A 142,612-nucleotide genomic window follows, 5' to 3' on the forward strand; every position below is an offset into this window, starting at 1 on the left:
ACTGTACACAAAAAAATCACATTGTAATGTAGAGATTTCTACTGATTCTTTGTTTCAACTACCTTAAAAATCTCCAAATGCATGCAATAGTAGATTAAAAGAAAAACCCTAATGAGAAGACTGATACCACTGTCATATCTGTCTAATCAATATGAAGCTACATCCAGCAGCTGGTTAGCTTAGCTTAGCATAAAGCTGGTGAAACAGCTAGTTTAGCTTTGTCCAAAGGTAACAAAATCCACCTACCAGCACCTCTAAAGCTCACTAATGAGCATGCTGTATCTCATTTGTTTAATCTTTACAGAGACCATATAACATAACATACATATATAATGGACTGTTTCGTGGCACTGAGCAGTTACCAGGCAACCAGCAGAGACTCCAGGAAGTTACTGGGCCTAGCCAAGAAATAGTCTGGCACATAACCCCTGTAAAACAGCAACACTGTGATTATGGACCAGACGAACAAGTGTTAATTAGTGAACTTTAGAGGTGTTGGTAGACGTATTTTGTTACCTTTGGACAGAGCCATAGCTGTTTTCCTGTCTCCAGTCTTTATGCTAGGCTAAGCTAACTAGCTGCTGGCTTTTGCTTTATAATTACTATAAGGACAGGAGAGTGGAATCAATACTGTTATCTGACCATATGCCAGAAAGCAAATAAGTTCAATCAGGAAGACTTCCTTTATGATATCCATTCACAATTCTCTCTCTATCTCCCTCCCACCACGTCCACCACCACTATGGGTGTTCCCTGTCCGGTTAGCCAATCAAACTTTGCCACTATCGTCTTTAGCCATTTATGTTGCTGCTGCCAAACTTTTAATCTGCTCTCCTCTTTGCTCCTGTCAGCTGTCGTTTAAGGTGGATTTGTCACATCCTCTTCCACCCCATTCACCTACAGTCACCTGATCCAGAGCCCAGGATAAGCTCATCAAAAGCACACTCCTCTTCACGTTCAGATCCTCAGCACCCTCTTCATCTCATCTCATCACCACCACCAGCGTCTAGACTCCATAGAGGGGGATCCCTAATCTATTATGTCTTTACCACCCTCCTGGAATATATGACATCACATGGGGTCTAATCGCCAAAGACCTTTCACATTTCTCATACTTATGTGCACATGTCAAAAAAAATATTCCTTTCTCTCAGAACAAGTCTCTCCTGATTGTAATAGGCCTACCAGGTAATATTACCTTTTCAGGTTTCTAAAAATATTCAAATAAAACTTTCTGAGATGGTAAAAATCACTTGAAATGCTTACAGCTCATAGAATTACATTTTAACTTTGGGCTGCAAAGGTGTTGTTTCTGTTTTTTAAGGGTGACAAGCCAAAGGTTGGGAAACACTGTGCTACACTATTGTGGGATTTTGTGGGCAATTTTGAATTTAGTGGATTTGTCGTGGACATACACATTAGCTATCTTCATTTTCTTGTATTTAATTTACTAGATTTAGCAAAAACTCAGTTGAATCACGAGAAATTCTATTCATTTAATTTTATTTATTTTGACGTAAGACAGTTGACGTTGATGTTGTATTTTACGTTTAGAAATGACCTGGTTTTCAAATGCAGATAATTTTCAACGCGTTTTCAGTACATCAAAATTTGTATCCCTTGATTAATAATCAGACTAAAATTTGGTGTAAATTGAGTGTAACCCCTGACAGCAGTCAAAGAAATGTAGATTTCATATTTAACAAATTATTGATCCTGAATACAAGCTGATTAGAAGCTGAAGTGTATATGAACACAATCCCGACACTGTCCTTGTGTTCTTGTCTAGTGGGCAGAATAACAGTGGATCCCTCCCAAGAACTGCTGCAGCTCCCTGGATCCTCCTCTGGGACCAGATACATTAGACAACACTTTCTGTGAGGCCTTTCGGCAAGATTATAATTGAAACCGACAATAACAAAAACATTCACATAACGTGACAGACCAAGCCCTGCTGCGTCGCATAGTGAGGCCTCCGCCACCTCCAGGAAGAAGTCACACATTATAGATGAAAGTAGACTTTGATAGAGCCCCGCTTAAAAGGAAAGCAACTGGATGATTACTGGTTGGATGGGTCTCCTTTCATGCGTCAGATGTCCAGGCAGATGAGTTGATGTTAATGGCGTCCTTCTAATCTAACCTAGGAAGAGATTATGAGACTATTCATTAGCGATTCCCAACAATGTTCAGTTGCCCCTAACAGGTTATTCTCTAATTATTCGATGAACATAATTCACTATGATCTGCTCAGGTTCTGTGAAAAAAACCTTGAATATTACACGGAGCATTTTTTTTCCCCCCGCTTTTTCTCTTCTTTGCTGAGGCAAAGCTTTGTGTGTGTTTCACACGGTCAAGGACAGAACACTCAGAAGTACTGAAGTTACTGAGCAATTCGAGATGGACGTACACATGGAGGGTGTTTGCTTTCTGGCTATTTATGTTTAAAAACTGAGCCACAAAATCTGTTGTGCAATGACCCTTAATTGTTCTGTATGGTGTGCATGTGATTAGTGCTGTTGTGAGCTGTTTGTCTGCATGTCCTCAGGAGGTAATGAAGAAGCCATCTCCCTGTTTACCATGCAGCATTCTGTAGGCGCAAAGGAAGACAGCCACACAAAGGCCTTTAATAACGTCCTTAATATGGACCGCAGCAGGAGATTCAGCCTCTAATGCAAACCACGACCTTCTACTGAAGGAGAGATTTTCAAAGCACATGCTGCTGATGTGCAGATGGGATGATATCTCCTTTTCAAACGTACTATTTCTGTCCATGCATGGCTGTATCACATTATCCTGCATGGTGCTTCAGTGATGGGTTTAATATGTAGTTTCTCTTAAAAAAGAGCTGCATGCCCATGCCTATGAAAGCTGTTCAGAGTGTACAGGTGATAAGGGAGGTTCAGCCACACACGTCAAATCCTCACTGACCCTTCCGTGGCCTGTTGCTGAAGTCCGCCGTGCTTTTTTTTTTCATCATGATAACAGGCAGAGCAGGCTGAGACTCAGGGCTGTCCCTCTGCAGCAGACAGTCAGCTCACTCCCATCCCACTACAATGGAACTAGTATGTGGCCAAGGGCGTCTACGCCTTGATAAATATGCATCGATGCCTCAGAGAAGATGTAGTTATTTCCACCGTTTTGTGTGGGAGTGTAAATTTATGTGCGTAATCCCTGTGTAACTATATCAATGCTCCTGGTCAAAATGAGAATGAATATTCACACATGTGTGCACTGGCGCACACACGGCTGATCCTTTTAAAGTCAATAAACACAGATATAGTGGTATTACCATCTCTGCACGTATGCAGCATGCTGCTGCTGATGCAACCTCTGAGCAGAGTCTGGATGAGCCAGACCACACATTTGTAATATGTATGCTTGCTGCAGATAAAAAAACAAAGAAAACTTATGAATCTCTTATGAATTTAAATGTGTTTTACACTCATAGTGAAAGAGGTCTTCTTGCTTTTTGGAGCAATAAAAACTGCTGAATCTTTTCAACTTCTGATCATGCAAGGTTAAATGCGTACTCTTTCTGAAGGTAACCATACAGTCACTTTTCAGAAATTGTGACTCAAGTGCTTTCGGAGATGTTATGAACTCTGTCCCTTGATAATTTATTTTTTATAAAACATTTGGTATTTTGTGTATTACTCTACTGGCAGGATTTGAAGAGATGGATACTGAAACCTGTTGGACTCTAAGTTAGAAAAAAGAGGAAATCCACCCTAGAAAAATCCTGGAGTTCAATCATCCACTGACATTGGACAGCAAAATCATAATCTCCTTGACTGTTGTGGAAATCAGGACAAGACCTCATCTGGTGGTAGATGTCACAGGTGAACTGACAGTGTGCTAGTGACTGAATCTGTGGACATTTTTAAATGTGACTCTGCTAGCTGTGAGTCAGAAACTGTCCCCATGTCCCAGTAAAAATGACTGTGGCTGCTGTCAAAGAGTCCCACAGGAGTTGTTCCATTATTCACTGTCTACGGAGCAGCTCTGGGGACTGTGCCTGGGTGACATCATCATCATTACTGTCTGTCTAAAGAATCAATCAAATTTATATTGAGTATTACGGAAATAAGTTTTGCTTTAGGAGAGATTTTTCTATTCATGGGTTTCATTTAAAATCTCTAAAAGAAAGGTCATGTGTAGAACTGTTTTTGACTTGAAAATGTATGTCCTCGAACATACTTTTAAAAGGTAAGGTGTGTTCGAGGACATACATTTTCAAGTCAAAAATCCAAGACCTGTTCTTCTGAATTTGTTGAGGAGGAAACAGTAAATCTGTATCAAATGCCTGAGGGGCCCCGGTGAGGAGGATACACAACCTACACGTTTGTTCTGGTCGTGCCCTGTCATTTAAGACTTTTAGACGGATTCACATGAATCACTGTGAACCTGCGTGTACATTTCAAGACCGCCTTTTGGATCAAGCTCACCACATCTGACAAACAGAGCTGACAAATCAGACCAAACGGTCCCTTCTTACACTGTTTGGTCAGGCACGGTGATGCTAATACAAAGACGGATGCACGCAGGTTACAACTGTCATAATCTTATTGGAGATTTCACACCGACTGTCAGACCTGGTGAGCGTCAAAGCCTGAGCATTTACATTCCACTCTCAGCTCCTTGCAGCCTTTAATTTTACATGAGCTTGAATGCCAGACTCACCTCCTGTAGATTCATTTAAACTTTCAACTGTGTTACAGAGAATCTGCCCATTTTTCACATTCAATTCAGATTACCTTTTCAGCTGCTCGGCCTGGAAAACCTCACTTTATTTTACAGTGTTAAACATTTCTGTCAGAGTATGCTCCTGCCATTCTATCTATCTATCTATCTATCTATCTATCTATCTATCTATCTATCTATCTATCTATTATCGCATTCTCGTGATATCTCACAATATCTCAAGAACGCCTTGAGGGAATTTCTTCAAATTTGGCACAAACGTCCACATGGACTGAAGGATGAACTGGATTTTGGTGGTCAAAGGTTGCTATCACTGTGACCTCACAAACATGTTTTTGGCTATAAACAAGATTTCATAGACTAATTATGACCAAATTTCACACAAATGTCTCATAGGATAAAATAATGAAGTGATGACGTTTTATATCCGAAAGATCAACTTCACTGTGACATCAGTATGTTCTCAAAAACATTTTTCTGGCCATGATGAAATGCCATAACTCAGGAACAGAAGGGGAAACGACATGACTGACACTAATCTTGGTTGTCCACCTTAAAACTGTGCTGATCGTACAGATCTTCTGTGCAGCCAAGTTGAAGATCTGTGTGAAGCATCCACATTTTACATCCACAGACATGGTTTGCAGCACTAACTACTACTACTACTGCTACTACTACTACTACTGCTACTACTACTACTTCATTTGCAAATTCAAACATAAAATTTCAGAAAACTTGCAACACAAAAGATAATTATCATACATTAAGAAATCAACTGAGGAAGTTTTATGGTGATATCTATCAGTTAAAATGTTAACCCTAATCACCAATAGTATCTTTTTTTTGGTCTAAAAATGTATGAAATCAGAGATTACATATCTTTAAGGGCCATTTTTTCAAAATCAGTTATTTCTCATACTCTGAGCCAAAAATCTCCTCTCACTTGCATACACCAAATTTTCCAAGTTTTATTTCCATCTACATTCTGAAGAGTTTTACAGAGGGGTTTAACATCTATAGTCTGATTTATATAACATTTTATTCCTATAAACATGGTGAAAACTTTTAACTCAAATATGTTGACAAAATGAAAGAAGAATTTTGAACGGATGTTCAGATTTCTGCTCTAGATATACGTACATTTGTTCATGCTTCTTTGCATATTTGAATATAAAAGTTCAAAAAACTTGTTGTAGAAAAAATAACTGTCTTACAGTAATGTATGAAATCAACTGGGGAGGTTTCACTGTGATATCTAACAGTTGAAAGTTTTACCTTATTCACCTGTAGTGTCTCCCCATTAACAAAATATGTACATGCTGTATATTTCCTTTATTATAAAACAAGTACAGCCAATATTTGTTTTCTCTGTCTGTAATATAACATGTGAGCTCTTGTTTTACAATCTAACAACAAAGAACGAACAATATGTAAATGAAACAGAGTAGGAGCGACACCTAAATCCTCATTATTAAAACACAGAAATGTGGACAGTAAGCTGAATTCACTCCACATCTGTGTAAAAAGGATTTGGACCTGCAAAGCACCTGTGACGAACAGCTGTTTGAGCATTGCATTAAGAGAACTTGTTAGTGATGCTGTTTCTCTGAAATACACACATGCAGCCGTGTGTCACTCCAAATTTATTTTTCTAATTAACATCACTGTATGTTGTTTTTATTCTATAAATATCAAACTGCTGTCAGCTGTGAAGTTGTACGTTACGTTTATCAAAGTTGATAAATGGTAGACAGGTTCTGAGAAGTTGTAGATTGATATAGCATAAACACTTTCTATGTTATTTAAATAAAGTTCTTGTTGTTTAAATCAGTTAAGATGTGTTGCACCTTTTTTTTGCTTTAACTTGAAAAAAGACTTAAATGTGTTGGCCCTTTAAAAGTTTAAACGCTATTATTATTTTTTGCAGTGTTTGTTACATTCAAATATATTTAATTTAGTTTTATTTTAAGAAATTGTTTGCTTTATGGGTATATAAGGATAATGATAATTACTTTTTAAGACTGTGTTATGCCACGTTTATGATGACGGAAAGCAAATAAATGAGATGCTAATTTCCTTATGTTTACATTTGACATATTAAGTTTGCTTGATATGAAACTTGCTGCACAAAATGTTATGGCAGACTTGTATAATGATGTTTTATTCTTATTTTGTTCTTATTTTATGTTGATTGTGCTTTTTATACATATATGGTGATGATAACATGTGCATCTATTTCCAGCCTCATTAAAGTACACCGCTTGGACAGTGTCCATGCGTCACTACATTAACTTCAGGTGCACCATTTAGCATCTGTGTGAGACACACTGGGCGTTTCACCAACTCCGATGTAAACCCATCTGCATCATTATTAGACGCTCACAGCAATGATTGAAGTCTAGAGAGCATCATACTCTACTCAAGGTAGGCGGGAGGGAAGGTGCATTGTACAATAAACCCTGGACTTTGATCCAGGAGCGCAGCATTCAGACCCATCAAACAACAACACGGCAACATTGTGGCATATGTGCCATTTAAAGCTGTCTTTTTCAAACTACAACCAAGTTTTGCTGCCTAAATCTTTCTGCTGACCCCTCACGTGAGTCACATTACTCAACAGACGTCAGCCTCGATCTTTTCCATACCACAACCAAGTGGTTTTGTTGCCTAAACATAACTGCCAACCCCTTCTGCATCAAGATGCAATACAAAAAGTTGCCCCTGGCGCCATTTAGATGGCGAGTAGGTATGAGATCATGTTGCTATTTCTGTGTTTGGAGCAATGAAAAAAATAGAACCAAAGTCAAATTCCTTGTACGTGTACACACAATTGGCTAAAAAGGTAGTTTGGATTGTGACAGCCTAATTACATTGTCTTTTGGGATCAGAGTTTTACATTATGCAGATGATAGATGGATATTCACCCAGGCGAACTACTGAAACCCTCAATTCAAACCTTTCAGCACACACACACATACACACACACACACACACACACACACACACACACACACACACACACACACACACATATATATATGCAACATGTAAGTTTCAGAGTTAATTTGTACACTTGAGCCTATTATTTCCTATTACAATCATCACACTGCAGTAGTGATTACCTGTTTTTATAGTAAAGAAACTCTAATTATACCAGCATGAAAATGTTCTGCCCTTGTCAGCTTTGAGTTTTGTTATCAACCTACTGCTCAAGAGAAGCTGCAAGCCAATTTGTCTTCTCCATAAAAACATCTGTAATGGCGACAGTTGAAAAGGTATTTTAAGAAACGTGGATATAATTTCCGTTACTATGGAGTCACTACTTAGTTCATTAGCATAAGTCTTGTACTTTACATGTAGAGTGAAAACATGGCTCATAAAATTAATGCTACTCATCTATTTCCAAGGTGATTTGCTGTGTGTGTGTGTGTGTGTGTGTGTGTGTGTGTGTGTGTGTGTGTGTGTGTGCTGGTGTATGTGTGCACACATTTCCAAGAGTTATATATGGATACTGCAGATCAAGGCCATAAATGCATGCCAGTGCCTGAACACACAGAACAAGTTCAATAACAGGAATACCAATCTGTCTTTACATGCGGTCTCAGTAATAATGTGTGTGTGTGACCGTCGAGCTGCAGTGGAAGGACAGATTTTGTCTGTCTTTATTGGAGGCCATTACAGCTCAATCGTGTATTCGCACAACAGGAAATCAACTATTTAGTCTGAATAAATTGTTTAGTTTAGCCGTTCTGTTTCATTGGGCATTACTGCACATTTAGATTACACAGACTTTCACATTAGTGAAACGTGAAACTGAGGAGCCTCAACATGTCTGAATATTTATATGTAGATGAAATAAAAAAGATGATAAAGGAAAGGATAGACTTTTGGGGCTGGACCTGCTATAGAGCTGAAACAATGCCCTGATTAATTCATAAGCTGATTAACGAGGAAATAATCAGTAACAATTTCTATAACTAATCAACCACTTTTTATGTAAAAATTCAAAAAATTCACTGCTACTAGTTTCTCAAATGTGAATATGTTTTGGCTTCTGTGATGAGAAAGACATGACTGGGCGCTCTGTATATACAAACGTAGATCAAAACCTTGTGTCTGGTGCTTGTAGAGAACTACATGTTTCGACAACTGCAGGTCTTTGTCAGGGCTCTCAATAAATCTGGGTTATAGACTGAAAGTAAAAAAACAGTATGAAGATCCAATGTGTAGGATTTAGTGGCATCGAGCTGTGAGGTTGCACAACTGGAACTTCTCACATGTGCAAAGCATGTAGGGGAACTGAGCCGGCCGAAGTGAAAAAGCGAATGGCGCTATCTAGAGCCAGTGTTTGGTTTGTCTGTCCTGGGCTACTGTAGAAACAACCATAAGGTGGACTCCCTGCCAGAGGACCAGCTCTGTATGTGGATATGAGTGGCTTATTCTAAGGTTTAAAAAAACAAACAAACACACAATTCCTATACCATTTATGTCAATATATGTCCCAAAATCCTACAAACTGGACCTTCAAATATTTAAACTTCCACTTTTAGAAAATAGGATGCGACTGTTTTATTGTTTTCTGACGTTTAAAAAAAAATCAATAACAAAGCAAATAATCATCAGATTATTTAATAATGAATGTAATAGTTAGCGGCAGCCTTGACTAATACGTTATAGTCAGTAAACATGACTTTGAGTAAACTCAAACCCTAAGTTGCACAGAGCGCCACAGGAAGTCACTCCTGCCTGTGGTCATACACCTGTACAACTCCTTCCTCAGAGCATCAGTAGACTGGCACCTGGATTTTATTCACCTTCTGCATTTGATAAATATGATATTGGGTGCAATAATCCAACTACCGCTGTATTCTGAGCAGTTATTCAAGTGTGCAATATTTTTCACATATTTCCTCTGTTTGCTTTATTCTATTCTTGTTTCTTCTACACACTTACAGCCTCAGGAATAATATAATATAATATATATATATATATATATATATATATTATATATTATTTTATATATTTTATTATCTTAAGTACTAGTGTTGAACACTGTTGCACAATGCACATTCCATTTTCTTTATTTTAATTTATATTTTTATTTCATTTTATTTCATTGCTTTATATTTACATTCTTCTATTTTTCATATTCTTATTCTTCTTATAATTCTCTATTCTTTACATTGGAGCAGCTGTGACAAATCACTATTTCCCCTCAGGGATCAATTAAGTATTTCTGATATTGATTCTGAAGAAAACACCTTCAGATGTCTTGTTTTGTCAAACCACCTTCCAAAACCAGCTGAATGAAGGCTGACTGCAAGGACAGTAGTTATACAGGGTTTATTTTCTTGTTTAATGCCTTAAAATTAAAACGTGTATAGCTGTCCCCTGGCTGTGCAACCACATAATTAAACCTGCATGCCCCGATTGGTGCGACATCACGTAGGTGGGCGGGGCAAACATCAAACAGGAAGTTGACCCTACAACACATGAGGTGAGGGAAATGACATTTGCTTCAAGAAGTTTTCATGATAAAGCCTTCAAAAGTGTCAAAATGTACTCATGCAACAAAATCAGTAAACCTGTAAATATCATGTTTCTGTTTTAGGTTGTTTATATGTTGTGATTTGTGATGATTCTTTGTGACTGTGGCAGTGATAAAAGGCTTTAATAATGATAATAGCACAGCTTGCATTAGAGAACCGTTGTGTATCCTCTGTATGTTCTAGATTAGTGGTTACCAACCTTTGCATGTCTGCAGACCTCTAATCAACCACAAACATGTTCATGGACCAGCTGGATTTTAGGTGTCTTTTGCTAGTTAAGTTTACACTAATATCCAAACCAAGCCAAACCTAACACTTAATTTAGCCTTGACCTCTTGACCTCTTCATTTTGGACTTCAAGCATTTAAAAAAAATCTTTATTAAATGTGCAAGAAAGTTTTAAGGGGGAAAAATTAAGGGAGGGTCTAAGGGGCAAAGCCAGATGTTTTTAACAACCATATGCACTATTTTCAAGCCATTTTAGATAATAGGATAACTACAAATGTGCACATTATTTGGGCAGATAGTTGCTAAGAAAAAAAATCCTCCTGTAAAGCCTACATCCTGTTTCGTATGTAATTGCTCTTAAACCGTCCTCATTTTTCTGAAACCAAAACACAACAAATGTTGAGGATGACTAATTTTCACTCCTGCCATCTGAAAAGAGGAAAAATTGTCTGAGTTTACTATTTTTAAGTAGAGGAAGAGTTATTATACACACAACATGAAGGTGCGAGGCTGTCAGAAACCAGCGTACATGAAAGTAATGCCTGTGCACTTACTCCATGCCACAAACGTTTAATAATGACAACATTCAAAAATGTGTGAACAGTTGAAACCATACCTTTATTTACACAAGATGCACTCCAACAGGCTGACAAGCTCAATGTTGAAGTGGAAAAACAATTCAATAGACAATTAAATATAGATAAACATACATTGGGAAAAGAACCGTGAATACAAAGGCCATACTACAAAATATTAAACATATATCTTAATTGATAAAACATTATAATCATTATATAATATTCATCATCCTATATATCAGTCCACATCGCCTACGTGCAAAAATATATTGTATTGAGTTTAATACACTCTCATCCCAACTCATCAAATACCACCGCCCTGTCAGTGGGCGTACACAACTCACACATCTGAACACGTCTAAATATGACATGCTAGGTAGCCTCCTGCGTTACTTATGGACGTTCAGGTACAGCGTGTCAATTTACAATGTTACATGCATTCTGTCTTTTAAAAATACACCTCGTCGGGGCGTCGGTGGCTTAGTGGTGGAGCAGGCGCACCATGTACAAGGCTGTTGCTGCAGTGGCCCGGGTTCGACTCCAGCCTGTGGCCCTTTGCTGCACGTTACTCCCCCTCTCTCTCCCCCCTTTCACACTTGACTGTCCTATCAAATAAAGGCTAAAAATGCCCTTAAAAATAGCTTTAAAAAAAAAAAACACTTCGTTTCGAAATATACAGTTTCAGGTAGTTACAAGCCTACAATCTTTTTCAAGACAAACTTACGATGTAGGTCATGTTTAGGGTATTTTCTTTCAGGCAACAAAAGTCCCTGGTTAGGTCTAGAAAGAAAACATTATGGATTAGCTTATAATTCACACAGGAAATGAACAGTGGGTTCCCTGGTGAAAGTCCGGAGTTTGTTTGACCCATCCACCTCCCCTCCTGCCTGCCCTATACGTACTGTTTTGCTCTTCATATTACGTTAGTTGCTGGTGGCGTTACAAACTGTCACTCTGTGTGAATCATATTGCAAGGGAGGGTGCCTCTGTGTGTCCATGTCTGATGCTGACTCACTGACAACATGGCAGTATTTGATGATTGAGGTTGTTGCCCGCTGCCTCTACAACTGATACAGCTGGTGCAACACATTCTCACACGTTGCCCTTTGACATTTTGGTCATGGACTTTCCACATCCACATATGACGTGCAAGGTACCCTGGGTTCATTGGTTGGTGACGTTCTGGGACGCTGTGTCAAGTTCTGCCTGTTACATGCATTGTCTTCTTTCAAAATAGGAAATTTTACTTTTACATACAGTCTCTTTCAAAACAGACGCACTACGTCGGTACAACGCCGTGAATTAACATTCTTCTTCCTTCAACAATAAGTGTGTGGTTAGGTTTAGGAAAAAAGAATAGGGTTTGGCTTTGGAATCTTACCGAACGTGACCACTCTCTCAGGTGAAAGTCAGTATTTGTTGTTGGACCCATCCACCACCCCTCCCGCCCGCCCCACTCTGACTTTCGCCGCCTTAATTTTCATCTTTGTCCCGTCGGGTTTCCCCCTGATGCCGCTGGGCACAGTTAAACTATAACGGCAACCAGCCGCGTATCGTACCAACGTTAAAGGACACTTTCTTTCGACGGTTTCTGGCGCCGCAAGTCCGTGCCCAAGTGCCAGATTTCGACGACTTCGGAGTGAGACCGGGCTCGCCAGTGTGCATCACACTGCCATGAAAGGTACCCCTGTGAGTCGGTGTCTGACGCCGCCATCGCTGACAAAGCACAGGTATTTGAAGAGTTGGGAGTGAGATGGGGCCAGTTATGCTAGAGGCATAACAGATGTCTTTAATACATGTACAGAAAGTCAGTCTAAAACACTCTCTAAAATTTAGTTAGGTCAAATTCAAATGAGGAAAAAAATATCCCAATAAGGGAAAAACACACCAGCAAAATTTCTTTACTATTATTATTAATTACTATTACATAGTTGTAAGTTGCACAACACAGGTAGGGTAGGAATTTGATGTAAACAGCATTACTAATCTTGAAACCTTTCTATATGATTGAGGAGAGCAGAATGAATGATTAGCTCAAAAATCTCCTACATTTCAATCCATACCATAATGATCGTATCTGCTGTTATTGTAAATCAAGGATCCCCAGCAAAATCAACATGGTCTTCAATAGTCTGAACTGAATATTAGGCCAACAGAAGAACATTTACTCACATATCTTAGATTTCTGTAGGGAATAGATTTAAGATAAAAGCAGTCAGGGCATGAGCCCCAGAAGCCACCCCCTTGCTCCGCCCCTGAAAGCAGTAGGAGGGACTTTCTCCCTTCTACTGCCTTATACTGAATGAATTGTGGACGGATTTTTAAACCTGTATTAATAAAGTTTAACTAAAATGAAGATGGAGTCTTCCTTTAAATGTTGAAGAGGAAAGTGAAAATGAAATTATATCAAAGTATGAATAAAAGTGTGCACTAAATCAGTGAGAACGTGCTGTCCCGTTCACCAAAGTGCTACACAAAAGGGAATACCATGCTTTCTTAACCTTCTTTCCTTCTCTAATGGAAAGGTAACATCTTCAGTGTTACAGAAAAACATCATCAGACATGCGTTTTTAATTTATGGTGAGAAAGCTTACACATAGCAGAAATTTTAAAACTGTCCTGGTCACATTTAACTCACCCTATTCAATATATATACCTATAAAAAAGAGGATCTAGAGGGTGGAGCCAGCAAAAATTTGGCATATTTTTTCATAAACAATTCATCAATTAGCAAAAATAGTTATGATCAAGTTTTCCCAGTGATTAATCAATGAATAACTAATTATTTATTTAAATCTTTAGCTTTCATTAATTTATCTTTAAGGGCACTAGAGGAAAACGTCCTGAGTGAAAGGTGCACCTTGCACAGCTTTCCAAATACATGTTAAGGAATGAAAGTGATGATGTTTACATGTTTACATCCTGCAGCTGCACTGTGAGCTTTCAGATGACATAACTGTGCTGTGTGACTGACTGCAGGAAATGTGACAAGATCAGCTGATATATGGCTAGAGATGTCCCATTATATTTTTTATTAAAATGATTTGAATCTATTTAATACATTATTCATTAATTTCTTTCTGTCTTTTTTTTTTTTTTTTTTTTTTTTTTACAGTTTGCAGATCCGATTCATGGTGAGAGAGAGAGGGAGAGAGACAGAGAGAGAGAGACTCAAGTCTATCCAAATATTGCTTCCAGTCCGGTAAGTGTTATGAGTGGGCCTATCATCCAGCATAGGCATACATGAGTAGCCTATTCATTATTCATGTCATTGCAGTTGCCCTGTTATGATACAGTCCTATTTGGAGTGGGCTACCTGATTTGCTCAGCGCGTCCGTCAAAGCAGTGCGTGGCCCTGCGTCGGCTGGCTGTGCGCGCTCATAGGTCGGACCGAGAAGAATCGGAGGGGGAGCAAGGCAAAGTGCGCGCCTACGAGACTGCGCGCCGCAAGGAGGGGGAGAGGTCCAGCTGCAAAAAAAAAAAAAAAAAAAAAAAAAAAAAAGAGGAAAAAAAAAAAGAAGGAAAAAACACGCCGTGACAATGGCAACATCAAGCATCTCGTGAAAGGTAGATAACCGGCGAGGGGGCGCCGTGGATCGGGAGTTTGAGAGGCGACGGCCCCTGTTTGTCCTGACAGAAGCGGCGATATTAGGACATGCTGGCTGCCCTATAGCGCGTTTCCTGGAATACGAATTCTTCCGTAATTGAAAATGGAGCGGCGGGGGAGAGGAGAGTCGCGCTGTCTCCATCATTGAGAGGCGCGTCCACCTGCTATTACTGGAGGCCCGGGCTGCTGCTGCTGGTGGTGGCGGGGAGGGTGGGGGGGAACATGCAGGGGAAGTGTTTGCATTTCGGGGGAAAGACGCATCTCTGATACAGTCCAAAGCAGCTGAGAAGGATCCCATTGCGACGGGGGAAAAACGCAGTTTGGGCGCATACGCTCCGGAGGTAGGCAGTGAAAACGTTATTATGCTGCTATTCAGCGTGCCGTGTGTGTGTGTGTGTGTGTGTGAACAGGGAGCGAGTCTCTATTCGGTATGCACATGACAGCTTGATTTATACACACAGTGATTTATAGCCCTGCTTTGCCTGATTTGATCTGATCGGACATTTTATTCAAAGGGAGAACACACCAAGCATGCGGTGTAGTAGCTGCCCTACCTCCTTGGGACAGCTGTCGTAGCCTACATTCATTCGTCTCTGCTCCATCGATTACCCATTCCCTGCGAAAAATACCCCCACTTATTTAAAGCACAGGCACTGACCTATTCGCTTTAGGCTCAGAAATTCAACACAAATACAGATGCCACGTGTGGTTGTGCATATTGGAGCCAGTTACCTTGCACTGTTTGTGTGTTTTGAAGGCAAACAGTGGCCTGTGGACGTCATTTTGAATCAACGCTATGCATCCCGAGCAGTGCTGCCCCAAAATGAATAAGAAATGAATAAAGGGGGATAATCTATAGTCCAAACTGATGAATGATTCATGAATGGGCTATTGAAACCCAATGGGATAACACATCATCGTACAGCTAGGCCCCTCCACTGTGATAAGGCGAATAAATGATTCATAAACGGTTTATATGCACAAATTCTTAAAATTGGCCTAAACACCAGGATGGCAGAGCACACACAGGTGCACCAAGGCATGTGTGAATGCCTGCACTGTCGGGTCACTGGATCAGTAGCTTACTGTGTCTGTGCTCCCCTTTAAGGATGCCTCATGACAGATGTTTACTGGATGTCCCAGGCAGCCACACTGCAAGCCAGACAAGCCATGCTAGAGAATAATGAGCTGCAGCCCATAATAACAGCCTCTGTGCTGTGGTTTTGTGGAGGTGTTAGAATCAGTTGTTAACTTTGTTTTAAACGGGGTTTTTAATTGGATTAAATTTTAACGAGCTAGAAATTTCCCTGGCTGATGTTTATTGGAATGCCTTGTAAGATGGGATTTTCAAATAAGAACTTGGTGAATTTATCGCCACAATTAATGATCTGTGCTGCGCACAGTTATTGACCCGACACGACTTGGTTTTGATTTATGCTTTGGAGCTTTTTTCGTAGCTTACTTGACAGGGTGTTTTTGGACTTTGCTGCATGCATTGAGCCCTTAAAAAAATGAAATGTAATGCTACACTGATAGGGCAGTCTGTCATGGCCCTCATCCTCCTTAATGTGAAGACAGCAGTGGAAACCAGATGGAAAGCCATGCATTGATTGAGTCAAAGAGAGCCTATAAGATGGCCAAATTGAGTTGACATGTTGATGTGGGTGTCATTAACATACATGATAATGTGTGCCGTCATTGGGCCTGAAGACCCATGACGTGTGAAGGGGGAGAGGGCCTCCTCGCTCCGGCTGCCTGGCCTCGTTTGAAGATCACAGATGTGGAAACTAACAAGAACTATCATATCAAACTGTGTCTTCATTCTGTGATGTGCCACTGAGCTCCTCGCCATGAAGGTTCACCTTAACAGAATTCGCCATTCACATCTCCTCCTGGTCAGCTCTCGTTGTTTTTACTCAAGTGCCGTTCTCCGCTCAGTTTCAAATTGGGTGAGAAATTGAGCCCAGTGACACATTTCAACACCATGGCTCTGTTCCATAGTAGCAAGGACGGCGCTGGAAGGTTTTTCTGAAAATGTGTTTAAAATGCTATCGGAGCGTTATGTTGCAGCAATAAAAACCAGCCGCTTGTGTACATAGTCTCTTATCTTCCCCTGCCCATGTGTGCTCTGTGGCTTCTCCTCTGCTTCAGCCTTAGGCACATGTGTTAGGCCTTTACTACCACGTCTGTCGAATGGGAGAGAGTCTCAATTACACAGAATGAGCTGATCCTCATCAATCATCCCTTTTCTTACCGGTGGACATGTTATTCATATGAGGATCATGTTTCTGATTAATATTTTACACCTTGCGTGTTCTAATCACTACAAGGCATGATAAAGAAAAGGATACAACGCTGCGGTATCGCAAATGTTTATTTGCATGACTGATTTTTTTTTTTACTAATAAGGTGGTGTCTGATAGCTGGTGCTACAAGTTCTGACTTTTGCAAATGGAAGAAGACAGGCGAGAACATCTCGTTACAGAAAGGGGCTTTCCCTGCCTATATGGAGCCCTGCTGTGTTTTATGTCTGGAGCTCTGCAGTTTTCTCTGCACATTGTATTGCTACAGTATAGAAGCACCTCTGTCCCAGTCTGTGCAGAAGCACGCTGAGCTCATCAGGACCTGCTGTATGTTAAGGCACACTGTGTTTATGTCAGGCCACTGTATGCAGAGGCCTGCTGCGTCGACCCCCAGCCCTGCGTTTGGGCTGTGACATGCTGGCTGCGGCCCAGCGGAGGCAGTCTTTCTCTGTGCTGCTGCCGCTGCTGAGTTCTGTAATTAAAGGCAGAGGTAAGTCCAGGGGAGACGGCTGGGCTCTGATTGCTTTTCATGGCCGCGAGGAGAGAGCTGCAGCGTGTCCTGAGGGACTGAGGCGCTGCTGAGCTCTTTGCTGCCTGCTCTGCCCCCCAGACGGGAGCTGTTCCAGGAAGACACACACATTTGTACTCACGCGCTACTGGCATACTCATGCACACACACGTAAACATACTCAAACACATCCTGCCGCACACACACAAATACACACACACACATATACACAGTGGCTGAGAGAGGCAAAAATTACATCTGTAGCTGACAGGCAAACTGCGCTAATCTACTTTAAAGAATGCCCCGTTTTAGAAAATATGTGTCAGTACGAGGCGTGAGGCACTGAGGCAAAACTGTTACAGCGCAGTCATGTAATGAATTAAAAACAGCGCAATCAGAAAGACATTAAGGATCTCTCTGTTGATTGGCTGCTGGTCGGCATTGACAGAGCAGTTGGTGTGTGATTGGGCTGAGTGTAGATGTGAGCAGAGGCTGCCTGTGGTTGTCTTGGACCAGCGCTCTGCAGGGGGAGCTGTGCCTCACCCCCTCCCTCTCCTCCATAGCAGCAGCCAAACCAACGAGGGCTGCTCTGCACTCTGAGGGCCTGGCAAACATGGACATACTCGCATATAGGATCTGGGTGGGCCCCAGCCTTTTTAGAGGAAAAATGGCCTCGGCGCTCTCCTCTTCTTTTTCCCTGGATTCATTCATGACAGCTCGCTGGGTAAAGCACACCGAGGGTTTAAACCGTCACAAGTCCTATCAGAGAGATTCCCATGGAAGCCAGAAGCAAGAGTACTTTGAGGATAGAGGTAGGGTTTGGTATCGACTCCAGGCTGTCTGCAGGTCCTTAGCAAGTCTTACAATGTCTTAGATTAAATTTTAAAAAATATCAGCCCCTAAAAGTCATTAAATAGTGTTAAAATTGAATTCTGATCTTCTTAGCTATTAAATATATCCATCTTCCTTTTGTCAGAGTGAGTCGAGCTCTTCTCTGTGAGAGTCCACATTTATGATGTTACAAACCTTTAAACCTAATACTGTCTTTTATTTATACTTGTGCATACCTGTTGACAAAATGTAGATTTACCTAACTCACGCTCATAACCATATTTCCAGATTACTTATTTTCTTTATACTTAACCTGCAATGCTTGGATAAGAAACAAGATGATTTGTCAAAAAAAATATTCAGAGATTTGGTTTGGAATGGTCTTGAAAAGGTCTTTAAAAGCAAAAAATTTAGGCTTGTGATACCAAATACACTGTGCTCGTTACCTTTAGGGTATGAACTGAAATAACCCAGTACCAAGCAGTATCGAAACTTCTCCAGTCAGACCTGCATTCAATCATTTTTGTACCCAGAACTAGAAAAAGATGACTATTTGATTTAATGCATTGTGCGATTGGCCTTCTACTGCAGCAGCTACAACCCAAATAGTCTCATCCCTTCTCCACCACATTAGCTCTGGTTCTGTTCAGGATTCTTGGAACGTTGGAGCTATCTAGCATGTTTCCACCAGTTTTTAGCGTAACTATTGTAATCAAGGATGTGTCATCAACGGAGGGTGTTGCACGATGTACAACGGAAGTAAACAGTAGTAGCAAAATGGCAGATCGCATTGATAACCTGCAAGCTTTTGTTCTAATGTTTGTTCAGATATTATTTGTTTTTATTTAAAAAAAAAAAAAAAAAGCACGGACCAACTGTTAATGAGATTTCTCCCTTGCCTTCTCCATTGTTGTCTTCTCCATCCTCTGTTTCCAATCTGTACAATATGACACACCCGCTTATGTTGACACACGTTCCAGCTGAGAACTAACTCGGGTTTTGAACCATTTTGTTTTTGGTCGAAATGCGGTTAAAAATAAGGTGCGGGAACCAGAACGGAGCCTATTCCATGTCTGCAGAAAAGCGGTGTGTGTGTGATGTGGTGATGTCAAAAGCGTTGTATTTGACAGCGCTGGCAGTTCAGCGTGCCAAGATGCCACTAAATTAGCAGTAGTGGCATTTTATGCAATTGAATGCCTCCATTCACATGATGTGTGTCCAATGACGTACTCTACTGGTATCAGTATCACTTTAAGGTTACTGGTATTGTGCTTTTTTAAATGATACCCAGCCCTAGATAGGAGGTTTAAAAGAAGAGATGAGGAAAGCAGTCGGATGAGATCTGAATGCCAAGTCCAGCCACGTTTGTGCACCGTGTTCATGAATTAGTTCTGCCAGGATAATTAAAGTAATGCATCAGGATTTCTGCCATTAACAAATAAAAGTCCAATTAAACTGGGGTCTATTAAACCACTTCCCGCGTTGCCTACTTGATCTCAATGTGTAGGCTGGCGGCCACTGGGACCATGAGCATGCAGGCTTGACGTTCACAGCTCATTTCCTGCTTCCACATCAGACCCTTATATTGCAGATGGATAGATAATGTGAAATTTCCCCTGTTCTGCTCACACTCTCCCGGGCCCCCTTGCATTTCAACTCATGGGATTCTTGAAACAGATAGCGAGATGTGATGCTGGGAAATTTGAGAAGGAGCCGAAAGAAGTGGGGATTTAATGCAGTGGACACAGGTGCACTGACATGAATGGTGTGAAAGCGGCATATTCACAACATGACTCGGGAGGGTGGAAGCTATATGACGGGGCTGGATTTTAATTGGTTTCACACAGTGTGCTCCCATGTATTGTTCCCTTTGTAATGGCACACACAGTGGCAATAACAGCTCTGGTTTTTGTTATATAATAAAACTAATAGATTCATCGCCCTTTGTCTAATTTGAACATGTTTTTTTTTTTAATTCCTCATGTTGGAGCCGGAGGAGCCGCATATCCATGTTACGCTGGACGTGTGTTCTGTCAGGGTCCCGAATGCTGGAATAATAAGCCACCTTCATTAGCCTTATCTTTGATTTGGTGGATGGAAAAGGGGGGGGGGGGGGGGGATGAAAAAAAGGGGTTGATGATGAGAAAGAGAGCAAAACATAGGGTAGGGTGTACTGTGAGAGAGAAGACAACAGAGGACCTGCAGAGGAGAAGGGGGAAGGACATGGTGGGAAGATTAGAGGAAGGGCTGGACAGACAGAGGGAGAGGGGGACAGATAAAAAGGGAGAGACATAGTTACTGTTGGTGGTGGGGGTTCAGGGTGCGTCCTCCCAGCACAGCCAGTTGGAACAAACAAAACGGTCGTGAGACAGACAGTGTTGTCTCTAATGGGAGAGAAGCTCGCTGTGCCCTGGATGTTTCCCTGCACCTTTCATTTTCTAAATGCTGTTTTGTCTGTTCACCACTTAACAAGCCACCAGTGCCTCAGAAAGGAACCACGCTTTATTTGCTGCTGTACATAATTACCAGCTATTCAAGACAGGCTTGTTTGCTACTCTAAACGATGTTGTGAATTTATGTACAAATAAGAGACAGGCTATATTTTGCTGTAAATCTTTTCACTGCGTACAAGTTGAGTGTTTGAAATTTATGGCGTTCGGTCTAAGATTCCCTGTAATTCATTTCACTTTAATTGTGCTGCTGTTTGTGGAGACTGCACCATTTGTGCCCTAATCAAACATTAGGGATAATTGAATCGAATAGCTGTTTTATCATACCGCAACGGTTGACGTAGAGAGCAGGATGACAAAAGCCTGTTGAGCAGCTGCAATAGTCTTCCTGTCAGATACAGTCAGCTGACGAACAGCGCTTTACTTTCCATTTACCATAGCACGCCAGAGGCAAAACACAATCCATGCGCGACACATCTAAGCAGAAGTCAAATGAGGAATGTTTTTGAATATCTTAACACAGAGAATGTGAATTGAATTGCATACATGAATTTCAAGTTGGATTTGACCCTGATCTGTTGGATGATGTTGCTGATGATACAACAGCATGACTGCTATTCTACTACGGGTAATAATTATAATCATTCACAGCTAGTGGTCCTTGTCACAGGAGTGGGGTACAATGGAAATAATAATTAGGACTTCTCATTTCAGATGCATCACAGAAGGGTGTATGAAGTGTGTACTGTGGCTCTTTGACTTCTAGGATGTACAGCTGTGTGTATACTTGCTTGTTTAAGACGGAAGAATGGAGTCCACACACTAGATAATGCCCCCAAGTGCTTGGTGGTAAATATATGGTCATGGGAGCCTTATCTAGTGTCAGTATATCTACGTACCCTGAAAAATATTGATATTTGATACCATTTTTGATACCGCAGCAAAAGACTGACATTGAGGGCATAAAATTAAAATGTTTTTTAATTTTCTTAGTTAGTAAAGCCCCTTTCCCACTGAGCAAAAAACCCACTAACACCTGCTCACTATCTGGCCTTTGTATGAAATGGGAAAGGTTATAATCGGCATTAACACCTGGTCAGACTCTGCAGTAGCCACTGGTATTTATTGGCTGCAGCTCCATTCGGCAGCGATGGAAACACAACACTTGGCTGAACGTGCTAATTGTAGCCCGTTCACCAGCGAGATGCAATGCGAGTTTGAAATAGAGGCTGAATAAGTAACACATCTAAAAAAAAAGAAGTAACCACTGTAATATTTTCACCGGCCTCCATGCTGCTTTCTACTGTTTGCTAATCTGTTTTCTGCCTGTCTGTGCATCAAATGTGACACACTAGTAAATAAACAGAAAGGCCTGCTCGTCTAATGCAGAGCTGTGTACACTGCTCTGGTGTGCTGGCAATGGGAAAGGAGTCTATAGCCTGTTTTAGCAAGTATTCCCGTGTTTCAGAAACCTGCGTACATGCCGTAATTTGGTGTAAAAGGTATGTTACACAGAACAGAGGAATAACTGTAGTAAACATTCACAATAATTAACTTTACATTAATGAAAACAATCTTCTAATTGCGGTAGCGCTCTTGTTCAAAAGCATCTGAGATAGTCACACTTTCAAAATGCAATAAAGTGCAAGTAAAAATCAAAACAAAACTGTGTTTGCAAAAGACTTAAAGCAGCCGCAGCGAATGAGAGAAGTGACGACAAGACAGCGCTGGGAGTGAGGGGGCACTGCAGCGGTGTGTGTGGTTCAATGCTGTTGGAGAGAAGAGAGAGCAAAGAGGATTATTGATAGTATTGATACTGAGGAAAATAAGTATTGAAGTCATTTCAAATATAAAGATTGATAAATTGATATGTTTGACAGCACACCTCTATTTTTCTGTCTTTTACCTGCTCCTCTGTTCAGCACCTTGTATTTATCATCTGGATGTGTTTGCATTTTTTTGTGTACTTGCTCGCTGGTTTCCCTGTGTATGTGTGTGTGTGTGTGTGTGTGTGTGTGTGTGTGTGTGTGTGTGTGTGTGTTAGCGCTGGCACATCCAAGTAAGAATTTCTGCTGGCTCTGGGTTTTCTTCAGCTTGGTGACTCCTGTTGTTTCTCACATGCACATGTTTTACATTATGACAGCGGCCCAGTCTTTGCTGTCACACACAAATAGCCAATTGAAGCGCAAAGATACACAAAGGGCCAGGACGCCTGCCTCACATTTATTCTCAGTGACATACTGGAGCTCTGTCTCGCGCAAATAGACTTTTTTTTTTCCCAACTCACCATCTCTCAGTGCTCTTCTAACCCATTTCCCCAAGTCATCACTCAGCGACACTGTCAGAATACAGCCCACATATATCACAGTTGAGCCACTAAAATGCTCTTCAGAAGGAGTCAAATATGCATCTCAGCGTAGCCTCCGCTGATAAAAGAGCTAATTCATCATTTAGTCACACAAAGCCGCAGAGATTCTTTGTAATATCTTGTATACTGTTGGAATTCAGGAGATTTGGGTTTGCTGAATAATTTCCAGGCTTTCTGTGTAACACCAGTTTTAATAGTGGGGTCATTCTTGTTATGCAGCAACATTTCCTGTCCCTGTGAGTTATTTCCTCATATTTTCTTTAAAATGTCTAAAATATTTATACCACATGTCCTAAATAATAGATTAAGGCGTTCTTTATCAGATAAACACAGAATAATGCAGATTGAAATTACTTTTATTTCCTTTTTACTGACCTTTTTTGGTGCATCTACTGGATTTAACCATGTCTCCAGGACTTCAACAAACTATAAAATGGTAACTCTAAATTTTATGTAATTATTTTATAAGCCATGTCAAATGCTCACTGAATATATATATTAGGAAGAACTATAGTTACTTTTCCCTTTTTTTTAATAATTTATGGTGTCTCTGAAGTAATTTTCCACCTTTTTGTGTGTAGTTTGTCGCCTCTCCAAAAAAAAAAAAAAAAAAAAAAAAAAAGACTACAGTTCCACTGAGACCATTTCCAGGAGGTGACTTTTTGTTTTTTGGAGGGAATTTAAAGGAGCAACATACGGTGAGCATAAACCCTCACCCATGCCTTTTTTTACTCCATGTTTTATAATGTCGGTGTGTTTGTCACACTGTTAAAGTTCCACCTTGTTAGGCAATTTATGTATGTAATATTTCATTTTGTTAGATATTTTTAGTTCAAATAGTTGCATGTTGTGGTACCATGGCAGAACATCAACTTTCAACTTTTTGACTACTCACTCAGCTGTCAAGTGTTGAAGGCTGGCACTCCATGCTTTGTCACATCCTCTGTGTAGTTTACTTCATTTGTAATCGTGTATTCCCGACGAGAATCACACTTGAGCTTATCTTGAACTTGAACTTGTATTTCATTGAGGAAAAAAAAAATTCAAGTGAAATTAACAAATATCTCAATTTTGAACACTTACATTTTGATGATCTGCTGCTTGACTTATTTTATAGTAAACAGAATATGTTGAAGTTTTGGACTTACAGACAACACAAGCAATCTGTAGAGCTACCTGGGTAATTTTAATAATAATAATGATTATAATAATAATAATAAGTTTAATGGGTCAAAGTAAATTTTTTCACAACTTATACACCAAATTATTAATTAATTCATCGAGAAAATAATCAGCAGATGAATCATTTATGAAATAATTATTTAAGTCAAGGGGTGTAAATCATAACTTTCATTGTGATATGATATATTTTGGACAGCGATATTTGTTGATATCACAAAGTCTGTCATGATACGTTTTTGATTCTGTTCAGAGGCCTGCGATCGATACGAGACGATATCAGTAAATATAGTCGTTGTTTTCTTTGCTGCTTGCCATTGGCTGCAAGGTGCGAGCACTGTTTGACTGTTTAGGAAGGAGATGCTCGGAAGGAAATGGTGCACAGATGTACCATGGGAATTTCAAAATAAACGCATATCTTGATGATGATATGTATGGATATTTTCACTTTGCATCGATGATTGAATCTATGTATCGATCCAGATAGATGTTTGGTTACATTGCTACTGTAGTCCTAGACAGACAAACCTAAACACTGCTGAATCTGAGAAGTTTGGCCTTTATAAACTGTTTTGCAGAAAAAACTTTTTATATTCCTCGGAGTTAGGTGGTGGAAAAAAAAATCTAAAAGAACTTTGGTACCTCAGGTGAAAACACTGCTCAGTGTGTGATGCCTACAGTATGAATATGCAGCAGAAAGTACATCCCTCATCCATAGTGTCCAGTAGCCTCACTTCCAGGTTGAGCATTTTTTTAGCTATGGTACAGTGCTGTATCTGTCACTGTGGGCTAAATACTTTGAGAGCATCACAACAGCAGGTATTTTTCCTTTTATATTCAAATGATGCTGCGTATAACCTGCTCCTTTGATACCTGTCTCTGAGGTGTGTATATATGCTCGCGTATGAGAACGCCTTTTTGCCTTTTGTGTGCACTATTTGGGATTTGCTTATGGTTTATTTATGCAGGTAATTCCAGTGAGAGGAAGTCTTTGTCAGGGGAGAGCCAGTGTACAGTCTGCATGCATACTTTATAGCCATATGATCTAATAGGTTTAAAACTCGCTATCAAAGATGTATGCTGCTGCAGTGTTTTGGCTCCAGTGATGAGGCCTCTGGAGAGGCGGGGTAAGGTATCTATGTGCACTGTGTATGCATTACAGTGTGTGTGTGTGTGTGTGTGTGTATTATCTGTTTAAGGGGCAGCCAGTGCTTACAGAAGCCCTCCGTGCTGACTGTTAATCCCGAGGTGCATGGAGTCTACCTGGACTTAGTGAGCTGACAGAAAATTAGCACTAACAAACACCCGTGTGTCTCTCCCTCTTATACTCTTACAAATCTGCCCACAACCACTGAGAATCCACGGTGAATGCAGTGACAGCCTGCCAAGCAGTTGAAAATATGAATGTGTACGTACGCATGTGCACATGCTTATTTGGCCCTCTGCACTTTTATGTGGGTGTGGAAGTTTGTTTTTGTGTATGCACGAGTCAGTCCGTGTTCATATAATAATAAGACTTTTTTTTTTATCTTACACTGTACAAAAAACGATAACGAGCAAACACTGATATTTGGATAACACAGAGTGTGCAGAGTGGAACACATATTCAGAGGACAAAGGCTCCATTGTCGAGAGAAAAGTAAAAAAAAAAAGAGAAATTGTAACAATTTACACTTTGACTCCATCTCTGGGGGCTTTAGGAAATGTTAATTTAAGTTCCCATTATAAAATGTATTTAAATCAGACTAAGAATTAATTCCATTATTCTTGGAGGCAGTTGGGGTTTCTGTATCCGTCGAGACGGTTTGCTGCTCCCTCCTGAGACCTGTGGGTTTTCCCATCACTTTTAAAATCAATTACCTTTCTGCCTCCCTCGCCTCTCCAACTCTCTCTAAGTACTCTCCTCATATTCTTCATTAGAAAACCCACCACTTCACCTATAGCTCGCTATGAACACCTCAACTGGAACTCTGTGTATTTTTAAGTGTTCAGGCACATATGAGTGCCTCTCTCTGATTTATTAATATGTCTTACATATAGCTGTTGGCCTGCGCAGATTGTTCTCAGCCGGCTTTTTTTTTCTCACAGTATCTAGACAATGTCGCTGGCTCAGATAAAAATAGGAAGACAATCTGTGGCTGGGTAAGACCTGTTAGCCCTATGTGACACTAAAGCCACAACAAAGACACTGCTGTTCTGCTGCTGAGGAGCGGCTGCAGCCCTTGGGAGAGATCATGTTATTCTCCCTTGGGCGCCATCTCACAAACATCTCACCGCACTAACTGAGGGGAATAAGCATGGATGGGCTTGACGGCTCGCTTCCTATTTTAGTCATCGGCAGGTAGGCGGATGAGTTGAACTGCAGAGGATCTCTGTGCAGCGAAGTCTTCGTCTAATTAGTTTGTCTAATTATGTCTTTGTGCTGGAAATTTCTCAAATTAGTGGTATCGTGCAGAATGTGAGCATGCTCATTATGGTTGTCATGAGAATTGTTGCGGTGGTTGGAGAAGAGAAGAGAAAGGGAGAGGGAGAGAAGGAGTGTCATTGGAACCAAAAGCTCTCCACGGTCCAAATCCCTTTATCAAATACAAATATCTTGTAATGGGAGATGTAGTGCCCAGCTTCGTCCCAGGAATTCGCAGGGAAAATGTTACTTTTGCCTGTGAAACACTCAACACCCCACCCCCTCCCTTCCCTCCTGTGCGGGGGGGGGGGGGGCACCTATTTGTGGCAGACCACAAAAAGGTCTCCTTTGATTTTCCCACCCTGTGCGTCAGCTGCAAGAGTGTCACAGCATCGGGGATGTAAGTGTCTCACATGGAGACACTTTTTGATTTTCCCTCCTTGTGAGGTGCCACAGCATCAGGGATGAAGACAACCCCCCCTCACCTCGCCTTCTCGTCATCACCCACGACTCTGAGCTTCTTCTCCTGGTCACCAAGTGTGGACGAGCCTCCTGGATCACTCGCCATTTCCTTCCCTTCCTCTCCACTGCTCCTCCTCTTTCTTCCCCCTTCCTCCTTCCCTCCTTCCTCGTCCCCACTGCCTCCCCACCATCCCTCCTTCTCTCCCATTCTCCCTTTCCTACTATCTCTCTCCCTCTCCTTCCCCCACTCCTGGGCCTACAGTAATTGGTATTCCGAGTGGCAGCTGGGATCCATACAAACACAGCAGACAGAGGGAGAGAGCGAGTGAGGCAGAGTGTGTGTGTGTGTGTGTGTGTGTGTGTAAGAGGGAGAGAGAGAGAGAGAAAGAGAGAGACATGGAGGCAGAGAGAAAGAGAAAGCCAGCAAGTCAATACGCTGGTTCATTAGAGCACTGAGTCACAGTGGCCGCTGCCTCGTTTGTTTGTGTTTGTCCAATATTCTGTCTTAAGCAGAGCCCACCGCCTCTGTCCGCTCACCCTGGCAAACCTGACAGCAACACACCCCAGGCTGCCTGGCCGCCTGTGATATGGGCTTTTCTGTGCCTGTGAGTATTTGGACATACCGGCTTATGAAATAATTACCAAATCAATAGCTCTGAATTAAGCGAAGCGAGGCCTTCTCTCATGATTCTCGCTAACCACGAGTCCAAGTTCATGCCTAGAACAGGGCCAGTATGGAAATTGCCATGATGTATATTTGCTCTGTTATTCCATAATCATGCTGTGATTGAGTTATATTTTCCATGACTGATTATATGTCAGCAATATGTGATATTTTTGACTGGATTAACTGAGGTGTTGATGAGACATGCGGCAGCAAAAAATAGCAGGTCTGATTATGGCGGCGGATGTAAAGAAGACGGGCCAGTTCTCTGTAATGGGATTTAGAGACGAGAAAAAAAAACAGAGTGGCTCCATTAGGAAACAAAAATAGGATTCTGCAGTTATTGAAAATATAAAAGTGGATGTTCCAAAAAACAAGAGGGAGGAGGGTTCTCCGGTCACGGCGAGCTGAGAGCAGACCACTTGTCAGGATATTGAAAGAGAGAGAGAGGAGGGAGAGAGGCAGTTTAAGAGAAAGGGCTGGAATGACCTGCTCCTCTCTTCAAGGCCTGTTTATTTTGGAGGAACTAGTAATATGATGGTGGCTGTGTGGTTGTCTGGCTGGGGCTTGCTGGCTTCCCAGGGCCCTCATGGTGCACAGTGACCTCTCATTACCACTGCTTGAGGGAGCGTGAAACGGAGGAGATCACTCCAAAGGGCAGCTGTGTAGATGCGCCTAACCTTTTAAACCATCGGAATACGTCAACCATACAAATAACTCATTAACCTTATCCATTTAAATGAAAAGCTCCTACTTTTATCTCACACCCCTTCTTCTGTGTGGTATTAGATTTGTTTAATTGGCCATTGCACATGATGAAAATGGCAAGTCTCTTTGCAGTGTGGTGTGGTCAAGGCGTGCCATACAGCAGGGCAATGGGGATTTGGCTCCCTTTGGCCCTGACACTTAACAAAGTTGGTTTAAGATTTTGGGGGGAAGGGAGAGGAGAGAAAAGGAGGGTAGGGAAAGTGATAATATGTTAGCATGTGTGTGAGTGTTGTTTAGGAAGTGGCCTCCGGCTCTGTCCTGCAGCACAGGAGGGCATTGATTGGAGGAGCTCAATAGCTCGGGCCTTTTAATCACCTCGCTCAGAGGCTGCATTGTCCCATAGGCCCGGAGAATAAGCGCTGCTAATACCCCTGTGCATATGCACACAGCCACTGGCTCCCAGGCTTCTACGGCCCCTCACAGACCCACACAGCCACTAATCAATAGGCCTGATTACCAACAGGGAGGCTGAGCAGGCTTTGTTCTCATTTGTCCAAAGAAAAGCTTGCCCCCCCCGCTCCAAACATCTTGCCAACTTCCCCTTCGTTTGGACACAATACGGTGTCGTTTAAAGACCTCGGCTGTGATGTGTCTGTTGCCGTGATGAGAAATGTGACCTGCTGCACCGAGATCTGTCGATGTCAAAAGACTTAAATGCTTGTTCTCCGAGTCTAGAATAATGTGCTGTTCTGACCCAGTTGTAAAGAAAACATTTAGACTAACACATCAGGCTTCTAAAAATGGCATTTCTCTCACTCTCACTCTGTGCTTTGCACTCTGTCTCCGTGTCTTCTCTCTCTCTCCCTCCCTCAATCTGTCTCTCTGCCTTCTTGGCTGTCATATCTCTTTATACCGTTTAGAAATGCTGTACATTGTGTTACAGGGTTGTGACTGATAGCCTGCCAATTTCAGCTGTGGCACATCACAGAGGCTAACCCCCCCCCCCCCCTCCACCTCCTGAACACAGAGACACACACATTAAAACCGTGACAGTGTGCTCCTTTTACTGCTCTCACTGATTCCACATACTGCCTGATTAGGTGTTTCACAGGAAAGCTGCTGGCTTTTTATTTGTTATTGGTAAAGTCCCCTGGAAACACGGCGGCCTAAACTGCAACATACAGGAGCATCTTGACACAGGAAAACACAGAAACTCCCTCCCAGTGTTGTTTAAGTGTTGTAGATGTGCGGCAGCTTCACACAACTAAGAGACAAGAATTATTGTTCTCTCTCATCAGAGATTCTGAGGCCATTTATATTTCCATCTGCGCAGCCTATCAATAAGCCTCTAAGCCGGGTTTCAAAAACTAATAACATCAATGACTTTAAAAAAAGGGAAAACAAATATCAAAGGAAGGCGGCGTATTAGCGAGCAGACATGGCGGGTGAATATTGAGGTTTGAGTTTGTAGGCGGTCCGAAGGGCAGAGTGCGGCTGTTGCGCGTCCCATGCCCTTCTCAGTCTTAACCCTCAACACGTACAAACACATTGTGCACACACTCTCTCCCAGACTGACGCCCCCTTCTCTGCCTTGTCTCTCTCTGGCCTTTCTCCCTCTGCCCTCCCTTTCTCATCCCCCTGTTTCTCCCTCTTTTTTTTTCCTCCATGTATCTCCTTTCTTCTCCTTCTGTCCTCTACCACCACCCCCCTCCCTCCCTCCACCCCACCTGCCCCCGTCCTTTGGTTTTGAAGCCAAGTAAAGGAGTCGCCTTCTGAAGCAACAGGGAAATAATTTGTGGCTGCGAGAACAAAGGGAAATCTTCACTGTCAGAGTAATGGAATGGATTTTGTGATGTGGATGAAACTGTCTTCATTTTAGAGTCTCTCATTTTGAAAAACAAAACGCTGATAAAAGATCGCGGTTTAAAGAGGAAAATAATAAGGGTGTAATATGTGACGGATAAAATGTATCCCTCTCTCAGGATCATGATTATTAGATTTAAAGAAATAACCTAAAAAGAACTATATTTTACAAGAAAAAAAAATCCCCAGCGTGCATTAACTATTTATCAGCTGCTTATTATTTATAACTCTATTGTGTCTTCGTCATGGTTATTGTATTGTGGTGGGGTTAGCAGAAGTTGGCAAATTGCAGCTACTGCAATTTCAGGACTAAAATACTGTTTTAAAAAGGCCATGTACAATCCATTATGGCCACATATTGACTGGAAATTCCTCAAAGCCCTCGACAGACCTCCATGCTCACTTATTGAGCCGTTATCAATGAGCTGCTTTTGTCTTGGCTCAAGAGACTGTGGACCTATTAGCAGGACATTTATTGTGCTAGGAAAGAGGGAATTGGGAAGCCAAAGATGCTGTGGATCTTTCCACTGAACACTTACTCGTTTTAGTCTCTGCAACAAATGTTTTTTATTGCTAGATGCTCCTTATCTCGTGAACTTATTTTACTTTTTCACTATTGGCCATCCTGATGGATCCTAAGAGAGCTTTAGAGTATAGCCAATGTGCTGCTGTCTCTTTCTGTACTACACAGTGTTTGTCCTTAGAGGTAAAATGAACAAACTCAACGGACTGAGCTCCATGTCTTGATGAAAAGAAAGAAATGTTCCAATAGAAATGTCTCCGCTTTTTAAAAAGCTTTCTTGAGGTAACCTGAAAGTGTGATTATTGTCATCACAAATATTCGAAAAATAACATTTGCAGTTTTCAAAGAAAGTGAAGCGGTGAGCACATGATGCAATTAATGACCTCTTTCAGTTGATCGCTTGTTGGCCTTCTGTAAGATGCTGCAAATCTACTGATCTTTCTCGTCATAATGGCCGGCTTGTTTTTCACTAAAGAGACAGAAAAGAAGTGTTGAGGAACAACTGGACACACTGACTGATGAACAGACTGGTGAAAGTGATTTAACCTCCAGTCAGTCTAGTCTTTGCCTCACAACCTTGTACATACACGAATAGCTGAAAGGATTGTTTTTATTGTTGAAATATTAGCAAACAAATACCTATTTTAACATTCAGCTGACACATGAGGAGCATTAGCATTCATTTGGAGTCATGTGAGTCTCACTCAGTCTTCTTTTAGTTCCTACTCTCTCCATCCACTCCTGAGAAAAATAGTTCACCTGCTAGTTGTGGAGTGTAAGGGTACACGAAAGTCACGTAAGAGTCAGACTCTGGTTTAGAAGTCACAACCCGTTGTGAGTTTGGTACAGTGGGGAAAAACTCTAATGCATCAAGATACGTTTCTTTTCATTCATTTTGAACAGACAGTAGTGCAAGTGTCAAAGAGACAAAATCTTCTTGCTGGGGACTGAAAGACTATTTTAATTTTAAAAATCAGGAACATGGGGCACTGGTGGCTTAGTGGTAGAGCAGGCGCCCCATGTACAAGGCTGTTGCCGCAGCGGCCCGGGCTCGACTCCAGCCTGTGGCCCTTTGCTACATGTCACTCCCTCTCTCTCCCCCCTTCACGCTTGTCTATCGTATACATTAAAGGCTAAAAAGCCCTAAAAAATATCTTAAAAAAAAAAAATCAGGAACATTTCAAACACTTTTGTGCAACACTATACGAACACTGAACACTTTCCAAAAAGGTAACAGATCACAACCGGCTATAAAACTGAAAAACATCTCTCATGTTATGAAATTGAAGCTACCAATATATGTAGAATTATATATAAAAAAACAACAACAACAACTTGCATCAGGAGAAGTGTTTCAGTTACTTTCATGCTGGCTCAAAGCACCCAGACATTTGCAATCCTGGTGATCGGCACATCTGGGTAATGTTGTTGAATTTTTTGTGTTTTCATTCAGTGACGGTACTATGAAGGAACTTTCTGTTGCTGTTGATGCTGATCAGGAACCCACAGGCAGATCTTTCAGCTCTGGTGTTTCATGTAGTGCTCCAGGGTTTTTCTGTAGGGTCATATGGAACTTAGCGTCGCCTTGGTTCCCTCGTTAAAAAGCCTGGGAACTGCCCATTGGTTCGACATCCCATTGTTCTGACCATATTAAATTCATTGTTCCAAAGTCCGTTCCGAAATCATCATGATGCCCTGTGGTTAAGGTCTGGTTAGGTTTAGGCACAAAAACCACTTGGTTAGGGTCAGGAAAAGATCATGGTGTGGGTTAAAATGAAAAAGAAAGTGACAAACACATAAGCCGTGAGCCTGCTCCGCCTCAAGCCGGTCGCGGCGCACCATACGCCCGCCGCAAGCCGTTCAGCACTGTGGACAGTCGGACTAATGGGATGTCGAACCAATGGGCTGTCGAACCAATGACATGGACCCAAAAGCCTACAGGATTTTTATCTTGAATTTTGGAATATTGCCGAAAAAAGCTTGTGGCAAACAAATGTTTGAGATACTTACACGTTTTGTTCAGCAACATAATCTTCACAAATAAACACCTCTTTTATGATTTAAGAAGCCTAAATGTAATCATCAGAAGTAAAAAGCTAAAAGTAGGTTATAGACAAACTACACTGCGGTCGCATGACTTCATGATGTCACCACAACAAGGCTCTTAAGATGTGTTTGACCTGATGACTTTCTGTCGTCTCATTTATCTTCTTCCTAGCAACCGCCTTTCTTAAGACACATAAAAAATTCTAAGTTCACTTGTTGGGTATTTACTGATGTATTTTATGGAGCGACGCCTGCATGTCTGCGAGCTTTTCATATGTCATCTACAAAACACACCCTCCCAATTTGGCGCTCTATTTAAGTTGCAAAATCTTTCTAGCTGTCCCCTTGCCATGTCAATGCCACTGCTGCCCTGCTTCAGTAATGGTGTTCACTCTTTCAGCCCCACCTCAACCTGCATCCACCTGCAGGCTCTGGCTAAGGGGGGAAATATTTAATCATCACTCCCCAATATCTCATGTAAACATATCTGCGGGGAGCGATGAGGCTGGAGTCTAGATGCCAAACACTCACCATGTTCTATTGAAATAAAACGTGAGTTGTCTGACTGAAATGTCATGGAACAAAACCAAATGCTAACTAATTTCAGGGTTTTAGGGGTCATTCCTGGAACACTCAATTTGCGCTCGCCATAATGTGACTGACTCACTCACTAACCAGCTGTTAGCACATGTTGCTAACAGTGTGCAGCTAAAAGTTTTGGGATGGAACTTCATGTGCATCCATCTACACACAGTGTATTCTTTCTGCGACTGCATGCACCACACCGTGAGCCCCGTATTGTGACAGTTCAGTCTGAGTACTTGAACCGTTACAGCAGAAGCTTTGTTGACTCTGCTGTCTGGTACCTGGCAGGTGCTGAAGCAAACAAGGTTCTATCAGAGATATTTTAGCTTGAATGATGTTATTCAGGCTAGCTGTTGCTCCCTGCTTCCGGTGTAATGCTAAGCTAGGTCAACTGCCTCCTGGCTCCTTAACGCACAGACCTGACGGTGTCACTAATCTTTCCAGCTCTGAGAAAGAAAGCGATAAAGCAAATTCCCTCAAATGTCAAACAATTATTTTAAAGCATGTTTGGACTCCATACAAAGATTTTGATATTTCGGAAATGATATTATGAACTAAAAACATTTTACGCATTATGATCATTTAATAAAATGTTTTTAAAGTGAATGATGTGTTTTAGCTACAAAGATGAGTTTGTTTAAAGTTGCAAAATACCTGAAAAGTCATAATGATAATGCATCTGTGACATTATCTTAGTTAGAGAACAAATAGCTCTTAACACTGACCTTTGATGTTAAATAGCAGAAAATGAAATCAAAGCAAAACAAAATTTGCGCTCCAGAGAGTGTGTAAGTGTGTAGATGTGATTAATGCAGTGAGCCAAACCAATATGACCCCCGCAGATAAGCTGTATTATTGTGAGTTTTTTTTTTTTTTATGTTATTAAAGTGAAAATCCCACCTATTCAACCTCTGAATGAAATGCTCATCAGACAAACTTTAGGATGATTTGTGCAGCTAACTTCAGGCCACAAAGCAAAGCGAGAGACTCTGTAATCAGTGTAGCAGCAGCCTGCATCACTCCTGCAGCCTCCTTCCCCCTTGACACAGCTTCCTCTCTGGTAGCTGCTCGAGTCACAGTGTTAGTCATCTTTATTTCTCATCCGTCAACACAGTTGTCAGGGGAAACAGACCTTACAGTGTGACAACTTTACTGTCCTTTTGTCACCAGTGATTACACTGGACTCTGCAGTGATATGTTCTGCTGCATTGTTTACCACTCAAGTTATCCAGCTTTAAAATACAAGCTATGTGTACTGCATTTAGCACTGAGATTACTTTAATTAAATTAAGCCCACAGAATGTCTTCAGTGCAATTAATACACAATATTCAATCAATTAGCGAGGCAGATGCTATGCATGTTTACGCCTTCAGTTTAGTGTAAATCTGCATTGTAATGTGTAAAATGTGAGTTGCACTCGATGCAGACGCTGTCCTTCCTTGCAGTGGTAAAGAAATGTAGATTTCAGCTGTTTATTTCTACAAGCCTGTATTTTGGATGAATGTATCAACAAAACATCAGACTTTAACACAAGAGACCTTTGTTAGTCAGTGTCAACTGTGTTGCTTCTAAAGCATGACCATGATCTTTCCCTAACCTTAACCATGTGTGTGTTATTGTAACCATGACAATGAAGGTCCCCTATCCCAATCAAAGCAGTCCTTCAACCCAACCTACAAGATTCCTCATTGTAAGAGTTTTATTATGTATGAAGAACTTACTTTAACGCAAACCACGATTTCTACCTAAAGCTATCCACGTCATTTTTGTGCCCAAACCATACCTCACCTAAAAAATACACTGTTACTGAAAACAAGTGTGTTTTCTTGATTCAGGGGAAGTTGATGTGGAGATACACACCTTCTAGAACATATGGACATGTCTGGTAAAGATACTGGGTATGATGTATTGACATTTTGATAAAAGAAACATGATTTTGTGAAACATTTGGCATTCATTTTTAGTTTTGAGTATATTGTTTATTGATACATATACTTTATTGTCTCACAAATTAGCGTCCTTATTGGTTTAAGTTGGACTGAGGAAAAGAATCATGGTTAGCATCGTCATGTTTCATGCTTCATATTAAGTGATATCATGACATTAGGTGTGTATGGAACTTAAATTAACTCTTTTTGTATTGGTTTCACACAGGACACAATGTCTGGTCTCCTGGGTCAGAGTCCTGTGCTTGTTTGACCCACCCACCACCCCGACCGCCTCTCTTTGCTACATTGCTCTTTAGACTTCAACCCAACCTTCAAGGTTTCCCCACTGTTAGATTTTTATTATAAATAAAGAACTTACTTTAACTCGAACCGTGATTTTTCCCTTAAGCTAACCACATTGTCTTTGTGCCCAAACCATATCTCACCTGCAAAATACACTGTCCCTGAAAACAAGTGTGTTTTCTTGATTCAGGGGAACTTGCCATGGAGATACACACCTTCTAGAACATACGGATGTGTCCAATAAAGATACTGACCATGATGTATTGATATTTTGACAAAAGAAACATCTGGCATTTAGTTTTAGTTTTGAGTATATGATAAATACACTGTATGATATCTCACAAATTAGCATTATCGGTTAAGTTAGGTTGAGGAAAAGAATCATGGTTGGCGTGGTCATGTCTCACACCTAAAGTAAAGCGACGACATGACATTAGGTACGTATGTAACTTAAATGAACTCCTTTTTTTTTAGTTACAAACTCTGGTCTCCTGGGTCAGAGTCCTGTATTCGTCTGACCCACCCCAACCACCTCTCTTTGAAGACTTCATTGCTGTTTATACGACATGACCTAACTTCCTTTGCTTCCATCATATGACGGACAACAACCTGCAGCGCATAGGTCACATGATCACCGCCTCCTGGCTTATGATTACATGGGTTATATACGAATTATAGTTCATTACTTTTTGTAGGTGTAAGTATGAACAGTAAGTGAAAAAAAACCTTCAAGAATCATCTATAAAAGTGAAAAATCAATCATCCGTTTTATTGTTATTTAAATCTTATTTAATTTACAACAAGATCAGTCTCACTGCTACATCATCACCCATTCATTAAATCCACAAAAGCACCATGACGGTCTTATCACAGGACGTTCAATATGTCCTCTTTTTTTGTGTGTGTGTCTTGATATTAGACACTAATTTGTCATAGAGGGGGTTGGGAGGTCAAGCTGGTCGTGTCCTAAAAGATCTTACTGGAGCATTCAGAATCCCAGCTGTCATTTTCGCCACATCTCTTTCACCATCTCTGAGCACGAGGAGAGAGGATGTGAAGTAGGAGGTTGCCCGTGCATGCGGCCATTAATCACAGGCCCAGAGGTAGTAAACACTCTTTGATGGTCATTAGAAAACGGTTCTATTACAGGGGTTACTGTGTCTAGCGGTTAACCTTCTCCTCTTTGATGTATGGCAGCGTAGGTTTTTAGAGCGGGGGGAGGAGGAGGAGGAGGAATAAGAGGAAGGGGGGTAGCATCCTCACCTAGGCTGGAATGTCCCCCTTCAGCAGCTTTTGAATCGTTGTGCAATCATAGTGCAACCTTTTGTTTCCTTCCCCCATTGCTCCTCCTGCTACCCCCCGCCCCCCATCATTCCCTTCCTCCCCTTTTTTTTTTCCTCCCTCCCTCCTGTCATCTGAAATGTGCCCTGCATAAGTGGAGGCAGCTGCTTAAGTGCTGAGAGAGGGAGGAGAAGGGGAGAGTGAAAGTGGAAGGAGGGAGGTAAGGGCCGAAGAGAGAGAGAAAGAGAGTCTGACTCACAGTTAGCTTTGCTTTCCCTCCCTGAATGCTGCAGCATCTACTCCTCCCATTGCACTCAAGGTCTCTCTCTCCCTCTTTCTCTCTTACACACACACACACACACACACACGCACTCATGTACGCACGCACACACTTTTGCAAGCATAAATAAGCTGGGTTCAGTATTTTACTTGAGGTTTCTGGGTTGTTTAAAATAATTTTTGTATTGTGCCGCCTTGGTGCATTATTGACTTGAGAGGCTTTATTGTCATCCTGTTTTTTGTTATGAAATTTTAATGCGGACCCTCATAATTAGGGTGGCTGTATTTGATGCAGCTACCAGCCTTATCTCTCGCTGCTGTGCCTCAGTGTGTGGTGGTGGTATGCACAGGGCTACTGATGCAATACAATAAATAACACACGGTTAGAATAGTGACTATTGTCTCCATCAATAACATGTCAGATGAAATGTCTCTGGAGCTTAAGGGCAATTTGGCGAGGGCTTGTGCCTGTGTCTTTAGTGCTCTTGTGGCAGTGGGCTTCATAGCTAAAAGCACACTCCCCTGCAGTGGAATTACACAGTGGCGGTGACGCCAGCAAAAGCCCAGAGCTTTTATCAGCTGTCATTCACACAGGAGAAGCTGTATACAGGCAGCAAGGCCACCACAGCGTGGCACAGGACAAAAGCCTAATACTGGGCTGTAATTGTCGGGGAAAAAGGGCATGTAACAAGGTCAGAGAGGCGCTGTGGTGGAGTTGATGCACTGTTCCAATGACAAAACCGCACTGTGGCCTTGATTTGGATCAGCAAACGCACTTTAAAAGAAAACTCAGATAATATTCTCACATCTCTCACATCAGTAGGTTGATAATGTGATGCTTAATACATAGGATCTACCTTGAGATCTGTGAGTAGAGGAGGCATTAAATTATATAATATTACATTGTATATCCTGAGTAAAACACTGATTTAGAATAATGAAACTAACAATGTGTAAAGTACCAGAAATAAAAATTGAATTCCTCAGTACGTACTTTGGTTTACTGTGTACATTTACTATAGTGCTCTCTCTGTGCTTTTAATTTTTGTATCAAATACGTTTTAATCAATTAATAGATTAGCCAAACAACAAAATATCAATCAGCAACAATTTGGGTTATAAGTTAATGGATTTATTTAAGCAGAGATATCACCAGTTTCAGCTTTGTTGTGAATAATGGTCAGTGCGTTCACCCCTTGTGTCAGGGCATCCTGACTTTGTCGTTTTTCTCTGATAATGAACCTTTTGGGTTCAGACTGGATGTTTCTTTATCTTGTGAGAATTCATAAATTAACAAAGAAAACAACAGTGTGATATTTCATTTTAAGCTTCAGTGCATCGTCTTTGTTTTGGCTGATAGCATTAATATCTGTGTGTTATTATCTACAATATTAATACAAGCTCGTGGATGAGAATTTCAATTCAACGATCGTGTGCTACTTTACAGCTGCAAAATCATATATTGAATTTGCTGTTTACATCAGCAGCACCGGTGAGTTGGACTCAAACAGGCTTTTGTGTCGTGTTGCAGCAGCTCGTCTGCAGATTGCTGCAGGTCGGAGAGGAGTTAGGAGGTGTCGCATGTCAAGTGACTTCCCCAGATGTGTACAAATCATTTTGGTCACAAGCCAATTTCAGTGAACAGCAGACTCAATCTGACTTTTACAGTAGATTTCTGCAGACTTTTCGGGGCTGTGATCCTTGTCCGTGAACTTGTTTAGAAACCAAGAGGCAAAGAGGTTTAAGACACGCAGTTTCACACAGAAACCCTCGTGTTTGCCACAAGATAATGAAGACACGCTCCACCTGCGTTTGACCTCTTCAGCTTGTTGATGTCTCTAGTCATCACTATTCACAGGTGAGCAGCTTCATAACTACAAGTCAAGCCGATAATCACACCTCCTCGCCGATGTACTTCATTAAAAGTTGTTGCTGCAAACCTTGCACCTCCAATTCGACACAGTGTGAAGTAACTTTGTAGAAATTCTTTACTTGTATGAAAAGTTAATTTAACAAACTAAAGTGCAGCAATGTAAAATTAGATTGATATAGATTGAGGTTTGCAGAATTTATTGTTAAGGGATTCAAAACATAGACTGTAAGTCAGAGGTGGACACAGCCTCTGGGTCTGAAAAGCGAAGCCAATGATGAAGTGCCTTAAACCTGCATTGTTTCTAATGGCCAGCAGGGGGCGACTCCATTGATTGCAAGTCTATGAGAAAATGACTCTACTTCTCTCTTGATTTATGACCTCACTAAACATTCTCCTAATGTGTGTGCGCACTCAGTCGCTAGTTTTAATTTTTCTTCAATACAGCATGATGTTCATCTTGTAAATTATGGTCCCATTTAGAGTAACATAGACGATAAAGCAGGGTATGCTTCAGGGCGTGTCTACCTTGTGATTGAAGCTTGCTACCACAGTCACTATCATTCAGGTGGAGGTGTAGCAACGCTTAGCCTCCCAAGCTCCACCCTCTCGTCCAATTAGGGTCACCTCTGGCTCCAAGAATCTAAGATGGCAACGGCCAAACTGTCAAACTCGAGGTTTCAAAACAGAAATCCACAAACAAATGGGTGACATCATGTTGGCTAGATCCACTTTTTTATTCAGTCGATGTTCAAAAGTTGCCATAAATTTGCTCTTAATCTTGTGATAATGATCTAATTATCCTGTGTCATTATCATTATGTGTTTAAAACCTTTCACACCAAAGCCAAGCAGCGTTAAAGCCAGATTGTGAGCAACATTTTGGACAACAGGACTGATAGTAGATGTGAGTTTATACCAGGTCAGAGCACAGAGGCGCTGCTGCAACAGTAGAAAGTTGGGGATATACACCTAGAGAAAGAGTGTGAATGCATGTATGTTAAATTGATTTCCATGTGATGAATACATACAAAAAAAAAATCTCTATATGAAAAATAGTGATGAATAATTTTACTGCACTTTATTAAGCTCGTGTTTTTTTGGGCCAGAGGTGAATATAAATCAACATGTTGAGATGAACATTGATGTTTTGACCTGAGATGATTAGGTTCAAGGTTTCTGACTTTGCAACATCAGATTGAGACAACTTTAAGGTCTGGGGGATATTATTATGGATGCCTTTGCTCTCTCTGCCTCCTCATAAATATTCATGATTAGGGGGTGGGCCTACAGGCCAGTGTGGGCTGTGAGGTTCCTCTGTCAAATCACTTGGAATGAAAATCCATGAAGCAGATCGAGAAAACTGTAAATATTCATTCATTTTTTTAAAAGCGTTTTACAGGCCAGGGACTGTGACATGCAGTCACACACCTCTAAAAAGCAAACAGATTTTTCTTGAGCTGTTTCACGTCATTCAGAGATTAATTGTAGATGATAATAATAATAATAATAATAATTATAATTATAATGATAATAACTTTATTTATGTTGCACAATTCACGCATAAAATGCAACACAAAGTACTCAACATAAGACAATCAAAACGTTTGTGTTAGAGGAAAAAAGATGATACAAACAGGTCCCTCAGGCAGACTGTCCACAGTTTAAGGGCATAATTGACAAAGGCTGCCTCTCTGTGCCTTTTAGTTCTGTCCTCTGGAACAATCAAATATGATATGGATATAGATATTTTAAAGCCTTTACAAGAATGAATCATCTGAGAGCTGTTTTCGGTACCCTTGGGTGTGGCCCAAATATATTCTCAATATTTGTGACCAGAGATCAGTGCTGCGCAATCTGGAAAAGGAGAGTGCAAAGGGATGATTGTCAGTTAGGAATAAATTATCAGCAGGGCAGCTTCATTAATGGCCAATCAAATCAGCTCCTCTCATCCCATTCAAAAGCAGGCGATAGTTTCCTGATGAGCCCTGAAGACAGTCTGGGTTGGCTTCTACTGTGAGAAAACTGGGGAATATACAGCACCCTTAATATGCTTCAGAAAACAGATGATAATTCGTTCCATGTGTAATGATACGGTGGCTGACAAGGGCAAACAGGCCAGTTCCATTGAGAGAAACGTGCTGCAGCTTCAGAAACTATACCAATTCAAAAAAACACATAGAAAAATCCAAAACAAATACAACAATGGAAACAAGCTGCAAATTAAAAAATGTGCTGGAGAAAGAACAGCAAAAACAATGCAAAGTCAAAAACACACAACTCAGAAAACAAATGCAACAGATAAACGCTGCAGTCCACACAAAGTTCTCCAGACCTGAAGGGGGAGCACTGAGTGAACAGCTTGATTTTCAGCCCGAGAGAAAGAGACCATGAGAGAGAGTAGCTGTGTCTCAATTCAGGGGCTGCAGCCTTTGAAGGGTGCATTTAAAGACATTGCGGCACATTGGCGCAGTCAAGGCTGTCCCATTCTGAATGCTCCTTCAAATGCAGCCAAGAAATGCTGCCTTCTTTCCCTGAGCATGGAGGATGCAATAGATGAATCCTTCGTGGCCCTGCCTATCCCAAGATGCATTCGACGCCAGTGACAATTACATATTAAGTTAAGTTATCTAACAGTTGTTAATTAGCTAACTGTTAACTGTTGTTAACATTACTATTAACTAAAAGCACACAGCTTAAACAATCTTACTATATAATGACTATAATATAGTGTGTGTGTGTGTGTGTGTGTCTGTTCCACGTTTTTCTCCTCACTGACTTGGTCAATCCATGTGAAATTTGGCACAGTGGTAGAGGGTCATGGGAGGATGCGAATGAAGCAATATTACATCAGTTGGCCAAAGGGGGGAGCTATAGCAACCGATTGAAATTGCAAACTTATCTAGGCCTAACTGCCATATTGATTTTTACTAAACTTGGTAGATATGTAGAACAGGACGCCTCAAGGTGACTGGAGAAATTTAACTCTAATTGGCAACTGGGTGGCGCTATAACAACAGAAAAATGCTTAAAAATGGCTAAAATGCGACCGATCACTGTGGCTCCCCCTGTGGCCAAATGTTGTTTTTTCTTTCTAATTTTTGGTATGACTAAGTCATGGTATGGTATGCTGTACATAATCATGGAAACTGTCAGTGTGTCATTCTGTCAGTCAGTCATTCTGTCTGTCCCACTTTTTTTACTTACTGACGTGGTCAATCTATGTGAAACTGCACATAGGCATTGAGGACTGGCATAGGTAGAAGGTGACAAAGCTACCAATGGGTATGGACTAGTCTGAATTTAATCACATGAAGTTTACCTGAAAACGGTCCTCCATCAGCCTGAAATATATCAATCTGTCAAAGGCTACAGCCCCTGAAATAAGACTCAGGTAGTGTGGGAAGAAAAATGGAGTAAAGTAGCGACATGTACGTATTTCTTTTTTACATTCTGACTTTGTCTTTTATGATATCGTAAAATAGCACAATGTACATAGCTAACGAGACTGTTCTGTTCAGACTGACTGGTCTGTTCTGCTCAGTGCTCCCCCTACAGGCCTGGAGAAGCTTTGTCGTGTGAACTAGATTGTCTGTTTTTGATTTTGCATTGTTTCTGTATTTGCTGTTAATGTGTTTCTTTTTGCTTTCTGCAGGTGATTTTCATGTGCAGCACATTTCTATTGTCGTATTTGTTTGTTTTTTGTGTTTTTGAATTGGCATTGTTTCTGAAGCTGCAGCACGTTTCTCCTGATGGAAAAGTTTCTGGCCAATATAATGCGCTTTCTCTTGTCGGCCACTGTATAATGATGTACACTAAGTTATTTTCAAAGAGAGGGATGCCTGCACAGTTCTCTGTCTGTAGGTTTTGATTACCAAAATGATTGGCGAGCAGTGTGAATTCAGTAAGTCAGATTATATTACTCTGTTTGTTTGTTAGATGCTGTATCACACCAGGTACTTTTGCAGGGATTTATACAAAAACATTACAGTGACAAAACAACTGCCATAATGACAATACAGCAGCTACACTCATATCCAGTGTAAAGGCAATCACCTTGTTTTACTATAGCAGTTTACACGATTGCATGTCTGCTACTTCCACAACAAATCGTCTTTGATGTTGGAGAATTTTATTGAGGTTATCCATAAGAAATAATGTTGGTAGTTTTTTGGTTTGAGAAAAAAATTGCCCTGACTTTGCTTTGTTACACTTCCAGTACAGCTCGTGAACTGCACAGTGTGAATTTGTGGAACAACTTCTGCTTCTCAGGTGTGCAGAAAAGTACATCAGTCTTTGTTGTGCACAGTTGCACAGGAAACGTTCCTTAAATGAGAGACGATGTAATGCACACAATAACAGAGAAAAACGTGGTTTAACAGGGACCGACACTGCGCAGCAACTTTAGATTAGTCAAGCTGCACAGTGAAATATGCTCTGAAATGGCATTACAGCTGAGGCTAACTGGTCAACGCTCTCTCCACCTTGAAGCTCTTCAGAGCAGACTTTCTCTTTTCCAGTTGGCGCTGACTTGTGATGTTATCAGTCAGGATGTAGTGAGGCTGATTGGAAGAGCTGGCAAGCTCAGGCTGCTTGGATGCTTCTGGATATACTCTTTTTTTTTCTTCTTCTGAGCAGCTAGTGATCATGCTTGTATTGGACTCGGCTTTGTTGTGTGTCAGCTTTTCTGTGGCACTTATTCAGCACGAGCCTACTCACTGACACGCCCCTTCTAAACACAACTTCATCCTCGTCGTAGTAGATTCATGCCCAGTGTACTCTTAAAATGTAATGTGCCTTTTTTTAAATCATAATGACAAGCTTCAGAATTCAGATGCCTTAGATGAAATAATAGAACCACAAGCTCATTACTCTGATGCAATTATTTATTTCAACTAATAGAGATTAACACTTCTGTGAACTGCCTTCGTCAGGATAAAATACAATTTCCATATATTAAGAGATGACAGACACAAACTAGAAAAGCACGGGATAAAAGACATATTACATTCATATTTGGGAAGGAATCCACAAAATCCACATACATATATATGCATGTAATGCTTTGATTCTATATGTAAGACCAAATAAATCCAGAAATGAAATACATTTTGGTGGATTCATCCCCTAATTTGAATGTTAGATGTTTTCTATTGACATTTTTTACTTAATTGTTATTGTTTTCATGGACCACAGAGTGCATCTTCAAATTTTAATTCTTTATTGTGCATATAATGAAATAAAACTACAGAAAAATTTACAGTAACATAAGAAAATGCACGACCCTGAGGGCTTGTAAAAGGTAAAAAATGTTCTTGCCACCATTTTACAAACAGACAGGAATATTTTTAATATATCTAAAAGAAATAAAAGACAAAAATGTTCACACAAGAGATACTAGAGACAAAAAAGGCACAAACAGGAAAAAACAAGGATTACAATAACACATATTTACACAGAAGTTCAAAAATGAGGTGAAACTGCGTAGTGACAAAGGAAAGCTTCGTAGAAAACCCTCTAACTAAACCTCTGTACCTTACTGAAATCTAGCCAAGCTTAGTTCTGCGTCTGAACAGAGGGACATCTTCACTGAAACAAACAATCACAAATACTTTTTAATCCGACACCACACTCTGCTTTATCTACATGCGTGATGAACACACACATATTGAAGTACGCATGCTCAGATGAACCCCACTGATCCGACACTGTGATTCACATCCAAAAGGTGAAGCCTGTTTACACAAAAACGTCAAGATGAATCCACAGTGAGCAACAAACATCCAGTCCACAACCAAAATGCATCCAGGTGCACGTCTGAATCAACACCATAGTCATTATAATCCTGAGTCAGCACTCAGGAGATAAAAATCTTACACAGAGACACACTTGAGACAGTGGGAGTGGGTGACAGTGACCAATATCTTTGCCTCATTTAAAGCAAAGTTTTGAGAAAAACACAAATATTCCAGCTCTTTTATTCATAAATATATTATTTCAGAGTACAAAAACTCCCGGCCCCCACGGCCCCCTTGTTTCCGCAATCTATGGCTGTTTATGTTTTCCTTCAGCCTTTCCTTGGACTGCACTCTCAGGTTTATTGCCCTGATCTGAAATACCTATTTAGTCAGTATAAATTCCAGTCAGGTAACTATTTGCAGAAGTGTTGATCTCTGTAAGTTCAAGTACATCATTGCATCGTGGTAATGAGTTTGCGGCTGTTCCATTCTCTTTTCTTTGGACGTGAGCCAGCACCTCACAAGAAAATGTTGCCATCGTTTTTTTGTCGGATAAACTGTAAACAAAAAAGGGAGATTAACAAAGTCAAAGCGCTTGACATATTTCATTTGCAAAAGAACTCGCCGACAGCGGTGTTTGTAGCTGTGCAGTACAATGCATGAGACACATTTTGATATCACTGCTGCTGCTATTACCAAGACCTGGAGAAAACACAGTCTACAGAATTTGCATCCTTTGTCATGGCACAAAACACTACTGTCAAAATGACAACCCCGGTGACAAAAGATTTTGTACCTTGTTTTCTGACACTGTACCACCTCCAGTACTGAATAGCTTCCAAATGCAAATAATAGGAAGGCCGTCTGTCAGTGTGTTAGTCGAGACATGACCAAGACCAGAGTGTGGTGCGACTGACACAAGACCAGACCAGTGGGAGTCCCACACTGCATGACACACTTAAGATAAAATGTGGAACATGCAAACCATAAGCGCTCCTGAAAATGATCTTATTGCCATATACCGCATGTATGTACAGCCTGTGTGTATGTTTCAGTGCATCATGAGAAATGTCTTGATAAAATAACCAAAAGGCACTGCAGAGGGGAATTTTTTGTTTTCCATGAGCAAAAAGTACAAAAATAAGGAGCTGAAATCAACGTAAAGGTTCTGTATGTGATGTTCAGAGCATTTAGTAATGGCGTCCTGAGCTGAGAAGTAAGTCACGCTCCCTCTGTGGATGTTGTAGTCTGAGCTTGTCTGTGGTTTGTTGTGGTAGCTGGTCCAAAGTGCATGCATATTAGTGCATGTGTGCATCCCACTGGCTAGCTCATCGCCGCACTGCACTCATGTGGCGGTCACTGCTGACATTGGAACAGCATTATCGCAGAAGCATAGCACCCACTCTCTGGTTCCTCCCTGCTTATCACCGTTAGCTCTGTCAGCATTGTTGCCATTGGTAAGTGCTGTTTATGGAGATAGCACTGTTAGCTGTTAGCTGCTAGCTTAGCCACATGGCATGTTGAGACAACTCATGTGCTCTGTTTTGCCTTTTAACCATCTTTATTCAACACTCCTTTTTTTTTGCACAGGCAGTTGAACGATATCTAGGCAGTTGTGATTTGACTAATCTTGAAATAAAATCCTCAGTCCTCTTTGTCTGAGAGTGAGACCTTCAAAAAGGGGACCTGAGAGCAGCCCTGTGACCAAGACTCTTAACTAATACATTGTTCGTGACTTTTATTCTTTGATGACCAGGTTCACTGTTGGTAGTGTTTTTGCAGCCTGCAGAAAATATCTTATTTAAGCGTTGAATAAAGAGCAGGAAAAAAGGAGGGTCAATGACTTTTTGCTGTCACATGTAAGAAGGACACCTCTCTTCGTTCCGAATCAGAACATTGACCGAAGTTAGACTAAGCTCTATACGTGCCACAGTAATCCACAAGATTGACATGTAATCCAGGTTAATCGGGTTATTCCTACCTTAATTTGACTAACACGAGCCTGGATGTTTACATGGCATTTGTGATAATTGTAGTATCACCTTAATCTGGTTATAATGATAATGGAGGGAGGCAAGGCAGAGCAATTACCTACTGCCCTACATTTGAACATAGGAATAAGTGAAACCTAACAACAAAAACAGGCTGGGAATGTACTCTAGGAAGGGCTAATAACAAATAACGCCGCAGTGTAAAAAATGTGAACCTTCTCTCTGAATTTCTCCACCCTGTGTGTTTTCTTCTTTTTTGTGTGTGTGTGTGTGTGTAAGGGCTCATCAACAACAGTGCCATTCTGTTGGAGGAACTATTTGGGATATGAGAGTCTATCTGTGCTGTTACTGGGGGAGAGTCTCTGAATGGCTGCCCTGGGCATTGAGCAGAACAAGGCACAGAGTGAGCTGAAGCAAGCAGCTCTGGAGAAACAGCAACACTCTGTTATTCAGCCCTTGGCCTGTGCTCCAGAACATTGTGTGTACATCTGTAATCTTACCTACCCCCTGGGCTCACAGAGACCCCCCTCCCCTCCTCTCCACTCCTCTCTCCTCTCTCTCTTCCTACCATCACCACCATGTTCTCTCTCATTCGCTCTCAGCCCTCGTGTCTATACTCTTTCTCTCTTCGCTCAGTCGCTCTCATCATCGCGTCATTCCCTTTTTCTCTTACACAAAGATATAGTCAAGCAAATACACCCACACACTTTCACACATTGACACCCGTACACAAACACACCAAGGGCCTTGAAGATACACCCATGTGTGAAGATCACACAGTCTTAATGTGTCAGAGCCACTACAGCCTGCTCAATTTTTCTATTAATTAAAATGAAACAATGACGTAAAGGAAAGATCTTTCCATTTTGGGGTCATCCGCGGCTTTTCAGCTCTCTGCTGTGAGAGACTCACCCTGATATTTCATATATACAGTATATATATGTGTGTGTGTGTGTGTGTGTGTGTGTGTGTGTGTGTGTGTTGAAAAAGCAAATGTTTTTAGCTGAAATTGAACTGGAGCTGCGAGTGTTTAAATATACATGAAGGCGAGGGCTACATGAATGCGATCCTGTCCTGGATGGTGAGCAGTTATGAGCTGTGTCATGTGTCGGCGCTTTCGACTGCTCTGTGCAGGGCTTTCATCAGCCTCTGTCACTGAGACATTCCCCTCTCCCTCCCTGCTCCCGGCTCCACTTCACACACTGTAATAAGGCATTCATACTCCCTCTCTCCGTTGCCTCGGCTGTTCTGCCGCACCACTACATGTAAAAGTCTAAAAGCCTGCTGTTGTGTCAGAGAACGTGTGCGGCTCTTTGATGTGCGTGGATGTTATTTTGCCCCATAGATATATATATTAACCAGTTACATTTTAAAGATTAAACGGATTCTTTTACAGCATTTTTTTTTCCCTATCTTTTGTCGCTGCTCTGACACTTCAGTTGTACAAGGTGATCGGCTTGTTGCAGCGAGGATATCTTGTGCATTGACATGTTGTGATAATCCATGTGATATATTGTCACCGTCTGCTGGTTAATGCGCGCTTCAGTTTCCTTGGGGATTTCATGTGGCTGTCATGCTCGGGTTGAAGATATCATGAGATCACTCCGCTGCCTGCGCACATCTTTATTGTTTCCATTGCATTACCAATCAATCATCATTTGATGCAATTACCACTACATATCTTTATTCCAGCGTATACCAAGTGTACTGTTAACTATTTTTCTGCTTTTAGGGTTTGTGTGTTTATGTCTAATGGGAGGCATTATAAAACACATCTTTTAAGCTCCCACAGAGTTCAAAACAACAGGGATGTATTTTTCCTCTCGCGTCTTTTTCTTTTCTCAGACAGCAGCAGCTTTCACAATTGAATTTGAATGCCATGCTTTTAGCGCCAGGGTTGTTTGATTATCCACAGACAGGGAGCTGTGCTGGATTCCATTCCTTTCATCATGCTTTAACCAGTGTGAGCTGGCTCCCCTGTCGTACTTTATGAGAGGTGATTTTAGTGCCTCTCCTTTATGCAGATGATTTTGGCTGCCTCTCCCCAGTCTAGTCTTCAAGAGGTGGATATTGGTTTTGACAAGAGAGCTAACCCCGCTACCTTCGCTCTCACCAGGCTGTCTTCCTGACTGCCTCACCGGGCTGGATATTCTGGGCCATATGCTAATGTGAATTACGCTTAGTGAAAGGGAAGATGCCGGATGCATCTACAGGTGTTTTCAGAATGAGGCTCAGTGACAGGAATATTACACCGGGCTGCAGACCTCATTGACCCTCCACACATTATATACTGCCACTGAGCCATATATGCTCTTTATATGCGGTAATACACCCAGTTAATACCCACATCAGATGACAGGGGTCCACACGGGTGAAGCATTCATTCAAGTGTATGGATTACAGGTTGGCGCAGAGCCTTTATATGGGATCATGTGCTGTCATTTACAGGATTTTTTTCCTTCCACTGATAAGCGCTCACGCCATTGAATGCGTGCACATAGACTATGCAGGGCTTTCTAATACAGCCTCTGGTAAACTGCACAGCTCCTTCATGTCCCCACACAGGAGGCATTGATGGTGGGATGTAATTTCACTGAATGGGGATAATGAGCAATATTAATGGAGTTATTTCTGGTCCTGGTTCACACATAAAGCCACATATACAAACTCTTACAACAGTGTGTGAAAATCTACTGCAGAGCTTTTCACTGTAATGGCTGAACTTAAAGGTACACTGTGCAGGATTTTTCTAAAAAAAAAAAAAAAAAAAAAAAAAAAAAAAGTCTCAGTGACCCACTAGAAGTGTGTGGCCATATAAATATCTGCAGCACAGGGTAGTAATAACATATTTAACACTGGTGGGGGTGGGCCATTTTCAGTGTACACATTCTGCAACCCAACCCTCGAGAGCAGTCTGGAGGAAATTCACAAAGGGGAAATTTTTAGAAACTAAACAGCTAAACTGACCATTTGAGAGCATTTTGCAACAAAAATCTTAGATGAGGGGTTCTCAAACTTTTGATGACTGAACGCTATTTTAAGGGAGCCAGCATATGATTGAGGGCCACAGAAGAAGTAGGAAAAGTGCACACACAAATTTTTGTTTGACATATTATACTATGACTTTTTTTGGATTTCATTCATTTCCGTAACAGCTTATCCTGTTGAGGGTCGCGGGGGCGCTGGAGCCTATCCTCCTAGGTGACGCTGGGCGAGAGGTGGGGTACACCCTAGACAGGTCGCCAGACTATCACAGGGCTGACACATAGAGACAGACAACCATTCACACTCACATTCACACCTACAGCCAATTTAAGGCCCATTTATGCTCAACGTTAAATACAGATCCGGATACAGGCAGAGCCTTCTGTCCATGCTTCGCGTTCATTTCGTCCGTATTTCTGCACGTTTCCATAAAGCTTACGGATACGGGCCAAACGGAGCAGTACCACCGGGAACTGTGGGGGCAGTGTTGCTGTTACTAACCGATACGTAGCTCTAGTGAGACATGAAGAAGAAATAACAATTCAATTTCTCTCATCGGCAGTACTAGAGAAAAGAATTCTCCGTCCTCCAGTCGTGATGTATTTAACGGCCTCGCCGACCACCGCCTCCTACAACGCTGCCTCTGTTTTTGTCTTTTATGCAAGAGGTACATTATCAATATCTCCTCCACAGTCGCCATGTTTGTTTTTGAGTTTGTTGCTGTCATAAACTTTTGACTCTGGGCTGCCTCCTGGTGGATATATTGGTTAACATCCATGCCAACGTAAAGGGTGCATGGAATTATGTGGGCAGTGACCGTAACATTGTTTGAAACGGACGTATACATTTTTGTACGTAAAGGGAGCATAAATGAGCCCTTAGAGTCACCAATTAACCTGCATGTCTTTTGCTGGAGGAAGGCGGAGTAGCCGGAGAAGAACCATGCTGACACAGGGAGAACATGCAAACTCACACTTTTTTGATTTTTTTTTTTTTTTTAAATGATATTTCTAGGTCATAGAGAGGCTAAAACAATCAGTTAGCATAGGTAAAGCATTGCATATTGTTTTCTTTTTTATCAATATATCTGGGGGGCATTTTGAGCATATTTGACTACTGGGGGGGATGTCCTTTCAAATATATATTAAAATGACTGCCTAGCTCTGGAGATTCTGCCCTCTGTCTGTATTTTCTTATTTCCTTCCTGTTTTGTTTTGTTCAGGATGTTCGTGGGCACAGCGTATAGGTGAGTTCAGGACTTTATAAAAAGGTAGCAACCAGTTTTCAGACTGGAACCAGCACGTATCTAATAGGAAGTTAGGCAAAAGCTCGTTCCAAAATGAGTGAATTTGGGGTTGGCTTTCACTTTCAAATTTGCTGGTGAGTATGTTCACAACTAGTAACCAATATTTCCTTCATAGTGTACCTTTAAAAACAGGCGTAGATTTGTGGGTGGGACACAGGAGGCTCGTTCCCCTCAGTATTTACGTGTGCATTTGTCCCTCCCCAATAAAAACATGAAAGTAGCAAAGGACTTAGATAAGATAAAATACATTCACACCATACATGGATGCAGAAAAGGCACAAATTTGTGCAGAATAAAATCCCCAGAATGCAGGAAATCCAGCGTTTGACTCTGTAAATCTTCTGGCAGCAGACCCAGAAACCCACCGTCTCATATGTGTCACCCCCACAATATTGAAATGAAACCCACACCCTTGCCTTTAAGATCTCACATCTACGCTCCCCTAAAGACATCACTGTTAAAGAAGTCACAGCGTTCTCACAGGGAGGGTGATCACGTTTCTGTGTTGATACTGAAGCTTGAACTATGAAGTCAGTCATACGGTGTTTGATAATCACGCCTGTCTCTTTCACTCTCCCTCTATCCTGTTTCACTAACTAAGTAGAGGGCTTTGCATGATTGCCTGGATGAGTGTTTCCCCTCAACGCTGCATTGCTATTGTCCACTTGTCCCTCCTTCATCTGTGTAATTGTATGCATGAAGTTTCAACTGTAAATCCCAGCTGTTGGCAGGTTGTCTGCTCCTGCAGTGCTGGGTATTCTGGTAAGCCATTGGCTGAGGGCTATTGGTTTTTCTTAAGCTGGCAAACATCATGAAAGATAACACAAAGAGGCGCTAGGTAGGTCGGGGTTTTTTTTTTTCTTGCTGCTTCTGCGGTCGAATAGATTGGAAAAAAAGCAGGCGGCATTTGTCTCTCCTCTCTCCCCGCTGAAACAGATAGAGTAGCTGTGTGGAATAAAGGAGATGCTTCTCTCTCTATCACACTCCATCAGCATTATTTACCAGACCTGCCAGTTGCTTTGTACAGCACCTCTCCCTGCCAAGTAGGCGACTGGCGTACGACCAGGGGCTAGTGACAACAGGCTACAGTGGAAAGCAAGGAGAGCTGTGTGGACGAGCCAAGTCTATTCATTCCCCTAGGCCGCTGAGTGAAGCACAGAACTCTATCTGCTCTCACTGAGGAGAACATAGCACTTTATGGATTTTTTTTTTATCGTACGCTATGCTAGAAATGATCATAAACCTGGCCTATCGTTTTGAATCAGAGTAGCAATGCCACAGAGTGCAGTGTTGTAACCCTAATAGGTTTATAATGGCTGTGAATATCCATATTTGTTAACCCTGAGCTTAAGTCAAAAGGCTTTGAGTAACCGTGAGGCTTTGAGCGCGTTACGTGCACTGTATGTACTGAACTGGAGGTGAATCACACGTGTCAGAGAGGCTGTAATAAATGCATGTTTCGTTTGTCGTCCCCAGCCACACTCCCATCAGGCCTCCTCACAGAACCTATGGAAACATCAGCACTCGGGGCTTGGAAACAGAAAAGTGATTTTTTTCCACTGTGTGTCACAGATGGTGGGAAAGCCTTTGTAATGCTAATATAATATCACACTGTGTCGGCCTAGCTCTGCAGTTCGCTCTGTGTGCCAAGCAGCCTGGCTGTGGAGTGATTTACCAGTATGGAGAGAAAAAGACCTCCCTCGGTTTACACTGAAAGGCTGCGTGGTTGGCGGGTCCTGCCGCTCGGCCTGCTGCGACCGGGCCCGCCTTTACTTTATTGATTTCGTGGTCCGTCCAGTGCCGTGCACTGTTAATTAACTCTGTCTCCGAGTGTTTGTCACATTGTGTGTGCTTATTAAAAAGGATATTACTAAGAGGGGCTAAGCATTAAAAACAGCAGGAAGGATATAGATTTTTAGAAACCAAGGCAAAGGAGCGGCATATTTAGGCCAGTTATTTTACACACAGAAAAAAACAACAACCTGCACATGACATCGTAACATAAATACAGCAGAAAATATGGCTTCTTTTTCCTATAAAAAGCAGGTGTTTAGAGTAAGAGGTGCCTCACTCTCTAAAATTGTGCCTCTTACTATCAATGTTATGCCACCTCCCAACAAATGAGCCAATGGCAGGCCACTTCCTCCAGTGTTAGCCAATGACTTTGTGCCTCCTTCCACGGCAGCGAGTCAGCTGCCGGAGAGGAGGAGATGGGGGCATTGATGTCTTTCTCTAGCTGCGCCACGTCACATTGTTGTCTATTCGATTTCCAGCCCTCATCCCTGGTATTTGAATCACAAGGGGGAGCGTTTCATATCCTTGCTGGGAGAAGAAGGGTGATCTTGTCTATCTGAAAGAGCATGCTGGATTAAGGGGGTTATTTCCCCAGAGGGGGGGATATGAGAGTGAGTGTCACTCAGGCAGCACTCACTCTCACACTGCCTCTGCCTCTGCATGTTGCCAGGGAGCCCCAGCTTTGACTCCTTCTCCCCCCCCCCTTCTCTCCTTCATCATGTAATCCTGCGCTTTTTGCTTTCTCTCCCTCTCCTCTTCCTCTGTCTCGTACACATCCTCTTCCTCGTCGTTGCTACCATCTCGTCTTCCCCTGCTGGTTCAGTGCTGCCCTACAGGGAATGGAGAATTGCGTGGTTCGGAGGATGGTTGTTATTCCAATCACACCTCCGATGCAGCGAGGGTCCAGTAAAGTACAGAATAATTGGCAGGTTCCAGCAGCTACAGACTGCCATTCTATTCTAGTATGAGTGTGTGTGTGTGTGTGTGTGTGTGTGTGTCTGTGTGTGTATGTGTGCAGCTGTGATAAGAAGGGTCTGCTGTAGGTGCAGCATTCAGAGGTCATTTCATTAATTACTAGCTCTTGTGTTACGTGCGTGTTCGCACATTCTGTTTGTCGGCCTGTGTAGTGATGACATGCACGTGCTGACAAAAGGACTCGCTGCTGACAAAAATTGAAATATCAACCAAGGGACAAATGACCAGTGATGCAAAAAAATAAACCCACATTTTCACAGTTTAGTTAAACCAGCCAATAACATATTGGGTAGTTGAAATTTGGCTGCAGTTTTCTGTCTGTTAGTAATCTCGCTCAATATTTAGCCCACCTCTGCGTCATAACTCACTAATAGTATTTCTGTCTGTGTTATAAATGTGATTCTATTTTTCAGACAGTGGAGTGATGGTGCGAGTGGAGCAGATGTTTGGTAAACACACACAACTAATTGACTGAGGGTCATCCTGGGTCAGAGGGCAGAGGTCACAGGTCGTACGTGCTCACCCCCTCTGCCTTCCGAGTCACTGACTGATCGGACTCTGGGGGTGACCACTGATACACATCAATGGAGCCAAGCAGGGCACATAATAAAGCATGTGTGGTATCAGACTGGGGACAAGCGTCAGGGAAAATAAACCAGTGCTATCTGCTGGCAAACACATTGACCCACAGACTTAATGGAACATGTCTCCCATAGGTGCACTGCTCTATTGATTAGCCATTGATGGCAGTTGTAGCCAACACTGATACCGATTGTGATTTTGCTTTCTTCCACCATCTTGGCTGTAGGCAGGTTTGTTCTTGCAGTGGTTGAATTAAAATAGGTACAGTATAGCTCTGTGTCGCTACATGTGCTGTGCTTTTTTCTTCTTCTCTCAGCTGTGATTGGCTACCATGGAGGCCAGCACCATAGCGACCATCATCACTTCTTGTTCTGATGCCCTTTCCCTGTGATCCAGCCTCACCTTTACGGGCTTCTCATTATGAGGGACTCTAACTTTAAGTTCTTACATGAACAGCCGTGCACGGCACACACACACAGTACACACAATATCAAACACAAGCACGCACAGGTCAGTACACAAACATAACCAGGGCTACATGCTGCCACATGTCCATTCATAGCGAGGAATACGCACAGAGACACATGCACAGACACACACATGCTCACTTGTGAAGAACAGAAAGGCAGTGGCCCCGAAAATTGCATAAATGTCAATTATTCTGGAGCTTATGTGCGAGAGGTAGAACAAAGTGGTGGTAATAAAAAATATTGATCACTTCAACCCATAATGCGTCCGACAGGCATTGTTGTGGCAGAAACAGGCATTGACAGAGTGCTTTTGCAGGCATGTAAACCTGCAGGACATTATGTCAGTGTATTAGCACTGATCATCACTGCAGTGTAATGGCCCCCAGTCCCCCCCAAGCCTGATTTAGATTCAGCAAAGCAAACGAAGCGTTAATAAATGCACCTGTTGGAAATATGATAATTACATCTGTGATGGCTGACCTTTTTTCTCTGTTGCAGTAAAGATTAGTTGATGCATGCAGTGCGAGTGTGTGTGCGTACGTGTGGCTTTGCGTGTATCAGTCAGGAGTTCGAAGTGTTGGTCATGACTGGTAGTTTTGGCTCTGTGTTTCTGGGGGGTGGATGCATCTTCTGTATTTATCAGCAGTTACTCATACATCAGCATGTTTTTAACTGTACTGAGTGGGAGCACTGTGTACGTAATGAGTGTGTATGGGAATGCGTGTGTGTGAACGTGTGTGTGAGCCTTCATGCCGAGCCTCATTAAATACGCAATCGTTTCATAAGACTGACCCTTCAAGAGCAGTGGGTGGACCAAACATAGATTTGCTCAAATGAGCAAATGAATCTGTAATGTGAAAGTTTATGGTGTGTAAACCCGTGTGTGTGTGTGTGTGTGTGTGTGTGTGTGCACTGTGTAATACATACAGTACGCATGTTAAAACCTACACTGCATTCCCAATATCTGTGATCAAATAATTTAGCTTTCCACGCCTCACCCGGCCTTCCTCTACACTGTGTGTTCTTCTTATGCAGGGCTTCTTACAGCAACCTCAGGCTAGTCAAGATGCTTTTTGTTATCGTCATCACATTAGCTGGGTGCAGGCATGCATGCTCATGTACCATCAGAAGAGTGCTGTACATGGGAGCAGAATATATCCATATGTTAGTGAGGATGCCATTGCTTCTGTCTCATTAGCAGCCGTGCTGAGGCCCTGAGCTGCTTCCTGTGCTCCATTGGGACAGCTGATGAGGCCTGACTATGTGACCTTTAACAACCTAATCAACTTTTAACACCTCGCCTACTGCCTGCCTTATTGCCATTCTTTTCTCTGCCATTCACCAGCACGGCGCCCATCCCCATTTGGACTCCATTACTTTTTTTTTTTGGTTTGTTTTGACTGATGGTCTGCACATGTATGAATGAAGCAGCATTGTAAACACATGCAGCAGCAGTCTCTGGTGGCATGCAGTGATGTATTGTAATCGGTCGTCTCGCTCCTCACTCTCGACCTTCCCTCTGCTTATTTCTCTTCCCTCCTCATCTCGCTCTGTCGTCTTCTCGCTGTTGAAGAGCCCAGTTTGTGCAAAAGATAAACAGAGAAACACATTGTTATCAGCTAATAAACAAAACAATGTAAGTTTATATCATGTACAGCAACCACAATGTGCACAGACACTAAATTAAGTAGGTTATTATTCATGAAATGTCTGCGTGTATGTAAAGCAACAACTTTTACAGCACACGTATGCGCCATCTATTTGTGGCGTTTATATTTCCGTGGTAATAAATACTTAATAACAAATATCGCCATGCAATCGCTGAGCTAGAACATATTCATCTTCAAGAGCAGCATTTCACTGTACATTGACTGAATATATAAATGTATTGCCTTAGAATAACATTTTAAATGAATGTCTGCATGTTTGAAGCACACAGTGTCTCAATTTCAAAAAGAGAATGTAAAGGAAATTAAGTTCTTAACCATTAAATATTTAATAGCCGACATACACAGACCTGAATCGGAGGATGAACCTGTAATGGCTTTCCTTTATTAAATTACGACGGTTGACACAATAACACGAACACTTGGAAATTATAATGCGATCTAATGCAATAGTTGTGAAGATAAAGTAATGAACGTTGCTGTTCTATACAGGGTGTTACTTTGTTATGCAATCCAATCCACAGACCCTCTCAAAGAAATTAAACTTTGTATGTATTGCAAAGGTAATTTTCTGTGAGTATTGCAATGAAGGTGTTCATGATTTTGTGTCCACTCCTTTGACTAGACAAGCTAACAAGTTAATGTCCATCTGGCCTCCAGTGGCAGTCACTCTGCTGCTCACAGCTATTTTATCTTCCATATATCTTGTGTTGCCTTCCTGCCTTCTGTGTCCTACTTATACCCACCAAGACCCAGGAATAAATTATTAAAATCGTGCATAAAATATGACCTTAAAACCCCCAACTGTACATACTAAGGTTGTCACAAGTATCAAGTCTTTAACATGATGTAATCTTCATTAGTTATACATTCGATAGTATCAGAAGTACCAGGCCATGAAAAAAAACAGCTCTACAATTAGATTTTCAACCAAAGGCTGCACAGAAACAACAGGGAAAGGAAAATCATCTGGTCCTGTAGCTGTTAAGGTATTCCCTCCAGCAAAGAACCCACCATATGACTGGTGGCATGTGTTTAGAGACTTTTCTGTATCAGCACTATGTGCAGGTTAATAAAAAAACACGAAAAATAGCCTATATATATTTGTTTTAGTAGTATTAGTACTAGTAGTGAAAGTTTAAACTTCTGGTACTGTGACAACTCTAGTATATACATACATACAGTATCAACCACAGAAAGGCCATTCCAGTTGATGTCTTGGTGAGAACCTCAAAGAAACCACAGCTGGTGTTCAGTTTGGTCATGGTGTAAACGAGCCTCTCACACAGTGAACGCTGGTACTTGGAGCTTTTAGTGCCACATGACCTAGAGAGTCCTTAAGGCTAAAGGTTGATTGTTGACCCTGTAAAAAGCAACTTGACCAAGGGAGAAAAAAAAAAAAATCTTAACACAAGGTCCAACTTTCTTGTTTCCCCATGCTGTGGCCTTCCTCAGTGAATGGAGTTGCTCGGTTGTCGTGGAGATGGTTTGGTTTTTATCATGTGATGTAAAGAGACCGTTCAGCCCGAAATAAAAAATGCATATTTTTTTCTCTTACCTGTAGAGCTGTTTATCAGTAAAGATTGTTTTGGTGTGAGTTGCAGAGTGTTGGAGATATTGGCCATCGAGATGTCTGCCTTCTCTTGAATATAATGAAACTAGCTGGCACTCGGCTTGTGGTGCTCAACGCATCAAAAAATACATCTGACCACACAGACCTTGATGTGAGCAGTTTCATTTAGGAACTTTTTCTTTCTACCGAGCTACACCCACAAACTCTATCACTCTGGAGAAGGTAGCGTGCATCTACCCAAGGACAAGAGGCTTGTGCTTATGACAGTGCGAGATGTAAACATTAACAGTGTCCTCAGCTGTACTGAAATGTTAGCTAGCTCAGTGGTGCTAGGTGAGCTAGCAATAGATGCACACTTCCATTTCAAACAGGGGTTTTTTTGGCGCTTTGAGCACCATGAGAAGGCAGACATCTCTACAGCTGATACCTCCAACACTCGGCCACTCACACCAAAACAATATGAGGTTGATCAGTAGCGCTACAGGTGAGAGGAATAATATGTAGTTTTAGTTTGGGGTGAACTGTGCCTTTAAGTATGGAAATTTTAAAGATGCCTTTGAAGCAAATGACTCAAGAGAATTATAGGAAACTGACATTTTTTTCTATTATGACATGACTTAATTACAACACATGCTGTGTTTAGGAGCAGTATTTGCATTGTACATGATTCATAGTGCAAATATTATTGTCAGTTAATGACAGTAGCCAAAAACACTGGCTTGACTCCCTTAAAATGGTGGTGAGATGTTTCCATTAAATTGAGAAACTTTCGGCGAATGTAAGCTTAAAGATAAATGAATGCAGATGAAAGAGTTAAAATCCACTCATCTCTAAAGCCGCACACTGAGCTAGGATTTAATCCTGCCAGAAGTGTCAGTCACATACTGTATCTCAGCAGAACCATGATCTCATTAAGAAGAAAATACTAATTGACTGTACAGTCTCCTGAGAAAAAGCTGGATTCTGACATACAATCAGAGGCCTGCACCTTTTGTTTTTTTGAAGCCGACTGAGGCTTTAGAGGTAACAGTGGTTACAATTGTCCAGCTCTGGCTGCTGCAGGTTGTGCTGTGCTGATAAAGATCCAGCTCTATAATCCTGATTCACAGTGAATCTCTACCTATCAGATGCATCCCGGGCTCTTCAGCAGCCTGTGATTGACGATGATTATCTAAAGCGGATACCATATCTCTGCCATCACCGTGGCCATGTCAGGGATTTTAGGTGAGGATGTTTGATCAAATACAGCACCGAACAGCTGCCAGGGAAGACGCACAGTGGCAGAAGCACATGTAGAAGGCACCATTGAATTAAGATAAACAGATAAAAAATATGTTCTCTCTCCCTCTCTTCGTGTGTCAGAGACAAAGTTATTGAGGACTGTCTCTCGTCGCAGCACAAATGTTACGTGACAAGCAATCTTCATGACAGCGTCGGCCAATCTGAGCTGTGTGTAGAGAGGTGGTTAAAACAAAAACATAAGCATGATTCAGGAAACACCTTTAGTACATACTGCAGATCTGTTATGGCCCTGACACATGTGCCACCAGATCAGGTGCTACTGTGTTGTTGGGCATGTGAGACCATTTTTTAAAAGCCATTAAAATTATTTTGATTACAAATAGGGATACAAATAATGTAATTCTATATGATTGTTACTTCACCATTAGTGATAACTGACTTCTTGAAATCCTATTTTACCTCTCTTAACATCGTGTGCGCACCGTTTATGTGTACAAACCACACAGTACCTGAATGATGATGACACAGATCTGGTTGAAAATCTGCAAAGTATCCCTTTAATTCAATGTTTTGGTTTCATGACCTCTAACTTTACTGTTTTGGATAGCTTTTACAGCAAGAAAAGCTCTGATAAACCCACTGATCACTGCCTGCTCAGTACCAAACAACAGACAGATAGAAGAAAAAAAAACAGGACTGCTGCACTGGGTCATGAAACTTTATGTTGGTGATGTTAAAGTAAAAAAAAATGCGGTGCTCTTCAAGTATATGTCAACAACTCTATTGTATTTTTTGTCAGATTCTCCTTAATTTACATTAATTAATACATTGTTGTATATTCCTTCTCTGCCATGTGTGAACTTGTTACTGTATATGTCCAGTACCTTTTATTTTTACTGTTATTTTCACTGTTATTGTCAGTTTGACCTCATTTCATTAATTAGTTATTTATTTTCTTTTCTTACATTATAGAGTGAGTTTGCTACACTGCATATTTCTGTTTTTTTCTGTCATTTTAATTGTCATGTCTTCAAAGTGGTTTCTTTAGGTGGGAAGCAGTAACATACCATGTGATTAATGTCACCTGACCTCTTGATGAGTTTTAACCTGAACACCGGGGGGCACATTCAATCTGAAAGTGTGTGTGCCATTTGCAAATCCTAGGATAGCGAGGGAATGACCCGCCCTACACTCTCTATGACTGGCTAGTACTCATTGCCTTCATTGGTTGGTTTTTTTTTTAGGTTAGGCAAGAGGAGTGGGATTGGTTAGGGTAAGAATGTTGGGGTAAGCCAATCAGAAGCAGAGTAAGGTGGGCTATTCCTTCGCTATCCCAGGATTGGAATATTAATACACCGTTTTGGTATGGTTTTGACAAAAACACGTGTTTCAAAGGGTTTAAATCAGTGTGCAATAGACCGTTTCAAACCGGACAACATAAACATTCTAAATGGGTCCCCTTGTATTTCCTGTTTGAATGTATGTTAATGCAGAAGCTGACAGGTAGTAAACAGGGACCAAAGTTGTTGCCCTAGCAACAGAATAGCAATGAAACGGTTCATAGACTTTGAGGTACGTTTTTTCTTGTTTAGTGGGTGTGTCAGGGGTGTTACCCAATCAGCAACGTCATGGATATAAATAAATGTTAAATAGATCTGTACTTATTGTACATACATTTTTTGTTTGGTTTGGCAATGTAAATAATGTTTCCCAGTACAACTTTTATTGAATTACGTTTTGTGAACGCAGCCCTGTCCTATTGCTTTTATATATTCTGGGCTGCATTGAATTCCGGCAAAATGTTTATTCAAACAAAAATGGTGTTGCATGAACACTCTGTTGTGTTATTTAAGCACACTTCCTTTTAGTAAGGTGGGGTATAATTAAATTAAATTCAAAGGGACTTTATTGGCCTGGGAAACTGAAGTGTGAAATATAAACAAAAAAAGAACGTACAGTAAGTAAAAAACTACTTGACATTTATTTTATAAATGTCACTAATGATTGTGTGACACCTGTGACACACCCACCAAATAAGAAAAAGCATACCTCAAAGCCTGTTGCGCATCATTTCACAACATTAAAAGGAAACATGTCATTGAGCCTGGAAACCATAGCAAAATGGTGCACAACATTTTGAGATTGAACGCGCCCCTGATGAAGAATTTTTAAGTTGAAAAGTGTTGGTTATCCATTAATTAATTCAGTAATTACTAGTTACATGGACAGTCATTGTTTTTTATTCTTAACAGGCAGACGAAGTTAGCGACTTGCTGGTAAACACAGTGGAACAGCAGCTAAGGAGCCAAATATCTCTGTCAAGAGTTGGTGGAGAACAAAATAGAGATAAAAGGACAAAAACAGGATGCCAAAGGAATCATTGTTTCCTCACGTCTGCTGGATGTGTAAATAAGCAACTGTTTCCTAGCACGTTCACCACATCAGTTTTACAGGAGGTAATATGTAAATCTTGTGCTTACAGCTTGTTGTCCTGCAAAAAAAAACAAAAACAAAGTTAATATAGGTTTTAGATCTTGTTTTACATATGTCTGATTACATCATGTAATTCCGTGTGCCATATTGGATATACTGTATATCGATACTGGAAAAAAAACTGTTATTAATATTGTGATATTGATTTCAACGCTGACAACTCACTTGTTATTGCAGGCACAGAACACACGAGCATGTTGACGGTCAGTCGACTGTGGCCTGTGAAATATGTTCAAGCGAAACATTTAACAGACCTGAGGTGGCGCAAAGCGTTTGATCTGTCGGCCATTGACAACGCTGTGTCTTTGAGGTCCGCCCGGTGTGTCAGTGCTCTCAGAGGAAGAGAGCTCTGACTTATCGGTTGTGAGGAGGCCTGTTGACCTTCGACAGAACAATGCTCGTGTTTGTGAAGGGAGAAACAGAAAGACACGGAGGTAGAGAACCGGAGAGTTGCTGCGTCTCCTGCTACACAGAAGAAAGGAATGCACCCAGAGACATACTAAAACATGCTGTACATAACATAGACAATACGGGATGATGAGGATGAGGAGGAGAGCTCTACAGTCCAACTACCAGTTGACAAGAGAATGTCAACAATTAGTTAGCTAACGTTTCCTTTTTCAAAACACCTACTGGAGATCACATCACCATAGATTCCTGTTTGATGTAAGGATGAAGGAGCAAAGATACGAGTGATACTCTGGACATGCAAATGTTTCCCCTCTTCCATTTGTCATCAACAACATTCCCAGTCTCAAAATGACCTTCAATCTGCTGGTTTAAGCAGTCCTGACCCAAAACCATTGTCTCTGGCATACCTTAAACTGCGAACGCTGAGGTAGAGCAAAAACACTGGGCACAGCAGTGTTTCCGTTCATCCATGAAATGATGCAGCAGTGTACTAAGTTTAAGTGTGAAGTAGTCACATGCTGACAAAACATAAACAAACCAGTAGTCCGCCATTGTTATTGTTGTTTTAGGCTCATGCTTGTTACAAGCAACAATGGGCATGTGTGAATTGAGGAGATGATGTCCTTGTTTCCCAAACGCTTCGTTTTATACATTCACACGGATACAATGGCCGTTTTGGAAAATAATCACCTCAGAGGGCGTTTTTTTTTTTTTTTCTTTTTAAATCCATTTTAGCAACTTAAAACTGAGTTTGCACACGGACGAGAGGTCAAAATTTAGAGGAGGATATTTGTTTTCAATCTGACATCTGTTGAGGACAGGGCCTTGGTGGAAAGCACTGTAACAATGTAGCCTACGTGCGGAGGTTGCATGTTCACCCTCAATCAGAGCTCTTCCCTTTGATTTTTGAGGTGCATCTTGTGTTTGGGTGTGTCTGCACTCTTCACAATAGCAGGACAGGTTAAATAAAAAGGTCAGACCTAGACATGTGAAACGTGTACTGGGCATGAAAGAGTCTCTGGCAGTGAAATCTTCACAACCATTCATTGCGTAGTACTGAGTGAATTCCTTCCCAAATTTAGAAGGTCCGGCCTTCAAGTTGAAAGGCAAGTTCATACCTGCTAATTCTTTGATTTGGTCTATGTATTTCTGTGCACCTGTGTCTGTATTGGATTTGTGTTCCTCTGCACTCTTACCACGTATTGCTGCGAGCTCAGAAGCTCAAGAGTATTACCTTGAGTTGCGTGTGAGGCAGGTTACTCAGCCTGTCCGCAGCCAGCCGGTGAACCTGCACTGAAACTGTATACCCGTGCTGAAAAGAGGAGTCGCCATTTCAGCGCTGTCTGTTTGGATCAGTGTTCCCTGTGGCGCTATGCCCTCTTTGAGAGCTCCTCTGCTGGGGATCTATTCCTTGGCCCCTGACTCTTTTCCTCTGTTGACACAATGGGCCCTTTGTACCTACATATACCACTGCTGTGGGACCATGCTTCGTATTTTTGGCAATTATACACGATCCCACTGAAGCCATGCCTCTCGCTGCTGCTTCGCTGGAGAGAAATGCAATCGAATCGAGGAGGAATGCAGTGAAACGGGGATCCGGGAAGAGGCTTGCAGGAATTAGATTGTGGTGCTGATAAGTTCCATATAGAGCAAGTAAACATGTTCTTATCTTGTTATCCAGCTTGCACATTAACACATGGAGTGTGGAGGAGGTGGAGGAGGGCTTGAAAGGATAAATCAAATCCTAATCATTCTGTTTGGCTTTTCCCACTCTCTGCTCTTTGTCTCTATTTCAGTTTCTCACCGTGCAAAGAACCCCAGTGTACACACAAGAACAATGGCAGGGTCAGAAGTACTAGCCATTTTCCTACACCTGCTGAATGCTCCAGAAATGAGTGCACAGCGATTACGTGCCCTGATGTGTGGTGTTTAAAGAGCGGTTTCCTGCTGCAGAGTTAAATGATGGTGCCCTCTGTGAAGTATTAATGATGTGGATGGATGAATCAGGTCGGCACAAACCTGTTGACGGCAGCCGCGGCGCTCTCTTAAAGCTGCACCCAGACATCAGGCTTAACCGCTCGGCAAATTGGACATGCTTGTTGGCTGTAGCTCCAATTTATGTGCACTCTCTATTGCAGTTAGTCCATCTTCATTATTGAAATGGCCTCTCGTCAGGTCTTGACAGAGTGGTGGAGATGGTAAAGGGAGGGAGCATACAGGAGAATCATGAATAATGTGGAAAATAAACACATTTGAGGCATTGGAGCTGGCTGGCAGGAGGGGTGTTGGGAGTGTTGTGAAATGCCCGGCTTTCTCTCCCCCTCTCCCCTCTCTCCTCTCTCTTTCCCTCTCCCTGTGATTGTATGTGCAGCCTCTGCCAGTGGATGCTGATGCTGTGGATCCTCAGCCTTGGGGCTTTGTCTAACACACATGCAATTGGGCATAAACACACGCACACACATGCAGAGACCCCGCTACACATTCGCAAGCAGCTCTAGGCGCTGAGCTCTGGCAGGACCTCTGTAGCCTGAGCAGCATCCCAGCTGTGTGTTGTGTCACTGTCACTCTGGAGACACACTGCTCGGTGGCTGCAGCCTATTTCTAATAGGGTGCTGCTGCGACTTCCCTTTCTCTGAGTCTGAGGATTGCTGCATTGATAAGTCCGGGCTTAGCTCATCTGGGTCAGCCAGTTCAGGAGGGGATATCCAATTCCAATTCTTGCTTTGTCGAAGGGGGTGTATCTATTGCCAGATGTAGAATTTCAATTTCTCAGTGTGCTGAGTTGATACAAGATGACCTCAAAAACATCTCTTAGCTCTGTAAATGCCATGTGCACTTAAGCCTCGGCTTTAGGAGTAATCGCGCCTCTCCATGAAGAGAAGAACAGGCTCCGGCTGGGTCTACCTACAGGGTCCTTGTACCTGCTGCACACATGAGCAGATGTGATGGCTCATGAGGTAATTACCCACTGAGCCGGTGTGGATGCAACTGTAAGTTGAAGCAGGGGTTCCCTTCAGGTAGCTCTCCCCGCTCAGGTCAGTGAACAGCTAATGACATTTAGAAGCAATAGGATGAAAGAGATGGCAGTTGTTTGTAGTCAGCCGCACACTACCTTTGTCTTATTGTCTGCCGTCTGTCTTAATCTCCCAGCCACCGTTTTCACACCACAAGGAGATCATGTTATTAGATCCCCTCCCCTGGCTCATTTGTCATCCAGCAGCAACACTCCTCCAGAGAAGGACTGCAGGAGCTGAAAAAAGAAAACAATATAAACAGGCAGGAGGCCACAACATCAAATGTTCATCATTTACTGGCCCAGAGTCTCTTGTATCATCATTATTCTTTCAGGAATCACACGAGGTTAATATGCCCTTTCTTCTCTGCGCCACCCCACCCAATTTCAGGAGGCCGGAAAACTTCAACCTCTCTTCTCTGTCTACCTCAACGTATTGTTTTGTATTACAGCTCACTGCATCCTGCAGACACATAACACATAAACTCACTCATCCCCATCCCCACTTTCACCATCACTTGCTACATTAAGTTTGCCGTCACCGCCCCAGTCAAATCTCTTTAATCTGTCCTCTCTGAGCCGTGTTGGTTTTCTTGATGCCGAGGCATGCAGAAGGGAAGGGAGTCAGCTAATTACAATAAACAAATATGCTCAGAGCCGCCTATGTAAGGTTCGCATAGGTTAACGACTCTGCTATAAATGTTAAACGAAGCTTAAAATAGGGTAGTATGGCATACAGTTGCCATAGTGATCTGAGCTGTGACTCCTTGTGTACTTTCTTGGTTGGTAAAGTTTAGATTAATCTTAGACACGAATCTGCGATACAGAGAAGAAATGACTGATTGTTTGGTGCCCCGAGGGCCTCTTTGATGTCTCTATCATGTTTGAAGCTTTTTTTTCAATTACCGCAACTTCGTGTTTGCATGTCTTTGTTGTAATGAAATCTAATGTACGACTGTTAATGTTATTCTGCATTAGACGCATGGCAGTCACCCTTTAATGATCCCTTTCGTACTCACGTCTCTTTCTATTCCTCTCCTTCTTCTCATGTTTCTCTCTGGCTCTCTCTTTCAACAGGTGGGACAGTCAAAATGATGCGTAGGAGGTGAAGCGCTGAGCCGTATTGATGGATGTGTTAACAGACAGCAGTCTCACATTGATCGTGAAGACTTCAGAACCAGAGAATGCAAATATAGTGGAGAACACAGGTGAAAACTATTCACTTTTTTCCTTCGATTTATAGCTCATTAACATGACATTCAACTTCTTTTTCAATTAGAAATGTGCATAAAAATGTTAATTTTGCCTTTTGATTCTTTGAAAATTAGCTTTGAACATTTACACGTACTTGGTTGTTGACCTGAGAGAGGAATTTCTATTTTTTCCAAGTATAATCAAGCATTTGTGAGAATAAAAAGCTTAATGACAACAGTTTCTCTCGCAACAGCTTAAAAACTTTGAAAAGACAATTAGTGTTGTCGCATACTATTGAACTAGCTTTCTTGAATTAGCTTTTCACCCTCGGCTTTAAGCTCTTTGACAAGATAGGGGGAAGGTGAAACACATCCTGTCGTTTTTAAATGAGAAGTGGAAGAGAAACATTAAATGAAGCTTTTTAAGCTATTGTTAATCCTCTCTCCCGATGCTTCCACAACTCAGAAATGTGACATCTACCTTTTCTCATAAAAAGGTGCAAATGTGAAGAAGGGTGCAAACCATTAATTCTTTCACACTCATTCACAGTCATTAGCATAGGCAAAAGAGGGTGTTTGAGTGTGTGCGTGTGTGTGTTTATTCTGATGTATTTAGTTTTTATTTTGGGTCACATACCTGCTGCCTCTCTGTGAATTCTCAGTAACATAAAGCATGCATTATACTAATGTTTCTATGATATGAAAGTCAAGTTATTCCAGGTACATCTGCAGTGTAGTCCCTTCCTTTTAAGCCGCACTGATGCAATGTTCATTTTCCAAGACTCAGTCAGCCACTACCTACTGCCCCCTAAAGTTTACCTCTACCAAGCACCACTGATCCTTAGATGAGGTTTATCTTAGTGTTTCAGCTCTGGTCAGGCTCAGTGGGGACCGACCGGTTCCCACTGTGAGAATCACACAGATTATCCCCAACACTAGTCTGTTCCTTCAGAGGCACCGGGAGGGAAAGAGGAAGAGAGAGGAGAGGATGGAGAATGAGAGGAGGAAAAAGAGCTGTGGAGGAAAGGGTGAAAGCGGCTCCATTGAGCAGGAATAGGGCAGCTCTCTGAGGAGGATGGCCATGAATCACGCTGCAGTTACTCACCACTTATTATGAACATCCTGTACTGGCTGGATTGATTTCCCCCCACCATTCACAAAATGTCATATAGTGAAGATGGAGCAATAGGTAGCAAGCGGTTTCTGCGGCTGGTCTACCAGCTGGATGAGTGAACGCCCCGGGTGGCTGAGCTGCAGAACGGCTAGCTCGGCAATTTACGAATGTAAAAGCCTCCATATAACAGGGATAAGGAGCGGACAAGTTGGAAGGGAAGGAGATAGCGTGCAAAAAAAGGGTGGAGGAAGGGGGGATGGGAGTAAAGAATGATTTCAAAAAGCCATTAAAAGGAAAAAGAGACCATGTCAGCTGTTTTCATATGCATTGTACTTCATATTGTGATAGTTGAGCTATTTGATTCCTTTGGCCACATGGGATGGGTGTTTGGTAGGATTCACGTGAAGTCTCATTTATGCTCCCTTTATGTACAGAAATAGATTTGTTCATTTCAGTTGTTGTGACTGTCATTGCCGACATACTTTCATACGTTCTTTACATTGGCATAGGTACATCTACTAGAGAGCAGCATCAAAAGTTTATAACAACAAACATGACAATGGTGCAGGAGGACATAATAATGTAGCTTTTAATGGAGGCAGCGTTGTAGACGGCGGTGGTCTGTGGGGCCATTAAATACATTCTGACATGTGGACGGAGAATTCTTTGCACTATATTACAGATTTTTAATCCATTACACCATTTAAAAATGTCTTTGTCATCTCCTATAGCCGTATCTTGCTTGGACTATACTACACTGCCCCCATGATCTCCAATGGTACTGCTCCATTTTATCCTTATCCTTAAGCTTTCGAAAAACGTGCGCAAATGCAGACGAAATGAACGCAGGGTATGGACAGAAGGCTGCACCAGTGTCTGATTAGGTATCTAACTTTGAGCATAAAGGAGCCATTAGTCTGGCTTACAGGGTGTAGACTCTGGTTAGCCTGTCCCTGACCACCTATCTAAGACACTAACACACTTCCTTGGTGGTGCTGTTTTTAAAATTCTCATCGCTACGTAAAACTAGTCTCGCATAGCCACACCTATCTCCACACTTTGTTATAGCACTGTGCGTGAAACAACAACTTCCAAGCTAGCAACCTACACGCAAAAACGTCTTAAAATGTTTTATGTAGCGTTTTCTTTTGCAGAGATTTAGCCATTCTCATGCCAGCACTGGCCTCTTTACCAAAACAAGTTCCCTTCCAGCACTATTTTGCCAGGGCACTGAATGCAGTCCAAGATGATTTTGATTGGTTTAAAGACTCAGAGCATTTTTTCCCCTCAGTGCAAAATTATGATGGTTCAGCCAGACCTTTCATTAGTGCTGGCACAGGGTGAGAGAGGTCTCTAGATCCATGTTAGTATCAGGTACGGATGGTGGTCATATATTTGTATTTTCAGTTTTTTTTCCGTTTATATAGTGACCGAGGGTGGACTGTAGTGAAGACAGAAAAATCATGGATGCATGTGTGGCATCTGACACACTAATAGATGAGGCCACAGACGCCAACTTGCCTCTCTCCTCATGTCCATGACCATGTCCATCGGCATGGGCTTGTCTCCCCGCAGAGCCGCCTGGCACAGAGCAGCCTGGGCTTACCTCAGGTGTATGAGGCCCCGGATGTCACGGCTTGAAAGATAGGCGAGACTCTGAGAGCTCCGTGCGCTAACTGGTCCGGTCTGGTCTGGTCTAGTTTGGCGGTGGTCGGGCTGTCTAGCACGGCTGGGCTTGGCAGGGCTGGGGATCAGAGGATCACCACCTCCTGCCAGCAGCCGCGGTCCGTCCATATGCTCAGCGGTGAATGTCCATGCCAGCTTGCGTGAGCTGTGTCACATCCAGCCTCAGTTTCTATTCAAGGAGCACTTCTGCTGATAACACAATTATAAATGCTGTTAGAATGATCTCAGAGTGTATAAAGCCTGTTTTTTGTTAGTATATGAGCTGCTCTCTCTATAAGGTAGATATTGAATTCTGGCAGCAGTGAGTATTTTCGATGTTTATCTTGTTTACATTTGCCAGCTCAGATGCAGTAGTAACATTTTGCTGTACCCTATCAGTGAATATGAGGCTGCCGATCCCCCTTTGACCTCTAATGTCAAACTTGATTTGTCATCTACACTCATCGCTGTAAGACCCCGTGTGTGTGTGTGTGTGTGTGTGTGTGTGTGTGTGTGTGTGTGTGTGTTTGTGTACCTGTCTGACTGACTGATCTGTGGCACATTCTGAACAGCTGAAGAGCTAATGGTCCAGCTGGAGACAGATGGCCTCTCGATAACACTATACCCCCAAGCCAATACTCACACTCTATCACTCTTCCCTCTCACACACACACACACACACATGCATATACACACACACATGCATCCACACATGCACTCTCTCTCACACATACACACCAGAAAATCACATGCACACACACATTGGATAGGATAGATTGTTAATCCATTATAAACCCTGAGGAAACACATTTTTCAATATGAGTTTAATGTTTCACAGTAATTTTGAACAATCTTTTGGCAATATTAGGTGGCAGCTTAGGTTTCATGCGAGCGCGGGGGGATAAAGGAAGTTAATTTCTCCCCTTTTTTGTAATTTCCCTCTTTCTGTGGCTTTGCTTCTTTGTGGGGCTAATGAAAGAGATAAGTAATAATTTCTTTATATTTGTCTTATCTACGTGTGCTGGAAAATTACTTGGTAGATTTCAAGCACTGGCACTGTTTACTTATAATTCCACACGAATCCAAATGAATTGTGTCCATGCCTAGAAAAAAATATCCTCCTATGTGCCATACAATGCACTGTGGCTCAACATGTACCAGTGAAAAGAAAATAGTTGTTAAAAGTATAAAAGGATATCTATCCTCCACGGAGAACATGTGTCAGTAACATGCTTTTGCTCTGAGGTCATTTTTGCTCACAGATTGAAGGGAACTGATGGCAAACGCCTCGCTGTGATGCTTCTGCAGCCTCTCACAAGTTGCTGCTATAACAGTTTTTTGACTCTGAGAGGAGGAGAGAAGACATATTTCTCCGGAGGTTTTCTTCATTAAGGACGACGGTAGCACAGTTGTATGCTTTTAGTAGGCGTTCTGGTTGCTCCGATGTGTCTGCAGGCCGCAGACCCGGAGAGACCTGCTCTCAGAAATTTCATTACCTCGTTAAATCACTCTCAAATCATATCCATATTCAAAGATTTACTCACCGCCAATACAGCCATGTTGAATACTGTTTGTTAAGCAGTCTTCCCCTCAAGCATTTATCACTACCTCAATAATGATTAGGCGCATCCATTCTAAAATGGGGGACGTTGCTAGTTAACCTCTGTGAGCACATTAATTGCTGTGGTATGTTTTTCAATTTTATTTATTTTTTCCCCGGCATGGTTTTTAAGAATATCTGTGAGCCAGCAGCTTGGGATTGTAGAGGGAGGCAGGTGTAGATGATATTGGTTATACAGTCTCCAACATATGGGCCTGTCGTGTCCCATGTGTACGTACCTGCCTCCGCTGCTGTCATCTAATTATGCAGAGCAAACAAAGCTATCTGCCTGCTGCTACAAGCCCGCTTCTTTGGGTTTTGATTGTTACTCATCAGATGGATGTCTTCGACTGATTAAGACATTGTCACAATCGACCTGTAGAAAATCACCAAAACCTACTTTTAATTTAGTCATTACTTGCTATTGTTGCTGCCAATCTGTGTAATGTTGTGGTATCTCATTACCTTACAGCTAAGTGAGATCTATATGGATAAAATGCTAAAAGCAGGGGGAGGTAATGCAAGATGACTGCATTCATTTGATCTTATATATTGCTCTCAGGTTGGTAAAGGCAGACAAATAATACACCGCACCATTGTTGTGCATTATTTCCATAAAGAAGATGATTGCTGAACTAAAAATATTTTCAAGAAACCTTAATTAGCACCACTTTGGAGTGACTTTTCCAACCTCTCTGTCTATTAATATAAACTTAATTTAACACAAAATTAAAACAATTTACTAACTATTTCATGAAATGAATGCAGCGTAAGTCATTCCATTGATCACGAACACCTACTTTAAGGACACTCAGAGAGAGTTTTTGTTCCTGAGAACTTTGCAGTGCTTCCTGCAAGCATGTGATAAAATTGCTTATTTTGTTCTATTAAACTGCATATCTATCACATCTTTAAAAGGGATAGTTCAGATTTTTTGAAAGGGGGGTTGTATGGGGTACAGTGGTCAGTTGGCACGGCCCCAGTTTGGAGAAGCAAGCTAGAGTCTGACACAGAAGCTAAGCAATGTACTGCCGTGGATGGGGGTCAGCACCAAAATGTATTTTAGCTCTTAAAGAAAGTCCCATCTAGAAAAATAAATATGAGTTTAAGTGTACACTACGTTGAGAGTGTTTTCACAACTTTACCTCTCAGTCAGACAGCCTGTTCTGACAGAATGACTTCAGCTCCCCATGTATGCTTTCATCAAAGACACCAGACTCCTTTGACAAAAACAGTCATTTTAGCATGTCGAACACAGAAGCTGCTGGTCTACCACTGCTTCAATCAGTTAGTTATCTGGTGTTATTTTGTGACGTTGGTGAGTCTGAACTAACCCTTTTAAACGCCAAAGTCACACAATAACACAAACAAAATAACTATTTGAGGCAGCAGTACACCAGCGGCCCCTGTGCTCAGCAATGTTAAATCGCAGTTTTTATCAATGGAGTCTGGCTTTGAAGATAAAACTGTTTCATTTTACTGTTGGAAAGCATTGTGTGACTTTAAGGTGAAGCAGTGAAAATACACACAATGTTGCACACACTTAAACCTATATTAATGTAGGCAGCTAAATTACATTTTGTTGTGGACCCCTCCACAGCAGGACATTGTCTGCCTCTCTCTCCTACTGTTCATATATTGTCTATGGAAAAATACCCCATGCAACTTAATTTCAAAAAGCTGAACTATCCCTTTAAAGTTTTCACTTATGCCAACATGTTAACTTAACATGAGGCAGGTGACTCCATTTATGAGTCACCTGCCTCATGTTTTATGTGTTCTGAGAATTTGGTGGGAATATTTTTTTATGACTGTGTTACTTCTCGCCTAGTCTCGACTTTTACATTTGAACATCAATCAGTAATGGGTAAGAAGTTGTCCCAACTTGACATTGCTAATACCTCTTATTGAATCTAGTACCGCAACTGAAATATTAATGTTTAAGGCTGGCATCACAAAATGACATTTGGAGCTCCAGGGGGTTAATTGACACTAATTGCATTTCAGCAGCCCAGAACAAATGTCAGTGTAACTACAGAACAAAAACAATGTAATTTAACTTCAGACTTACAGTTCAAAGAGTTGAACAATCTGAATTCTTTTCTTTTTTTTCTCCCTGCAGGGGTATGTGAGCAGAGTGGTGATCTGACTCTGTGCGGCATCGTTGATGCTGCTCTCCCTCCATCCTCACCTGCTCCTGCCGCAGAGACTTCACAGCAGGCCTGCCCAGCACACCAGAGGACCACACCTACATCACCAGCCCTCTCCCTGCCCCTCGGCACTGACTCCTCCCTGAGCCTGACAGTGGCCCCCTGCCCTCCCGCCAGTGATGCTCCAACTGTAGTCCCCCACCTTCAGCACACTTCCGCTCCTACACCACTTCCCAACCCAGCTGTAAGCTCCTGGAGCCCAACAGGAGACGCTCAGAAGACTTCCCTTCTGCTGCCTGTTGCCCTCCCTCTGTCAGCTACAATGATGGAGCCTGGCACTGTGTCTGCACTGACAGAGGAGTGTCTTCTTCAGCCTACCCGCACCTGCCTCGGCTGCTTCATAGAGACCCGTGATGCTACTGACCCTAATTCCATTCAGAACCCGCCCCATGACCCTAACACCAACCCTGACGCAGAGTCTGGGCTAAACGTAAGGATAGGGGATGTAAGCCGAGAGGACTTCTCTGACATCAACAACATCAGCATCCAGTGCCTGAGCCATGCGGGGGAGGCAGTGAGTCACTATGGAGAACAGCTCCTCTCTGACCAGCTACTTAGCTTTCCTCTGCCGAAGGCCCCAGGTGAGGGCAAGAGGGTTGATGGAAACAAAACAACAGAGGACTGTGATGACCCAGAGGATGATGCAACAGCTAAGAACTTGTATGAGGGACTGTTACTGGACAAAGTGAGCGGAGAGGAGGTTCTACTGGCTAACGCCGGCCAGGACTGGGGCTACTTTGAGTCCTTCATCAGTGAGAGTAAGATGGAACTGCTGGACCTTTGTTCAAAGAATGAACTGTCAGTCAACCTCTTCTCTGAGGAGGATGTTGACAATCTATTTGATGATGAAGACGATGATTCGACTTTAAGCAGTGATGTCTGTTCGCTGAAGATTCGCTACGAGTCTTTCCAGGACAACATGAGGGAAAAGACAAATGTGCTCCAGGAGGAGACACAGTTCAACTTCTTCCCCAGTGTCCTGGCCAACTGTGCCAAGAAAGAGGAGGGAGTGGGAGTCTTGAGGAGGAGTGCTGAGGAGCTTCAGCCCAAAACTGATGAGCTCATCCTGGAGACAGAACAGGAAGGAAAGGCTGGGGACTGCAGTGGTAGGAGCCCCCTTGACGGCTCCCAAGGCTCACCCATGTCCACTCCCAAAGTCAGCTACCTAATGGACTTCAATTCCACAGAGGAGTCAGGCGAGTTCAGTGATGACAGCTCCTGCACTGGCTCCTCCTCAGACACCCTGCAGGAGGGCAAGTTTAAGAAGGGACACTCAAAGAGATTGCTCAGCCCCTCTAACCCTCTCAACTATGGCTTGCGCTCCAAAAGAAAGGTTCGATACAGTGATGATTACTTATATGACGTTGACTCGCTCGAGAGTGAGAAGAATGCAGAGAAAAAAGAGAAAGCCCCCTCTGGTCAAAAAGAGGAGGAGGATGTAGACTGGTGTCCTAAAAAACGGCGGAAATCCTGTCGTAAAGAGCCGCCAGTGGTGATCAAGTACATCATCATCAACAGGTTTAAAGGAGAGAGACTCATGTCGGTGAAACTGGGCAAGTTGGACCCTGTGGATGCTACTGTGAGCTTAAACACCGACACAGTAAGCAAATATGAGACACTGGCTCCTCTGAAGGATTTCTGGCAGGAGAGGCAAAGAGAGAGACAGGAACAGCTTAAGCTGGCTGCCAGAGATAAACAACAGCGCGGTTTTCATCTAAACGGACGCCATCATCGCCCTTTTAATTCTAGTCATCCCAAAAGGAAATACAAGATTGCAAACAGGCTTAAGGTTCAGAGGATTCACGCTGTGGAGCAATCAGCAACAGTACAGTGCTCCCTTCTCTCTGATCGGGGCCAGGGAGGTGTCACTAAAGAAGAGGCCACCCCCATGGTAGGGGGAATAATAGCAGCCCCAGGCCTCCCAGTCACATTAGACACAAACTCCATCACGCACACAGTCACAGCCAAGAGCCGCTCCCAGGAGAGGGAGGAGAGGGAGGGGAGGAGATTGGGAGGAAATAAAACAGTCAGGATAAGGAAATTCAAAAGCGAAGCCAGGCTGAGGAGCAAGAAAATGAAAGAGGCAGAGGGAGAGGAGGGGAGGAGCGTGACAAATGAAACGGATGCCTGTGTCGCTGCGGCACAGATTGAGGACCCTACTGCTGGGTTAGAAGAGGCAGGCGTTAGCTCAACTACAGTCAAACCCCATTTTTCTGACAATACCACCACGGCTCACACATCTGAGGAGAAATTCCCCTTTGTTTCGTCCACCTGCTCTTCTGACAAAGCTCCCTCCTCGGAGGCGGTGGAGGCGGGCGTCCCTGTTATCCCGGGGGGCTACCTGCAGACCCTGTTAGATGCCACGGACTCCTCCGGTGGAGCAGCTATCTCTTATTTCCCCCAGCAGCCCTCTAGGCAGCAGTATCCTCTGGGGCTATCCCTAGAGGAGAAACAGTTTTCTTCTCTGCAGCTCGCTCAGAGCTGCGTCCTTTCTCCCCCCTCTGAGTCAGAGCTCCAGCAGTCTCCCCAGAACTGCCCCAGCTTCCCCCAGATGTGGCACCCACAGCTCTGCCCAAGTCACAGCCAGAGCTTTGGGCCTGAGACCCCTGAGACTCCCATCTTACCCAACAACTTCCCAGCTGCTGTGCCCCTGAATGACAGCCTGCCAGTGTCTAACTACAGCCAGCTGAGCCCTGAGGCTGACAGGCTACTTTATGAGAAGAGCTACCTGACTGAGGCTGGGCTGCAGCCTGGGGCAGATCTGCAAGTGTGTCAGTCTGCCTGTGTGGAGGGCCAGGTGCAATACCAGAGAGGGTCCCTGTGCACAGACAATGGCAGGCTCATCAGCTATGACTCAGTGGGCTCTCTGTCAGCCTCCTCCAGCAATTACAGCTCCCTCAGCCTCAAGTCTTGTGAGCGAGAGGGTGAGGAGGAGGGCCGAGACAGCTTCCTAGCTCATTGCAGTCCTAAAGTGGTGATTCAGCAGAGTGTGGACGCCCTTACCCCACTGAGGGAGTCCTCAGACCTGCTGGACATCTCCAACTTCACCCCTGACAAGTTTAGACACTCATCACTGTCAGAGCTCTCCCCTCCTGAGACCCCCAACCTGTCCCCCCAGGTTGTGGGGCGCGAGGTGAAGATGGCGGGGAATGTTGGAGAGTACCAGGATGTGAATGATATGACTATGGACTGCAACAGGGAGGTAAAGTGGAATTGTGACGTTATGCAGCAACAAGAGCATACAGCAAATGCATACACAGTGGAAGACAGTCAGTTTCCGCTGCACAACTTCAACAGTCAGGATGTGCTACATTTAGATAAAAAAGAGCTGGGAGTTACCGAATTTGACAAACAGACTGGTGAGATGTTGGCAGGAGCTAAAAGCATAAAGTCAAAGAGGAAAGGCAATTGCAAACAGGCAGCTGCAGGACAGAGTCCAAAGAAAGTGCGGGCTCCCAGAGCTCCCAAGTCAGAAAAGGTCAAGACCCCGAAACAGAACTCACGTTCCACCAAAAAGATAAAGGCCATGTTGGAGGGTAAGGCAGCAAAGAACCAGGCAGGTGGTTGTGGCACAGGCCTGACTGACAGTAGCAGCACCGGGGACTGGTCTGGCACCGGCTGGTCAGAAAGCAACAGCCTGGTTGGGGACGACCAGCGAGAATTCGAGGAGCCCTCCAATATTCTGTCCAACATTGTCTCTGGCATGGCAGAGGTCCAAAGGTTCATGATGGCCTCCATTGAGCCACTGTGGAATCCCATGTCTGAGGCCTGCATGCCCTCTGAGGCCAATAGCCTCAACCTAAAGACCCTCAAAATCTTGGCAGGCACAGAGGCCGACCTGAAGAAAAAAGGAGCCACACTAACAGGGGCGGGGAGAGGCAGAAAGGCAGGGGGAAAGGGAGGAAAGAACCAGGCCAAATTCAACCCCTCTCATCCCTTATTCCCTCAACTAGCTCTGGGCTGTAACATGTTTGATAAACCCAACTTTATTAACCCTGGGCCTGCACACAAAAAGCTGTACCGCCACAAGACCAGTGCAAAGTTCCCGCGGATTGAGACACTGAAGGGGAAGCGAGCTGAGAGAGACCCAAATAAGGACATAGCACTGATGACCTCTTTTGAGAAACTGAGGTAATATTTTGTTATCAGCTGCTGTTGCACCCCCTTCTCACTTTCCCCCCACTACCTGCTCAGCCCTCCCTCCCAAGCATACCTACACTGACGCTATGCCAGAGCTGCATGAGTACTACGTTCCCCCTGACTACTCCCACTTCCTTTTAACCCCCCACCCGAAGAGGAAATTAATATCTGCATGAAAAACTTCTTGTACTTTGCAAACTACCTATTGAGTGATTGTGTCAAGCTTGATTGAGATTTGAAACGACCATGGCTGCATTTTTCTTGCTTTTGTTGTTTCTGCTTTGTTTGTTCTTCTTATAGTCGTTTTTGTTTTATTTTTGTCTGAAAAAAAGAAAAAAAAGAATAAGCCTTGAAAACAGTTCTGTCGCCTTTTTGAGGAACTTTGTTTTTGTATTTTCTCAGCAGAACTAGCTCCCCCTGAATTATGTATTTATTACCCCTTTACCCCTAAAGATGTAGCTATATACACAAATGCATTGAGTGACATCTACGCACCCCTCCTCCTCATCTGTTTTTGTATGCAGAATATGGATGTCCTGTTGTTGCTGTCCTTCATACACTGCCTGGCTCATTTCAAGAAGGAAACCTACAATTAATGAGCCCTATTTAAGCCCAAGACATCTTGAAAACACAAGATGGGACCATTTTGTATTGATGACATATCAGACGTTGTCTTTTTTTTTTCTCCCCCCTTCAAAGTTGGAATGACTCCCCATTTCCTTTTATCAAGTGTTTCTTTATCCTCTGGAGTTAAGAGGAACTGGTTATCTAAATTTACATTTTTACGCCTTGCAAATTCATAAAAGCTCCACCCTCAGAGTATTTTTGTCAATGTTGTTGTACAGGGACATGCAATATTTGCAAAAAAAGATGATTATAATCTTAAAATCAATGTGCCAAAAGTAACAATGCTGTGTAAATGACCTCTTATATATGTGTGAATATTGGCTGTTCCTCTTTTCTATCCATTGGAGTATTGGCTGCTCGGGTTGGAGACTCCTTACAGAGACTTGCCACTACAGGAATTCTTTATTTGGGACTTTTCTCTCTTCTCTGATGAAAGGCACCAACAGCTGGCAGTGGTACACCACCACTCACTAAACCAAATCAGAAAGACTCTGAATTCTCCTCGTTTCCCCCACTTTGTTTGCCAAATTCAATTTACCTCAACATCGCCTGGCACTGAGAAGCAACAAAAGAGAGGCAAAGGGGAGATCTGCTCTGAAGGCTACTGTAGAGGAAGACGACGACGGAGAAAAAAAAGAGAGATGTTCAAATGAGCTTTCTCTGGACCAAGGAGAGTGTAGTGCAGATGTTTGAGGGTAAGCAAGGAAATGATTTGTCGGTTGGGGCTGTGCCTCACTGAATAGCTGTTTTGTACTGGAAATTCAAGGCAGTTTATTACTCATAGAGATTCTGATGCACGCATCAGCCGTGAATGGACATAACATTTTTGCAGTTAGATTTAATGTGAATGTGAAAGCAGTTTTCAGTACAAATGGAATCAGTAATCTTGTAAATGAAGGAAAGCATGTCTTTGCATTAGCTCCACGTGGGAATCTTACTTCTATCTTACCTGAAATGGTAATTTAAACAGTAATTTTTCTTGACATTCTCATGTAATTTATTTCTTAACACTGCCATACTTTATAAGTTGCACCACTGGTGCGTTTTGGTTCATTAATCACATAATGTCTTCATTTAACTTCTTTCTCTCGAAGGTATTTTCTTTGAAATGTCATCATTACCTGTCATTTCAGTTTGGATGGGTCAATATTTTGGCAGAAAATAATGTCACCAGAAAAATCAAGGCCAAATAAAGGCACAAAACGGAAAAGAAAATGTATTGGCACTATCTGATCCAGTGTATTCCTGGACCATTTATATTAATTACTTTGGGCTCATTCACTGCCTCACTGCACTGAAGTAAATCCACCTTAAAATGAACCATACAATCATGTTTAATCAGTTATGAAAATCTTCTGATTTTATATACTAGGCTAAATATATACTTCAACTGGTTACATGAGTATCTTTTATAAATATATACTGAAACAATAGGCCTATATTTTCTCTTTCTTTTGAATGTTGAATATCATTTTTAAACGAGCAGTAATTACATGAGACTGCATGGAGATGTGCGGACAAATTGAAGCTTGATTCAAAAACAGGCCTTGTCACACTGGATATGGTAATTCTGACGCACAGGTGATAGTAATTGATTGCTTGCATATGGCAAGAATCATAATCAATCTTTCTCTGTCTCTTTTTTCTCTCCTCTCTGCCATGATCCTTTGTTTCTTTTCTCCAGTGTATCAGGGTTAGGACCAAGACAAGCTGCTGATGGGAAGCTCCACATGGGCTGCAAGCCCATTTAGTCTGCCTTCTCTCATTTCTGCCTATTGTCAAATTGAATGTACTTCTCTCAGTTCATAGTTTCTTTTCTTTACTTGTTCTTTTTGTTTTTAAAATGTGCCACTGTTGAGCTGCCTCATGTTAATGGTGCTAAGAAAGCTGACAATTGTTTTCTCTCTTTCTTTTTTTTTCATTTTCCTTTTTTCCTTTTCTTTCTTTTGTTTTTGTTTTCCCAGAGTTAACAAAAAAGAAATGCAAAATAGATTAGGTACCTAACCCTCTTTATGAATGTATATTATAATGTTATGTTTGATGTATTCACTTCATGATTCTTTGACATTGATTGGAATTACTTTTGCTCTTTTCATTAAAAGATTACCGAGCTTTATATATACTGTCTAGAGTTGTTACCAGAAGGAATCTTAATGAACTCTTGACACTACAAAATCTTGTATATTTTTTGTGTGCCAATTTGTAACATATTTTGTAAGTGTATATTTTTCTTAGAAAGTGCTGTGAAGTATTTGTGTGTGTGAGTAACCTTTTATGCGCCTCTATGGGCAGTGGAAAGGATATACAATGACAAGTTTCTGGTTTTAAAAACCAAAATATGAAAGTATCAACAGAAAACTAGAAATATTTACATTTTGTTGGGAGTTTTGTAATAAGACCATGATCTTGTTGTGAGAGTGTTGTGTTACTGTGCAAAACACAAATAAGCAAAGAAAAAAAAACATGAAAACCTGGAAAAAAATATAATTTGTGAACAATTTGCTGTTTTATAGATTTTCATGTAAATTATTTGAGTATTATTTTGTTTTTTTTGTTTTGTTGTAACTGTTGCAAAGGTTTTAAATATTTGTGATCAAGCCTGTATGGTGATAATGTAATATTGGTAACTTGCTGAGTTTTGTAATAATGTTTATGGAGTAAATATACAAATTAAAATAAGATTTTGAATGCTGCTTTCTGAAGAGAGTTGGGTTGTGTTTTTTACCGCCCACCCGTTGCTGTAGTCATTAACGACAGTGTAAACAGTAAACATAGAATATCTACACTATTTACTGCTCTGCAAACAAACTCGGTCCATTCAAAACAATAATTACAGAGGTGATGTATTTTGGAACAGCTTACCAACATGTCAGGAGTGAGGTATATGTTATACATCTCATCCTTGTGGTACTTCTACAATAATAGTAATAGGGAAGAATCTGTTATACTCAGTGTTTGCTTTTTCCACAAAATATGTAAATACAAATGCAACCTCAATAATTCAAATTAGTCTGTCCTTATTTATTACATTGGAACATTCTTAGACGTAAGGCATTTTAATTTCTGCACAAGCCTGGCTTTGGCTCATGTTATTTTAATGTCATATCTAATTAGCACTCAGGGTCAGGCATTGCTAGAGTGACTGCTCATCCATAACTCTGAGCTGGGCTGCTGTGGTCCACACTGCAACTCATTCTGGCATGCTTAATTGGAGCTGGAGATACTGTCTCAGACCATAAACAGATCCTGTGATGTATGCCTCCAAAATTGTCAGGTGGTATTAGCATTGTTTTTGTTCTTTAGTCACCCATAGCAGATAAGGGAGCAGGCAAATTATAAGATGGAATGTCTAATGCAGTGGATCAGGTACACCTGTGGTTATTAAATGAGACCCTAGTTGTTTTGTCAGTGCGTGCTCACATTGCATGGATAGCCATAGACTCTCTCATTAGGATTGTTTGTGTGTTTGTTGTTTTTATCATTACCCAGAAGACTACGGAGTAACATTTTGAAAAGAATCAGCATGTCTGTTTCTCATGTAGGCGTGCACTTATTGAGTCAAATCACAAGAACCTACAAACAGCACAATTACTCACACTTTTTTTCTGGTTTGGCTGGCAATTTAATGTTATTATTAGATTTGTGTGTGTGTGTGTGTGTGTGTGTTTTCGTGCATGTGTTGTAAAACATAGCATTGCAGAGGCTTTCAACAACTGCCCAACAGCCTTCTATAGCTTTACTGTGTCCAATATAAATGAGGAAAAACGCTTTTTTCCCCAACATGTGTCGGAAATAACTGCAATTGTGCTTGCTGGCTTTTTGCACAATGCTTTTAATAAAGGCCTGTAACTAGATGCCACCTATTGTCGAAGGGTCATCACAGGATGTCGCAGCATGCTGCTGTATCCATCCCAGTTCCACCGACACATAGGTCTCAACCCTTCTATTGCCTGAGGTGTTTCTTCCTGTAAAAAAAAAATCTATATTTCTTTTACCTTTTAAAATGGTAATTTCAAGGATAAAGAGAAATGTGTACCATTCCTCTTGACTTCGACTTCACTGTTGGACCTTCTTTATGTATTGAACTCATTGTAAGTACATTTAGAGTGTCGCTGTAGTGGCTGTATGTCATTTACAACACAAAACATTCACTTTATAAATGCATTAAAAAACTGGTGCAAAAATCCACTTCGACACTATGAGGTAATATTTATATATATATTGAAATGCGGCGGCACGGTGGTGTGGTGATTAGCACTCTCGCCTCACAGCAAGAGGGTTGCCGGTTCGATCCTGGGCGTGGGAGCCCTTCTGTGTGGAGTTTGCATGTTCTCCCCGTGTCAGCGTGGGTTCTCTCCGGGCACTCCGGCTTCCTCCCACAGTCCAGAGACATGCAGATTGGGGACTAGGTTAATTGGTAACTCTAAATTGTCCATAGGTGTGAATGTGAGCGTGAATGGTTGTCTATGTGTCAGCCCTGCGATAGTCTGGCGACCTGTCCAGGGTGTACCCTGCCTCTCGCCCGATGTCAGCTGGGATAGGCTTGCGACCCTCAGGAGGATGAAGCGGTTAGAAGATGAATGAATATTGAAATGCAGTTTAACAGGTAAAAAATATTGAATGTCTTGCGCATCATATGTCATTAACTAGTAGTTATTACTGATACAGATTACTGACAAAAAATTTAGGCAGAAGGTGTGACATCAATTTTGTAACACAGTAAGTTTTCTGGCTATTTATTTTGTATTGAAACCAGGGAAGAAATTAAACCTCAATGGCAAAATATTTGAGCAAAAACATTCATTTTTAATGAAGTAACGTTAATTGATGCTACTGTTTTCTTGACTTTACAACACCTAGATTGGGAGACATGACATTTTCATTTTTACAATTATCACCCAGATTTAAGTTAAAAATTTGGGTGCTTGTGATTACATGTGTTTCAGTCTTTTTTTCTTTTGTCTTTTTGTGCTATAATATAATTTGCTCATCCTCTGACAATGTAGCAGTGGTAGCTGTAGACAGTAGGCTACATGAGGGACAAAGCAGAAATAGCCTATTAATCACTGCTGGCTGAAAAAGAAGTGGCATTGAATTAAGATGTGAGTGAGTGAGTTTATATGACACACAAATACGTGGACTACATACAACCCTTTTTTTGGGCAGCACATACTGTTTAATACACAGTCTGGCCTAGGCCGATTGTGTGCTACTTGTACAACACTGGAGACTATACAACTAAATGAGGCATTAATGACGCAGAGCAGTTACATGGGATTTTAATTACACTACTGTTGCATGCATTTTGTCCATAACACCAACCAATTGTAGACGACTGTATTTGTTTCATTTCAAATAACGCTGTACTACAAATAGTCACAATGGAATTAAATATCACTACATAATGGCATAATATTTTAGTAACTATCATCAATTTAAGATGTGGTAAAAAGCCATTGAATGCAACATAAGTCGCACATGATTGTGCATGTAGGACAGATGGTTTTCTTAAAAGCCTTGAATAATGTTGTATTGGACATTTAAGCGCACTGGTGTGCCTGCAGATCTTTGTCTCCTAGTCTGAATTCTGCAGAAGGTAAGAGTATTTGCAATTACAACCGCATCGTGACGCTACAGCTGAACACTGCTACTCTGTCCAACACAAACATCCTTTTTTTCTGATGCTCCGCTGAGAGACACGACATGTTGTGTTGCCCAGAGCTCAGTCTTTCAGGCAACCCCACTTAGCAGGCTGCGCACAGCTCGCCCATGGATGTGTCATAGTAACCCCGCCTCAGTCCCTGCTATTGGCGGACGCAAACTCAAACCATTTAGCTTGTGTTATTGCAGTGCCTGTGTCTACCTGGAAGGTTAAACTCAGGGGAAAATATTCTTGTAGTACCAGTTTCCGGAAGATCATTGTAGCCTTCCTAAAAGAAAGAAAATGGAATCCTGAAATCGCACTTAGCTCATCAGTCAAGCGTTTTTGAGAGACTGTTAGAAGAACAATTTGAAAGTACGATTACACTGCTACTAACGTCACCGAACAGGTAATGTAACCGCGATTTGATGACAGACTGTATATTCCTTCTGATAACATTTACTTTCATTAGCTAGCTAATTTTAGCTTGTTTGCTCTGGTTGTGAACGTCACTGGTTGACGTCGCTTGCTCGGTTAGCTTGCGGTGATGCTAACAGTAGCGTCGGTGTCTTTCTTTAATTAAACCCTCATGTTTCTGTGCTATCAATACATAACGACTAAAATGGAGTCCATGTCACGTTTCATGAAACCAGCTATTTGTCCCAAATTAGTATCCACGTCAAGATAGTGTACCTGAGGACACCTAGCACGAAGTTACTGGCTAGGTTAGCGTTAGCTAATGTTAGACATGGAAGCTAACTAGCATTAGCATAGTAAGAGCTCAACACAACCAGGGTTGTTTGGTCGTCTAAGAAGCTTGTTTTGATCCGACGATAACGTTACACATGATACCGCAGCCACTCTATCGCCAGTCCTTCATTGTTTGCTCCACATATTACATCAAACACAGTCGCTTCTCCGTCATAGCTAACGCTCAGTTAATTGTGGTTGAAGTTGGCAGTATTTGAAACCGTGTACAATGCTAGGTAGCTAGCTAGCGTAGGCTAAGCTAGATGATGCCATTTTGTTTTTATCTCGACTTTGACCAACATACTGCTTTCCCACAGGACTACGAAAAACTCAGACCTTCATGTTATTCTCTTGAATTATAGCTGTGATACATCCACAGTTTCTAGTTTGTTCAGGAAAACTACGTTACGATAATCTCAATGATTTAGTTAGCCAGTGTTGTGTTTCTAGTAAGTTTGCATGCCAGTTTGCTTTGTAACCGGTGGATGTAAATCATGCTAACATTAGCCAACAGTTGCTGGGTCGTCGTTCCCAATTATTGAGCATGTCGCATTGTGATGCTGTATTTTGACCCGACTTTTCCTTTGCTGACAAGTTCTCCGGTTGATACTCTTGATATTGCATTCATTAGAGCTGACAGCGTGGAAATACTCAAAGGTGTGAAATGAGACAAGTCACGAACCTTCGGTGTTGACTCCCTGTTGCCTAATGCTTTCCTAAATCCTGAGTATTCTTATTAGAGGTTGAATCAATAAGTAATACATTTATCTGCTTTGTTGTTGCTGCAGCAGCTGGATCTTGCTGAAGATCGGACAGCATCCCTCAACCTCCCTGCCTTCTGAATCGATGGAGGGGTCTGACAGTTCTGAGCAGAGTGGCAGTGACCAGCCAGAGTCACAGCGCAGAAGGCAGCTGGACCGCCTGGACAGGGAGGAGGCCTTTTACCAGTTTGTCAACAATCTGAGTGATGAGGACTATCGTCTCATGAGAGACAACAATCTTTTGGGCACCCCAGGTAATTAACATTTAATTACAATAGTCTTTACTCTTGTGACTGTAATCTCTGACTGTGGAAATGGTGACGTTTGTATCATATTAAGCAACTCAAAGATAGGGCTGGGTATCAGTGCTCGGTACATTCCAGGTATTCAGAGTGGATTTAATTAATACCAGGCCACATCACACAGAAGCCTGACGGATCTTATTAAGCACATGTGTAATATGGGATTCATTCATTTTCAGTTTAGTTTTACCTGTTTTTTTGTTTTGTTTTCGCCTTCGTTTCTTTTCAGCTAACAACTAAAGCCCCACTGTCATTTCATCTCTCCTATTCTATGCTTTGTCTGAGCTGTATTGAATTTCATTCCTCCCTTTCAAAGTTTCAAACTGTTGGCTTACAAAAAGATTTTAAAAAAAAGTGCTAATATAGATTTAGACAAACTCAAACCAAGACATTATTATTATTATTTGTTAAAAAGGCTCACATCAGGTCTAGCTTGATGCAGAGGCCGGGCATGCGCAGCCACGTAGGCTACCAATCACGGGAGCACTCCTGCCTTATTAACGACCCAGTGGCACAGTGAGGACAGAGGAAAGTGTCTGCTGCCTGAAAACTCCAGTGCGGACTGCTTTGCCCTTCTCATACTTGGAATGTGACACCCCACTACGTGTGTTCTGATGACGCAGTAAGTTTTGCACATCGTTCTTCTGGAAACGGACTGTTAACAGAGTTTACCAGATATGGACATGTTCACTACTTGGTCACAGACAGTTGACACATATTCCAAGGCCTTACCATTATCTGTGCCAAAGTGATTAGTTATCGATCGATTTGGATGTGCTGGATGTGATGAAAGCTGTCGTCATGTAAACATTTACTTCCCAGGCATTAGTATGCCTCCTCTTTACAGCAAGCAATCTCTAGAGTTTTTCCTGCATTGATAATGTGTGTTCTTCTGTAATTTCCTCCCATACAGATAAAACACAAACCTATGGGCTTGCTGTGCTGTATGCTGTTGCATTCACACTAAAGAATGAAAGTTATCCATCATGACTTCCTGTGTTTTGATTGATAGTCCTTGGATGATGGCCATCCTTTATATCCGGACTTATCCTTACTGTCCTATTTATATTATTAGATTAATACTCTGTTGCTTACTCTGATCCTTTATTTACACTTTGTCAGGTGCTTTACACCAGCAGTTTTCATTATTGTCCCGTTGCTGCTTAAAAGAAATGGTTCAAGTGCCCAATACAGTTCAAAATTTACCACCAGTCCTTTTCATGTACAACATTTCAGCGTAATGCAATATTTTTTTCCCTATACTGGTTCACTACCAGATTTGTTGCTGTTACAGTTTGTCCCTCTGCTGAATTCCCCTCTATCTGTCCATTAAATCAGAAAATGTTTGATCTTATTGTAGGGAGTTAATCTTTTCCGCTCAGCCACCTGCAATTGACTCTCTCTCAGCTTACATTGGTGGTCAGGCTAGAGAAGAGGAATTGTAAGAAACCTTAATAACCTTCAAGGAATACGTGGATTGCCAAAAAATATTTTTTCTTTTTTTAATAACAGACCGTTGTTTTGTGTTGTAATGTCTCTTTCAGGAGAAGTAACGGAGGATGAGCTGTTTAGCAGACTTCAGCAAATCAAGGATGGTCCAGAACAGCAGAATAACAGTACTAGTGCCCCCAGTACTGAAAATGGAGAAGATCCAGTCGGTAAGTTTGGCATTTTTTTAAGAAAATTTATTCACCATCAAATTCAGATAATTTGTCAATTGTTAACTCTTCTGATTTTCAGAACCACCAGAAAACCCTGAGGATCCTGCCAATGGGGATAGTCTCTTAGACTGGCTGAACACAGTGAGGCGCACAGGCAACACTACCAGAACTGGTCATCGTGGTAACCAGTCATGGCGGGCCGTAAGCCAGACCAACCCAAACAGTGGGGATTTTCGCTTCAGCCTCGAAATCAGTGTGAATCGAAACCTGGCTGAACAGCAGGCAGCTGCTGAAGGGGAGCAGGAGCCTCCACAGGAGTCTTCCCAGGAATCTCCAGAGGGTCAAGAAGTGGTGGCAAATGCTGAACCACAGGTGCCTATGGAGACAGAAGTGGTGGAGGAACCAGTAGTAGAGGAATTGGCTGTCATAGTGGAGCCAGAGCCTGAACCAGAGCCTGAGCCAGTGCTTGAGCCTGAGCCAGAGCCTGTGCCTGAGCCAGAGCCTGAGCCTGAACTAGAAGAAGTTGTTTCACAAGAGATTTTAGGAGAACGTCCCAGCTCACCTGCTGCCCTGCCTGTACAACCCCCACTTTCTCCTCCACGTAGAGGACAGAGGAGAGCCCGCAGCCGTAGTCCAGAGCCACGCAGGACTAGGGCCCGTACAGCCAGGAGCCGTTCCCCTCTCAATCTGGATCAGCTGGATGGTCTCCCTAATTCACGTCATGCTCACTCCTCTCAAAGCATCAGCTCTGCCACCAGTGTCTCCCCTGTGCCTCAGGTGGAGGGCAGCTCTCGGACTCGACAACATGTTCTTTCTAGGCAAAGCACTGCTGACAGTGATGTTCAGCCATCTAGGGCTGGCGAAGAAATGGTCCCTGAGGCCCAAAATGTAGGATCTCAGGAAGGAGAAGCTACTGGGGGTGAAGGGGGTGCAGCAGGGCGCCGTCCCCCTACTATTATGCTTGATCTCCAGGTGCGTCGTGTGCGTCCAGGCGAATATCGGCAAAGAGACAGCATTGCTAGTCGCACCCGTTCACGCTCCCAGAACTCAAACAACACATTTCTTTATGAAAGTGAGCGTGGTGGATTTCGTAGGACTTTCTCACGCTCTGAGCGTGCTGGTGTGAGGACCTACGTCAGCACTATTCGCATACCTATCCGAAGAATCTCCGATGCAGGTTTGGGAGAGGCAACCTCAATGGCTCTCCAGTCTATGATTAGGCAGATTATGACTGGTTTCGGTGAACTCGGCTACCTCATGGATTCAGATTCTGATTCTTCAGATTCAAACCGCGGAGCCAACACACCTGCGGATCTGGCTGAAGCTCTCAACAACCCAGATGCTCCACCTGCTGCTGCTCCTATAGCTGATGTTGATGAACCACCTGTGGCTGCTGGAGTCAGAGCAAGGACAGCTGAGACTGATATTGATGAGGGCCTTGCCGCTGCTCCACCTGCCTCTGGTGGCAGGGCCCGACCTAGACCACCTATCAGCCTAGAGGAGCCCAGCTCACTGCCCTTCCTGCGGCTTGCCCATTTCTTCCTCCTAAATGATGACGACGAGGACCAGCCCCAAGGGTTGACCAAAGAGCAGATTGACAACCTCTCAATGCGCAACTTTGGTGAGAGTGATGCCTTGAAGACTTGCAGTGTCTGCATAACAGAATATGCAGAAGGTAACAAGCTACGTAAGCTGCCCTGCTCGCATGAGTACCACGTGCACTGCATTGATCGCTGGCTATCGGAAAACTCCACTTGCCCCATCTGCCGCAGGGCTGTCTTGGTATCAGCCAACCGAGAGAGTGTGGTGTAGCTTATAAAAGACTGAAGACATTTTGTTTCAAACTAATTAATCTTAATATCTCAGGCCCATAAGAGGCTTTGAGGAAATGTGTCTCCACTGTTGAAATGTATTTCCTTCATACCATTTGTGAGTTTGATCATAAAGCAGTCACAGGTTTGATTTGGGGTGCTCCATAACAGTGACATCGGGACATACTCAGTCTCTAGTAAGACATTTATTATGGCAGTCCAAAGTTAGGCACAAGCAATGCATGTTGTTTGAATCAACCTGTAGTGACCAAGCAGTTTGTTGCATTGCGTCAAGCCATGCACACAAGCAGGCCGGTATCTCTTAAAGAATCCCCTGGTTATAAATGCTGCACACCTGCAGGTAGTTCAGACACATCTGCTCTTTTGTATTAGCTCCTAAATGGCGCTTTATATACCAGAAGTTGGGTATTGGTACAGTTCTTAGTTACACCAGTTCAAAGTATTAGCTGTAAATAAGCTTGTAAAAATAATTTTAAATCATACTTTGTATCAGTGAATTGGTTTTGGATTGTAAATTATCTCATAAGAAGATTAGGGTCATTTTTGCCACAGCTACTCTCTACCAGAGCATCCCTAAATTTGCTGTTAAAGAAATAGGTGGTTTCAGTGTACACAGCAGAATTATTAAGAGATTGAGATGTCCAGAGGATGTAGGACATTAATTGGTTTGCCATTTACAGTGTGACTTCTACTCTCCGTTTGGTGCACCTGAAAGAAACAGACTACTGTTGTGGAGTGGCATATACCATGAAAACTCTCAGTGTGCTGAATTGTTTCACAAAATAAAATGTACAGACAGGAAAGATAATTCAAACCAGGCTACTTTGGCAAAATGTGTATGTTTATTTTGGAATCATATACCATCTTATTTTCTTGATCATTAAAAATTATTGAATCGTATTCATACAAGAAATTGGGGATGTCTCAATATTGGTAGTAGATATGGGTTTATATCAAGTTCTTGGCATGTGAATATCCCCACCTCAAAAATACTAACAGGCATGACATGTCAGAAAAAGAATATACTTGCTTTTGACTTTTCCCCCCAAATGTAAGGGTGTTTATTTTTTAATGTGCAACAATGATTTCTCAATCAATTTGTCCTGTCATCCATCAGGTCTGATTTCTTTATTTTTCCACTCCCACATTGAGTTGTCTTAAATTATTGACTGATGAATTAAGTTCTCTAAGCTGGTCTTGGCATAGATTGAAATGACCAGAAATTGTGTTAAAATAAAATGTCAACTCAAACCAGAATAGAGGTCCACCTCAATGTACAAGTGAGAACTTAAGTTATTAATCCAAAGCTTTGAGTGTCAGACATTAACCAAGTCTGAACAAAGGTCACATCATTGTCCTTCTGTCTAAGTAAGGCTCCAGTAGAAGTCAAGATGCTCACCCACTGTGCCCTTCTGCCCCATGAGCAGATGCTCCATACCAGTGTGCAATACATGCTAAAATGAAAGTAGGGAAATACAAACCAAGATATAAATGTATGCTGTTGTTAAAACTGTTAATGTTAATGGCTAAAATCTTAAATGAAGACTTATTACCTTTTTAAAATGTGTTGAAGTTATTTTATTTTATTTAGTTCTGTAGCTTTTAATAGCACTGTCGAACAGAAACACTGGCTAAAGGAAGAAAAGGGCATCACAGTTAATGCCATCATGTCAAGTTTCTTGTTCCACTGTTAGATGTCCTTGCCACAATTATTACTTCCCTTTGTGGGACATAACAGTTTGAATGCAAGACATTGTCATTGTGAAATACCATAAACATGTAAATGAAATGTATGTTCCCTCTTAGGCCATTCTTTAGTTTTGGCCTTGTTCTGTGACCCACCCAGTGCAGTATGTTAACTGGGTGTTAAATGAAACTAACCGCTGAATTAAACAATTGTTATGCTAAAAAAAATGCATTGCAGGTATGCCTTCTGTACACTATCGTGGTGTTGGATTATTAGTTGCACACATTATTAGTTATTATTACCTTTATCTTAAATATTCAGCAGTTACAACATACTTTTATTTTCATTTTGCTTGGATCTGACATATTTTTCCTTTACCACTGCATATTTAGGCTTTTTTTTCCCACCTATATTCAATTAAATGCAGTGAAAAGGAGACAATATTTAATGTTCAAACTAATAAACTTTGTTTTGGTAAATATAGTCATTCTGAATTTGATGCATGCCACATCCAACATCCAGCCTTCCACAAAAAAAGTTTCTTTTAACAATCTGTTTCCTAAATCACTGTATTCTGTTTTCATGTAGATTTTACACAGCATCACAACTTATTTTGAAATCAGGGTTGTGTCACTCACATGCACCTTTTAAAGTTGACCCCGTCTGCATTGCAAGCAGAGCATGGTTAGTGTTCACTTCCCCTTTTATTAGCATGAAAGAGCCCATCCATTGGGCTCTTTATCACATTACACTTACACATATATGTAAGCATACATGATGCATTAGTCCACTGACACTGGGACAGAGAAGTGTTATCCTCAGCACCTCCTGCTGGTAGGATCTGGGGAAAAATTCCCATTCATTCCCCAGCTGACAAATAAAATACAAAGCTTATGTTGTGTGCTCTCAGGTATGATCTCTGTTACAGGCAGACGTCGAGAAAGTGTCGCAGACAAAAAAATGTTTTGTAAATGTGTCCACTTGTGCCCCCTTTTGTCATTTCTCGGTGCTTTTACCTTTAATAGTGTCGCAGCAGATATCACTAGTTCACAGTCCACGGAGGTAGGAAAACAAGGAAGTACCAGTCTGAGGCAGTGATGGCGCTCCGGACGGTTGGGAGTCGTTTGTTGCACTTTCAGAGGAGCAGCTTGAAGGTAAAGTGTGTGGTTACCTGTTAATTTAGCTAACTGCTAACAGTACACTTAACATTAACGTGTTCTTTTTGACGCTGTTTTTACTCTCGTTTCACGTACGAACTGAAGTAACGGCTGTAGACTTTAGAGAAACTGTTCTCACGTCAGCAAATTACCGACATGGAAAAATGGCTTCATTTAATATAATACTATTTAGTTTTCACTGGAGGACTGAACATATGAGCTAACTCGTTGCTAAGCTAACAACATCAACGTTTTGCTAGTCGGTTCAAGTTACGCGTGACTTCCACCTTTCAGATCCTCACAGGATGCCGTACTCTTTGACCACACAGTGGCGCTGTTGATGCCAAATTAAACAGGGAGTCTGTAAATCCTGAAAAAGACTTAAAATATCTTTAATTTAACACATATCACCTTCAAAGTCATTAAATAGTCTTACATTAAAATTTCTTACGTCTTAATCACCGCAGACGTTTTTATCTAATTTGATTTATCCATCTTTTAATTTCGTTTTGTCAAAATGAGTCAAGCTCTTCTGCATGAAAGTCCTTATTTCTGATGTTATTTATCTTTAAACCTACCACTAAATATAATACTGTCTTTTTGCTATAACCTCTGGAGACCTGAACTTTGTTTGGTATGCAATTTTAATTTGTCTAAGCAATTTGGGATCAGTTGGCTCCAATAAATATGAATAAAAAAACTCAACATTGTTGACAATAATTAAGTCTCAGTGTCCTCAAACGAGTACTTCCTACTTCTTCCTAATTCCTAACAGCATCTTAGCTTGTTACTGTCGCTAATCGCTAATTTATCATATCAAACTACAAACATTATTTATCATAAATAAGCAAGTTTGAACCATTTAATGTGATCAGGTTTTGGACCTTTTTTGACTGTTGTGTTGGAATCTGCTGCAGATTGACCTGGCAGAGATGGCTGCCATCTTGTTTTTAGATGGGTTAGTGTATTGTGTATTGTGTTACTGCCACTACAATAAGTAAAATGTGATGTCCTCATATAGGGCACAAGGTCTCAAGAGGTTATATTTGCTCTTACCTGTTGGCAATATTGAGATCAACCTAACTCACTCTAATAACCATATTCCTGCATAAAATCTACTTCTTCACCAGGCTATATGTATATCCTACTTACCATTATATTTTTTACTTAGTGCTTGAATAAGAAGATGATGATTTGTCCAAAAATCAGTCTTAAATTTCATTAAAACCAACCTGAAAAGGTCCTAAAAAGCATTAAATTTAAGTGTTTGATACCCGCAGACACTCTGTTCAACTGCAATACCCTCTCCAATGTTGTTGTCATAAACTTACTGTATTTTAATTTATTTGTCTCATCTATTTCAGACTGTCTCCATCCAAACACTTGGAGGTGTCAGATTCAAACGAGCCTGTCCAGTGGAAGTGAGCCATCTGGATCATTTGGTTCTTACAGTAAAAAGTGTGCCAGACACTGTAAACTTTTATACCTCGGTCCTTGGCATGGAGGTGATCACTTTCAAGGTATGCAAAAGTAGTGTGTACATTAAATTATTATCATTACTATTATTAGTAGTAGGAGTAGCAGTTGGCATATGATTAATTACTGGAAATTAATTATTGAATAAAACAATGTCGGTAGGGTTTTACATGCATTATTTACAGGAATCAGGAAAAGAACAAGAAAAATCCCCTTGTGCTTTTTGTTTTTGAGAAAACATCCACTAGATGGCAGGCTTTGATTGCATGTCAGCTGAGAGCAGCCCTCTCCACTCAGTCAGTCAGCAAGGACCTTGAGCTTTCAAACTGCTCTCCACACTCACACATACCGTCTCTGTTATTTTCAAGGGAAACCGTAAGGCCCTGGGTTTTGGCCAGCAGAAGTTCAACCTCCACCAGCTGGGTCAGGAGTTTGAGCCCAAAGCCAAGCGCCCAACCTCAGGCTCTGCAGACCTGTGCCTCATCACCAAAACCTCCCTTGCTACAGTAGCTGCACATTTGAAGGTCACTCACCAGTTTCATAAAGACTGCCTTAAATTATGAATCAGTCTTAATCTTGTAAAGTGGCTACTCCTTTAAAACCATTTGAGCACTAGTTGACTTTGTATGTCATTTGTCATATGTTGTTTCTCTGCAGGATTGTGGGGTTGAGATAGAGGAGGGGCCAGTGGAGAGGACTGGAGCTGTGGGGACCATCACCTCTCTTTACTTCAGAGATCCGGATCACAATCTCATTGAGGTGTCGAACTATAACCAGTCAGTATAAGAGGGATCTTCCTAAGACTTCTTAGACCTTGTTTTTGAATGAATTGGAATGCATCCAGTTAGGCTCTTGGACCCATTATTAGGTTTGAGACCAAACTGTAGGCTACTTCAGACAAGTCATACTATTTTCAAACAGAGGTAGATGAGATTAGTTTGCTAAGACAATAATTCAGAATAACAAGTGAAAAATTCAACACCTGTAGATGTTAAACAATATGATCAAGTGCCTATTCAGGAGATTTTTTTGTACTTTGTAAAGTGAAACTGAGCATTTAAAGAATTATTGCTTTTTCAGCTGAAAATAAAAGATTCTTTAGTGTATTTAGGCTCTGTAATTTCTTTCTTTCTTTCTTTTTTTGACACGATGTAAATACCTAGATTATATGAGCCTTTGCCATTATGTTTTCATGCTGTTGTCACTGTTGTTGCTTAATCCATTTATTGTTGCAGTATTTCAGTTTGATTACAGTCTTTTGTTTATCAAGTCATTAGCTCATTTGAATGGAGAAAATTGCAATTGCTCATCAGGTTAACAGCAGAAAATAAAAGACACAAACGTCAATTAATTATGAAGATAAATATAATTTTCCAATTTATGTTACAAAGACAGTTAAAAAAAATATTGTTCTATGCTACATACTGTACAGCACAGCCCAGAGGGTCAGATAATTTTTTGCAATATACAATAGGCTATATTTTCCATTCATTTACCTACATACACTCCCCCATTAAATATGTATACAGTCATAACTTGGCTCTCGGCCATGATAAATGTAGGAGACACACCATTTTAATGAATTACCAAAGTAACTTATTTAACAAAAGCAAATAATTTTAATGCATAACTGAACATTAAAGAGGCATGGAGAGTGAGTATCAGAGGAATCAGTAGCTTGAAGGATGTGATAGTGTGTGGCTGTTGTAAGGTGCATTTTAAAGAACAAAAGGGGAAACTGAGGTCACACAGGTTGTCCTGACGTAAGAAGCCAAATGAACAGACAGAGAGCGTAACGGAGCCTCACTATTATAGGCTGGGGACACTGGCTCAGGTATTACCAGGGGAATGGATGGATTTCTGAACGAGCCTACCAGGCATAGGCCCGGGGGCCCAAAGTGTCACCTGCAAAATGCCACTCAAATTAACATGTGCCAACCAGGAAGAGACTCAAAAAGACCACAAAGAAATGCAAAGGAACTGCAAAGACGTACAAAATAATTACAAAATAGGAAAAACAACCACAGAGAGATACAAAGCGACCAAAAAAAGTAAAAAAAAAAAAACAAAAACAAAAACTCAAAGACACAAAAAACAACAACAAAACATAAGAGAAAACTACCACAAAGTCTGTGTCTATGTAGGAGAGATGAAGGGCCTTTTGTGTGTTTGTGCCCATGAGCTTGTTATCTCATAATCTGCCCATGACCAGAAACCACTTATCAGCATCCTTTGCAACAGTGAAATTCAAAGCAGTAAGATGAAAATAAACCGCAGGACTTTGTCTAACACATAGATAGGCTACATGCATGGATTTATGCTCTCGGAGGAGATTGCATATGTTAAGTCAAATGGACAGTTATCAGAAAAAGATAAGCTAATATGCAAAATCTGACCTGTGTGTTCTCTAATTCCACAGACTTGAACTTCCCGCTGCTGGGACACATCGTGTCTAATGCAAAAACAGTGTAACGACATAATAAGCTCCGCACACTAACACCACTGAGCCTAACAACGTAGCCCAAATATAGGATCATTAAGTACATTTTCTCTGTAGTGAATATTCCCGTCTTCTGTTGGCACTTCCTCATTATTTTTCCTGAATGTTGACATAAGATGCACAGAAGAGCTACAGATACGTTTCACTGTCCTCTCTGAATTCGCGCCCACTCACCATCACAGTCATGCCTTCATGATCTGTTTCTATAAGCGACAAGATGACACCACCGATGACCCAGTTAATAGCTCTGCCTACGCTGCAGAGATGGGGGACTCGAGCCACATGACTTGACTCGAGTCGCAAATATGATGACTTGAGACTTGCTTGACTAACGTTGATAAAAGACTCGATTTGACTTTGACTTGAGACAGAAGACTGGAAAGGACTTGGCTTTAATTCAATATGAAAGGCACGCTAAACATCATTGGGCATCACTTCTGTTTACTTTCAACAATGTTATCAAACACAATGGAGCTGACTTGCTTGACCTGAGTAATGACTCAACTTGCTTGCCTTATAGCAGGGACTTGACTTGCTTGATTCTCACCACAACTAACTTGGGACTTGCTTGAGACTTGAAGGTAAAGACTTGAGATTTGCTTGTGACTTGCACATGTGTGACTTTCTCCCATGTCTGCTACGCTGTAACCTGTGTGTGAGATGCTTTATAGGATGAAAAGAGTTACTGGACGAGGAGAGGGAAAGGACATTTCATCATTTCCTAAATGTAAACCTGAACACTGGGGTTTGGGGTCAAAAGCAGTTGTATGGAAACTCCATCTATCTCACAGCTATAGGCGTGGGCACTCTATGGACTCTTTAGATGTCTTAGGTTGCACCGCTATTGTGTCGTCTTGTTTGCTGTGGGTGGAGATAGAATTATTTTTTTTAAAGATTTTTTTTTGCCTTTAATGGACAGGACAGGTAAGTGTGAAGGAGGGGGAGAGAGAGGGGATGACATGTAGGAAAGGGCCATAGGCTGGATTTGAACCTGGGGCGCTGCGGCAACAGCCTTGTACATGGGACGCCTGTTTTACCCACTAAGTCACCGCCGCCCCGGAGACAGACTTTTAAAACTGTATGCCTGTCATTCATTCTTGTTGTAGTTGAATTCCCCCCCCCTTATCGTTAAGTGTCCCAATACATGTGAAGTGAAGGTCACTCACCAGTTTCATAAAGACTGCCTTAAATTATGAATCAGTCTTAATCTTGTAAAGTGGCTACTCTTTTAAAACCATTTGAGCACTAGTTGACTTTGTATGTCATTTGTCATATGTTGTTTCTCTGCAGGATTGTGGGGTTGAGATAGAGGAGGGACCAGTGGAGAGGACTGGAGCTGTGGGGACCATCACCTCTCTTTACTTCAGAGATCCGGATCACAATCTCATTGAGGTGTCAAACTATAACCAGTCAGCATAAGAGGGATCTTCCTGAGACTTCTTTGACCTTGTTTTTGAATGAATTTGAATGCATCCAGTTAGTCTCCTGGTTTGAGACCAAACTGTAGGCTAATTCAGACAAGTCGTACTATTTTCAAACAGAGGTAGATAAAATTAGTTTGCTGCGCAGAGACATTGTTTCTGTGTAGTTCTGCTGACCAGTGATTGCAATTTTAATTATGCATGGAAAAGACAATAATTCAGAATAAAAAGTGAAAAATTCAACACCTGTAGATGTTTAACAGTTTGAACAAGTGCGTACTTCTGGAGTTTTTTTGTACTTTGTCAAGTGAAAGTGAGCATTAAAGAATAATCACTTTTTCAGCTGAAAATAAAAGATTTGTTTAGTGTATTTAAGCGCTGTTATTTCTTTTTTTTTTGACACAATGTAACTACCTCTTAAGGTTACATGAGCCTTTACCATTATGTTTTCATGCTGTCGTCACTATGGTTGCTTAAACGGGCAGTAAGTGGAAATTCATCATTTCTAGATTGAAGGAATTAAAAAATTGCTATGTGAAGAACTAGAGGTGTAATTTCATCTGGAGTATAGCATGACCTCACACACCCTCTCTCTGTGTTGATCTCCAGCCCATTGTTTACAAGCCGGTCCGGTCCCCCCCCCCCCCCTCCCCGAAGATGAAGATAAATATAATTTACCAATTTATGTTACAAAGACAGTTAAAAAAATGTATTGTTCTATGCTACATACTGTACAGCACAGCCCAGAGGATCAGATAATGTATTGCAATATACAATAGGCTGTATTTTCCATTCATTTACCTACATACACTCCCCCATTAAATATGTATACAGTCATAACTTGGCTCTCGGCCATGATAAATGTAGGAGACACACCATTTTAATAAATTACCAAAGTAACTTATTTAACAAAAGCAAATAATTTTAATGACATTATTATCACATACTATAATATGACATTTTTAATTATATTTTTATCACATACTATATTATGACATTTTTATAACATACTATACTGTGACATTTTTAATTACATTTTTATTACATACTATACTATGACAATTTTAATTACATTTTAATCATATAATGTACTTTGACTTTGTCAATTATATTTTTATAACATACTATAACATTTTTTTATGACTTTTTTGTGACATACTATATTATGACATTTTTGAATGATATTTTCATGACATGCTTTACTTTGACATTTCTTATGACATTTTCATGGCATACTATACTATTTCATGAGCTATAACTCACTTTCCCAGGAACAGCTTAGAAACACCTGGATCAATAGGTTCTTGTGAAATGTAAATCATTTAAAATCATGTAGATTATCTGAAGTCCTCTTTTTGTGATAAACATTCTTGTGTCCCTCAGTTGAAAGTAACGCTAAATTTGCAGAGTAAGAAAAGTCAACAAGTACCTACTATGCATACAAAAGTCAGATAAAGGTGCTTTTCTTTTTCAAGTGTGTTCATATGGAGTGCAAACAAGAACGGGCAGCCATGTTTTTTAATGTGGAGCAGTGCTGGGAAAAGAGTGCTGTTTTCCTCATTCCAGTCTGTGGTCCTTAAGTTAATGTTTGGAAATAAGTCTGCACAGGAAGTGGCCTTGGAAACACGTGGACTCTGTTTCGTGCACCTGCCCAGCTCATGTCCAGCTCTGCCTGGGACACAGGGAAACCAACATACCTAAGCCCTGTCTGGACAGGCCTGTGTTTGTTGACACAGCTAAATCTGCAAAGAAGAGCTTTGTAAAGTCTCGATAAAAGTTAATAAAGTACCAAAGAAGAAGGCCACATTAAGTTTATTATTGAAGAGAGTTGAACAGTCTAAAAGCAGCAGTTAGGTTCAGAATACAGTAGAAGGACATGCACTGTGTTGAAGTAATTTACATTTGTAATTTATCAACTTTGCACTCATCTCACAGAAATAACACAACTTTTTTTTTTAAACAACAATTTTTTATACACTTTTCTCTGTAATTCCACCTTCATTATCCTCTGGAAATGTGATCCATAAAACTTAAAGTTAAGTTTTATAACATTTTGAAATGATGGACCTACAATCAGGATCAGCAAGGTACAAAGAGGCCAATGTTGGTGAAGCTGTAGAAAATGCAACCCAAATGCCAAAGTAACGTTGACTTGGCATTGTAAATTTTTGCAAACCGCTGATTCATTACATTTGTACGTAACATGTGGTTAGGTTTGGGCACTAAAACCACTTGGTTTTGGTTAGGAAAAGTGTTTTTGGCTTAAAATACCCGATTCCAGTGGCACAATCCTGACTGGAAATGCAGCAATGTTTTGGTAAAAAACAACTTTTCATGGCATCCCCTGGTGGAGAAGCACCAACAAGTCACTTAAAGACACATTGAGTGGCTAAAAAGCTGCTAATAATGCAGTGATAACTCAGTAAAAACAACTGATTTTGATTTTTGGTCTTGAACAATGGTTTGCAGCTTGGCAGGCATCTCGCCTAAAGGTGTCACACCATCCATCATCCTCTTGTACTCCTGATGACAAAATTGGCTCATATACTATGTCACTTAAGAAACGCTGATGTGATACATATGAAATGTGCAAACGTAATATGGTTTGCATGAATATGAAATGCCACCGTTTTCCTCTGGCGACTGCAGAGGACATTCAACTAACTGTGCAAAACTGCACAACTACTGTGTGTGTGTGTGTGTGTGTGTGTTGAATGATGACACCTTTTGTTATTACTAGCAAAGTTTAACTGCACATTACAGACTATTATGCTTTGTTCTATATCCATAGCTTTTCGATAAAGAAAAAAGACACCTTTTACTTTCTTAGCGAGAGAACAAAATATAAACAGATGACTACAAGGGTCCACAGGTTAGGTTACAACTATAATATGTCCTTTCATCTCAATTACCAGAGAGCTTAAAAACAAAATGTGTGCAGTTCTTCTTGCTGCTAAACATTTTGGCCCATGTTTTGTTTCTTATTCATAATGAAAATACAGCACTGAATGAATACAGGTCATCACCAATGGAGAAAATGACATCAGCTGTATTAATGCTGTATATAAGCATACGGAGACATGGCCGTAGCCAGCTATGAGGTCACCAAGGTCCGGACCTCTGTAACAATTTCAAAGAAAAAAAAATAGAAGAAGCCCAGAACAACATGGTAAACATATTAACACACCGGACAGCCTGTGAATACAGCGGTAAGGAACCAGTAGAACTGTGATAGAGTGTGATAATATACTTGTCATAGAACAAATAATAAAATCTGTCACAGTAATGTGACTAATTTGGGGTAATAATAAAATAAGGAAACTATGAGAAGAAGGAAACAAGCACTAAATACACTGCAGCAGCCAGGCAATGGGAGGGAATGTGTTTATATAGGGAGGATTGTAGTATGGTTACACAGGAGTGGTCCATTACTAGGAAAGTTTTTGCGAGGATACTTCCTGCATTCCTGTGTCTTATCATAAGGAAAGATTCCCATGGTAATTATTGACATACCCAAACCCAATCGCCCATGCAGTAAATAAAACATGAGCTCATAGATTCATTTGAATCCCAAGTGTGGTAAATGAATACAAAAGGCCCTGGGCAGCTAAAAATATCCCCTTAGGTGTAAAAGTGTATCTTGACCTGAAGGCTTTTTATTGGGAGACTTAGCAATAAGGGGGGGGGGGGGGGTATTCAACCACAACAAGAATGAATAACTGACATACAGTTTTAAAAGTCTATCTCCACCCACAGCAAACAAGACGACACAATAGCGGTGCAACCTCAGACATCTAAAGAGTTCCTAGAGTGTCTACGCCTGTAGCTGTGAGATAGATGGAGTTTCCATACAACAGTGGCTAAACAGGCTGCTTTTGTGCCAGTAAACCCCAGTGTTCAGGTTTACCTGTAGGAAATGGTGAAATGTCCTTTCCCTCTCCTCGTCCAGTAACTCTTTTCATCAGCTTCTCACACACAGGTTACAGCGTAGGCAGAGCTATTAACTGGGTCATCGGTGGTGTCATCTTGTCGCTTATAGAAACAGATCATGAAGGCATGATTGTGATGGTGAGTTGGCGCGAATTCAGAGGGGACAGTGAAATGTATCTGTAGCTCTTCTGTGCATCTTATGTCAACATTCAGGAAAAATAATGAGGAAGTGCCAACAGAAGACGGGAATATTCACTACAGAGAAAATGTACTTAATGATCCTATATTTGGGCTACGTTGTTAGGCTCAGTGGTGTTAGTGTGCAGAGCTTATTATGTCGTTACACTGTTTTTGCATTAGACACGATGTGTCCCAGCAGCGGGAAGTTCAAGTCTGTGGAATTAGAGAACACACAGGTCAGATTTTGCATATTAGCTTATCTTTTTCTGTTAACTCTCCATTTGACTTAACATATGCAATCTCCTCCGAGAGCATAAAGCCATGCATGTAGCCTATCTATGTGTTGAGACAAAGTCTTGCTGTTTATTTTCATCTTACTGCTTTGAATTTCACTGTTGCAAAGGATGCTGATAAGTGGTTTCTGGTCATGGGCAGATTATGAGATAACAAGCTCATGGGCACAAACACACAAAAGGCCCTTCATCTCTCCTACATAGACACAGACTTTGTGGTAGTTTTCTCTTATGTTTTGTTGTTGTTTTTTGTGTCTTTGAATTTATTTGTTTTTTTTACTTTTTTTGGTCGCTTTGTATCTCTCTGTGGTTGTTTTTCCTATTTTGTAATTATTTTGTACGTCTTTGCAGTTCCTTTGCATCTCTTTGTGGTCTTTTTGAGTCTCTTCCTGGTTGGCACATGTTAATTTGAGTGGCATTTTGCAGGTGACACTTTGGGCCCCTGGGCCTATGCCTGGTAGGCTCGTTCAGAAATCCATCCATTCCCCTGGTAATACCTGAGCCAGTGTCCCCAGCCTATAATAGTGAGGCTCCGTTACTCTCTCTGTCTGTTCATTTGGCTTCTTACTCCTCCCTCTTCTCCTGCAGGCACACTGTAGGTCGCGTCAGGACAACCTGTGTGACCTCAGTTTCCCCTTTTGTTCTTTAAAATGCACCTTACAACAGCCACACACTACCACATCCTTCAAGCTACTGATTCCTCTGATACTCACTCTCCATGCCTCTTTAATGTTCAGTTATGCATTAATCGCATGGTATACCGTGACATTTTGAATTACATTTCTATAACATACTATACCGTGACATTTTTAATTACATTTTTATAATATAAAAATCCTATGACATTTTTAATGACATTATTATCACATACTATACTGTGACATTTTTAATGACATTTTTATCACATACTATACTGTGACATTTTTAATGACATTTTCATAACATAGTATACAGTGGTGGAAAAAAGTTTTCGGACACCCCATGCATTTGTGAAATATTGCATTAAGAATCACTCTTAGGTCTTCAAGTGCAATTTCTTTTAGTACAGTCACAGCCAAAATACTAAATAAATCCTAAAAAAGCCATTAAAAACTTAAAATTGATTGGTTCCATAAAAATACATAAGAAATTTTGAGTATTGGGTCATTTTGGTACCAGTGATGAAGGTCGTTCTTTTTATTAAAAGACACAATTTTTGTTGCTAAGCTTCATGTCTACATAAAGCCAGCACATTTGAAAGTTCTTCAGACACAAAAATGGCTAAAACAAGGAACCTAACGCAGGAAACACGCCTGAAGATAAAGATTCTCAGCCAGGAAGGGTACAGCTGCCACCAGATAGCCAGGAAGTGCAGATGCAGTCCTTCAGCAGTTGGATACACTCTGCAGAAATACAGACGAACCAACAGCTTGGAAGACAAACCAAGATCTGGGCATCCAAGGGTTTCTTCAGCAAGAAATGACCGCATCCTGATCCGCATGTGCAGGCAAAACTGCCGAATGGCATCACAGGAGCTTCAGCAGCAGTGGTCAAACCAAACTGGTGTCCAGTGTTCCACCCACACTGTACGTGGCCGACTTTTAGATCATGGCTTAAGGTCCTACAAGGCTACCAAGAAGCCCCTGATCAATGAGAGACAGAGGTTAGCCCGCGCCGTTGGGCCCAGGCACACAAGAACTGGACAGCCAGGAATTGGAAGAAGATTTTGTGGTCAGATGAGTCCAGTTTCCAGCTTTATCTTCCTCCTACTAATGTGAGGGTACGCAGAAGGCCAGGTGAAGCATTATCTCCAGCATGTACAGTACCTACTGTCAAGCATGGTGGAGGCAGTATCATGGTTTGGGGATGCATGAGTGCTGCTGGTGTTGGTCATCTCACTGTCTGTGATGGCACATTGAACTCTACCAAGTATTGTACCATTCTCGAAACCCACATGCTCCCTTCTGCGCGTGCTCTGTTCCGTCGAGGTAAAAACTGGATGTTTCAACAAGATAATGCCCCTTGCCACACATCCAAGGCCAGTAGAGCTTGGCTGCAGGAGCACAGTATCCAGGTCTTAGAGTGGCCAGCTCAATCCCCAGACATGAGCCCCATTGAAAATCTGTGGTGGATTATCAAAAGGTCTGTTTCAAAGCATAAACCAAAGAATTTAGAAGAATTAAAAGCAGTAATTCAAGAAGAATGGGACAAGATTACCCCTCAACATGGTGAAAGGCTCGTGGGGAACATGCCAGCCAGGATTAGAGCTCTACTACGTGCCAGTGGCAGGACTACTAAATATTAATTTGATGATGTGATGGTTTATTTATTTTTTGTTCAGTTTTGAACACATTCTCTGTTATTTGTTGACTTTGATACCTACAATGTTGAGAACTGACATATTGAAACTGTCAAGAATTTAGTTTTGTTAGTTTTTCTTGTAAACAATAAACAAAAAAATATAATTTGTATTTGTTTGTATCTGTCTAATGCAGCCACACCTTTTGAAACACAAAAAAGATTTTTCCACAAATATTTCATGATAATATTTGAGATTGTGTAAAATTTTAAGGGTGTCCGAAAACTTTTTTCCACCACTGTACTTAAGCAACATCACACGAGAGGGAGTGATGTTGTACTGTGATATCGTCACGGCTGTGATTCGGTCGTAGGCACGAGGCCGCAAGGCCGCAATAAACAAGGCTGATTAAGAAATGTTGAAAAATGAGGACAAAATAGCTAATTTAAGCATTTTATTTCAATCAATCAATCAATCAATCAATCAATCAATCAATTTTATTTATAAAGCCCAATATATATCACAAATCACAATTTGCCTCACAGGGCTTTACAGCATACGACATCCCTCTGTCCTTTGGAACCTCACAGCGGATAAGGAAAAACTCCCCAAAAAAACCCTTTAACGGGGAAAAAAAAACTGTAGAAACCTCAGGAAGAGCAACTGAGGAGGGATCCCTCTTCCAGGGCGGACAGACGTGCAATAGATGTTGTACAGAACAGATCAGCATAATAAATTAACAGTAATCCGTATGACACAATGAGACAGAGACAGAGAGAGAGAGAGAGAGACAGAGAGAGAGAGAGAGAGAGAGAGAGAGAGAGAGATGCAGGACAGATGGTAATGACAGTAGCTTACAACAACATTATTGAAAGTAATAATATTATCATTATAGTTCTGGCTACTGTGGTACAATATGTTGAAAGTATGTATTAATATCTGGCAGTATACATGTGTGACAATAGTCATATGTGTATAATAACAGTAGAAGTATGACTACTGACTAATGATGGCAGCAGCAGCAGGAGGCATCTGGCAGGACCAAGGCAGCAGCACAACCACACACGTCACGCTGTCCAGGCACCGCTGCGATACGAGTTAATCTGAGAGACAGTGGAGCACAAAGGCTCCGGAGAAGAAGCCGAGTTAGTGACATCCAGAATGGCCGAGTTAGCAAGATGCAGTAATGGAATAAGAGAGAGAGAGAGAGAGAGAGAGGGAGAGAAGGTGCCCGGTGTATTGCTGTATTTGTCTTCCGCCAACAAAAATAGTTCCCTCAGGACTCCGCTGTCACCGTTGCTATGTAACGCAGACATGGTGCGCCAGGCACTTACTCTTTACACACATTTATCTGCATGTTTTCATTAACTGTGCAGCCGGTGAAATAAATCTCTGGTGACTGCATGGTGGACTGTGGCTTCACAGGCACAGCCGACTCTGCCTTCTGATCTGACAGTATGTTGCTTTTCTCCAAGTCATTGAGCTCTGCTGATGAAACACTGACAAACCTGGATGTGTGTTCAGATGGATTGAGCTTCTCCTCTCCCTCATCTTCCTCTGATGACCATTCATAGTTCAATTCAAAACTTATGTTAGGAAATAAATCCATATTTTTGGCTGTTTGACAGCGGATGAATTAATTAACCTACAACACAACTGCTGACCTAACTGACACTAACCGTCAGTTTTGATTTGATTGTTGATTGCAATCAGCTGTGAGGCGGAGTGATACATACACAGTGAAATAACCGTGATGTTGTACTCCAATATCATCACGGTTTTACTGTCTCTCAACCAATCAGATTGCAGGGCCGGAACTAACTGTTGTATTATATGACATTTTTATCACATACTATACTGTGACATTTTCAGTGACATTTTTATAACATACTACACTGTGATATTTTTAATTAAATTTTTATCACATACTATACTATGCCATTTTTATCACATACTATACTGTGACATTTTTAATGACATTCTTGTGACATACTATACTATGACATTTTTATGCCATTTTGAACGACACACTATACTATGATGTTTTTATGCAATTTTGAACGACATACTATACTACGATGTTTTTATGCCATTTTGGACGACATGCTATACTTAAGCAATATCACACGAGAGGGAGTGATGTTGTACTGTGATATCGTCACGGCTGTGATTCGGTCGTAGGCACGAGGCTGCAGGCCTTAAAAGAGAAGAGTGCAGATAAAATCCTTTCAGCCATATGCACAGTGAAACAGAGCTGTTTTGAGCCTAGATTTGAACATTGTCAGAGTAGAGGCCTGTCTCACATCTTCAGAAAGACTGTTCCAGATTTTAGCTGCATAAAACTGGAATCCTGATTCCCCATGTTTAGTCCTGACTCTGGGCACCAGCAGGAGGCCGGTCCCTGAGGTCCTCAGAGTCCGAGATGGTTCATATGGCACTAACATGTCAGAGATGTACTTTGGTGCTAGGCCATGGAGAGACTTGTACACAAGCAGAGCTGCTTTAAAGTATATTCTCTGAATAAATATCATAGAATAGTATGTCTGTTTTTCTTAAAAGTGTCTTTAAAAATGTCATGGTATAGTATGTAATAAAAATGTAATTAAAAATGTTTTAGTGTAGTATGTGATAAAAATGTCATCAAAAATGTCACAGCATAGTATGCAATTAAAAAATATCATTAAAAATGTCATAGTATAGTGTGTTGTAGAAATGTCATTAAAAATGCCGTAGTATAGTGTGCCATGAAAATGTCAGAAAAAATGTTATGGTATACTATGTGATAAAAATGTCATTTAAAATGTCATTTGAAAAAATAAATGCCATAAATACACTGTGCTGTATTTTTTCTCACACTTCTTTGATTTTCAGCATCTGATTACAGAAAATAAGTACAGTATGTACTTACAGGAAGAGATGTGAGTATTTTTCTAGGCCAAAGTGGAAACATACTAATTTTCTCACATTGTTTTATCTGTCATCAATTCAGTTTCTGAGACTGTTTAGTTTTAAGCACTTTTATTAAAATTTAATACATCATCAGAAATATTACATTTGTGTGATGAATTGGAACATGAAGAGGAAATATTGTTGTGTTTCTTTCTTTATAGAATCATACATTTGCACTGTATAAAATAACATTTAACAATCCATGATTTGGCAGAAAAAAACACAGTATAAAGAATAATAGTGTTAATTAATATAATGTTGTTATCTGAAAAGAATAAATACATAATAAATACATGAATCGTCCTTCATTTTCCCAATGTTAAGTAAATCACATTTTGCAAATAATAATGATTTCTTAATAAAATAAAATAAAATGGAATGACACAGTACAATAACATAATTTAACACAATATACATTAGATAAATATACTCTGAATTGGCTCAACAGATGTTTCAGAATTTATCAGTACTGGTAACAGAAGTGTGGAATCATTGTAGTGTGGTTTCCATCATTGCCATGTACAACAGGTAAACAAATGATATTCTTCAGCTTTAAAACTGACAGATCCATCTTTAGAAATACATCTTAATGTAAATATCTTTGCTGTTATTGTTCACATCTGTGAGTATTCATTGCAGCTGTGAGAGAAGGGCCCTGCAGTCTCCATGTCTGTCCAGCTCCTCCACCACATCAATCAACCTCTCAACCTTCTCAGAGGGAAGCACCACCCCTGCGTTGTTTCTGAACTTCTTCTTCAGGCTCTCATTAGTCAGCGGGTTACGCCAGTGACCGTAGAAGGTGTCACAGCGTCCCTTCAGGATGTCTCCCCCAGCAAGTGTCACCTGGACTTCTCCATACATGCGGTTGAAATTAGCTGGGTTGTCCTGGGGATGCTCTACGCGTACACGGCTCAGCAGAGCGAGCAGTTCAGGGCGCCTCAGGGCAGGGGGTGTGAAGGACTGCACAGTCACCTCCCCATCCAGGAGGGCGCTGCAAGCATTGAACTGGAAGGAGTGGCGTGCCTCATGCTCAGAGTCAGGGAAAGGCCTGTTGATGTACTTTGATTTTGGGACTCTGAGCAGGATGTCTTGGACTTGAGCTGGGGAGACAGTGCCAGGGCCCAACCCCACAAGAAGCTTATGGACTGAGGCCGCAGCATCTGCCACCCAGTGCATCCCCAGATGGGCGGGGAAGCGCTTGAAGCCCATGTCCTGCTCCTCTAGCAGGAACACATGGCCATCATCATTAGGTGATTCTAAAGGCTGTGGCACATAGTCTTCATAAAAAGCACTGAAGCCAGCCACACCAGCAACGGCATCCAGGACCAGAGAGCTCGCCTCTAGGCCTCGGGACGCCAGCAGAGCAGCCTCCAGCCCCAAACGTGAGGCATTACCGATGTGGAGGGGTTTCGACTGAGTGGCAGCATTAGCCATTGGGGCTCCAGATAGCGAAGCAGCTATGGCCAAGGCATGACTGCACTGGGAGTGATCCAAAGACAAGAGGCGAGCACAGGCGGCTGCACTTCCCATGGTCCCCACCACACTGGGAGGGTGAAACCTAGTGATGAGAAAGACAGAAAGAAAGACACTTTGGTCAGGCGCTTTGGAACTATTTACTTTTGTGACTAAAGGAGCATTTCAAATGGTTGCTCTCCGTCATCATGGTTAGCACTCCAGTTTATAAAAGGGTCTCTTTGTACAAACAGCCATTCTGTCATGAAACTCCCCACATACAGAGACAGCTTATTTCAGGGGCGTTAGGGGACGTAGGTTTTTAGTCATTTCAGTATTTGAGAAACAAGCAAATAATGTGACGGGTCATTTCACTTGGTGTAAACACTTGCCAAATGGAGTCCTGTGTGATATTCTCCTCCACATGGCTAATTGTGCTAACACTACCCACAGAGCCTCTGCTGTCCTTGAGATGAACATAATAACACGCCTTTCACAGCTCATTGACACCACTAAGAGGCTGCACATTACACTGCACCAGCCTCCTTGTAAACCCCACTGCAGAGATCAGCAGAGTCAATATGGATCTGTTTAGACTCATGTGGATACTTGTTCTCCATGTAGAGTACAAATAAAAACTCCTTACCAATGAGACAGCTTTATATCTAATAAATCACCACTGTAATGACCCAGTAAAGTACAAAACCTGCTGTAATGTTGCCATTAAACTATAAATTACAGTAGCTATGTCCAATTTGAGTCACGCTCTGACCTCTTGGGGATGTTGTGAGCCTCATTAGAGAACCTCATCAATCTGCCCTGGATCTCAATGCCGATGTTGAAGGCCAGCAGGAAGTCCAGGCCACTAGGTTTGCTGTTAGCAGGCATCATGTCACTGAGTGCTAGCACAGCAGGAAGGACTGCTCCTGAGGGATGAGTGGCGGGGTGCCATGTATCATCAAAATCCATGGAGTGAGTCTGCGGCAAAAAACACGAACACATTTTTTTAAACAACCGAGTAATTAGGGGTAATAGAACGTAGAGTTGCTGAGCTTCATGAAATAATACACAAGCCAGCTGTAAACACTGAGTTTAAATGATGCAATTCATCTCATTTCTCTGTTATTGCTCACTGCAGCCAATGCATTTCAATTGGAAAATCCCTTTAATTGCCATAACAGGCTTCAACCACTGGAGGCACATGCAGCATGCTGGAATGATACCCTGATGGCTTTTTTATGAGTGAAGGCCAAGCAATGTTTGCAGATATAATACTGGAAATTTCTGCAGAAGGATAATGTGGGGTCAATTCAGTACTTCTCATCAACCCCTGCTACGGCTGGCTGTACAGACAGGGCCATAGCTGAGTATAACAAAGCTCTACTTTGCTTGTGGTAATGGGTTTAGTACATCTGAGTTGCACTGGGACAATAGTGATCCATCTGTTCCACCTATTTATACTCACAGCCACTCCATTGACGAAAGCTGCCAGTGTCGGGGAGAGCCTGGAGCCCCTGCGTCCGTACACAGAGCTGATGTCATCGGGTGCATACATGTGCTGAGGGGGAAAAGACGGAGACAGGTAAACACAGGGAGTTGCCACAGGGATATTTTTAATACAACAGTTTACAGTCACAGATTGTGTCATCGCACATATAAAGGGAACTTTAATTGAAACAGCTGCAGTAAGAAAGCAGAATAAGTTTCTTTGTAAGTTACATGTCAATAAACACAGAAACTCTGAGGAAAAAGGTCACCGGGCTTAAAAAACCCTCCCTGTTCCTAAGTTACATGATGAAATTCAGTTTAATAATAACCTGAGATTTCTTTGAACTCATCTCGTCTCTCCACACACAGCCAGTGCACTGACTTACAAGCACTGTTTGTATAAGGTCAAGCAGATGCTTTCATCTCTCTTATTGCCTCATATCAGATAAGATCTTAAAGTTATTTCTTCCCCCTCTGCTTCACCTGGCAGTACTGCAGGGCCAGCTCAAACACCTCCGTCGTGCTGCCGATCAGACCAACCCCAATGCTGTCCAGCACCATTCTTTTGCTGCGGTGGAGCACCACAGAGGACAAGTGCTGGGGCTTTACTTCGCTGATGAACTTTCCAAAGCTGGCTGTGACTGTGTCCTCAGGGGCCGGGCCCTTCAAGACTGCAGGGAGGAAAGAGGTCAGGAGTAAGGAAAGGAGACATTGTTAGTTTGCTGTTTGTAATGGCTGAAGCAGAGAGAGATGTCTTCTTGTATTTGGACAAAAGGGTGGAGTTAAGTTTACCTTCCACTGCAGACTTATGCAGTCCTCTGACAGCCAACACTGGTCTAATGGTTTTCTGTAGGACAAAGCGTACATGATATCTCTACTGACACCTGTAAACCACTAAGTGTGACATTTACTCTATTACTGTAATTTCTTTTTTTTTAACACCTCACATTAATTTCAGGCCGCAGACACACCTCAGATCTAATTACATCAGCCTCTTAGTGGGCATTACTAAAATGACTGTTACGCACCCTGTGTGCCTCTTTTGAAAGAGCTATTATGCTGGTGTAACAGGTGTGGTGCAGTATGTATAAACTGCTCAGCATTACCAAGAGCTCTATTAAATTGCCCTCTACCATGTGCTCACAAAATAACCACACAGTGCAAACTATATGATGATTTTAGAGTTTTGTATTGACTCGTAAACAGCACTTGCTGAAGTAAGCAGTGTTAAGCATACTGAGCAACCTACTTGACTTAATCAAGCATGAACAAAATTCATGATCATATAGATCCCTAATACTTGAACAGGAAATGCTCTGCAAAAAATATCTATAAACCTCTACCTGTAATGTGGAGATCATGGCTTCAGTCAGTTGTTTCTTCTCCTCTGATGCAGTAGGTTGGAAGTCAACAGGTTGTTGGAAGGATGCTGATGCTTTTCAGATTGAAATGGTACCTGCCTTATATAGTCCAGGACTCACAATGGCTACTGATACTGGCCTGGGAGGAACAGGAAAGGGCAGGTGTATCATAACAAAACTTCGGATTCTGAGGAATTTCCACAGTGGTGGACATCATCATCATAACCGTCATAACCAGCATCACTATGCTCAGAAGAGGAGGAGGAGGAAGGAAGGAGTAGTACTTCATTGTCTAAAGGGGGAGAGCAGTGATGTCACCTCTCAGGTTACAGACCATAGTATCATGTAGGGGAATTTTCATGAACTCCTCCTACTCACAAGGAGGCCTTATTTATGACAAACCTTCATCCCTACTTCAGAACAACTCAATGCTTCATTTGTCTGAGCATCTCCACCAGGTAAGACTTTATTTCCTTTTGATATATTACTTTCTAGCTCACAGACTTTATTACATGTAACATTTTAAAATTCTGCATGAATTGCAATGAATTGATGGTGATAACAGGTGTTTTACTTGGGCTAGATATCTACAGTTAGTTAGAAGATGCTTTGAAATTCCAACTCTGAAAATCTATAATTAAAATAATTACACCTTGTACCTGTCTTTTGGGTAAATATCAGTAAATACAGGTAAATTAGTTATGGATGAAATGCTTACTTATGCTGGCACCTGCTGCTTTGCAGTCATTCAGGCAGGAAAGTTGATGCAGCTACTCCTCTGCGTCTCTTGTATACGCCCAGCTATGCCCGGGCAGGGCCAAAGCTTTATCAGGTTATGTCACTGTTGGAGAGAGAGAGTCCAATTAGACTGAGCTGTGTTTGTAGGACTTAAGTTTGTCATCTTTACTTTGAAGTATATTTTTGTTCCCTAAAAGCCTTTTAATCTGCTTTTAGTCTTGTGTTTTTTTCTATTTGTACAAAGCCCTACAAATATAAGGCATTAAAGCTGCAGCTGGTAACTTTATTAAAAATAAGTTTTTCCTCATATTTGCTCACACTGTCACTGTATTTTGAAAGAAGTTCATGTGACAGATAGACTGTGAAAAAATATCGCGTCCCTCCTCCTCTTCCACCAGCCAGACCAGCTTTCTCATTTTACAGCTAAACAGTACACTAAAGTATGTTTCTGAAAACATATGAGGTGAAAAATAGGCAATGCAGTGACAGAATCTTGATTTATGTTTGATCAGTGCTGCCTAGTTTGACAGTTCGACCGCAGTTGACATGACTGACAGCTGAGTTAGAGACTACTTGGCTCTGATTGGTTGTTTTCATTCACATACAGTAAGGGCATTAGAAGCGCTACAAGGCAAAAGAATTTCTTCACAGACTATATGTCTCAGTTAGTGATAGTTTCAGTAGATCTGAAGTTACGGACTACAACTTTGAGGTTGTTTTGTTCTCAAGTCAAGTTGGACTTTTCAACCACAAACAGTGACCTTTGTCTCTCTCTGCATATAATTTGGATGATACATTGCATTCATATTTAAGCAACACAGTGATACTTATAATACTATTACACTTTGGTAAATAAATTGTGACAATGAACTTAATAAATCAACCAAAATCAAGACACTATTCTCAGTTTGTCTTTTGGGTGATTTCTGCATTTAGTATTGCACATAATACTTAATATATACCCAACATCAAATGTACATACATTCATGGATATGTTGTCTGTGTCATATGTTTCAGTTAAACCACAGCTTGACAACAAAGACAGCATGGCAACATCGGATGGATTCCCAGCCAGTTTCTACGGTGAACCAGGTGTCCTAGGCATGTTATCCAATGGGATCAGTGCATTCCTCGTACTCCTGCAGAACTTCAATACTGCACACACTGGCAATGCACCGGTTGGGGTGGAGAACATACTTGCAGGTAAGACATTTAGAAAATCTGCAAAAATGAGAAAATAAGAAGTTACATTTAGCTGTCATATTAACTTAAATTCAATGTTTTTTATAGGTGTTCATCTCATCTTGATTGGTGGTATATGCCAACTGGTGGCCGGACTGCTTTCCTTCAGAAAATATGATCATCTGAGTGGCACTGCCTTCATCGGCTATGCGGCTCTTTGGGGCAGTTATGGTGCCACCAGAATCTACTTTGGTGCCTCAACTGAAAGTCCAACAACAGCCTCTGTGCCAGATGACATGTTGAACAATTTGTCCACTAATATGATGACGAACATGTCTCTGAATGCCACCTCAGAGGTCTCAGTTTGCCATTTATGCCTGTCCATAAAAGAGACAGCTATCGCTGGTCTGGTCCCGTATATCCTCCTGTCCTTTCTCCTCGCCTTCTGCTCTGCCACAGTCAACTACATCATGCCATTTGTGTTTGGGGCCATCACAGCCACCTTAGTTTTTGAGGCAATAGGTCTGGTAGCGAGCTCCTGGGCTCTTGTTGTCGCTGGGGTTCTAGAGTTGCTCATTCTGCTTTTTGCCATCTATGGTTCAGCTGCACTGCTTGTCAAAGGTCTGACTCAACGTTTAGTCCTCAAAGGCTTCGGTACTCCCCTCTTTAATGTTCTCCTGCTAGGGACCACCAACTCAGGAAGCGCTCAAAGCATTGGCCAAGAAAAGAAGAAGAACACCAAATATGCAGAGCCCATGGCCTTGGGTTTCTTCTGTGACACTGTCGCCCCCTTCATATTTGCTTTCTACAGCTTTGGGTACATGAAGTCCTTTGGCGTAGGAGCTGCATGGGTCTCAATCATCACAGCTGCCCAGCTGTTCTCCAGCTACTATGCTCATCTGCGCCAAGACTGCTACCACACCACTAAGTTCGGCCTTCATGCCACATATTGGCTGATCAAGGCTTGGGATGAGTTTGTGCTATCTGTTCTGGTTGTGGAGGACAGTAAAGTGGTCTCAGGAAGGGAAACGATGGTTGGGAACTGGTTCTTTGTGATGGCAGGTGTGGTGCTCTGCGTGGGAAGCCTGAACACAGATGTCCTGGAGCTGATCCACAACATGCTGTTCGTCCTGCTCACACTCTCAACAGTCCCTCAGATTCCTCTCCAGGGACACTACATCTTTTTTGGTGTAGCTTGTTCCCTGTTTACCGCAGCCTCCCTGTACGGTACTTTCTCGCGTCTTATCAACACCATAGCAGAGAAGTCTCTGATCCCTGTGGGACCACAGCCCATCTCCTCTGACCAGCTGAAGAAGGCTTTGAAGTGCTGCAGGGCTGAGCAGGGAGACCAGGAGGCGCTGCCCCGAACTGACCAGGCTTCAGACGCCCTGTTCTACTTTTCAAATGGGGTTGCAGCTCTCTCTGCTCTACATGCGAGTTCATCCAGTACGAATCCTGTCTTCCTACATCTGACTGTCCCTTGGGTCCTCATCTCAGGAGCAATTATCCAGGTTTATGTCAGCCGACTGCAAGTCACAGGAGGTGGCCGTTTCGGGTCAGTCATCCCATCCATCTATGTAGCAGTATGGGCAACGTGGACCTGGTTTAGATTTGCAAGTATGTCAGTATAAGCATGTGTTTACACGGAAACATGTTATGACTGAATAAGACAAAATTCTTATCCCATGTTTTTCTTTTCTAGGCAAACTGCTTCAGCTGTCCACAGAGGCAGCCTACGGTTTCACAGCAGGAGCCGTTGCTCTCCTGGTCATTAATGCTTTCCTTATGCTGATTGGTAAGGTCAACAAAATTATCTTTTTCAACAGAAGAATGAATGAATTTTTTTTGTTTTTGAGCTTGTTTTCATCCATCTGTTGTGCAATAGCTGCCTACAGGAACCTGGTTTTGCTGTCTCTAACAGCAGTCATGGAGGTTGTTCTGGTCTGTTTCCTGCTTTCCACTCTGCAGCGACTGCCATATGAACTAGAAAGTATGTATAAACAAAGCCTCATTCTGAACACATTGATGTAGGTTTTTAAATCTAGAAATCGTTAGAAATTAAAACAATATCTGTATCCTTCCAGTGGCCATGCTCGCACTACTTTCAATAATCTGTATATATGGAGCTCTGGCGTCACTGCTGAACTGCATCTTCTCACAAAGACTGCTGCCTATGGGCCCTCCTTTAATAAAGGTAACCATTTAAGACACTCCTTTTGCATTCCTCTGCTCAGTCTACAGTAGTCTGTCATATTTGACCCTGCTCATTTTATGAAAATGTCCCTCCCTCTGTGACCCGTCTCAGGAGGAAGTGAAGCAGCAGTCTGCTCCAGAGCTTCCCTGTCCTGTGACTGAATCACGACTCACCAGTGGTCTCCTGAAGATCGCTGGCCTTCTGGAGGAAGGAGGAGTGTGTGGTATCCCCACAGACACAGTGTATGCCCTGGCTGCCTCCTGCAAGAATCCTCAAGCCATAGAGAAAATCTACAATATTAAAGTAAGGAAGAAAAACATGCTGGTAGTCAGTATCATTTTGAAGTGTAATATGAGACGGATCATTAAATCCAATTTTGCCTTTGATGTGAAACTCATCAACCTGTTATCTGTGACGTCATCCAGGACAGACCAGCAGAGAAGCCCATTTGCATTTGCATCTCTAATGTGGAGCAGCTGGTAGCAGCCAAGCCTCCCTTCAGCCCTCTGCTCTGGGAGTTTATGAGGAATGTGTATCCAGGAGGCATCAGCTGTATTGTCAGCAAAGGAGACTGGCTGTTCAGACTAGGTGAACTCTTCAGTTTGAATGTTGCTGGATTCAATTAACAACATCTTCATAATATTAATATCAATTATCGGTTTTCACCTCACCTTTTATTCATCTTGTGTAGGAGTAGGACCGGCTTATGATCGTGTTGGCACCAAGGACAGCATCATGATCCGTGTCCCTGACCACACAGTAACCGGCCACCTGTGTGACATCACCGGACCTCTTGCTATTACGTCAGCCAATCCCAGTGGAGAGTCTGACAGCACCCACCACTCCATGGTCATCAAGTAAGTGTCTCCTCACAGAACTTAAATGTCCTCTTACAGCAGATTAATCTCTGTGTCTTGTGTAGCATAGTGACAAATGTGTCATTTATTATCTATCACAGTGTTTTACTACAAACAACATGCATATTTATTCACACACACTCTCCTGCATATTTTTTTGCCACAGTCGACTAGGACACAAGATCCAAGGCGTTCTGTGTGACGGGGACTCAAATGAAGTTGTTGCGTCCACCGTTGTTAACTGCCAAAAGATTGATGAAGGTAAAACACAAACATATTCCCCCTACATTCTCTCCTTTGTGTGTTTGCACATTCACTTTTCTAACTCAAGCCTATCTGACTCTTTCCACAGGGACCATCACCATTGTGAGGGAAGGCTGTGTCCCCGCAGTAAAAGTCAGACAGATTTTCGACAGAGTGAAAAGCTCTATGGTGTGATCGTCTCACACCTCGTTTCCCTCCCTCAGAGTGCCTCTTCATGACTGGTCGCCCACAAGATCGGCTTCTTCAGCTCCCCTATTTCCATTCAACAGTCTCAGGGACACTTCACGGATAATATGTGAAAGACAGAGTGAAAGCATGTTGCTGAGTGCATGTGTGTACCTTAGCAAATGTTACAATAAAAAAATTGTAGCTCACAATGCCCTTGATGGATGCCCTTAGCAAAGAACGTATGTCATACAAAGAGTCTCAGCTGATGTGCCACGACTTTGTGAAGATGCATTTTTTCAGCTGTATCATTCTGGTAAAAACAAAACTGTAGGAACTTCGATATTTAAGTTAGTTAAAAGAATGTCAGTATATCTTTCTGAACTGATTGTTGCAAATGATTAAGATCTCTGTAAATATGTATTTATAAATTTAATTTATGCTGTATGCTGACGTGAATTTCACACTTATATATGTGTGTGTGTGTGTGTTCAAATAAACTAAACTATTCAGGGTGCAATAGAAAAATCTCCTGTTACTGCATATTTATGTTCATAAACAATGAATTTGACTGAAGTTGTGTTATATTTGTGTCCTAATAATGACAATAAAAATAATGTCTCCAATAAATTTCAGCTGATTTTTTATATATACATATATATATATATATATATATATTTTTTTTACATCCTTTCTGTCTGTATTCAATAGTTGACAAATGAGAGGTGACATGAAACTTGGGGAGAAAGAAAGCGGGAAAATGAGATGCAACAAAGGCCTCCAGCTGGAGTTAAACTGAGACGTAGTGATCAGGACTCCGTATGCGTCATTAATTTACAGTGAAGAAGTATTTTGCACTCTGATGCGATAAGATGAAAATCTACTTGCAAATATTATTCAAACACATCTAATGTGAATAGTGTCTATTCAGTGTCTACAATGAAAATACACTGTAATAGCAATCCACTGTTGCTGGTAGTATTCACACAACCAGCTGCATTTTGCCCACTAGGACAATAACTAATGGGTCCTACCAATAAAATCTGAGCTAATTACATGTAAGACGAGACAAGAGAGGCCTAATGGCGTAGTGCACACACTGCATAGCAAACAGGCAGAGAGATGGAAAATTTACAGAGGAATCACTGTCCAAGTAACAGGACAAAACCTTCTCTAGACATATCAAGAAATCCGTATGTGCTATACTTACCGAGCCGACCCATACTGTCATTTTAGATGAAAAAGACTGAGTAGTGCTTTGAGCTACATGCTAACGTCAGCATTCTGACATGCTCCCAATGACAATGCTAACATGCCTATGTTGAGCACGTACGATGTTTACCATGTTAACCATATTAGTTTTGCACATTAGCATGCTAACATTTGCCAAATAGTGCTAATCACATACGTTCTGCAGGCATTTGGTCAAATACTTACATGGTGGACCGACCAACAGACTCACATTGCCACCCCAGCAGCTTGACTCTTGGGTCATGACAAATGGCTCCTTTAGGCTGGGAACACTGGGTCCAAAAGAAATAGTGCAAGGCAAGGTTATAAGTTTTTCTTACATCCAAGTGTCCACAGTCATTGTATGCAGTTTTCAACACTACTTCACAGAAGTTTTTTGGGCACAAAAATCATAAAAACAGCTTCTCTGACGAAATCCTCCTTACAAGGCATCCACTCTCTCACAGGCAAATTTCCTTTGAGAAAGAAACCAGGAGACATGTCTCTCTTATTTCTTCAATGGACAAAAACACTAAAAATAAAAGCATCAAACTTGCACTGTTTTCACAAACTGTAGTTTAAGTCCTGTCATATAGCACCCTATAGAGCTTATATGTAGCTCAGTTTTCATTCATGTGTGATGTCATTGTGCTTATTAGGTTGTTATGCAATTACGCAGTTCTACATCCTATATTGTATGTCAAGGTTCAGACGAGGTCTTAAACAGAGATCAGAGTCAGTGTGGTACATTTCTGGAGGTGTATCAGATGCATTGTTGTAAGTGGTTTGATTATGCAGGAGCGGGAATCCCAAAGATAATATAGATAATAATCCTTTTGTACCAGAAGCTCAGTTTTTAGGGTTAAATTACATACGTTACTTTTCCTCTTTTGTTCATCTAAAGGTGTACTTTCCATTGTGGGTGGTCTGCAAACAAAGCTCAGCAACTTTACCTAGCGGGACTTCCTTACATAGGCCTACTGTTTTACTGAAAATACAGCAACAATCACAAGACGTCACATGGAAAAAAGGAAAAATCCTCAAAAGCCCCTTAAACATATGTGCAAAGGTGTAGTTTTCATATCATGTCATCATGAAAGTATCTTAAACCTGCACTAAAAATATACGTATCCCTGAGATTTTCCCTCTTTAAAGAATAAATATACTGCTGTTCCTACTTAGTCATTCATTACCAGGAAACACTTGATAATAACAGCATTAAAAAGTGGTGGACACATTATCTCATTAGCTTCAAATTATGGATAAATTACTTGGAAAGAACAACATTATAAATGTTCATCATCTTTTTTATGCACTTCCTTAAGGAGGGACAGTACAGGCACAGGTGTAATGTTTAGACTGTAGTGACATGCATTATGAGTGCTGACACATGTACACACAAATACACTGACGGAGTGACTGGTTATAGTGTGAAGCCCAGGGTGTGGATGTCCTCTTACTCTACTCTAAATGCTGTCACTGTGGACACACTGCAGACTTCAGCCTGTTTACTCAGTGACGCCCAAACAGGGGAAATAACAAGTTTCTCGAAGACAAACCCTCCACTGCCCTGCATGGCTCTTAGTTCCTCACTCAGGTTTCTGGTAATAGTTTATTTATCAGGTGACTGAGTACATATTGATTCATTATCTAGTAAGAGTCAGGAAGTATTTTCAGAAAAACAGATACATTGAGAGCGTTTACTGACAGGTGATAGTAGAATCAGGAAACACCAGTGTTTGCTTTAGATTTCTGCAGAGGGAGGTAAAGTTTAAGGTTTCCATTGTGCAGGTGTTTCTTCTGGTAACACACTCTCAGTCAGATTAATGTTGATTATCAACTATAAACCTATAAACAACCTAAAGGTCATTTTCTGAACATCAGTTTAAGCACCATTTCCATTTAATTTCATCTAAACATGTTTTTGAAAATGAAATAAACAGCCATAAAATCAATGGATTACCTAAATTTAGATTCCAGAATATAAAGAACAGGTTCACAGTTTTTGAAATCTGTCTTAAAACAATAGTCAGGGGCTCATGTCAACACTGAAACAGTCAACCCTGTCTCACTCCCAACTCGTCAAAGCCTGAATGCTTGGTCAGTGGCCCTCAGTATCAGATACCAATGCACAGAGGCCGCCGGCTGTATGACATGCACCAGCATTTTTTGATGCACCAAGCAGCTGCTACAGTATAAAGAGCAAGAAAGTAGAGGGGAGATGGACAGGTCAAACAAACTCTGAACTTTCACCCAGGAGACCACTGTTTGTTTCCTGTGTGAAACCAAAAGTCAGTGGAGTTATTTGTAATGACAACATAGTGTGCTGGTATGTGTAGCAGACTAGAGCCCCTTTCCCACCACACAAAAAAACCCAGTAACATCCACTAACATCTGGCTTTTCAATATAATGGGAAAGGTTACAGTTAGCCTTAACACCCAGGTCAAATGGCTCTGCAGTAGACACAGGCACAACCAGCACCGGCACGGATCTGTGCATTCCCTGTGAAAACATTAAAACAGTGGCCATTAGGAGATGCCTTCCCCATGCACTTCCAGTGTAAGTGATGGAGGACAAAATCCACAGTCCTTGCTTTGAGAAAAATGTGTTTAGATGTTTATCTGGAACTCATATGATGCTTCAGCCTTTTTATTGAAGAATTCTGTCTTTGTGCAACCTTCCCCCCGCTGCAGACCAACTTGAAAACACTGTCCAGAGAAACACAAGGAAATGATGTTGTATTTAAAAGGCAGTAACTTCAGAAGATACTTGATATTAACTCAGATTGCAGAAGCTTTATATAAGGACTTTTGAATACATGTTTGCATATTGGGAGGACTGTGGACTCTGTTCCCCATTACAATATAGTAGATCCATCAGGAAGAGATCTCTTGATAGCCACAGTGAACAGAAGGAATGATTACAGTAAACAAAACCTGATTCAAATTTCAGATATCTGACTGTTGTTTTAGGACAGACCTGAAAAATTGTGAATTTATCCTATCCTAAATTTAGGGAATCTCCACAATGGCACTATGCGGCCTGCTTTGTGGCCATTATGAAACAGGGTGTTATAAAATGTCGATTTAACTATACTTAATATAAACCTATAGATTGACATTTAATATCTACAGATGACAATCCCCATTACTGAGTGGGTGGCATGTGTTGAAAAATAAATATTTAGGTAAATTATTATGAATTGAATGTCCTCACTGGGTTCCAAGAAAGGTGAGCATTATTACAGTACAAGGCTTTCATTGTCTGACAGAAATAAAAGAGCATTCACTGACAGAATCAGGAAACAGCAGTGTTTGCTTAAGATTTCAGCCTCAGGAGACAGGAAGAAATTTGAGGTTCTGTTGGTGTCCCTGTTTCTTCTGTAAAACTTTTTTGTCATCAGATTAATGTTGATTATCACCTATGATGACAAAACCCACGTGTTTTTTGCATATCTGCAGATCATGTAGCCCTAATCTTTAATCCAAATAATTACACGATTGAATTTCCATTCAACAAACAAGGGCTGGGTCAGCTAACATTACGGAATAACAGTGACAGTAACAATGTAATTGTCATGCCCTAAAACATGTACAATGCTAACTTTTTTTACTTTCTTGAGAAAGGTGCTTTGCAAATGTTGGGTATTATTCCAAAATGCTATTTATCTACAGTACAGGCCAAAAGTTTGGACACACCTTCTCATTCAATGCGTTTTCTTTATTTTCATGACTATTTACATTGTAGATTCTCACTGAAGGCATCAAAACTATGAATGAACACATGTGGAGTTATGTACTTAACAAAAAAAGGTGAAATAACTGAAAACATGTTTTATATTCTAGTTTCTTCAAAATAGCCACCCTTTGCTCTGATTACTGCTTTGCACACTCTTGGCATTCTCTCCATGAGCTTCAAGAGGTAGTCACCTGAAATGGTTTTCCAACAGTCTTGAAGGAGTTCCCAGAGGTGTTTAGTACTTGTTGGCCCCTTTGCCTTCACTCTGCGGTCCAGCTCACCCCAAACCATCTCGACTGGGTTCAGGTCCGGTGACTGTGGAGGCCAGGTCATCTGCCGCAGCACTCCATCATTCTCCTTCTTGGTCAAATAGCCCTTACACAGCCTGGAGGTGTGTTTGGGGTCATTGTCCTGTTGAAAAATAAATGATCGTCCAACTAAACACAAACCGGATGGGATGGCATGTCGCTGCAGGATGCTGTGGTAGCCATGCTGGTTCAGTGTGCCTTCAATTTTGAATAAATCCCCAACAGTGTCACCAGCAAAACACCTCCACACCATCACACCTCCTCCTCCATGCTTCACAGTGGGAACCAGGCATGTGGAATCCATCCGTTCACCTTTTCTGCGTCTCACAAAGACACGGCGGTTGGAACCAGAGATCTCAAATTTGGACTCATCAGACCATAGCACAGATTTCCACTGGTCTAATGTCCATTCCTTGTGTTTCTTGGCCCAAACAAATCTCTTCTGCTTGTTGCCTCTCCTTAGCAGTGGTTTCCTAGCAGCTATTTGACCATGAAGGCCTGATTCGCAGTCTCCTCTTAACAGTTGTTCTAGAGATGGGTCTGCTGCTAGAACTCTGTGTGGCATTCATCTGGTCTCTGATCTGAGCTGCTGTTAACTTGCGATTTCTGAGGCTGGTGACTCGGATGAACTTATCCTCAGAAGCAGAGGTGACTCTTGGTCTTCCTTTCCTGGGTCGGTCCTCATGTGTGCCAGTTTCGTTATAGCGCTTGATGGTTTTTGCAACTCCACTTGGGGACACATTTAAAGTTTTTGCAATTTTCCGGACTGACTGACCTTCATTTCTTAAAGTAATGATGGCCACTGGTTTTTCTTTAGTTAGCTGATTGGTTCTTGCCATAATATGAATTTTAACAGTTGTCCAATAGGGCTGTCGGCTGTGTATTAACCTGACTTCTGCACAACACAACTGATGGTCCCAACCCCATTGATAAAGCAAGAAATTCCACTAATTAACCCTGATAAGGCACACCTGTGAAGTGGAAACCATTTCAGGTGACTACCTGTTGAAGCTCATGGAGAGAATGCCAAGAGTGTGCAAAGCAGTAATCAGAGCAAAGGGTGGCTATTTTGAAGAAACTAGAATATAAAACATGTTTTCAGTTATTTCACCTTTTTTTGTTAAGTACATAACTCCACATGTGTTCATTCATAGTTTTGATGCCTTCAGTGAGAATCTACAATGTAAATAGTCATGAAAATAAAGAAAACGTATTGAATGAGGTGTGTCCAAACTTTTGGCCTGTACTGTATATTGAGATGTTTTCCACATGAGTCAGGCATCATCAGCTATTATTTATGTTATTATTTTATCTCACACTGAACTCTCAGATTTATTTCTAATTTTATCATATTTATTTTTTGTTTAAACGTCTCCTGGCTGTACAAAGACCTCACAGTGCTAACAATAGTGTGCTTAAATATAAAGTGAGTATCCAGTATGAAAAAGACTCTGTGTTCTTACATTTTTCAAGTGGGCTTCATCTCATTGTGGAACAAAACTCTTCAAGCACATTGTCATTGACAGTTTTAATTAGGTAATAGTGGCTATGTTTCTTTATGCACTTACTCCTTTGAAGGGCAACAACTAAATTAAAAATTCCAACATGTTGAAAGGAAGTTCAATCAGTGTTTGTGAACATGAGCTCCTCTCTCTCAAGGCCAGAAACCAGAGAAGTAAGTCTCAAACTTGTAATGTCATAGGGAATACAGTCTGGAGCTGCTCCATAGACAATGAATGGAAGCCAGATTTTTGAGACCAACAGAATGTTTGTTTTCTTTTTTATACCCAAATGAGCTTTATTATATTGTTGTGTTCTCACTTGTGAAACAGAAAATGTACCCATATAGTCAGAACATCTTTCCCAATTAACTGTATATGGAGCAGCTCCAGACTTTGGACTTGATGACATCAGAAATTTACATTTTAGCACTCTAGTTTTTGGATTTGGGAGAGCGTTATTCATGTTTACTAATATTTTTGCACTCTCCTAAACCATAGGAATAACATATATGAATTTTATAAATGGGCATACTTGCCTTTATTATGAATATCTTTTGTAGAACAGAGTAAAACACATATAATCATATAATCATATATTAATAATAAAATATTAAAATAGTTTTGTGTAAATAATTGCAGCTGCTTTTGAAAATAATTTAATGTATATTTCATAAATGTATACAGTACATTAATTTAAAAATTATATATTATATATCATATATATAATATATATATTATATATTACATACAGAACAAAACATAAATTAACATTATTCAGCGAGTCATATTACAAGTGACAGTGCATTAGCGTCTGTGTGCATATGATCAGACATTTCACACCAATAAAAATCTTTATGCTGCCTGTTGATACTATGACCCATTCCTGAAGACCGGACTTTGTTCAGGTAAAACTGTGGATGGTGTTGAGTTTTCATTTCCTCTTCCCGACTCTGATGTGTCATCGTCTCCTGAACTTTTGTCCCTTTGTGCATCTGGCAGGTGCAGTTCATATTCAAAAGCGGGATTTATCTGCCCCATTCTGTGCCGCTTCTGAACCTCCTCAAAGATCTGAAGAACCTTCAAAGCACACAAACAAAAGCGGCAGGTATGAGTGTAAGCATACACTGACCTTAAAATGTTTAGAATGAAAACAACAAGAGGGGATGTTTATATTACCTTAGATTTAGGAATGAGACCCACTCTGAAGAAACCAATATGTCCTGATTCAATCTTGGTGCAGTCAACCACAGTAGATGCAATGTTCTCTGGAGAGGGTCCGTCACATAATACTCCATCCACCTAACCAAGCAAAATGTAGTTTATTGCAAAAAATAAAACCCCAGTGCCTCTTGTATTTAATAACACTGAAATACTGTCCACACCTTTTTGCCCAGCTTGGCGTAAACTTGGTTGTGGTGAGTTGTGTCTGCCTCGCCTGTGGGGTTGGCTGAGGTCACAGCGATGGGCCCCACCTGCAAGAGAAAGGTTGTTGTATTTATTAAATTTTAAAGTTAGTTTCACTCACTTTAAGACTTTGTAGTGATTCATTCCCACAGTCCTTACCAGATTAATGAGGTGTGTGGCCACAGAGCAGTCTGGGTTTCTGATTGCAATGCTTTGTGGAGTCCCAATGTGTTTGGCAGCATCTCCTAAACCAAAAGTGTCCATCCACGGGCCTGCATGAGCCAAGAAACCAATGTGATGATCATAAAACCCTCATCATGCAACATGAGGCACCCACACAGGCATACACACACAATCTCGCACATACACACACACACACACCTCTGGGTATAACCATGCTAATGGAGGAGGGCCACGCAGCCTCCATGAAGTCCAAGAGCAGAGGGCTCAGCAGGTGTCGCACCGGCTCCAGCTGCTTGATGGAGGAGATCCAGAGGGATATGGGTCGGTCCTGCGCCTGCTTCTTCACCCTGAGGTCAGACACAGCAGTTAGGGAGTAATGGGACTGAATCAATAAATGAATGCAGATAAAGACACACTCATGAAAACTCACTTGTAAGCTTTGATGACTGCGTCAGGCCTGTTGCAAGCTGCCACCAGCACGTAGACAGTATCAGTAGGCATTCCACATATGCCACCATTTTTCATGATTTCTGCAGATGGACGAAGAAGAAAAATACATCAAGTATACAAACAAATGTGTGTGTTTTCTTATATCAACATGGGTTTCTTTAACAGATTCTCACCTGCAATGTGCTGCACAGACGTGGCCTTGCGGGCTGGTAAATGTGGACAGATATCTGCGCCTCCCCCAACCCCGCTCAGTTTGACTAAAGGTTTTCCTAAGGGGATCTGAGGGGACTGGAAGGTGCTGTTGAAAATGTGCGCAAGGAAACAATAAAAACTGACAAGACCGAAGATGATGGTGACTCCTATGTCGTAACCATACGGCAGTGCACCTACTGCATCCAGCAGAAAGCTAATCAGGATGAGCTGGAAGGTGAGGGCGTAACAAAACCAGGCCACATTTAGAAACAGCGCTGCAGCTGTCACTAAACAGTTAAACAGCATGAAGCTAATGATCCCGACAGCCACATTAAAGCTTCTGGTTTCACCGTACAGGCTGCCGTACCGTGTCAACCCCCACACTGCCCACATCACTCCGTACAGAATAAAAACTGTGCTTTGAAAGGTTTTACCTCGAGCAAAGGCCACTGAGCCGCAGAGCAGCTGGAGCACCCCTCCGGCCACCACCACCCAGGGCAGAACCAGCACAGACAGAGGATCTCCACGAACTGTGGCTGTGATGGCAAAAGCAGCCAGCACACTGCAGGCGTGACCTAACACCTCTGCATCAGCGTACTTAGAGTAGCCCAGGTGAGGCGCATGTAGCTCCTTATCATGGGCTCTGAGAGTAAGACCCTGCATCCTGCTTACTAAAGCCTTGAAACAGCCTGACCCTGTGGGAATCTTTGTAGTGGAGACCATGTTGAATGTGGTAATTAAAAGCATGCCGGCAGTGAATACAAATATAGCTCCCTGTACACCCTGTGTGCCTCCTTGGAAGAAGCCTTGAGGCTGGGCTGCGATTGCAATACAATAAGCTGCAAAGAACAACTGGTAGAGCCCCTCCAGCAAGCTCTTCTGACAGCTGAAGAGAGCCAGGATGGAGAAAAGCACAGAGAAGACAACAGGGAAGGGAACAGGGGAGAAAGGCTGAATTTGGTAGAATGATAGGAGCGCGCTGTAGCCCTCTGCAAATTTCAGCAGAGCAGTGAAGCCATAAAAAGTGGCAGCTAGTGTGTCCATGGCTCGGTAGAAGAGGACACACATGCCAAGCTGGAAGACTCCAGCTGTCCACAGCCAGGGGACGTGACCGACAGAGAGCTTGGGGACCACGCCTAACAGAGGACAGGCTAACACAGAGGCAGACAGCAAGTTCATCACCAGGCCCACTGACACTGCATCGCCACACCCCCAACTCTGCTCTGTTTTCAGCTCAGCTTTCTTCTTCAGGCCCGTTCCTGGAGGCTCCACTTTACCATGAGTGACGGTGGACAGCAGACGTCCAAAACCAAAGTAAACACCCACCAGACAGACAAGCAGGTAGTTAGCAGCTGTGGCAGACTGACCAAAACCTGCAGCTGACAAACCAGCGATTTGATGGGCACATGCTAAGCTAATGCTGACAGCGATGACAAATAGAACTGCTTTCTTTGCTACGACTGCTGCGCCGCTGATGACGAGCAGGGCTAAGGTAAATGCTGCCAGGCCAGGGACCAGAGAGGATCTCAGCTCTGTGGGCTGCAGCACCCTCTGCCCCACCAGGATGTACACCAGACCTGAACCACACCACAGAGCGGAGACAGTCAGACACAGAGTGGAAAACAGCTGGGCGTGGGACAGACTGCGACGGATACCTGAGAGACAGAGAGTGAACAGAGCAGAGGAGCGTGAGGTTTACACGCGAGTGCATCAATGAATACTACAAATGAATTAATTTAAAAAAACTTATAATAAGCAATTATCATAATTAACCTGCATAAGCTAAGAGGGCTGCAATGATGAGCAGCAGAACCCCCAGTGCAGTATGAGGGATAAAGTCTTTTTCAGGTGAGCTGGCATAGTTGTTCACCAACAGCAGGAGAGAGCCTATGAGTCAAAACATAACACATTATCTATTTTTTACTGGCAAAAACAGACAAACAAGGAAAAACAAACACAAAATATAGCAACCATGTTACAACATTTGGATTGTTTTAATTTACAGATTTGATGTAGGTAATTATTAATTTAATAAAAACTGTCTTCCCTCTCTTAGATTTCAATTTCAAAAACAAAGAACATGCTTTTTAAAATTTATACAAGACTAATATGCCAATTTTTAAAGTAGTGACGTTAGGTAATTTGGGACATCAGGTAAAATGAGACAAATAAGGTTTTACATATTTAAATATTAGCAGCTAGTCACCAAACATGTTATTTCACTTATACTGCAAATGTGCTTTGAAACAATATTCTGAGATAACTGGGATGGGCAGAGCAAAAATAACAAAAAAAAAAAAAAAAAAGTGACATGTTTATTTTCTCATTCTGGTCATAAGAGCACTGCAGCTAAAACAATAAAGGTATAACAACAATTGTGGGGTGTCTCATTTTATTATCTGTTAAACTTACAGTCAAAATATTTTCACAATACACTGAACTTTTTATGGAAAAATGTTTTGATGCAGTACTTAATGCATTCAGGTAAAATTTGGATATTTTTCTGAGGTGACCCAGCATGTTTTAAGCTACCAGGCACCATTTTTTGTCACTTAAAATAGTATATTCAAGATGATGCAGTGAGTCCACGCCAGTCGCCAGTAACAACAGTCCAGAATTAGCCATCATTTTTACACATTCTTTTTTAATGAATAGCCACAGGTTACATTCATGATTTAATAAATTAATGTCTGAACTGATACATGGATTTAACCATTAAAAAAACCAAACATTTTGTAAACAGTTTACCTTTCTAGTTGTCCCATTGTACCTGAACATATCATCGCAGTAGGCAGGGGCTCTTGATGTGTTTAAAGGTCTAAAGTTTCTCAGTTATTTTACTTGTTGACATATTTTCATGATAGAAATATAGTAGAGATTCATAACAAGTTCTATAAAGTATCACTTAAGGTAGTCTGCGGAATTTTAAGTGGATTTCTTGGTAATCTACCAAAAAGTGTCCCATTAACCTGACCTGCATATCACCATGACATATAACTACCACCACTAACACAGCTGGTTTCTGATTTTAGTGTCTAGGTTTCAGAGGTTAGAAAACACAGGTCTTATTTATGATGTTACTTTAGTTTTTTTTTTAGCATACAGTTATATGATATTCATGATGACAGGTAATGAACGAACAACAGCAGAGAGTAGACTTTTCAAAATATGGTAACTGGTGTATGTAAATAAAGGCTTACCGCCGGAGATGCCAAGTATGCCGACAGACACATGTAGTGAGTTGACTTGTGCCATAACAGAAGGAGGATAACAAGAGTACTGCTGTTTGGGCGTGAGGCTGGCTTTTATACCGCTGTGTGTGACGTCAGCACGCAGGAGAAACCTGAGCGGCGCCTCACTGGGAAAAACCGGGGACAGGTACGTCACAGGAGAGGAAAAATACTCCGAAAATGATCGTGTGACTAAGAATGTAAGTTGATGAGGAACTTTGTCATTAGGATGCCTTAGAATATATTAAAAAAATACAAAGATATCATGTACCTAAATATGAAAACTAATTGTCCTTGTATAAAATATCATCGTAATTTCATGAAGGCTATTATTTACTATTAAATTCATATAGCACACATCTGCTGATTTATGTAACTTATGTATTATTTTTCTTTCCCCCAACTGTGCTCCATAAAATGCAAATAAGACAAAACTCATATTTTTATCACACTTAAAGCACCATTTTTTTAAGCGTACATCTTTATTTATCCATAAAACATTCAAAAGTTAGAGCATGCAAATTTGTTTTATTTAAAGAAAAAAATATCCAGTTTTTTTTATTTGTTAAACATTCTCAAACAAAGAGGAACAACCCTGTAAAATAAACTAATTGTGTAATCCAAATGTTTCCTCATTGCATCACTTTTCTTGTTAAAAACAGCAGGAATGATTCAGCATTTTATTCCCAACACTGACCATACTGTGTTACCGGTTACCTCCAAGGTGCATGATGTCAGCTTTTCTGGACAGCAGGTTAAGGGAGGAGACAGAGAGGTGGGCAGGACTATAAAGAATCTGCTTCAGAGTTCAGCCTGCACACCTCTGCTGAACTGCTCGATCACACACAGCCAGGCCACCTACTCCACGTACACAAGGTGAGATATATCTCCACTCTGTCTTTACTTCTGCCATCTTAACTTAGCCAGAGCTCTCTACTGATATTTTATGAACAAACATGTTGATTTTGGATGATAATGTCAGGATTAAAGGCAAAGTAGCATCGCAAAGTGCACGAGGGACATGGTGAAATACTTCTGATAAATATTCCTTTTACAGTGCTGCCTATTTATTTAGACTAGTGGGGTCTTGTGCAGCATATTCCAGCCTCTTCCTGTAACCTGGTGTCAACAGTGTAACCTAGCAGCAGCAGCACTCCTTGGACTCCGCTTTCACCTGGCTTTGTACAGTTTTTATGTAAACATATGCGACAGGTGGCTCAGGTGCAGCATTCTTTACGTCTGATTGGGAAAGAAATACACACTTTATAATGTCAAACTAATTAAAAGTATATCTCATCTGTGTATTTTATAGGAACCATGGCAAAGAGGGTTGCAGTTATTCTTTCAGGCTGTGGAGTCTATGATGGCACAGAGATCCATGAGGCCTCGGCTGTCCTTGTCCATCTGAGTCGGGCTGGAGCAAAAGTAAGAGCAGGAAAAGACAAGAAGTAAACTTATTGTAGTGTAATTATTTTTTTTATTTATGTAAAACTTCTGGATCCAGTTCCATTTAGAGGGACATTGCAGCTTTCATGTCTACGTTTCTGTCCATTTACTTAGCAAAACAAGAGCACTGTCATGTTCCTGACCCGCTGATATACAGTTGGCCTTTATTTCAACTCTAAAAAGATCTTAGCTACAGAGGCTAACTTGGCATTCTTCATTTCAGGTGCAGATGTTTGCCCCCAATACAGATCAGATGCATGTTGTGAATCACTGTGATGGGAAGCCTACAGAGGAGAAGAGAAACACCCTGCAGGAAAGTGCCCGCATCGCCAGGGGTGAAGTGACTGATCTGGACAAGCTAGATGTTTCAGCATTTGACGCCGCCATCATTCCAGGTACGGCTGACCCAGCTATGAATACATGCCACAGAGTCAAATAATTTCCACTTCCTCTTTTGTGAAAACTTAAATGAATCCTGTGTGCTCTCATTCAGGGGGCTTTGGTGTGGCTAAAAACTTGAGTGACTGGGCAGTGAAGAATAAGGGCTGCACCATCCAGCCACATGTGGAGAAGCTCATCAAGGCTTTCCACAAAGCTGGAAAGCCGCTGGGCATGTGTTGCATCGCCCCTGTCCTCGCTGCCAAAATCCTGCCCGGCTGTGAACTCACTGTGGGACAGGACAAAGAGTGTGAAAAGTGCGTGGCCTTGTTTGTCACCATGTGATGTCCTTAGAGTTAAAATAAATCCACCAGCAGTTCTAACTTTGTCTTTTCATCTTTAGGTGGCCGTACGCTCAGACAGCGGGCGCCATGAAGGAGATGGGCTGCAAGCATGTCAACACTGATGTGGAGAAAGCACATGTTGACATCAAAAACAAGCTGGTGACCACCTGTGCATTCATGTGCAATGCTCCCATTCATACTATCTTTGATGGAATAGGAGTCATGGTTAATGAGACACTGAAACTGGCTTAAAAAGTATCTAATTACATAGCCTACTGGATGTTTGTCTGTACAAGCAGATTGTAGCACTGTAGTCATAGCACTTATCCCTCAGCACTTGTCTGATGTTATATTGTCAATGTGTCGTTTTCATACTTTCAATAAAAGTCACTCTACGAATTACAATTTTGCAATTGTTCTTTTAATGAAAATTTAACAATGAAATGAAAAAATCCACAACATAACAACATAGTATTCACAGACACCCATATATACTGCATATTGTGTGAACATAAAAGAGACCTTGGTTTAATGAACAGATGATTTTTAAGTTCACTGAAATGTTGTCAAAAAATCAATTTACTGATACATATCTAGTCTATAATATTTAGTCTATAAAGTATATTAAAATATGTATATATATATATATATATATATATATATATATATATATATATCAGTACAGTACAGCAGTCAGCTGCACTCTCACTCTCAATTATTGCTGATGTTTACTACAGTCATTCTGCTGTTCTCTACGACTAACCGAGAAAAGAAAAGTCATCGTTGTCATGTTGTTGCCTTGTTGTAACTATCATTTAATATGAATTTTAACTTGTATGTCCTCAGTGTAAATTTTTCCCCACTGTGAAAACGGTATCAAATATTGATATTTTTCAAGGTTTTGTATTGAAGGTAGAAATTTTAATATCGTGACAACACTACTAAGCAGGGCGTAAAATTAACATCCGCCAAGCGCCAATGGCAGGTAAAAAATGAGTTTGGCATGTAAAACAAAAACACACACCCGTCAGTGGCCGATAGAAAATTTTGAATTGCATGTGGATTTTTTATGTGCTTCAACCATTTCTGCCAGCTGTGTCAGACCATTTTGACCCTCGTGGCTTATTGTACGTGTGCCGGGAACGCATGACATCAGCTACCGTAACCCTGGGCATTCTATGGTAACTTCTGAGAAAGATGTGGCGACACATTTCTGCCGTGAAGCCAGTGCCAGAAGAGGAAAAACGAAGCTGAACATGTTGGATTTGGACAGGAAGAACAGACAGTTAAACGGAGTACAAATGTTTCACGGCATTTTATTGAAAAATGGAAACTAGACAACGCTGGCCAGTCACGGTCATGGCTGACCTACGACCCCCACACCAACACGATGAGGTGCCGCCTTTGCTGCAAGCACGCCAAAGAAACACGGAGGACAGGGTTGGATTTTCCTAAAGTTGGATTTTAATACAAATAACATAAGGTAATTATTTTTAGTCAAACAAGGCACGATTTTTTTTTATTTGGCTGGTGAAAAATATGTTTGGCCAGTAAATATTTGGAGGTCACTAGCCAACGGCAGATGAGCTAAAAAGTTAATTTTACGCCCTGCTACTAAGTCATGTTTCAAGACCTTGTCCTGGCAGAGATCCACCTGTGCTCTACCTGTCCAGTTTGTTAGCCAAACAGGAACAGCATGGAGATGCATGTGAATGGCCAATGAAAATTTCTACCCTCCAAAGCCTTACATCAGGAGTGTCCAAACTTTTTTGAATTTGGGCCAGATTAGATAATTTAAAAAACACCTAGGGGCCAGCTGCTTCATGCATCATATGGATTATTAAAAAACTAAAAACTCACATATAATGAGACAAACACAACTATTTCCTCTATCAGTTAAAAAGTGTTCAACTTCCCACCACCCCTGCAAGCTTCAGCCTTTGCTGTCGACTTTAACTTCTTTGCTGAGGCCATGTCTTGCAGGAAGTACATGCTGCTGGGTAACCATTCATTTGCTTGTTTACCGTCTGTTTATGAAAACAGATTAGTTCCGCCTTAGCAGTTCCTATCTGGTGCATGTTTTCAAACTGTTTGATAGTGCTGCCATTGTGAGGTGAACAGAAAAAATGCAAAGGGAACTTGCTTGATGAACTAGTACTGAGTGATGGGCCACACATAGCCTGGTAAAAAAAAACATTTTAAATTTGGTCCACCAGACTTCAGACATGCCCGACTTACTTGATTGACTGTAATATTTAGGTGATTAACATATCTGACTTTGGAACTGCACTGGTTTTCTGTGTTTGTGAAATCCACTTGGATAAACTAAGATTTCCTCACAAGAATTAATAAATTACTGTCACCCAGAACAGTAGAACTTTTTTCAGTTGATAAAAGGAAAATATTCTGAATGTCACTGTGCTACATTTTGACAACTTTGGTGCATCAAATATGTGTAAAGACAAACTTGAAGTGGAGCAGTGCTTTGGGTAAGAAATAATTAATTCATGGAGTGCAGTCTGTTTTATAAAAATCTACTGCATTAGCAATCTAATACACCCCACTAAAATGTAAAGTCTTGAATCCCCTACTTAACTTTGATTTTACAGGTAGATATTTTACAAATTCACACAAAAACAAGCTGTGACGAAATGACTGCTGTTGGATTTTGAGGATTTGTATCACCAGATCTTAATAATAAAGTATAGAACTCTATTCCAATACCTTTTAGTGAAGATGTAAAGACAATTTAAGTGTAACTGCAGAACTGAGATTTGCTGACTGGATACTTTGACATTCATTTTAAAGCAGTTTATAACAGTTAAATGCAGATATGGCATAATACAATGTCCACACATTTTGTACATTAAAACAATATATTATTTATTGATCATCTATTGACAGTTGATACATTTCAATACTTTGCAATTTAGTACAATTTGGGGTAACTATAAAATATTCTAATAAAGTGTACAAGTAACTGTTGTTGCATGTAGGACGAATCCAGGAAGTATTTATGTGGTTTTGTTGGAGAAATTATTGAACCCATCCGTTCCACAGGCCAACTCTGTCGCAGCAAACTTCCTGGGACGATCAGGATCCTAACAGCAACAAAAAGAATCAGGATCAATACACTGTGAGTCTGTGAAACTTACACTTGCACAAACCCAGCAATAAATCTATAATCATGTTTGTCTCACCTGTATGGGATATGCACAGGTGGGAACATAACGGATCACAAATCCACAGCGCCTCTTCTGAGATGTGTTGGCATCACTGGCGTGGACGAGGAGTCCGTCATGAATCTGTTAAAATAAATCCAAATTAATTCACCTTGTACTCAAACATACTCATAATCCCGTGTTCAATAAAAACAAAACTCACAGACATCTGCCCAGCTAACAGAGGGCACAACACAGCCTCATCAGCCTGCACCAGCTCCTCTGGGATCTCCTGATTGACCGACAGCATGTTTCCAGGGCGGGTGGCTTGGCGATGGGGCAACATGCCAGCGCAGTGGCTACCTGCAGAGCACAGAGACAAACAGTTTAGCTCAGTGAAGCAGGTTATTGGCTGTTGAACACTCATATAGTATTTGGTGGAAGTAAAGACAAGCTCTTGTGCTGCTTTTTCAAACTGATGTCCAACTAGGTATAAACTTGCAGCAGACATGAGTAGCTGAGGTACCTGGGATGACCTGAAGGGCGCCATTCTCTTGCAGTGAGTCATCTAAAGCGAGCCACACAGAGAGAACAGGGCCACCAGCAATACCCCAATATCTGTGACCGAAACAATTACAGTTAATAAAGACAAAATGAAGCAAAACTAAACCTCTCCGTGTTTTTTTTTTCAGTGCATGAATCCACCTCATATCCTGATGCCAGGCCACATATGGAAGTCCAGGTTTAGTTTCTCCTTCTTTGCTCTCCTCAACGTCGGGTTTGAGTGCTGGGTATTTACAGATGAAGCGGGAGTCCAGCAGGATGACATCAGGGCCCAGGACGGCTTTGACCACTTGTATGATTTTAGGATGTTTGGTCAGGTCCCTCACCCACGGATACTGCATGTGAACATTGTGGAGGCTGTACGAGGTGTACTCCTCACCTGGGAACACACAAGCACATATTATACTCACTCGCTGGCACTCATTAAACAAGACAGACACACTTCACACAAAAACATGGAAAGTGAATGTCATATTTGAGTCTATATTGCACACAAAGCCACATTCCTGACAACTAAATTTGATCTTATTAGTTATTACTATCACTCAGTACTGCATTCTTTCTCTTCATCCTCCCTTATCTTTCAGTGCTGCTTACCAAATTCCCTCTCCAGCTCAGAAAAGGCGTGTTTGGCTTCCCTCAGCTCAGTCTCATTCAACACAGGCAGCGCGGAGAGGAAGCCCTGTTGGTTGTAGATCTCCTGCAGTTTAGCCGTGGATGTAGTCATCTCTGTTGGATAGTTTCACTGCTGATGCCTCGGGCTCTCTTCTTCCAAACTTGTGGTGGAGGGTAGAGGCAGGAAAATAGAGGAAAAGGTTAGTTTTAAATATAGTCAATATTCTGTCTGACATTGCATTTTCAATCTAGGTTTTGAGACAAGTCCAATTTTAATTTATGCAGAGTGCAGACATTAAAAAAAGAGCATGCTGACCCAGCTGGCCTGATGGGGAAAAAAAACATCTAACCACATTTATTTGGGTCGCACTGAGCACCACCTTGTTCTTCATGCCCTATAAGACCAAATTAACCCTGCTGACTACACCAATCTATTCTATGTTAAGAGTTTACTTGCAAGATGTAAGATCTGTTGACCAAACATTACACTCAACACAGTGGAAAAGGTAAAGACTGAAAACTGTCCTTTAGCCTCCATGATCCTGAACATAAGCACTCGACCTGCAGTGATGCAGAACTGACTTAAAGTCTAATTATAAGATAAAACTGGCAACACCACAGTGGAAAAAAAACATTGAGAGTGATGTTTTAAATAACTAAAAATGACTGTATAAACACATAAGCAGTATTTTTAAGTTCTATCTATCACTTTATAAAGGTTATATGCTGTTAGTTTAACTTTATGCACATTTATTTATATATATTTTCATCTGCAAAGTAACTACACCTGCAGTAAGTATCATATTGTGTCCATACCTGTCTGCTGTTCAGTCTTCTCCTCCTCTCTCTGTGAGTCTGAACTGGATGCTGCCAAGCTCCCCTGTGGCAACCATTATATACTGCACGGAGCACCTTCTGGAAATTCCTCTTCCTTAATATCTTATGTTTCTCATGTGTTGTCATGCGGGTCTAATCAGCCATTTTCTCATGTGCTCAAATGACATCACACTTCCATATCTTAAAGAAAACTAATTTAACAGGGAAAACCCGTGACTCTGTGACGCACCCTGCCTTTGTATTGCTCTGCAGTCCAGGTGTGGTGGACGTTTATTCACTACAGTAACATGATACTTTTTCTTTTCAGCAGCTACACGCCAGGCTTGTGTTATCTCCATTTACAATGTGAACGTTATGTTTTACCATCAGCAAACGTCACTGTTATTTGCTTAGATAAAGGTTATTTTTGAAACTGTCTCACTTTGACATCGGTCCAAAACTGATATGACAGATTCATCTTTAGTTCACAGGAAGCCATTACACTATCTGACTAACTTTTCCTATCACCACCACCTTATATTCACCGTTTCTCTTCCTTGTGAGGAACTCAGACAGCTAAGACATGATGACTGATCACAGTACAAACATATTGTGTGCAATAGGTGTGCTATTGCACTAGTGGGTGTACAATACTGTTTAAATAATTAACAACAGAATGGGAGATCCTGATGGTCTCCTTTCACAGTAATGGATAAAACTTTTGCCAGCTTCCTCTTTGTTTAATTGTGATTTTAATCATTGTTCTAGACATTGTAAAGTCATTGTTACCATTATTTCAAATTGTCTTTCTACCTTACCAGACAAAGTGCTTTATAATTGCCTCTCACTGACTCTTTCAGACACACATTCAGACACTAATGGTGGCGGAGCAGCCATGGAAGACACTGCTGCCCATTGGGAGCAACTTGGGGGTCAGGACCTTGCTCACATGTGGACAGAAGGAGCCAGGGATTGAACCACCAACCTTGTGATTAAAGAATGACCCGCTCTGGGTCACAGCCACCCATTATATGTCCTTTATATCTTTACTAGTCCATACCCATTGAGTGTACAGTTGCCCATGTACAGTTTCACATGGTGTGTGTTTGGGATACAGGTCATAGGAAATTGCAGATTAAATAGTCAACTGAACCCATTAAAAAGAGCAATGTATTCAGACAGAGTTTTTGAAAAACGTGGGACAGACAAAATGACTGACTGACAGTTTCCGTGATTATGTACAGCATACCATACCATGACTTCATCATCATTCGTCATACCAAAAATTAGAAAACCCCCCAAAACATTTGGCCACAGGGGGAGCCATGGTGATCAGTCACATTTTAGCCATTTTTTTTTTTATGTTGTTATAGCGCCACCCAGTTGCCAATTAGAGTTAAGTTTCTACAGTCATCTTGAGGCGTCCTGTTCTACATATCTTCCAAGTTTAGTAAAAATCAATATGGCCGTTAGGCCTAGATAAGAAATTAGCTCTCTAGCGCCCCCATTTTGTTTGATGGGGTCAATAATGGAGGGGTCCCCTCAGATTATGTGTGGTCATATGCCTACAAAGTTGCGTGGTGATCGGTGAAACCCTTGAGATGTTATACACCTTTATGTGATGAGCCACGCCCTCCGCAATATTCATTGCCTTATAGAAGCTCAGTTTCAGTAAGTTTTCCAACTTTTGCCAAGAGGGAACTTTAGATATTGGTCCCTAGATTATGTTCACTGAGTTTCATGCAGATCGGTCAAACTTCCTAAGAAGAGATCGAACCACTGTGTCAAATTTCACATGGATTGACCAAGTCAGTGAGGAGAAAAACGTGGAACAGACACACAGACAGAGTTTTCGTCATTATAGTAAGATATGCATACAAGAATATCAGTAGACACACACTTGAGTCATATGTTGTAAGAAACTTAGAAATAGTTGGTCACAAAAAATGGACACACCATTAGGATGGTGGCTAAAGGGGTCACAGCCACCACAATTGCTGCCCCAGCTAGTGTGTCACATAGCATAATATGATAGGGCCTCTGTGTCGTGTCTTTAAACTTCAGTAGACTTGTTTCCAGTAAATATTTTGGTCCTTACAATCAATGTGCTCCTTCAAATCAAGGCTGTAAATTTGTATTTTTAAGGAAAAATACAACCAGTCTGTTTGAAGAACAATGAAACGCCTAACACATGTATACACAGATACATAAGAATTCCTAATGTTCGGTTATGGCTTTTGGTTTTGGTGTCTCAGAAAAAAGATAATAACACGCACATCCCAAAGAAATATTGAAAGGGTGCTGGATCATAAACTTCTAACATGCATCAAAAAAGGAAAAAATGATCCGCACACCGATAGAGCTCCCATTAATCCATGATTTATTTTCCGTCAAGTGACGTTTCGAGCAACGCAGGCTCTTCCTCAGACTTGTAATTATTACAAGCCTGCGTTGCTCGAAACGTCACTTGACGGAAATTAAATCATGGATTAATGGGAGCTCCATCAGTGTGCGGATCATTTTGGTTTTGGTGTGTCACCCTAAGATTTCAGTGACCCCATCTGGCCACCCCTATGAAAAATTTCTGGAGGCACCACTGAAAGTCCTGGCACTCTCTAGTTCTGAGTAAAGAGCTGCTGAAATAGGGAAGGAGGAAAATACACACAAGCTGTCAACTTCTGTTTCTGAGAACTGTGTGTGTGAATCCTGTTTGATGATGTCGATGGTTGACTGTGTTTTCAAGAAACAGCAGCGTCCACATCATGACTTCCACATTGTAACATGTGATGCTGCCTCCTGCTGTCCTAATGCAGTCATCTGGTCACCTTGCTGCTGATGCATGATGTCACTGTCATTTTACACTGTGTGAGTGTGTGTGCATTTCCTCAATGAATAAACCAATGACTAAATGAACACAAATTAATAGATTACTTGTCAAAGAAATCTTTCACAGTGTTTTAGAGGAACCTTACAAGGATGCTGGGGAAATAATTGACAGGAAAATCCCTGTGTGTTGTTGTGTCAATAGTTTCAGTGACCAGAAAAACAGCAGCAGTAGACCGCTCAGCTTCCTTCAGTGTCACAGCAAACATTACCTCAGCAGCACACTCCAGAGGCAACCGTCTGCTCCTCAACAGCTGTTCAGGGGGATACCCACCCAGATGCTGCTTCCTTGTCTGACATTCTGATGTCATTGACTTTTATTGTGTGGTTGTGGCTGTTTTTTAATGAGCCAAGACAGTTGAGAGGAAATTATTTTTACAGACTTCACAGAAATGCAACACATAAAGAATAATTAAACTATTATTAGAAATAAGCTGGGCGGCCTCTTATGATGCAGAGATGCTGAAGCAGGTAACGAAACACCAGCACACTTAAATCAGTTATTAATATTGATTTTATTATTTGGACTATTTTCAATAGCTTTGATAGTAATAAAAGTCAGAGTAAACAAAACATTAATTATAAGGAAAGTTATTGGAAAGAGATATATTAAATATAAATAGTTATAAAGTAGTATAGGTACCAAACTCGCCAACTGCTTCTGTTATGATGAATAATATACACAAAAACATTGGAGACTTTAATCTACAATATAGTTGTAAGACTCTTCATTATAAAGCAGAACCCTAAAAAGACTAAACAATACATGTGACCACAAATTTGCTATTTCCAGAAACATTAACATTAATTTGTCTACATTAATCAGATAAAAGTGCTGTCAGTGAGTGTGAGGGATGATAAAAAAAAAAATGGAGTGCTAAACTTACATAATTAAAACTTAATTAACCATGTACAAATGTGTGTTTGTTGTTGTTCTCCAACACTCAATTTGACTCTTTGTCCCTGTTGGGGTGCTTGGGGCAGAGTGGGTGGTGCTGTTTCCTTTTCTCTCCACTCTGTGTCCTGTTGTCTCCCCCTGGTGGCTGCTGCTCATTGTTGCAGCGGTGGACGAGCACAGGGTCCTTGCTTGGAGGCGTCTTCTTCAACAACAGCCGCTGCAGCATCTGTTTGTCAGACCGCTCCCGTCGGAAGTCATCCTCGTAAACCTTCAGCTGTAACAGTGTCACAACCACAGACAGTGAAATCAAAACAAAACAAAACAAGCACACAAAAAAAGCTCGTGAGATTCCAGTGACAAAACATGGATTCATCCCCATATGTAGTCAAAACTAAAAATGTAAATGAGGCTTTATTTTAGATCACTACACTATATTTAAACTGTCACTACACAACCAACACACATATTTAACCATATTTAAATTATAGACTCTCCAATTCAACCAGTCCAACTTTGTGATTAACACAATAATTGCAGCACTTCATGAATCATCGGCTGCCTTGGGTCAAGATACCACAGACACGTTTAATAATGTCTGAGTGTGAGTGCGCATGTCTGTGAAAGTGTGTACTTTTGGCAGAGGGTGCATTTCTGTGCATTTTTGTACAGACAGCCCAACACACTACCTGCTCTTGCAGTAGTGCCACCTGTTGGCGCATCTCCTCCCGCTTCTTCCTCAGCCTGCGGTTCTCCTGCAGTGTGTGCTTGTGGTCGTTATGCTCTGTCTGATATTCTGCCTCATAAATCTGGGTCTGCTGACACAAGACATCAATATGGCAGTGAGCCAATATCCAAACCATATCTTGTGATCTGCAGATACTTTCTTATTTCACTGCAAGCAAATCTCGGAGCAGCGCACAGCCACCACTTGGTGGTGCAGTTTACCATCTAATTCAAGTTAAAGCATTAAGCAAATCTTCCCCTGGCAACAGTGAGTTGACATCAGTTCTGCTCTTATCACATCAGAAATGGCAACAGTTTTTGATGCTGTGATGAAGAGAGCATCCCACCTGACACTGCAGAGTCTTCAGCTGCTCTTTTAGATCCTGCACCTCTTGCTGGGAGTCTCCCAGTGCTCCCAGTGAGGTACTACTCCTCTGGCTTTTTACTGGCTGCTCTGCCTCCAGTCTGGAAGAATCTGGAAAAAAGGAGGATGAGGGGTTGTATCCAGAGTTGCGACTGTAGGACAGGCTGGGACCTTTGGTAGGATCAGTGGTGGGGCCCGACACAGAGCCGTGTGTCAAAGCACTGAAGCTGCCCTGTGGTAACAACATGAGAGAAATTAATGAACCATGCTCGAGTCATAGATGAAAGAATATACAGAAATAAACATGTAAAAACTGATCAGGTGTGCAGACATACAGACAGGTATAATACCTGTTTGGCAGGTGTGCAGTCTCTGTCTGGCTGGTGCATCTTGCTTTCCATCAGTCTGATGTATTCTTGCAGCTCCTGGTTCTTCTTCAGCTCCTGCATCAACGCCTGCTCATAGTACTCCTTTGCACTCTGTAATCAAACACAGCGGTAAACCTCACATACCACATCCATTATCTTCAACCACCTATACATCTGACCAGAGGTGTGGACTTGAGTCACATGACTTGGACTTGAGTCAGACTCAAGTCACAAATTTGATGACTTCAGATTCGACATGACAAAATAGACTTGTAACTTGACCTCGACTTAAACACAAGTGACTCGTGACTTCACTTGGACTTGAGCCTTTTGATTTGAAAATACTTGATACCTTCCCCTCAAGCCCAAAGATTTAAAAGTATATTATTTAAAAGTGTGCCAAGAACCAATTAATTTCGACACTTAATTCCCCGAATCCAATCCGACAGCATCCGATCAAGCTGCAGGAGAACCATGAAGAACTAATGTTACACTACTGAGTGCCAGTTGGAAAAAATTATACAGAAGATAACTTTGTTCGTGTAGGCAAAAAAAAACTTCACGGTGGTAAACGAAAAACTTATTTCAGTATGCAAAACATGCAGGTCAGAAATTACAGACGGAGATGCAAGCAACTTGTCAAGGTGAGTCAAGGCTAATATTAACATAATTAGCGAGCTAATGCTAAGCTAACGTTAGCTTAACAGTTAACTAACTTTTACTGAACTTGTTTCGATGAATAAATACAAATTTTAAAAAGCATTTGTGATTTTTTTTTAATTTAATGTAATATTACCATTGTTCCTGCTATTAAACTGAACTACTCTACTCGAGTATATTTTTGAGCCAGTGATGTACATTTTGCTTCACATCATTTGCCATAAATACCTGTGTTACAATGAGTCTGCTCTTAATGCGATCAAATGTAGTGGGGAGAGCACGTGAGGAGCACCTCTACTGCAAACCAGACGGCCTGTCCGGCCTGAGTTGACCCAGAGCATCGTGGATTGTTCAGAAATTTATTTTTAAGCTGTTTTTTAAACTACAGTCGCCTGGCAAGTCAGGAAAAACACCCTGCTAACATTATAAATAGCAATGAAAATGAAACTGGCAATACACCCACACACACACACGCACACACACGCACACACACACACACACACAAAAACCGCACAGAGTCCTCTGCCCTCATGACAGCCACAGCTAACAGGGCGTTCAACACAAGTCAGTGAGATAAGCTTGTTAGCATTAATGTAAACGTTACCAGTTAGCTAAACTTTTTGATTTT

At 41.5% G+C, this 142,612-nt stretch overlaps 9 protein-coding genes across 15 annotated transcripts in view; 5 read left to right on the forward strand and 4 right to left on the reverse strand.

The window, feature by feature from the left end:
- Positions 1–14,175: 14,175 nt before the first annotated feature.
- Positions 14,176–80,656, forward strand: nexmifb (neurite extension and migration factor b). Of its 4 annotated transcripts, XR_007450124.1 has the most exons (5): positions 14,176–14,258; positions 66,536–66,666; positions 73,153–77,371; positions 77,905–78,702; positions 79,692–80,656. XR_007450124.1 is itself a non-coding variant. In XM_049586591.1 (4 exons), the coding sequence occupies exons 2-4, from the start codon at positions 66,585–66,587 to the stop codon at positions 78,086–78,088; spliced, it is 4,485 nt and encodes a 1,494-aa protein (XP_049442548.1). In that variant the 5' UTR covers positions 14,176–14,258; positions 66,536–66,584; the 3' UTR covers positions 78,089–80,656. The 4 variants fall into 4 exon arrangements, 3 of the variants coding, with proteins under 3 accessions (XP_049442548.1, XP_049442551.1, XP_049442549.1); XM_049586591.1 differs by having other exon boundaries at positions 77,905–80,656; XM_049586592.1 differs by lacking the exon at positions 14,176–14,258 and adding an exon at positions 14,877–15,004 and having other exon boundaries at positions 77,905–80,656.
- Positions 80,657–83,855: 3,199 nt separating this feature from the next.
- On the forward strand, positions 83,856–91,795 carry rlim (ring finger protein, LIM domain interacting). Of its 3 annotated transcripts, none has more exons than XM_049586598.1 (4): positions 83,856–84,057; positions 85,190–85,413; positions 87,006–87,119; positions 87,202–91,795. In XM_049586598.1, exons 2-4 carry the CDS (start codon positions 85,245–85,247, stop codon positions 88,932–88,934), a joined length of 2,016 nt encoding a protein of 671 aa, XP_049442555.1. In that variant the 5' UTR covers positions 83,856–84,057; positions 85,190–85,244; the 3' UTR covers positions 88,935–91,795. The 3 variants fall into 3 exon arrangements, with proteins under 3 accessions (XP_049442555.1, XP_049442553.1, XP_049442556.1); XM_049586596.1 differs by having other exon boundaries at positions 83,857–84,057; positions 85,187–85,413; XM_049586599.1 differs by lacking the exon at positions 83,856–84,057 and adding an exon at positions 84,251–85,055 and having other exon boundaries at positions 85,187–85,413.
- On the forward strand, positions 91,439–97,565 carry glod5 (glyoxalase domain containing 5). Of its 2 annotated transcripts, XM_049586602.1 has the most exons (6): positions 91,439–91,551; positions 91,667–91,795; positions 93,163–93,318; positions 93,643–93,798; positions 93,932–94,050; positions 97,065–97,565. In XM_049586602.1, exons 2-6 carry the CDS (start codon positions 91,739–91,741, stop codon positions 97,081–97,083), a joined length of 507 nt encoding a protein of 168 aa, XP_049442559.1. In that variant the 5' UTR covers positions 91,439–91,551; positions 91,667–91,738; the 3' UTR covers positions 97,084–97,565. The 2 variants fall into 2 exon arrangements, with proteins under 2 accessions (XP_049442559.1, XP_049442560.1); XM_049586603.1 differs by lacking the exons at positions 91,439–91,551; positions 93,932–94,050 and having other exon boundaries at positions 91,690–91,795.
- Positions 97,566–107,143: 9,578 nt separating this feature from the next.
- Positions 107,144–111,188, reverse strand: irg1l (immunoresponsive gene 1, like). The gene is made up of 6 exons (XM_049585906.1): positions 111,109–111,188; positions 110,558–110,612; positions 110,249–110,436; positions 109,743–109,835; positions 109,050–109,255; positions 107,144–108,383 (listed from the first exon to the last, which is right to left on the reverse strand). The coding sequence occupies exons 1-6, from the start codon at positions 111,124–111,126 to the stop codon at positions 107,456–107,458; spliced, it is 1,488 nt and encodes a 495-aa protein (XP_049441863.1). The 5' UTR covers positions 111,127–111,188; the 3' UTR covers positions 107,144–107,455.
- A 368-nt stretch (positions 111,189–111,556) lies between these two features.
- Positions 111,557–117,035, forward strand: si:ch211-153b23.3 (uncharacterized). Its single transcript, XM_049585815.1, has 11 exons — positions 111,557–111,584; positions 112,882–113,067; positions 113,155–114,663; positions 114,749–114,841; positions 114,932–115,036; positions 115,131–115,240; positions 115,352–115,543; positions 115,666–115,828; positions 115,932–116,097; positions 116,264–116,358; positions 116,450–117,035. The coding sequence occupies exons 2-11, from the start codon at positions 112,911–112,913 to the stop codon at positions 116,533–116,535; spliced, it is 2,676 nt and encodes an 891-aa protein (XP_049441772.1). The 5' UTR covers positions 111,557–111,584; positions 112,882–112,910; the 3' UTR covers positions 116,536–117,035.
- A 6,665-nt stretch (positions 117,036–123,700) lies between these two features.
- On the reverse strand, positions 123,701–128,801 carry si:ch211-153b23.4 (uncharacterized protein LOC335392 homolog). The gene is made up of 9 exons (XM_049586515.1): positions 128,735–128,801; positions 127,308–127,421; positions 125,516–127,189; positions 125,323–125,422; positions 125,091–125,239; positions 124,869–124,981; positions 124,688–124,777; positions 124,482–124,604; positions 123,701–124,382 (listed from the first exon to the last, which is right to left on the reverse strand). The coding sequence occupies exons 1-9, from the start codon at positions 128,787–128,789 to the stop codon at positions 124,176–124,178; spliced, it is 2,625 nt and encodes an 874-aa protein (XP_049442472.1). The 5' UTR covers positions 128,790–128,801; the 3' UTR covers positions 123,701–124,175.
- A 687-nt stretch (positions 128,802–129,488) lies between these two features.
- On the forward strand, positions 129,489–131,337 carry si:ch211-153b23.5 (uncharacterized protein LOC321177 homolog). The gene is made up of 5 exons (XM_049586516.1): positions 129,489–129,640; positions 130,077–130,189; positions 130,434–130,605; positions 130,704–130,905; positions 130,992–131,337. The coding sequence occupies exons 2-5, from the start codon at positions 130,082–130,084 to the stop codon at positions 131,182–131,184; spliced, it is 675 nt and encodes a 224-aa protein (XP_049442473.1). The 5' UTR covers positions 129,489–129,640; positions 130,077–130,081; the 3' UTR covers positions 131,185–131,337.
- A 2,514-nt stretch (positions 131,338–133,851) lies between these two features.
- Positions 133,852–136,133, reverse strand: zgc:174917 (uncharacterized protein LOC565650 homolog). Its single transcript, XM_049585816.1, has 7 exons — positions 136,089–136,133; positions 135,255–135,433; positions 134,799–135,036; positions 134,620–134,711; positions 134,317–134,456; positions 134,133–134,237; positions 133,852–134,033 (listed from the first exon to the last, which is right to left on the reverse strand). The coding sequence occupies exons 2-7, from the start codon at positions 135,382–135,384 to the stop codon at positions 133,947–133,949; spliced, it is 792 nt and encodes a 263-aa protein (XP_049441773.1). The 5' UTR covers positions 135,385–135,433; positions 136,089–136,133; the 3' UTR covers positions 133,852–133,946.
- A 3,335-nt stretch (positions 136,134–139,468) lies between these two features.
- si:ch211-153b23.7 (uncharacterized) overlaps positions 139,469–142,612 on the reverse strand; it is an 8,383-nt gene continuing 5,239 nt past the window's right edge. Inside the window, exons 4-7 of the mRNA XM_049586669.1 lie at positions 141,307–141,435; positions 140,940–141,188; positions 140,556–140,681; positions 139,469–140,143 (exon numbers count right to left, since the gene is read on the reverse strand). Coding sequence (XP_049442626.1) covers positions 139,916–140,143; positions 140,556–140,681; positions 140,940–141,188; positions 141,307–141,435 — 732 coding nt within the window. The 3' untranslated portion in view covers positions 139,469–139,915. The remainder of the gene's footprint in view (positions 140,144–140,555; positions 140,682–140,939; positions 141,189–141,306; positions 141,436–142,612) is intronic.

Source organism: Epinephelus fuscoguttatus, linkage group LG9 (genome assembly GCF_011397635.1).
Source record: "Epinephelus fuscoguttatus linkage group LG9, E.fuscoguttatus.final_Chr_v1".
In the NCBI taxonomy this organism is placed as follows: Eukaryota; Metazoa; Chordata; class Actinopteri; order Perciformes; family Serranidae; genus Epinephelus; species Epinephelus fuscoguttatus.

What these genes read in the sequence shown, in the direction of transcription:
- nexmifb (XM_049586591.1), top strand. Translation starts at nt 66,585, where the DNA reads ATGGATGTGTTAACAGACAGCAGTCTCACATTGATCGTGAAGACTTCA. An exon ending in AAATATAGTGGAGAACACAG is followed by an intron (nt 66,667 to 73,152) that starts GTGAAAACTATT and finishes TTCTCCCTGCAG; the next exon opens with GGGTATGTGAGCAGAGTGGT. An exon ending in ACCTCTTTTGAGAAACTGAG is followed by an intron (nt 77,372 to 77,904) that starts GTAATATTTTGT and finishes TTTTGTATGCAG; the next exon opens with AATATGGATGTCCTGTTGTT.
- si:ch211-153b23.5 (XM_049586516.1), top strand. Translation starts at nt 130,082, where the DNA reads ATGGCAAAGAGGGTTGCAGTTATTCTTTCAGGCTGTGGAGTCTATGAT. An exon ending in TGAGTCGGGCTGGAGCAAAA is followed by an intron (nt 130,190 to 130,433) that starts GTAAGAGCAGGA and finishes TCTTCATTTCAG; the next exon opens with GTGCAGATGTTTGCCCCCAA. An exon ending in TGACGCCGCCATCATTCCAG is followed by an intron (nt 130,606 to 130,703) that starts GTACGGCTGACC and finishes GCTCTCATTCAG; the next exon opens with GGGGCTTTGGTGTGGCTAAA.
- rlim (XM_049586598.1), top strand. Translation starts at nt 85,245, where the DNA reads ATGGAGGGGTCTGACAGTTCTGAGCAGAGTGGCAGTGACCAGCCAGAG. An exon ending in CAATCTTTTGGGCACCCCAG is followed by an intron (nt 85,414 to 87,005) that starts GTAATTAACATT and finishes TGTCTCTTTCAG; the next exon opens with GAGAAGTAACGGAGGATGAG. An exon ending in AAATGGAGAAGATCCAGTCG is followed by an intron (nt 87,120 to 87,201) that starts GTAAGTTTGGCA and finishes TCTGATTTTCAG; the next exon opens with AACCACCAGAAAACCCTGAG.
- glod5 (XM_049586602.1), top strand. Translation starts at nt 91,739, where the DNA reads ATGGCGCTCCGGACGGTTGGGAGTCGTTTGTTGCACTTTCAGAGGAGC. An exon ending in TTCAGAGGAGCAGCTTGAAG is followed by an intron (nt 91,796 to 93,162) that starts GTAAAGTGTGTG and finishes CATCTATTTCAG; the next exon opens with ACTGTCTCCATCCAAACACT. An exon ending in CAGTAGCTGCACATTTGAAG is followed by an intron (nt 93,799 to 93,931) that starts GTCACTCACCAG and finishes GTTTCTCTGCAG; the next exon opens with GATTGTGGGGTTGAGATAGA.
- irg1l (XM_049585906.1), bottom strand. An exon ending in GCATAAGTCTGCAGTGGAAG is followed by an intron (nt 110,437 to 110,557) that starts GTAAACTTAACT and finishes TCCTCCCTGCAG; the next exon opens with TCTTGAAGGGCCCGGCCCCT. An exon ending in TGGCCCTGCAGTACTGCCAG is followed by an intron (nt 109,836 to 110,248) that starts GTGAAGCAGAGG and finishes TTTCCCCCTCAG; the next exon opens with CACATGTATGCACCCGATGA.
- si:ch211-153b23.4 (XM_049586515.1), bottom strand. Translation starts at nt 128,789, where the DNA reads ATGGCACAAGTCAACTCACTACATGTGTCTGTCGGCATACTTGGCATC. An exon ending in CATACTTGGCATCTCCGGCG is followed by an intron (nt 127,422 to 128,734) that starts GTAAGCCTTTAT and finishes TTTGACTCATAG; the next exon opens with GCTCTCTCCTGCTGTTGGTG. An exon ending in GCAGTCATCAAAGCTTACAA is followed by an intron (nt 125,240 to 125,322) that starts GTGAGTTTTCAT and finishes GTCTGACCTCAG; the next exon opens with GGTGAAGAAGCAGGCGCAGG.
- si:ch211-153b23.3 (XM_049585815.1), top strand. Translation starts at nt 112,911, where the DNA reads ATGGCAACATCGGATGGATTCCCAGCCAGTTTCTACGGTGAACCAGGT. An exon ending in GACCTGGTTTAGATTTGCAA is followed by an intron (nt 114,664 to 114,748) that starts GTATGTCAGTAT and finishes TTTCTTTTCTAG; the next exon opens with GCAAACTGCTTCAGCTGTCC. An exon ending in CACCACTCCATGGTCATCAA is followed by an intron (nt 116,098 to 116,263) that starts GTAAGTGTCTCC and finishes TTTTTGCCACAG; the next exon opens with TCGACTAGGACACAAGATCC.
- zgc:174917 (XM_049585816.1), bottom strand. Translation starts at nt 135,384, where the DNA reads ATGACTACATCCACGGCTAAACTGCAGGAGATCTACAACCAACAGGGC. An exon ending in TGAGCTGGAGAGGGAATTTG is followed by an intron (nt 135,037 to 135,254) that starts GTAAGCAGCACT and finishes GTGTGTTCCCAG; the next exon opens with GTGAGGAGTACACCTCGTAC. An exon ending in CCTGTGCATATCCCATACAG is followed by an intron (nt 134,034 to 134,132) that starts GTGAGACAAACA and finishes TGTTGCTGTTAG; the next exon opens with GATCCTGATCGTCCCAGGAA.